At 47.7% G+C, this 144,179-nt stretch overlaps 2 protein-coding genes across 2 annotated transcripts; both read right to left on the bottom strand.

Moving 5' to 3' along the window:
- Positions 1–8,684: 8,684 nt before the first annotated feature.
- Positions 8,685–29,547, bottom strand: MAB21L3 (mab-21 like 3). Its single transcript, XM_028503107.2, has 7 exons — positions 29,024–29,547; positions 27,336–27,572; positions 20,268–20,408; positions 18,507–18,798; positions 15,676–15,854; positions 15,094–15,288; positions 8,685–9,485 (listed from the first exon to the last, which is right to left on the bottom strand). Exons 2-7 carry the CDS (start codon positions 27,498–27,500, stop codon positions 9,252–9,254), a joined length of 1,206 nt encoding a protein of 401 aa, XP_028358908.2. The 5' UTR covers positions 27,501–27,572; positions 29,024–29,547; the 3' UTR covers positions 8,685–9,251.
- A 26,381-nt stretch (positions 29,548–55,928) lies between these two features.
- On the bottom strand, positions 55,929–125,843 carry SLC22A15 (solute carrier family 22 member 15). The gene is made up of 12 exons (XM_028502769.2): positions 125,456–125,843; positions 111,352–111,564; positions 90,937–91,069; positions 90,148–90,312; positions 85,730–85,859; positions 80,857–81,072; positions 76,981–77,121; positions 74,985–75,070; positions 64,271–64,391; positions 62,042–62,114; positions 60,080–60,268; positions 55,929–59,696 (listed from the first exon to the last, which is right to left on the bottom strand). The coding sequence occupies exons 1-12, from the start codon at positions 125,540–125,542 to the stop codon at positions 59,610–59,612; spliced, it is 1,641 nt and encodes a 546-aa protein (XP_028358570.1). The 5' UTR covers positions 125,543–125,843; the 3' UTR covers positions 55,929–59,609.
- Positions 125,844–144,179: the final 18,336 nt, after the last annotated feature.

Genomic DNA, 144,179 nt, shown 5'->3' with positions numbered 1-144,179 from the left:
AGGGAGGAGGCAGGACCGAGGGGAGGAGAAAACTGAGCTGTGGCAAAGGACCGACAGAGGCCTTGGCCATTTCACCAGGGACACTGGAGGGGTCTCTCAGAGGCGATCCAAAAGCTGGGCTTCTGCTCACCCACAGTGGTCAGTCCCGGGCCTGGCCTGCCCTGGGAGGTGGGCAGTGACCTCAGGCAAGGCAGTTTGTGAGCGAGGCTATCCCCAAAGTGGACGACAGCGAAGGGCCACCCTCCCAGTAACGGGGAGGTGAGTGCTCAGTCCTTTATTCCGTCCGGAGGGACCTGGGCGGCACCCCAGGGAGTCCGCCACACGTGCTGTCTCTCATCACGCGGTGCCTCGGTGACAGCGCTGGGCCTTATACAAGTTACAGAAATGCCACAGAATCACGGCTTATATGCAATTTGTAAATAACCCTCCTTAGCCTATTTTCCCCATCACATTTTCCACTTTAAATTGTTTTTCTAGTTTTCCTCTCATTTCGGTTGCCCGTGCCCCCCACTCCTCGCATTCCACCAATCTGTTTTCCTCCGCTCCCAGGAGACGTTGGGCAATGGGGAGAGTGATACTCAGGGTTTTGTTTGTTTGTTTGTTTTAAAGAGATTCTTTGTGTACAATTAGGAAAAAATAGAAATGCTTCCTCCTATACATGAAAGCTCCTGAGGACCAGTAGGGGGGCAACGTGAGGAAGCTTCTGTATGAATCCCACGAGGCCACCGGCGCAACGTCGGGGGCAGGCGCGCAGGGAGCGGTAGCTGCTTGCGGCACGTCGGGTGATCTGCAGGAGCTCCTGGGGCACTCGGGGCCGCCCGCCTGGGGCTGGAGGCTTGGACACCCGGGGCTCAGAGGTGGCATGTGGGGCCACCGGTGGGGGTACCATTGTCTAGGCTGAGTGTGTGGGGTCTGAAAAGCAGAGGGCCCAGGACTGAGCCCTGGAGGGAGGGGTGACAACATCTCGGGGAGAGGGGGGGCAGAGAAGGGGTGGGAAGGGAGACCAGGGAGCAGGACTAGAAGCGAGAGAGCGGTTTCGGGGGGCCCTAGAGGCGAGGGGAGTGAGGAGGAAAGGCCAGCGGCGCTGAGGGCTTTGGGGCGGTCGTGTGACATGGGAACCTCGAAGTGACCTTCTGTGTGGCACAGACGGTGGGGGGCGGGGCGAGCCACATCTGAGTCTGTATCGAAATAAAGTTTCTGGCCAGCTTCGGTCCGGCCACGATGTACCTGGTGGGTTAGCATTCTGGGTGACCCTCCCAGCTGAGAGAGCTGAAATCCTGGGTTAAATATGTATTTTGAAACCTTCATAAATATCTCTGAGATGGAATGACAGTAACAAATTCACTGACTCCAAAAGTGCAGTAGCACCAGGAGCCCTGGCAGGTGAGTGAACAACAAAGTTTGCTTTCGCCCTGAGGAGTCTCGGACTTTCAGAGACGAGGGCCCAGCTGGGCGAGTCCGGGGGACGGTGAGTGCATCCAGGGCCTGCCCGCGTGGGGAGCCCAGAGGAGTTTCTCTGCACGCATTGGGAGCTGGGGGCTGTGCCCACAGAGCAGGGTGAACAAGGAAGAAATCTGCCACGAAAAAGGCAACTGACGTGCCTGACCTTGGCAGTGGGTGAGGGGAAACCCCTCCCCCGAGTTCACAATCGCAAGCTGGTCTCCAATGTTTTCTGAGTTCATCTATCTGTTGGCTTGAAACATCCCTAACATTTAAATATGGTTTCAATGGTTTTTGGTTGTTTTAGTAAAGTTTTAAGAAAAAAGAACAATTCACATTAAAAATTTATAAAACACACGGAAGCCCTATGGCTGACAATCAGCAAAATAAAAATAGTAATAACACCCTGGCTGGCATAGCTCAGTGGATTGAGCACGGGCTGCGAACCAAAGTGTCGCAGGTTCGATTCCCAGTCAAGGCACATGCCTGGGTTGCAGGTTATAACCCCCAGCAACCACACATTGATGTTTCTCTCTCTCTATCTCCCTCCCTTCCCACTCTGAAAATAAATAAATAAAATCTTTAAAAAAAGGTAGGTTTACACCACTGATATTTCAAAAAAATAGAAATAATAACAACAACAACAATAACAACAACAAACAAAAAACAGGCAGCAGAAACAACTGGTCAAAGATTTCGGATACTGGGATTTCAGCACAGAATAAAAAAACAATTCTATTTCTTATGTTTAAGCAAATAAAAGAGAAGCTATGAAGCACGAGCAGGAACAAGGGATTTTAAAGACTGTGCAGCGAGGTTTGAGAAATAAGCAAACAGGCCTGCTAAAAGTTTACTATGCAGCAGATGGACTAAATCTTCAATGAGATTCAGCTGAAGAGGGAATTAGTCAACTAGAAGATAGGACCACATAAATTATTGGGAATGCAGGTTTGAATGATAAGAAGATACATATTTAAAAGAGAAGTTAAAAAGACATAGAGGCTAGAATGATTGAATCTAGTATGCACCTAAATTTGATTTCCTTCTAGAATAAAATATAGAGAGAACGGGCAACATTCCACATTAAATGCTGATAATTTTCCTGGAATACTGGAAGCCTGAGAGACTGGGGGTGGGCAGAGAAGAAGGAAAGGGGGAGAGAGACAGAGGCAGAGACAGGGAGGAGGAGGAGGAGGAGAAATTGAAAGTGGTCAGAGAGAAAAGCAGACGCCCTACAAAGAAACCACACAGAGTCCCATGTTTAACAAGTAGACAGCAAAAAATGGAAGCCAGAAGCCAGTGGAAAAACATCTTCAGCGTGGTGAGAAGACAGTTGTGAACCCACAGGTGAACGCTCAAGAGAAACCGTCTTCCAAGACTAAGGGTGAACAAGGACAATCTCCCACAGACAGACACAGACTGACTCTTGTACACCCGCGGCGGGACACGCCGGGGCACACGGCCCGGGCAGGAGGGGATGGACACTGATGCCTGGCAGAAGGTTTGAGATTCAAGAAACAGTGGAGTGGGTATGTCAGATCTGTAAATAAAATAAGGAAATAAGAACTTTACAAAATAACACTATCCACTTTATATACGTGTGTGTGTGTGTGTGTGTGTGTGTAGCTGGCGAACAGGCTGGAACCACAATCCTGAATCACAATGGCAGGAAACCTCAGAGGGGAGTGGTAGGGGCCAAGCCCTCCAGGCCCCTTTCAAAGCAGAGAATGAAGGTCATCAGCTGACATTTGACTTCAGTCTGTACAAGTTGGTCCACATGTGCAAACAGCCCTGGTAACCATTAGGAAGACAGAGACTGGATACGAGTCTTCCAGACTAGTGCGGGGTGGGGGGTGGGGGTGGGGTGGGGAATGAATGAAAAAGCGGAAGAAAGCACATTAATTTTTTAAAAGGCAGGAAGGTGGGGCAAGAGGTGGAGGAAGACTTGCAAAACGGGTCACATGGGCAGTGAATGACGACAGCGTGGCAGCAAATCCAAGTGCGTGGCCCGTCAGAAGAGACGCCAGTGCACCAGACTTTGGAGTCCACGACCTCGGCTTCAGGCGGGGTGTTTGAGAAAATCGCCGTGTTTACAGGAGACACAGTCATCAGCCACATGAAGATACAAGCTGACTGAAAGGGAAGGGACTGGAAAAAGATACACTAGCCAAGCAGCGCAAGTGGGGTCACTGTGTTACTGCCAGAAAAAAGTCAGTGTTGCAGCAAAATGTTTACAGTGTCACCTTATAATGAGAAAAGCCTCAGTTAAGTGGGAGGACATAAACATTCTAAACCTGTACGCCCCTAATAATATAAGCCTCCAAGTACGGCAAGTCAGCGTTTGCCGGCACTACACAGAGAACGTCTTAAAACAGCCCTCCCTCCGTAGATGTTGGGGAATGCAGCCGTAAGGAAACCTGTGACCTACGGAAATCCGAGGAGTGCGTGGTCCAGCGGACAGGTGCCGGACATCGCGTCTGCATCCACACACCCGAGCCCTGGCGGGTGAGGCTCCGTGCATGCCGTTTGCGGCCCCTTCGCACACGCGGAGCGCGGTGCAGAGGTGCTACACGGAAAACTGGCCTCAACAAATACCTGAGGATGGGCCTTTTCAGGCCGCGTCCTCTGACTACGGTGCAATTGAGTTAGAAACCAAATGCAAAAATATAACTAGGAAACCCAATATACTTGTTTAAAAATATATTTGGAGCCCCTCCTGAGTCAAAAAAGGAAAGTGGTAGAAATTAGAAAGTGAATAGAACTGAGAGACGAAAATACAATATACCAAAACCTGTGGGAGTCCACAAAAATGGTATTAATAGGAAGGCTACATACTTAGGAAACAAAAAGGCTGAGAATTTCTGAGCTAAGCATTTAAGTAGTTGTATAAAAAAGAATACCAGAATAAACCTAAAGAAAGTAGAGGGAAAAGACCAAAGATATAAATAGAAACTAATGAAATAGAAGACAAATACATGTAATGATCAATAAAGAAAGTGCTTCCTTGGTAAGTGTCTAAAAGATTTATCAAGAAAGATGAATACGGATGCACCAGAATTTAAATAGATAATAATAAAGCATGAATAGATAATGCCAAAATATTATAAATAATAAAACATTTTATTATTATTTAAATAGATAATAATAAAACATGAACAGAATTTAAATTAATAATAAAACATCATGAACATTTTATGCCAGTAAATTTGAAAACCTACATGAAATGGATAAATTCCTAGAAAAATAGAAATTAATAATACCTGCTCAAGAAGAAACAGGAAACTAGAACATCCTTTATCCCTAAGAGAAAATGAATTAATAGTTTAAAATCTTCTGACAAAGAAAATCCAAGGTCCAAGTATGCACGAGTGTTACAAAGCTTTCAAACAGAGAGATTATTCTGACATTTTTGGAGCAGAAAAACAGGGCACTTCCTATCTCTGGTGAAAGGCACAACCATAACATTTCAGGAAACAGTATGGGATCATGTCCCCGTGACCCAAAGAAAAGAGAAGGATATTTGAAAAAGACACGAAATGCACTCCGTTGTAGCGGGGAAGGTCAGCACAAATCCACCTCCATTAAAAAGGCGAATCACTTCAGAAAATATGTTGACATTACTTTGTAAATTGGAAGATGCATATATTCTTTGAACCTAAAATTTCACTCTTATGTATGTTCCCTTGAAAACCTTGAGTGCATCAGAAGACATATACAAGAATGAGTGTGTATCAAAACAGCTCAAATCGCTCAAGCTAAACAAACAAACAAACAAACAAACAAAAACCCACTAAAGCTAGAAACAACCGAAATGCCCAATTAGAGTACCATAAATATATAAAGTGATCTCACTTTATATTAGAAATATATAGGGTGATCTCACAGTGGAATATTACACAGCAGTGAAAAGGAACACGCCACCGCCACAGGCACCCATGTGAGCGAGTACAAAATGCAGACTGTAGACATAAGGAGCAAATCAAAGAAGACTTCATCAGTCTGATTCAATTTACTCAAAGCTCAAAACCAGGCAAAACTAAAAAGACATTGGGATGACATGGTCCTATTTTGTTTATACTAAAATAGACCTTTCACATTTTCATCTAAAATCAGGATGTGTCTCATAATCGGTGGTGCCTGGCAATTTCATTTAGTAGCACCCTTCCTTTCTTAGACAGGAAATAGCGGCGCATCTTACAATTGCTGGGGGCTTACGGTTACTGAAATATGGTAGGCAGTAAAACTGAAAAAAGAAGCAAAATGACGTACATGAGATTTGGGATCCCAGTTCCCTGTGTCAGGAAGGGAGGGGCCAGGGAATGGAGGGGGCACCTAGGAGAAACCTGAAGTTCTGGCAATGCGCTCTTTTTCCCACCTGGTGAGCACGTTTGTGTTTATTGTTTTTCTTTAAACAGCTTAGACTCTCTCCTGTTTGAGTTTTCACCATAAACAGAAGCGTGAAGAGCTGAGGAAGTGGAGAGGCCTGTGTAATAATAGCTCAAGAGACTGGAGGGGGAGAGAGGCAGGGAGCTGGGGAGGCGGCAGCGGACACTATGGAAGTCAAGGGAACGTGGCCCCAAGGGGCTTGATGTGCTCCCTCCACGGCAGCGAGAGGGAGAGAGGAAACGAGGGGTTTCTGGAATTGGTGGTGATGGCATGTTGTGCGTGTTTTCCCTGTGATGGTGCCTAACTTCTTGACGAAGGACTTACCTGTGGGGCGGGGGTAGTTATCAGGAACAGCAGAGATGGACGGATGGCCTCGAGGGACAGGCGTCTCAAATACCAAACACTTACTCAACTAAACAAGGAGCCTTTTGCACCCATCACTTATCACAGAGAGAATAATATTCCATTTATTCTCTCCATCACAGGGAGGAGGTGCGGATTCTCTCACGAAGCCTGCAGCAGTCTCCCAGGGCACCATAACAAAGTACCCCCGACTGCGCGGCTGAAACAGCAGACAACTATTTTCTCACAGCTCTGGAGCCTGGAAGGCCAAGGTCAAGGTGCCAGCAGGGTTGGTTTCTCCTGAGGCCTCTCTCCTTGGGCTTGCAGATGGCCTTTTGTCCTTGCACGCCTGCCCGTGACCTCTCTTCCTCTACTTTCAGGGACACCTGTCCTGTTGATGTGGGCGCCACCACCCCCACCTCCAACAGCCTCATCTTGACGCCACAACCTCTTTGAAGAGCCTGTCTCCAAAACAGTCACATTCTGACGCCTTGGGCGTTGGGGCTTCGACACGGGAATTTGGAAGGATACAATTCAGCCCATACCAGTGTCCACAAAGAAACAGAGATTTGGAGCTAGGAAGCTGAACAGCTTGCTAACATATGAGCAGGTCCGTTCCTGGGGCCAATACCACGCATTCTACTAAAGAGTCTATAAAGCAGCCCCGTGCCTAGAAGATTGTAAATGGATAGGAAAGACCTTTTGGAGAATTAAAAAAAAAAAGCTGGCCATAATAGAGGAATAATATTATCAGGCTTTTCAAAACTATGAACCGAATATTCCACAGTCCCTAGGATAGGGAATACTCGCTTAGGCTCTTTTTTAAAAATCTGAGCTATAAGCAGAATGACTGTGAATTTTTGCCAAAATGACGGGAAGGTAAACAATTTAGCATCAGCTGGAATCCTCTGACCCTGAATCCCGTTGTGGTGTTTGTTTGTTTGTTTGTTTCGAAGCCAGGTGAAGTTACAGGCTGGGGAGGACGACACCTGCTGGGCTGAAAAGGAACTGGGTAGGAGCCGGACTATTTTCATGTGTGGTCCTCTACTGCCCTCTGCTGGTCAGCACTGGGAACACTCAGGAATTTCCAGATGGCCCCACTTCTCCAAAAAACCACAGATCTGCAGGGAAAGGTGGGAAGAATCTACCTCAATCCGACTGGAGTGTGCCCGTCCCGCCCCTCTCCAAACACACGCACACATTGTGAATCAATGGTACAGTCAATTTACACATTTTGGCATTTTGTGACTGCAGAGGTGTTTTGAAATTTGCTTCAGCTCTTTTCATCATTAAAATTTTGAAAACTCACTATTATCCGCCACCTTCTCAAAAATATTTCCCAAGATCTAAGAATATGAGAATTTGAATGCAAGTGTTGATGATTTAATAAAACATTGGGTTCTTCATCTGTCCATGTTTTCAAAATTTTAAACATATTGTATGCTTAGGAAGATTTTTGTTTTTCAACGTTTCAAAACCATGACTTCCTGTGTGATAGCCCAGGGACTCCACCATTTGGCTACAGTGTTTTTGTAAAATTAATGTTTTCATTTTCAAATGTGACTTTTTTTTTTACAAAATCAGCAGTGCATGCTTTGGGGAGTTCCACTGTGACATAGTTGGGGAGCGTGTTCTAAGTGATAGAGGATCCCCTTGAGTGGAGAAGCCGCTGGTCTCGCCCCACACTCCGCACTCCTGCAGCGCCTGGCCGATGTCAGGCTGGGGGCCTTGACCCCAGGGAAGTTCACAACGTGGGGCTGGAGAGCCTTCTGCCCCCCGGCCCCTCTCGTGGGAGCCCCGGCCCCTCTCTGTGCAGACACAAGGATGGGCACGTATTTAAAATGCAGCTGAGAGCATGATACTGGGAGAGGCCATGATACCACACCTTTGATTTTAGAAAAAATGCAAATTCCTTACCAGCTAGCCTCCCAGGGCCGAGTGACCTGACTGCTGTGGCCCCTCCAAGTCTGACCTTGGCTCCCTTTCTGGGCCTCCTGCCCTTTGCGTCTTCATCCTTCGAGGAGCTCTCTGTGGCTCCATTTAGGGACTGTTTATTTCTCCAGGGCACCTGCTATAATTTACAACAACCGTGTTTATGTACCTGCTGTTCGTTTTCCGTCTGCACCACGAGGCACCATCCATCAGGGAAGTCGCTCTCGCTCTCGGTTGACTCCCAGCGCCTACAGAGCACTACTTATCAGTGAACAAGGGGGTGGATGTAGTGAGCCGAGGAAAGTGCTGAGAGGCGAGTGGCACCCAAGTCATCCGTGCAGGTCACAGCGACGAGCTCCTTCACGAACACAGGGCGTCCCCACCCAGAGTCACGTGTGCGGAGCCAGGAGAGGCCAGTGGCTGGGAGCAGGGGGGCGGACAGAGCTGCCCTGACATCTGACCGGCCCCCATCATCTAAACCTCCCTTTCCCTACGGAGGGGACTCCAGCGAAGCAGGCAAAGCCCCGAGCCTCGCACCACCACCCAGGGGACCTGGAGGGAAAGACACGTGTGCTAACACCTCGGAAGCCATCATTTATTTAATCAGTGGTTAGGTGCTGACCCGGGATGCAAACTCTGGCCGCTGACCAGCCAGCAGCACTTGTGTTCGTCCAATGCCCTCTCCTGGAAAGGGCAGCAGCGCTGGCGCACAGCCCTGCCTGCAGGGAGGCACCTCAACAGTCCCATTTTACAAATGGAAAAACGGCGAACCCGTGGTCGGCGGGCTGCAGGACCACGCACCGCGGTGCCGCAGGCTGATGCCCCGCCTTCCGCGGGTTCTGTCTCCATCCTCCCCGTCAGCACCTGGGCAGGGGAAAATAAACTCAGAAATGTCATCGGTTTGCAGTCTGTGGCTTGGGGAGGCCTGACGAGAGCTGTCCCCGAGAGAGGTAGGTAGCGAGGGCTGAAATGCCTGCTCGGCCCGGGGAGGCCAGGCAGACACCTGAGGGCGCAGCTTCTCCCGCTCCTGGGCCGATGTGAATCCCTCCGCCGTGGTAGCCTCTGTCCTGGGCGGGAACCCGGCATCTGACCCGAGCAGTCCAGAGGTCGAGCCGGACGCAATGTCCCAGAGCCCCCGGGCTGGCGCAGCCTCAGGGCAGGCTGATCTGGGGGTCCTTGAGGAAGAAGGCCAGTTTCTGGGCCACCGCGTCCAGCTCGGCCGCGTCGGCATGCTGCAGGAGGTTGCAGCGCTGCACGAAGAAGTGCTTCAGAAAGCGCTGGCTCACGCACCTGTGCAGCTTCTTCGCCAGGCGCAGGAGCCCTTTGCTGAAGACCTGCCAGTCCTTCGAGTGGGGGTACTTCTCACAGGTCCAAAAGAGCACTGTCTGCGGGAGGAAGAGGCGGGGTCAGACATCGCGGAGGCGGCTGGGGAGAGTGTCCTCAGGAGCACTGAGCTCACGTGACCTTGCAAGGGGCAGGAGAGGGTCACCCAGGGCAGGCTGGTTCTGCCCTCAGTGCCTGCCCCCGGCCTTGTGTGCTCTCAGCCTCGTCCCGCGGGTCTCCTACGTCTCTCTGTTCATTCATTCGCTCTCCCCTGAGGTTTCTAACAATCATGGCTCTTCTTGAAGCTGATTCCCCACCCCCAGCACGTGCCTTTGCCTCTGCTTTACAGGGAAAATGGAAGTCCTGGTGCCCGCAGACCGGACAGCTCTGCCCACACCGCCACCCTCCTCCCTGCCTCTCTGCAACCGCCACACGTCCTAGCAGCTGAATCCTCTCTCCTTCCAGAAACCACGTATAATCGTCTCCCTCTTTCTCATTGGCCTTTAAACCTTCTCAAAGCTCTGCTGTGTCCCCAGCCCCACATCCCCTTCCCCCCTAACTCCCACCTTTGCCAATCCAGGTTTCCCTGAGCGGCCCTCTCAATTCTCTGTCATCACCTCCTCTGCTCCGCCTCCCCGCCTCAGCCCACCCCAGTAGGGACTCTTCTGCCGTCAGTGCTCAAGCGCTGCTCTGCTGAAGGCCGGGCGAGCTGCGTGTCGCTAGACCCAACAGCCTCGTCCAGCCTGCACTCAGCCAGGCCATCCAGCAGACTCCGATTCTCTCCTCCACGTCCTCCCTCTTGAGTTAAGCTGCCCTTGGCTTCCAAGCCCACACACTCTCTGGGTTTCTCCAGCACTACAGCTGCTCCCTGGCAGGCTTCTTCTCCTCCTTTACCCGCCTTTACATGTTGGCATTTCTCTGCCCCAGGCCCTCTTACACTGTCTTCCTTCCACAACAGTGGCTTTAACTTCCACGAGATACAGTGACTCTCAGTTCTCTTTCACCAGCCCAGGCCTCTCCACTGACTTTTTTTCCTGGTATTTCTTGAGAACCCAAAAGTCATCTGTCAGCATGTCCAAACTGAACCACAGCCTTCCCCCAAAACCGGTCAGCCTCCAGCGTTGCTCCTCCAGCAGCTGGGCAAACTCAGGCGTCCTCCCCTCCCTCGCCAACCCCAGTCAATCCTGCCCATCCTCCTGCGCAAGTATTGGGTTGGCCGAAAAGTTTGTTTAGTTCTCTCAGTACAATGGGTCTAGTAGTGCTTAGTTGTCTTTCACTTCACTCGAAACAATTCGGTTAGATTGTATTGTGACAGCTGTCATATCAGCGTGTGTTTAAAAAAAACTTATCAAAATAGGTGAATTTTTGTGCAGCCATTATTATATTGAAGATGGGAGAAAATATGCAACATTTTCATCATACTATGCTTTATTATTTCAAGAAAGTTAAAAACACAACTGAAATGCCCCAAAAAAAAAGATTTGTGTCCTGGCTGGTGTAGCTCAGTGGATTGAGCACTGACCTGCAAACCAAAGGGTCACTGGTTCGATTCCCAGTCAGGGCACATGCCTGGGGTGGGGGCCAGATCCCCAGTTGGGGGTACGTGAGGGGCAACCACACATTGGTGTTTCTCTCGCTCTCTTTCTCTTTCCCTTTCCCTCTCACTAAAAAATAAATAAATAAAATCTGTTTATAAAATAAAATAATTCTTATTAAAAATTTTAAAAAGATTTGTGCAGTGTATGGAGAAGGTGCTGTGACTGATCAAATGTGTCAAAAGTGGTTTGCAAAGTTTCTTGGTACTACTGACATTTTGGCCAAATAATTCTTTGTTGTGGGGCTGTCCTATGCATTGGGAGGTGTTTAGCAGCACCCCTGGCCTCTGCCACTAGAGTCCAATAGCGGGAGATAGCCAACATACTCAGTATCCAAATCGACAAAGTTATTGGTGAAAATGAATAATGTGTCCTTTATTTTACAGAAAGAAACTAAGTAGATTCTTTGGCCAACCCAGTTGTTTCGAAATCTACCCACTTTCCTGCATCTCGGACATCCCCGCCAGCTCCCACCCCACCCCACCCTGTCCGCTGCAACAGCTGTCCACGCAGCCTGCGCCTGTTTTTGTCACTTTCTAATCTGTCACCATCCCCGTGGAAGGCAACGTGCTGTTTTGGAAATATAAATCTAAGTTTCTGCTTATCTAATGTACCTCCAAGTCTCCCCATTGTGTGTTAATTAGACACACAAGTCTTAAGTTGTGTGGTTTGCCAGGTTTGGTCCCATCCCTCCTCTCCAGACTCACTGGCTCCTCCTGCTGGCCACCCAGCCTCATGTCACGCCCTCTCCCATCTCGGGGCCTCTCCCTGGCGCACTGCTGTGCCCGACCCGCCTCCTCCTCCTCCTCCCCTCCGTCCTGAAACTCATTCTTCAGGTCCTAGTTCCCTTGACAGCCATTAAGCATCCTCTTTGCCGTTTATTTCTCACGAGCGGCAGTGAGCACCGGAGCAACCATTTTCACATTTATTTACGCGACCACAGGCTGCCTGTCAGCTCCGCGAGAGCTGAGGACCAGACCTGTTTTTGTTCGCTGCCACGTCGGTCCCTGGCACTCAGCAGAGGGACCGGCCCGCACCGGCGGGTGCTCGGTACACATTTACCGACGGGGTAAATAATGACTAACCAGGTGCGTCCAGCCTGCGGCCCCCGGGCCGCGCAGCCCAGGATGGCTATGAACGCAGTCCAATGGAAAACCATACATTTACTTAAAACATTATGAGATTTCTTTGTGATTATGTGTCGCAGTGTATTGAATGTGTGGCCCCAGACAACTCTTCTTCTCCCAGGGTGGCGCGGGGACGCCCAAAGGCCAAAGGTTGGACACCCCTGGTCGATATTCAGATTTAAAATACAGTCTTTACTAAAGAGGAAAAGAACATTTTCAGGCTCACAGCAAGAGACGGAATATGTTTTTAGATTAAATTGTTCGGAGCAGAAGCGTTGGAGATCATTTCATTCTAGTCAAGATAACCTAGATGCAAAACCACAATGTATTAACTCTGCTTTTGCAGTTAACCAAGGAAACTGAAGCCGTTGAGCCTATTACAATCAAGGCCCTGAGCCTTTGAGTGGGTTTTAGAAACGCTGCACTTTGACATGCATAATGCGCACTTTTTTTGTCCAAAATTTCTAGGGAAAAATAAGGATGCGCATCATACATGGGTAGTCCCTGAAATACCTTGTACCTATTCTTATGTTTTGTAATCATTTGCTACATAACATTTCTTAGACCTTCCTATGTTCAAGAATAAATAATAAAACTCCTTTATAATACAAAAAACAAGTATCTAAATACAAATAAATTAAAAATTGAGTTAAACATTAAAACAAACGATTTTTTGGAAAGACGCCGGTGATCTCTCGTTCCCGGTGAGACCGCTCTGGGGGAGGCCTCTCCGGGGAGGAGGTGAGGGCCCTACAGAACGGTGTCAGCCGGGAGGTGGGGGCCACAGCAGGCTGCTCTGCAACCCAAACTCTCCCACCTCTCCCAGACCAAAGCCTCAGCCGAGACCCTGCACACTCCAGCCGTCATCGGGGATGGCCCCACACTGTCACCAGCCACGTCCACCCCATTGCCCGCCTGGGAGAGGACCCACTCTCTGACCACGTGGGAAAGGCTGGAGGAGAAGGCTGTTCTGCTTCTGTTTGTCCCACCCTTCTCAGCACACAACTCCCTTCTAAATGCCCAGCCTCAAGAATGCACGATTTTACTGGGCTGTGTACATGGGTTAGGGAGGAGGGAAGCAGAGAACCTTTAAGGAGTTGCCCTAAAACTCTCAAGATGACTTAGATGTGGCTGGAATGAAAGGGACCCACTGGTAGAATGCAGTTTTGAGAGCAGCTGGGGGCTGGGGGCCCACAGTGGCCCTATTCAATCTTGCCTAAAATATCCATGCCACTCAAAGTGTCCCATCCATCCTAACTGTGAGGCAGTGACATCACTGGTTACGATGATGAGGTTTTGCAATGAGACACAGTGGAGTTTGCCTCTCAGCTTTAACTCTTCCTCATGTAGAAAGACCAGCAAGGGAGAAGCAAACTTCATCAAACAAATTAGACACTCTTCAGAAAGCAGGGTTTGCCCTTGACCCAGAACAGGTGTGTGTTTTTAGGGACATGTAGAAACTTCAGAGAAAGGTCCCAGTATGTGCAAACGAGATGCTACCAGATTCTCGAGCAGACAGATGATCAAAAAAAGATAAAAAAGCAAAGACCAGTGGTTTTATGAGGGAGTAAACAAAGTTGATAAAGTGTGCAGTCATTCATTCATTTGACAACAAATATTTACCAGGCAACTACGAGGTACAAAGCAGCGAGAGAGGTAGTAGGGTGCAGCGATGATAAGACCAACAGGGTATTTGCCCTTAAACAGATTACATTAGAGCTGAGAGTAACACAGGGCTGGAAAACAGTTGTCCAGGGAGGGAGAGGAGCCACAGGCAGGAGGAGCGTGCAAGGAAGGCACCACATGGGTGACTGGCCCAGGGACCTGTGCGGAGCAGGTCAGGGAGCAGGGCTGAAACTCCAGATACTAGCTAGACTGGGGCTACGCTGTCGTGAGGAGTCCGACCCCTGCCACCCCGACCTAGTGTGCTGCAGGGGGACTTTCCAGGAGCACCCAGTTTGCCATGGGTCAGAAACTTGAGAAGGAGGAGCTGAGAGTTTGATCAAAGGCCGCCTCTCCAAGACCAGGGCCCTGGGTGCTGGGTCGGGGTTGGGTTCTGCTGCCCTAAACTCTCACGGAGCAACATCCTTCTTCTCCCTCATGCTCCCTGCACGGCGCAATTCCACGCGCACCTGCAAAACGGTGTGCTCCACGTCTGTCTCCCCTGCTGGACCGTGAGCTCCGTGAGAGCAGGACCCGGGTCTGTTTGCTCCCCACGGACCTCCAGGTGCAGCACGCACAGCAGGCGCGGGGGCCAGTGTCAGGCTCCTGGCGTCTAACCGCAACGAGCGGTTGCTGAGGGAGTGAGCGTGTTCGTGCACCGGCAGGGTTGGGTTTGAGGCCGGAGGAGGCGGGTGCTGGCTGAGCGTGGACGGATCCAGGCTGGGGGCCGGAACCCAGACGTTCGGGTTCACGGCGACACTCCCGGTTTCCTCCTCTGTGCAGAGCGTGTGCGCATGTGCGTGCGTGAGCGGCTACACTTGGACTCGAGTGCGGACTGATAGTTTATCTGAGGTTTGGGCAACTTGCAAGATCCCACGGGACTGTGGACTTCTCAAGGGCAGAGGCCACGTGCTGAAGTCATTTCTAAAGCTCATCAGGGTTCCTGGCACACGGTGGGCCCTGGTGTCGGCTTGTTGCGTAAAATAAAAGGAGGGAAGAGAGAGAGAAGGCAGAAAAAAAAGAAGACACAAGAACAGGGAGAGGGGCGATTGGGAGGGAGAGAGGTGGGGAAGTTTGCCCTGCCAGCCAGGCCGCACATCCAGCCGGGTTACCTCGCTCCGTAAAGAGTAATATATGCTCTGCGGGATGGCAAATGCGGACTCCGGAGACCCAGCCGGAGCGCATCACGGGCACACCCAGGCCCCTTCCCAGCCAGTGGCTGTGGCCCGGACCTACAGAAGATGCCACCGGCCCACCGAGCGGAGCCGCGGCGGCCGCGCACTCACCTGCAGGTGGTGGGACGTGAGGACCGGCCTATGCCCCGGACACCAGACGTCCTCCTTCAGCTGCCGCAGCGCCCGGAAACACTGGCGGCGGCAGCCCCCGTCTTCGTCCAGCTGCTCCAGCAGCACCCGCTCGGCCAGCGAGAAGCTCAGCTGCCAGTGGTAATTCAAACGGGCCAACAGCGCGAATCCAAATGACTGCAAGGGAAGACAGCGGGTCACTGAGACGGATGACGCTTGCCGGAGTGGATGCCGTCTCGGAAGCAGCCCACCAGTCTGGGGGACCGGCCTCCCCGGCAGGCAGTGACGCCTGCGGGGCGAGGAGGGAGCCTCAGGACGAGCCCCCGAGCCCCGCTGTGCGTGGGCAGCTAACAAGCAACCTGGTGGGCTCGTTGAAGCCAGATGGCCGGGTTCTGCCCACGGAGCCTCCTTCAGCAGGTTCAGAGCGCGGCCCAGGCAGCCGCATGTCTAACAGGGTCGCAGGGGCCACGGCCGGTTCTGCGGCCCACACTTTGAGAACCGCGGAGGTGGGATCTAAGTTGTAAGGTCGGTGCCCTGGGGGGCCGGGGCCCTGCCTGCCGGTACCTTGATGCACTTCACTCTCTCTGGGGAGGGCCAGCGCGTCAGACACCGAGGCCACCGGGCTTTCTTGGACCAGGCGGTGGGGATCTCCACTGCGGGGGCCAGCTCTATCTCCACCGGACCGCTGGACGTTTCCATGGCAACCCAAACTGCAGTGCCGTTTGTTAGCACGCTGACCTTTCCTGGTGGGGAATGACGAACAGGCTCAGAAACAGCATTCAAAGAGGGAATGTGGGGACAGTGGCTCTGATCAGCAACTTGTAACTGGGGTGGGGGCACTTTCATAGTGTTAATAGCACACGGGGCGGGGGAGGGGATGGTATTTATATCAAGACTGGACAATAGCCAAATAAATATTGATAGAAGCATTGCTAGAAATGGTGGCTGGGTTTTTCTTTTATCTTTCTCCTCCCTCCCCCTGAGGTTGTTATGGTACCTTTCCTTTTAAACTAACAGATTCTTTTTCAGAAGGCTCAACGGAAAGAAAGATGCTGACTGCCAGAAAAAGGTAGAGTATTTGCTGTTGCAAAACGAAACCCAACCATTCACACACCCCCCTCCCCCCAAGTCCCCCTTGTTTGTCACGGCTGTGGTCCCCTCACTTAGTCATCGGCCTTCGGTGGCGTTCGGTTTAACCCATCTCCTATCTGAGTCACGAGCGCTCAGCCGGCGTTTGCTCCTGCCACCCATCAGGCCTGCCTGGCCTCCGATGCATTTCTCATCACAGAGTGTTTCCCAGTGGGGCTCTGGCTCAAGGAGCCGAGCGAGCAGAAGGAAGCCCTCGCCCCGTCTTTTCCAACCGGGCAAAGAGAGGGAGAGAGAAGGAGCACGTTTGGTAAAGATTTCCTGCTCGTATACTAGACCCGTTTCTAGTGCGTTCCTCCTTCTTTCAGAAGATACACAGTCTTTTTTGTGTGCTTGTTCGCCTTCATCGCAGACAAGGGTGAGGCCTCTTGGACGGGGACCTACTATTCTGCGTCTCCTTGCCCAGAGAAGAGAACGGAGGCCCCCGCGTTCACTGTGCTTGGCTGTTCAAAACAGAACATCCTTCTGTCCTTGACGCGGGTGTGGTGAAGAGTATTGTCCGCCCCCCGCCAGGGCCGTCCAGCCAGGAGCAGGCCGGCGTCTGGCACTTCTGCGTGAACACTGACGGCGCCTCCCCAACCGGCCTGGTTTGAATCTCCTGTCCACTGTCACCGCTGACAGTGTCGCAAAGCCACAAGCCAGCCAGTGCGGGACCCAGCCCACCCGGCCCCCGCCCGGCCCCACCCGGCTCCCGAGGCTCCTCGCTCAGCTCACTTCTGCGTGACCTTCGGCACGGAACTTCATTTCTCTAAATCTCATCTTCTCATTTGTAAAACAGGTAGAAAAATCATTCCTGCTCTATAGGGGTGCAACGAGTATTGAATTAAATAATCTGCGGAAGCGCATGTCCAAGGTAACAATCGTTAAACACGAGCTAGCTCCATGATGGCAGCCTGCAGACTGTTCTGACCACACAGGAAATGTGCAATGAAATCCATTTCTTTCTGCACAAATGCAATTGCATATTGCTCAGCACTTTGGTTTTCCACTTCCTTATCTAGCACCAGCCTTTTCCATAACTGTGTGTGCACATGCACACGCACCTCGTCCTTTTTAAAGGCTGCATAGTAGTCCACCAGGCTGATGCTGCGTGGTTTCCGAGTCAGTTTTCCTCTGTTTCCACTTCAATCCTTTCTAGCTACTGGCTGTTGCAGGGTCTGCGGCAGTGGGTGTCCCTGTGTGTATTTCTTCATGGATCCGTGGGATCTATTTCTAGAACCGGAACTACTGCACTGCCAAGTCATCACAGTATAAAAATGAAAGTGGACAAATTGCCCTTTAAAAAGTAGGCACCAATGTGTGCACTTCCAAGAAAATGTGTCTCACCACGTCCGCCCCTGCACTGAGAGCGATCGGACGTTTTCACGTCTGCCAGCCTGTTAGGTGCTTCAGGCACATTTCTCAAAACACATGTTAGATGGGACACTTTTTCTTATTTTTACTAGCCCTTTATAATCTTTTTTTGTGAGTCATGGCTTTTTTGTTGTTTTTGGCCATTATTTCTATTGATCTGCTTATATGCTTTTTCTTATTGGTTTGTAAGTACTCTTGCCCAGTTGAGGGAATCAGCTATTTTTTCCAGCTGGAAATTCACCTTTTTACTCTGGGTGAACAAAATGCATGTGTGTATGTGTGTGTGTGTGCATAAGCCACACGGTACTGTGACTTAAGATCTTGGGGTTGTTGGACTCAGTTCTCCATGGCTTCTGGGTTTTGTGTTTTGGTAAAAGTCAGCGGTTTCCACGTGTGCTGTCTCAATCCACCGGGGCACTATGGTTGGTTGCCAAGTATTATAGCAGAAAGTATTATGCTTAACACATTGTTTGCAGGTAGTTTTTAATCTCGAGTTCTACTACCAGTCAATGTAAAACGTAACAATACGTTTCCCGCATACAATGTGTTAATCACAAAGATCCGAGGTTTGTGAAGACTGTGCTTTTTAAAAAGTGCCCAAGTTTTTTAAGCTGACGTCTTGGAAAGGCTGCATAGCCCAAAGCCCATCCTATCCGTGCCAGGGCAGGGGCCGCTGAAATCCACAGGAGTGTGTGGGTGCGGTGTGACTTCCAGTCTCCCGTGTGTGACAGCACAAAGAGGGCTGGTTTGTGTCACGGGGATCAGGCAGGTGCAAAGAGCACATGACTATTGTCTCAATTTAGGGGCCTGAGCTTCAGGTGACACCCCAGCAGGGGTTTGATGGAGCAAAATGAAAGTGCCTGAAATCTCCCTTGTACTTTTCTTGGTCCGCTCACCTGACAGGTGACAGGCTTCAATGGCATCTTCTACCAGCGTCCGGAACACCTGGAGGACCTTGGCAGGCACAAGGTCCCCCTCGATGTTCACGTCTGCCTCGTGCCACAGCCACAGGCTCCTAGGGAACTGCTGCACCTCCAGCCACTGCTGCAGGCCCTCCGGGCCCGGCAGGGGGCAGGGCAGCCTGGTGCCCTGCAGCGTGTAGTAGCGCCAGCGCCGCTCCCAGGCCTCCCTGTACCCGGCCAGGCCTCTCACCGGGACTGTGACCAGGAACTGGCTGGGCGCCAACACCTGGGGGCAGGAAAGGAAAGGGGGAGGTCAGAGAAGTGCTCTGGGGCTGACCTGTTGCACCAGGTGGCTCCGTGAACCACTCGACCCTCAGTGAAGCGCCTGGGTGGACAGGAAACTGCACCGGCCTGTTGCAAGAGGGTCCACCTTCGTGCTGCTTCGAGCAGGCGACCAACTCACTGAGCTCTCGGTTTCATGAGTCTGCAAGGGGAAGGAGGGAACTAGACCTGGAACTTGACAGGGCACCTCATGTTTTCGGGGAGAAGCTTTCTCCCAGGAGGAAGTTTGCCGGGATATCGTTCGAGGGAAAGCGATGTGATGTTTCTGTTCCCAGCCCGGGGTCCGCTTTTGTCTAATTCAGGTGGTACTAGAGGTGGGCGGCAGAGGTGGGCAGATGGTGTCCTGACATTCCAGGATCCAGTCTGTTTTATACTTTTCATCCTGAGGCGAACTTCCTAAGATCGAACACTCTTTCAAAATGTGCAAGTCCCAGAATCGTATGGGTGTTTGCTATGCCCACCAATCTTGAAATGTCCTGGCCTGGCAATGCTCTTTTCCTCATGTACTAATTTTTTTTTTGCTCATGCATTCATTCAACAGGAGCCGAGTGTCCCCCGCAGGCCACCCACCCTGCTGGGGGCGAGGACTGGAGCCATCCATAAACATGACCCTTACACATGGCCCAGGAGCTGAGTCTGGGGTGAGAAAAGGGGCGTGAACACACGTAAGTGTGACACCAGTGAAAGGGGGTGTTCTGTGTCATGAGAAAAATTGAGACAAAGGAGCCCGGGGACCCAGAATGATTCCGGGCCTCACTTCTCTCATCTCGAAAAGGGGAAAGACCTAATGTCTGTCCCACGAGACTGTTTGCGGGTTTGAGTGAGGCCGTTTCTGCGAGAACGGCGTGGCCCGCCCCACAGTGTTGCGTGAATGCTGGTCGTTATGTGCTGGCTCTGGTGGCTTATAGCTCAGCGGGGCTCCTCGGCAGGGAAGGGGGCCCAGGCTGCTCCTGTAGCTTCTCAAGGCTACTTCTTCCACTTTCTTCCTTCCCCCACCTGCAACCCACAGACTGTCACTTTCAACTATTCCCATGATGCCCCAAGTGCCCTCTGCCCAGTGCCCAGTCTGTGAAGCAGTTGCTTAATCAATGAGCAGGTGCTTCACTGAACGTTAATCATTATAGTGGCATGTGCTCTGGGGTCAAGGGCCCCGTGTGAGGTCTGGCTTTGGTGCCTGCTAAGACCAATCAAGTCATTTGGCTTCCCTAAGTCTCGGTTCTTATCATCGGTAGGAAAGCAGGAGTGTGAGAGCACAAATGAGTTTGTGAATGGCAAGTACTACGAGCACCCGTGGGAACAGGAAGTATGATTAGTATTCTTCCCAGTGTGAGTGCCTGCCACTCACTGAGCCCCAGCCACCCCAGTTTCCAGGCTGTCTGCACGGGCACCCAGAGACAAGGGAGACCCACTCACCTTAATGTTCCCATTGTACGTGAAGGAGTAAGGGATGGCTTGGAATCGGCTGTCTTGGTTGCTGATTTTGGTGGTCAGATGGTAGATGGCTTTCTGCACCTCCTCCACAGTCTGGGAGACCCACTGGCGCCTCAGTTCCACCTGGGGGAGCAAGGAGCAGCACAGGGGTCACCTCCAGTCTGGCTGCCAGGCACTGGTGTAATGAAGTGATGGACAGGACACAGTGGGGGTGACCTAAGGACTCTGGCTCAAAAGCTCCTGTCTTCCCCAGAACTCCAGGAGGGGTGCATTTAGGTCTGATGGTGCTCCTCAGTGCTCGCTTCTAAAATAGAAGCGTTTGCCCCATATTCATCTAGCACCTGCAATGTGGTGGGTGCCTGTCCAGGTGCCGGGGCACAATTAAGAATGAGGCAACTGCAAACAGGATGGAGAGACTTGCCCTCTAGTTGAACATACAGCACATAGATATGTGCACATATACACACATACATGTATATGTACATACAAGGTGGGGCAAAAGGAGGTTGACAGTTGTTCGTATGGGAAAATAACACAATACTTAATAAATAATAATACAAGGGTGAACCCTGTTTTGCATACTCACAACTGTCAACCTCCTTTTGCCCCACCCTATCTATGTGCGCACACACACCACATGTGTGCAGAATGTGCTATCGGTGTGGTACATCCCATGAAGGAAAAGAAGAGGGTAAGGGGTTAGAGAGTAAAGGGGCTGCTATTTTGGGATCGGGGGCAGGGGAACCATCTCTGAGGACGTGGCATTTGAGCGGGCCCTGACCACAGCTGGGGAAAGTCTATCCCAAGTCCCCTGCAGCGGGGGCATGCCTGGTAAAGCTCGAGGGCCAGCAGGGGTGCCCTGGGGCTGGAGCCCGGGAAAGAGGGCAGTAGGGGCGGGGCTCAATCGAGCATCCCGCATGGTTTTGGGGACTGTGGTGAGAACACAGCGTGAAGGAGCCTGACCCCTGCTGGCCAGGATGGTGAATATAAACCAGTTTAGTGTGCATGGACATTAAATGGTTTGCAGGGGTGTCAAACTCATTTTTACTGGGGGCCACACCAGCCTTGTGATGGCCTTCAAAGGGCTGAATGTAATGTTAGGACTGTATAATGTAACTACTCCTGAACTAGGGGCAAGGAGCTTGCTGCCACTGCCAGGTAGAAACAAGGTGCCAGGCGGGGTAAAACAAGGTGGAGGGTGGGATTCGGCCTGCGGGCCTTGCGTTTGCCCCCTGTGGTTCAAAGCGAGTAAACTTGCAGCGGGCGCCTCCTGCCCCTGTCAGCAAACGGTGGTCCCCTTCTCGGGGACGCAGCCCTCCTGCACCTGTAGGAGAATGCGTGCGGACGTCTCTTCCGACTCTGCCCAGCAGGTCTCCGGAAACTGGAAGATACCCACAGAAAACTGAACCCCCCAAAATACATACCTTAAGGGATACTTAAGGTTTAGGGAAACAGATGCTTGTGTTATGGGGGAAACGCAAGGGAACTCTTTGCAAAGCCCAGGAGAGACAGAAAAGTCCAGGTGATCCGGGGGCGGGAAGAGTCTGTAGGATTTTTCTGAACTAGAGGACCTCTTCGTTAGGTTGCCCACGAGGCACCTGCAGCCTGGTCCAGTGGGGCGGTCTCCCTTACAGACGCCCCAGAGCCCAGCAGGGCACTGACGGGAAGCGTCTCCAGGGTGCCCCACCTGCGGCCTGTGGGCTGCACGCAGCCCAGGATGGCTGTGAACACGGCCCAACACAAAGTCATAAATTTACTTAAAACATTATGAGATTTTTTTTGTGATTACATGTTGCAACGTGTTTACCATGTGGCCCAGAACAACTCCCCTTCCAGTGTGGCCCAGAGACACCACAAGGTTGGACACCCCTGATAAATCATGTAAATGTAATGCCCACCCATGAATCTTTGTATTTCTTCCGAGTTCTGTGTAATGGCTGTTTCTAGACACTCTAGAGTAGTTTTTGGACACCCCTAAAGTGGTCAAGAAAGAAAGCCCCAGTCTATGAGAGTTCTGTCTTTCTGAACTCACTCGTCAGTTTGTCCAGTCGCCCAAGACCTCATGCCTCCCACCAACCGACCAGCCAACCGCATGTGGACACAGAACACGGCGGTGCCTGTGTGTGTATTTGCACACACGCTGTATGTCCTGTATAGATTCAGTGCATCAGTAAACATTTATCTAGCTATGTGCCAGGCACTGCTACATGCTAGGGCACAGCAACAATAACACAGACATTGCCATGAACTTAAAGCAGCGGGGAAGACAGACGTACGTACAACACTTAAGGGCAGGGGGAAGTGCCATCAGGACAATGAGGCGGCTTGAGACCTATTTGATATGCGCACAGACAGGTGCACACAGAGGACCGGCTTTGAAGAACTAGTTACTGATGCACTCCAGATTCCTAGGAGTAACGAGCATCAGAAGATGAGGTCTCTGGCCTTCACAAACTTACAATCTCATTGGAAATATATGATACACATGAAGGTGTCTTTTCAGAATCCATGGGTCTTGCCTGACCTTAAGTAATATGAGCGCATCTCTACGAGCTTCTCACGACTTCTCTTTGCCACCAGCAGCCACCTCCCCCCACCCAAATGTTCACCCCACTGTGCTCATCATGAGAAAGGGGACCAAATCTGCCAGAATGTGCAAGAGGAAGAGAGGAGGTGGTCACAGAGGTAAGGCCATTTGCCAAAAGTCGAGGAAGGTGCCCTTGGAGGCTGTAGTGAAGGGCCCTGGCCAGTGTAGGACTTCCGTGAGTTGTGACCCTGCTCCTCGGGGCCGGCTTTGTTGAATGTCCACTGCACGCCAGGCTCTGTGCATACGTGTTGTGCAGAGGTTTACAGATGAGGTGGGGGAAAAGAAGACAAAATGCAAACTGAAACTGCAGCCAGCTAGTGCTAAGGTAAGTGTTTGCAAAGGACACGCTGGGTACACAGACAAGGGACACTTCTCTGGTTTGGAGACTGGTAGGCTCTTTCTGGAGGCACTGTGCACTGGAGTTACTGGAATCGTATCTTGAAAGATTAGTAGGTGTGGGCTAGAAAGACAAGAGCAAGAAGGTTGTTCTCGAAAGAGAGTATGGCAGGTACCTAGTAGGAAGAGCATGGTGGAGAGTAGTAATCATCCCTCTACCCTTGGGGCAGGGATTGCCTTGCAGGAGGGTGGTGAGGTGGGAGAATAAACAGTGAGAGGTCTTGAAGATAAAGCAAGAAGAGTTTTCAGAACAAAGTCAACAGTAAATGGCTAAGATAAGGCCCGAACAAGTGTCCGTAGGGTGTGGAGCTGGGATAGGAGGGAAGAGTCCGGGAACTTGCTGGGCATTCTGTCAGATTTCAGTGGCTTAAGAGGGAGCGGGAGATGAGCAAGTGAAGACAGAAGTGAGCAGCTCCTCCAGGAAGTTGTCTGGGAAAGGAAAAACAAACAAGGACACTGGCAGGTTTTTTTTTTTTTCCAATGGCACACAGGTTGGAACACGTCAAAGGCCAACAGGAAAGAGCCAGAGGAGAAGGAAGAGGCCACAGAGGGCAAAGCCAGTGAGTAAGGGTTTCCCAGCCGGAACAGTTGTGCAAAAGCAGAAACCTGGTGAGGAGTTCGCCTCTGGGTGTCAGGGGGAAGGAACGGTGGGTGCAAATACAGACAAGAGGGTAGAGGATCGTGGGAGTCAGAGAGCTTTCCTGTCGGCTGTCTGTTTTCTCGTTAGAGCAGGAGACGAGGCAATGTGCTGAGAGTGAGGTGGAGAGATGGAAGGCAGGGGACTTCGGGGTGACAGACTTTGGAAATGGCTCCTCTAAGGAACGAGGGGCCACTGGGCACATGAGTAAGATTGCCAGGCAGTGCCTGAGACTGATGTGGGCGGGTCCACAAGCTGGGAGTTACTGGTGGGTTCAGCTGTAAGATATGCTCCAGCACGAGAGGTAATAGCTGAGGTGCCAAGATTCCAGTTTGCTGGGCAAGACCTGGAGATGGATAGAGGAGCAAGGGGTGTTTCACTGGTGGGTCCTGTTTTCCAGCCCCGGTAGGGAAGGACAGAGCTGGCTAGTGCATTAGGGGGCAATGGGTAATTCAGGAATCCGGAGGGAGTCTGATCAGGAGTAGCGGGGGAAAGTAACTGTATTCTCAAAGACTTGGATTGGAGTATCTAAGAGCTAAGGCTAATCTAACCCTTCCACTGCACCGACTGACCGTGGGTAATCATGCTACACTGGTGAACAGGCAGATTCAGTTACCCCAGGTAAACAGCACTGGTGCCAAAGCAGCCAGGGGAGGCACCCGCTCATTAAGGGCGCCATCCCCGATCGGTGGCCTCCCTCTCTCCAGGGCACGTGTGCACGTCCGCACGCAGGTACGCGCCCCATTCCGGGCTGCTTCCCCTCCCCTCCCCAAATCACACTGTCCTCTGCTCCATGACTAGCTCAAGTTTGGGGACAGTTTTTACTGTTTCAAGTGGAAATTATTGAGACATCAAGGTTGTTCCCGACCGTAACAGCCTGACTCATCCGCACTCCGACGCGCTTCCCGGAGAGCGAGGCCGGGAAAAGGCGCCCAGACGCGCGTCAGGAATGAAATGGCTCACGGGCTCCGTCACAGCCCCCAGCGCGCGGCCCGTGCAAGTGTCATCCGTGATGAATGCCACTGCGGGGAACCGCGGGGACCTTCTTTCCCGACAACAGGAAGTCGGCCTTTTCATTCTGGGATCGCATCAAGTCCAGTAATCAATGTACAGAAGGACAGACGCCGTCTCTGTCTTCCAGGGGTTACTAATGGGAAGGGGTGGAGACTTAAATTCAGCGGCACGTATCATGAAACAGGTTTCCCGCCATCACGTCCTCATCTTTCAGACTAATTCTCCCGTGAACCGGATGCTCGGGCCCCACGGGACATTTGCAGCTCCCACGCATAGCAGAAGCCTTAGCAATAGGGGCACGAAGGAGCTCAGACTGGGGAAGCTGGCGATGTGCGGGATACTTTCTAAGGCTCAGCTCCTTGGAGCCTCCCAGGAACCTTTTAAGACGGATGCTATGACTGCCCCCATTTTACAGATGAGGAGACTGAAGTTCAGGAAGAGTAAGGAATTCGCCCAGAGTCACAGAGTCAGCGAGTCACAGGACAGGGATCCACGCGCGGGCTGTGTCATTCTGAAGCCCACGTCAGAATCACTGCACACAGCCTCCCCAAGGACAAGGTGACTGGGACAGAAACCCACGCCCACCGCGCGAATGGGCTGCCTTAACCCCACGGCCTCTGCTCTGATCCTCCGCTCGCTCAAGTCCTACGCATGCGCGGAGGCTTTGCCTCCGCCCTGAAGCGCTTCTCCCACGGAGCTACCCGTCCGCCTCCAGCAGCCCGTTTGAATCCTACTGCAGCCCCGTGGTCAGCCATGTGTGACTTTAAACATTTACTCATCTGCACAATTATCCCTTTTGCCTCTGGAGTTATGGGCAAAATCCGCAAGTGGGACAGGGCCACCCTTGGAGGCGACCGGAGCACAGAACCTCTCTCTCACTCAGCGAGCCACACCCTGGACCTGGGTTCTGGGCACCGTGTTGTTCCCAGAGCCGGGGCTCAGCGCGTGCTTACGGAGATTTGTATAGAGGGGTGCGTTTTGCGGGAGACATACGGCTTCGGGGTAAAAAACAGTGTGCTGAAACCTCAGCTCCCTCTCTACCCAGCTGTGTGACTTAGGGCAAGTTATTTAATCCACATGGGCCTCCGTTCCCTCCTCTGCGTGTGTCACGGGGTTGCCATTAGATTAAATGAGATACTGTGTGGGCCTCCACCTGCCTGCACCTCTTACACTATTTTTGCAGTATCTTCGGTAAACCCTGAAGATTTTCTGACCACGTGTGTGCAAAGATACTGCGTGAATATCAAGGGGAATCAACATATCCAAGACTCTCTTCTTCCCTCCAGAAACTTAGAGACAATAAAACAATGTAATATTTACAATAATAATTGTCAAATAAATATTATCAGGAATAATTACAAGGAGAGTTCACAGGAAGGCAAAAATCGTTCTGTGCTGAGGAAAATGTTTTGTGTCTGGGAAATTTTTTTGAGAAAGTGGACTCGGAGCTGAATCGGAAGGGTGGCTGTGAGGTAGAACAGTGGGGGAGGAGAAGCTGTTCCCTCTCTGCCCCTCGAACTTCTCAGAACTGCCCCTTTTGTGGGGCAGGGGTGGCAGACACAAGCACCCCCAGGGGTGGGGTGGGGTGGGATGGGGGACACAGATGGGGGGATGGGGAGGAGCAGGTGTCGGGCTCAGCGCGCTGCAGCCCCAAGGGCCAGTGAGCCCCAGGTCCTGTTGGTCATGCAGGTCCAGCCCACGGTTGCCAGGCAAGAAACTGGGACCTGTGGTCACCAGATATCTTGATTATTTCCCCCCCAGAGAAGATGAAAATCTGGGTTTCAATTCAAAAATCTCTATTTTAAAATACAGGGTGGGTAAAAGTAGATTTATAGTTGTTCATATGGAGAATAATACAATAATTAATAAATAATAATACAAGAATAAACTCTGTTTTGCATACTCACAATTGTAAACCTACTTTTGCCCACCCCATATTTGCAACAAATTCGAAATACGCTAAGAGGCTACAGAAAGCACGTGCACAGGCTGGATTCAGTGAGCAGAGGGATGTCTGAAAGTCCCGTTGGAGATGCAGGGAGGTGGAGAGTAGGAAGATAAAAGCATTACTCAAAGGCCGGGCTAAAAACATTTGGACTTCTTTCTTTCAGAAAACACGGGATAATGGGAAAATGTCGGCCAACACTCCTTGTATCGAAGAGCCCTCATAAGGAAAAATAATGGGAAATCATTTTGTTTGCTATAATTTTTACCACTGTAAGTTTTTCTTATTTATCTTCTAGTAGTTTTGCCTAAGAAACCAACTTATTACTATGATAATGAAGTCTGAATCAAGATTTGTGGGGTGAGGGTGTCAGGAGGGGTGAGGGGGTGAGGAAAAGTGAGGAGGGGTGAGGAGGGGTGAGAGGGGTGAGGAGGGGTGAGGGGGGTGTGGGAGATCAGTATCTGTCCTCACCTTATCCAGCAGGCCCTCTTCTGAGCTTTCCGAAGTCAGAGATTTCATTGCTTCTGGGTCAGCCCCGAGCAGAGCAGACGTGGGGCTTGCTTCCCGGGGAAGGACGGTGCGTGTGGCCACTCTCCCGCTCCCGCCAGGCTCTCTGGCTTCAGTTTCTCGGGGCATGTGTACGGGGACCAGCCACTTGCCTCCTCGATTCTTCACTTAAACTCTTATTCCCAAATTGTGAGCATCCATCTGTCAGTTTCGGGAGAATTAAAAAAAAAAAAAAGCTTTAAAAAGGAGAGTCGATGAAATGGAATTTGAGTCCAACCTTATTTTTCTTCTGTTCAGCTCTGGCGCTCGGGCGGAAGAGCAGTTTTCCAAGTTGCGCTTCCCACGCAAACACCCCAGGGCAGAGATCCCTGCGGGTGGCCTCTCCCCACCTCCTCCCGCTTGCTGTCCTCCTGAGACCAGGCACACCCCAGAGCTCAGCACCTTTTATCCCCTCACCCTTCTCCTGTTGACAGTAAATACCCCCCGCCCTCTGACCCAGAAACCCCCAAAGACTGATTTACTTTCTTTACAATAAACAACGTAGGAAACTGCCAAACAACTGGCCTGGCACCCATCACCGTGCCTGCGAACGGGGGGTCAGGGCTTGCCAACCGGATCAGGGCGCAACCATGAGCGTGCAGGAAAGCGCACGCACAAGCGCCGGCCTGTGCAGACAGGCACGCACACACAGGCACGCCCACCAGTGGCAGGACCGGGATCCTCCTGCTCACCCGCTGACCTTTAACCCTCTTTCCACTTGAAAAGTGGCCGTGAAAGGTAAGAGAGCTGGCCATGAAAAGTATGTCACGGTCAACAGAACCCCTGAGAGCCGAGGAAACCGTCACGGCTGGTTTGCCCAGCCGAAGCATGTTGGGAAACAGCGCAGGCAGTAAGCTCCCAGTCTGGCTTGCTGGAGCAAGTTTCATTACAGGAAAAAAAAATCACACCAGTCTGATCCGACCTCCCCCACGCTGGTAAACATTACAGTGTGCGATCATTCGATCTGAGGCCGTGACAGCGATCTAGGCGCCCTGCTCGCTTCTGAGCAGCGTTCCCAACCCACCTCGGGGAGCTCCGCAAGGTGCTATTGGGTGCCAGGGCGACTCCGCTTTCTGCAGCCCCAGAATTCGCATATCTCCCCTGCTCTGCTGGTGGCGCGAAAGCCACCTCCTCAATCCCAGGGTTCAGTCCAGCCTCTTTCCACAGGTCCCTTCTGTGAAACTCCTTAATACCGCCTTGAGCCCAGACTGGTGTGGCTCAGCGGGTTGGGTGTCATCCAGCAAACTGGAAGGTCATTGGTTCTATTCCAGGTCAGGGCACATCCCTAGGTTGCTGGCCAGGTCCCCAGTGTGGGGCTTGGAAGAGCCAACTGATTGATGTATCTCTCCCACTCTTTCTCCCTTCTTTCCCCTTTCTCTAAAAACAAATAAATAAAATCTTTTAAAAAACTGCCTCAATGTTTCTATTTTCTTCCATTTGCCATTCTAAGTCCCCCCCACCTTCTCTCCAGCAAATGATCCTGAATATTTCTCAATTTTCTTCCCTTGACTGCTCTTACCACTGGCCAGGTGTCCCGAACAATGGGCTTTTCACAGGTAGAACGAGAGCCTCCCTCCCTCCGAGCTTCTTTCGATTCAGAATTCTGGACCCACCTCATTTTCAACGCAGCCCAGGTCCTCCGGTTAGTTTCTTCCAGGTGCTCATGTTGTGGCCCTCACTCCTGCGTCACTGCTGTCCCTAACTGTGAGTCCCTTTCCTCTGGCGGGGCCTTCCCTCCCCTTCTAAGGTTACCCCACGTTCTCGTCATCAGGCGTGCAAACTTACGTCATTTTTGCCCGTGGCTCTCCAACTGCGAATGCACCAGCACCGCAGCTGATCGAAACGATAAAACCGAATCTTCTGCTGCACTGGGGCCAGTGACAGTTGCCAGACCCGAGGAGGGAAAACAGGGCCCACGGAGGCACCTGGGAGAGGAGGGAAGAAGCTTGGGCTCAGGTGACTTAGTGCAGCCTGTTTTTACCTGGATGTCAGAACCGGGAAATGGGGGTGTTGTATATACAAACACAGCCCGTTGGGTACTCCAAGGTTCCAAATACAGGGCAGTCACAAACACGGTGGCCTCTGGCGATTGGAAAAGACAGCTTTCTTTGCAGATACGGATCTCTGGTTAATTGGGTGTTGGGTCAGCAAATGTTTACCGAGCAGCAGTCTGCCCGAGGCGCTCTGCTAGGCCACTCGGAGGGGCTCCGAGATGACTCAGACTCTTCTCCTTCCTCGGGAGACAGGCCTCCTCATTTCTCCTGACTCACACCCCGTGCGTGCGGGTCTGCACAGGCTAACCAGCTCTGACAACTTCTGTTGTGAGGACCAATACGTTGTTTTCTAAAGGCCGTTCGACCAGCTCGTCACAGCCCTCAGCCATCAGCAGGGGCAGCCCTGGGAGGACAGAGTCACCCCGGCTCACCAGGCGCCTGTTACTGATTCACCCAGTGGCCGGGATACTCGTTCCGGGAAGGCGAAGGGCTGGCTCCACCCAAATCAATCTTAAATGTACAAATGTGTTAAAGTTCACCAAGGCTACAAACTTGACTTATTCTTCCAAAGTTTTCCTTTGATGCTGGAGTGACTCACTTCGGACAGCTCAACGGCCCAGACAGAGACCATTGACCTCACTGTGGAGAGGCCCCAGCAGGGAGCAAGGCAGGGACCCTGAGTGTCCTGTGTCCCCCGTGCAGCTGAGTAGCTAACACATAATCGACCCTCCACTAGTAGTGGTGAATATTTGATTGCATTAAGCATTAAAATGACATCCTTGTAAATAAAATATGTTGCGATGCATAAAATCACTTTATAAATTATCAGTTTAACTTCATACATGAATATATGGTCTCTTTAAATTACTACCATCTTTTATAGAAAGACCTGATATAAAAGAACTTAGCGTGGTATCTGACACATGGTAGGACATCAATAAATATGTTTTTATGCTCCACTTTCTTCTTTGAGAAAAAAAAGACCCTTCTTTTAACACATGTGACTAATCCTTCTAGTCTTATCTCATGGGTAAGATCTTCCATTGGGTTAATCTTCATAATGCCATCAAAAAGCTAGTCTCCTTTCCTCTCCTACCCAAAATGGAAACTGAGTGAGTTTGAACTTGACCTTTCATCCAAGTTCAGAATTTGGAAGATCCCAAATTCAAATGCCTACCTGAGCCAAGAAGGTAGTAAGATAAACAGGGTAGAGCAGAACAATGGGAAAGGGTGGGGCCCGTGGTAGGTTAGAGAATACGTTCCCTCTCTAGGATATTCTAGGTTGGGTGTGTGTGTGTGTGTGTGTACTGGATGACACAAAACCAAGCCCCGTGCTGTGTGCTCCTGTAATACTAAAATTGTCGCAGCTTCCTCAGAAGCCTTGACATCTTCCCTGAGCCTTTATCTAGGCGATGTTCTCTGTGTGGACACTCACCCCTCCCTCTGACACCCCCAGGGACTATTTCTATTCGTATTTGTCCTCCAAGACTCAGCTCAGCTGCCCCCTGCTTCAGGGGCCTTCTCTGATGCCCGAGGCTGAGTGGGGGACCATGTGCTGTATCAAGGATCCATTGAGCATGAGCTCCTTAAAGGCCGAGGTTTCCCTTATTGATTACAGCACTTACCATGGAGTGAGTGCTCAATAAATATCTCCGGAGTGAATGAAGGAATGTGTGAATGAACAAATGAGTAAATGAGGGTGGCCCCTTTTCCCACTCTACAATCCAATCCCATCTTACCTAGAGGCACCCGCTAAAGTGAGAAAAGTAAAAGGTAGATAGTGAGTAAGTTCTCACTGCTTTACTGAGGCGCATGATGAATGAACGCTGGAAAAGCTGACTGGAACTCAGAAAGAGCAGAGTGACGGGACCAGATATGTTTGTACCTGAAGGAAGCCGCCACTCACAGCCCACACCCTCAGGGCTGCTGACAAGATGCCCAGGGGCTAGAATGTGCCGTGTGGTCTTGGCACCCAAACACCCCTGTGTCTTTATGAGAGTCGGGGCTCCATCTGGCCATGTCAATGAAAAGTACGTTATTTCTTAGCAGCAATTCTCACCCTAATACACCCAGGAAAAGGAGTCCTCCAACATCAGCCTGAATGGAGACAACATGCTTACTTCACACTGACTCTACCACCTGCATGGCCTTTGATCAAAAGAAATAATGAGACGTGATTAGTGCTGTGAACTCCAGCCTTGGATGCAGCAGGTGACCTGTTTTAGTTGTGAAATGGTACATATTACATGACCCTAGTGTGTGCAGGGGAAAGGAAGGAGACTATCTAGGTCTGCACCCATCTGTCTGTGTGTCCGTCCATCTGTACTCCATGCACTGGAATGTCATCCTGGGTCTTTCTCATCCAAACAGCCCATGCTGAAGGGCAACCTAGAAAACTATTTTCGACAGACACCCCTTGTCGGTGTAATAAACCTCCTCTGTGGCTTGGATGACACTTTAATTTACCAATTAAACAGAGAATAATGCAGAGAACAGTGAATCTGCCTACCATTGTCATCTGAAACTTTTCCTGAGGTCGGATGCTACTCCCTTCCCTCTGCTCTGAGTCACGTGAGGCTGGCCCAGCTCTCCGCTGAGAGTAAGGAGCACATTTACAGAAGGAGACACTGGTGTTATTAGTCGGTTATACCACAAAGCTAACTGGCACTTGACTGAGCTGTTCACCCCAGTTTCTGCGGTATCTGAGTTGGAAACTGTTGGGAAATAGACAAGGGGGAGAATTAGCGGCTACTAGTTCTCAGACACACAGGTGACTGATCCCACCACTGCCCCCCCCCATCGCCCATGACATATGACAAATTTGTCTTTTTTTTTAATTAAAAGAGACTCAAAGAGAAGATACAGACCCAGAGATCAATGGGACTAAATGGAAAGTCCAGAAAAGACTCACGCAAATACACTCATTTGATCTTTGACAAAGTGTAAACACAATTCAGTGGAGGAAAGACGGTGTTTGTTGGAATAATTGGTCATCCATAAGCAAAGAGTTAGACCTTGACAGAAAGCTCACACCTTATATAAAGATTAACTCAAAATGCATCATAATCTAAATGAAAAACATAAAACTATACAGCATTTAGAAAAAACCAGGATAAATCCTTGTGAACTGGGGTTAGGCAAAGAGTTCTTAGACTAACAGCCAGCAAAAGATGCATTAAAACAGTGAAAACCTGGATTCATCCAGCTCAAGATTTTAAACCTTTGTTCTTCCAAAGATGCTGTCGTGAGGATGAAAAGCCAAGATGTGGAAGAGGAAGACACATTTGCAAGCTACAGATCCAGCAGAGGGCTTGTATCCAGAATACACACGGAACTCTCCAACTCAACAGTAAGAAGACAAGTAGCCATGAAAAAGGGGGCAGCGACTGGAAGAGACATTTCGCCAAAGAGGATGTGGGATGACCCAGGAGCACAGGCGTCACTATCTTTAGTCATGAGGGAAATGCAAACTAAAAACATGATAAGATACAATTACTCTCGTGCTTGTTTGAATGGCTAAAATTAAAAAGAAATACTGAAAACACCAAATGCAGAATAAGCACACGGAGCCACTAGAGATGCCGTACATTTCAAGAGGGAGTGTAAAGGGGTGCAGCCACTGTGGAGAATCTGGAGAATGGTAAGTTCCTACAAAGTCAGGTGTATATCTGACCCCCAGCAACTGCACCCTTAGGTCTATAGCTCAGAGAAACAGAACCTTGGCTTGTACAAGAGCCTGTGCATGACTGTTCGCAGCACCTTTACTTGCGGTGGTCAGAATCTGGACATGCCCCCAACACCCTTCAGGATGAGGCTGGATAAGGGACTGCGGTATAAGCACACCACCGAGTCCTATGCAACAGCACATGGGAACAAACTATTGATATCTACGACTTGGAGAAATCTGAAAGTTATTATGCTGAGTGACAGAACCCACTTTCGAAAGGTCACATACTGCATGATTCCATTTACTTGGCATTCTCAGAAACTCTTAAAAAATATTAAGCTGCAATGGCGAAGAACAGATCAGTAGTTGCCAGGAGTCTGGGGTGAGGTGAGGATCCTACTTTATTCCTTTGTCTTCAACTCTTCCTTGCTTTGCATCTGCTCCTCCTGCAGTAAATACGGTCACTCCCCCGCCCCACTTTCTAGCATGGTATATTTTTATCCATCCACCCATATACTTTTTATCTCTAAAGTGAGTGTCTTGTAGACAATATATAGTTGGGTCTAGTTTTTTCAACCCACTCCGACAATCTCTGTCTTCTAATCGGTGAATTTAGACCATTCACGTTCACAGCAATTATCCGTATAGTTAGATTCCCGCCTACCACGTGTGTTACTGTTTTGTTGCCTGGTGCGCTATGGCTGTAACTTGTGTGGTTTGAGGTACAGTAGTAAAACTAGCATGAATTTCTTTTTCTTTCTTCACAATTTCAGATAGATGAGATGTTCTTACCCACAGACCTTAGCAACCTCAGCATATGATGTTTCTTCCTTATTGAGCAACTTTTCACCTTTTCATTTAAGGGAAGCTTCTCCATGGAGTGTCTGACTTACCAGCATCACTACTCTTTTGCCCTGGGGCCACCGTTAAGCAAGACCATGAGCACTGGCGATGTACGGAAACAGTTGATCTGATGACGGAGGCAGCTACTAAGTGACTTAACAGGTGAGTCACGTATACAGTGGGGACACCCTGGACAAAGGGATGATTCGTGTCTCAGGCAGGACAGCGCCATTTTCATCACACTGCTCAGAACAGCTCTCAATTGAACACTTATACATCATGTATCTCTGGAAGTTTCCATTTAGTATTTTCAGCCAGAAGTTGACCGCAGGTCATGGAAACAGCTCCGAGTGAAGCCATAGCCGAGCGGGGAACACTGCATTTGGGGAAACTCTCAGCCGTTATTGCTGCAAATATCCCCTCTGTTTCTTTGTCTGCTTCTTCTCCTTCTGGGGTTCTCATTATGTGTGTTCCACCTTCCTCAGTTGTCCCACAATTCTTAGACACTTCGTTCTGCTCTTACAGTCTTTGTGCTCTCTGCGACTCCCGTCTGAAGGCGTCTGTCTACTGAGATAGCCTCTAGCTCAGAGACTCTTTTCTCGGTCTCCTAATAAGCCCAGCAGAGGCATTCCTCATTTCTTCCATACACCTTAGATGTCTTTGCTGATAGCTGGACAGAATGTACTGGGTAAAGGGACCCGCTGTAAACAGGCCGTTGGCAACGTGGTGGAGAGGCGTGGGGGGAGGGGCAACATGCTGCAGCCCGTGACAAGGCCTCTGTCTTGCAGGGAGCCTGCGCTTCTGGCCTGCGAACTCCACCAGTTGCTGAGGTTTTGCTTCTCCTCCCTCCCGAAGTGGGCCAGTGTGGCCAGGGAGGGCTGGAGCCGGCTGTTTTCCTTCTCCGCTGCAGAAGGCTAGAACTCACTGGAGTTGGGTGTTTCCCTTCTCCCAGGTCCGTTGGGCCCTGGTGATACCCTAGCAACTTAGACTCCAGTTAACTAGTTTTGCCAACATTGTTCTGCATAATAAGAAAACAGGCCCACCCTGGCTGGTGTGGTTCAGTTGGTCAGAGTGCCACCTTCCCATAGACAGAAAGGTCATTGGTTCAATTCCCAGTCAGGGCACGTGCCCCAGTTGTAGGTTCAGTCCCTGGTTGGGGTGCTTATGAGAGGCAACTGATTGATGTTTCTCTCACATTGATGTTTCTCTCCCTCTCTCTCTCCCTCCCTTCCCCTCTCTCAAAAATCAATACACATGTCCTTGGGTGAGGATAAAAAAAAAAGAAAACGGACCTGATCTTATAAACATTCAAAAGTTGGACAATATTATTAGCACAACTGTAAAGTAGATATATTTCTGTGTTGGTTTTCTTTATTGAGATGTATCATGCTGAGACAGGAAAGATATAAGCAGAAAAAATAAAAATATATGTAGGTCAGAGACAGTAAGAGAACATTCATAAATCATTTCATGGTATGTATCTAACTTTTCAAGGTAGCTACACAACTTCAAGGGCAAGCATTTAACAGAAATGTTTGAAAGTACACTGGGAAATTTTAAAAAGAAGCTTCAGACTATACCAGCTCCCTGCCCTTCCTGCCTGATGCGAGTCTCATGCTGGGCACCCAAACACGAAGATCCCACTGATTCCATAGGGTCTCGCAGTGGGTCAAGTTAGAGTTAAGGCCCAAGTACAAAGGGCGGCATCGTCAGCTGCGTAGCGATGGGTCAAGCCCTGCTGCTGGCCCGGACGGGGACTGAGTGCACACTGAGAAGGTGAGGGCCAGAGAGGAGGGTGGGTGCAGGTATCCTCAGCCAACAGTAACAGCTGGCCACAGGCCCAGGGGCCCAGGCAGGGACTGGGGTCACAGGAGTCCACCTGAAGGATGCCGGGTAAGTGTGGAGAGATGACACAAGGCACTGAATTCAAGGCTAAGGCATTTTGATCTCTCCCTGTAGGCAACAAAGAGCCTTTGAAGGATCTCGAATAATACATGGATATGATAGGAATTATTCTTTAGGGTGATCTACTTTGCAGCTAGTTGTCTACGGGATCATCCATCTCCACTAGCCTGTCAGCCCTGCAGGTGGAGACTGTGTCGGATTCACTGTGGTTGTGGGACTTCCAGCTGACGTCAGCCACTTCGTCCCCATGGTGCCACCAGGAAGGGCGGCCCTCTGGCTGGACCCAGTCCTCTGAGGCCAGTGCTTGGTGAGCCAACAACACCTGCGTGAGAAAGATTTGCCAGGAAGAAGCAGGAAGACACACGAAGGACATGCATACACAGAGGAAGGGTCACGTGAGGACTCAGTGAGAAGGTGGCCCTCTGCAAGCCAAGGAGAGGGGCCTCAGGAGACACCGAGCCTGTTGACATCTTGATCTTGGACTTCTAACCTCCACAAGGTGAGAAAATAAGTTTCGTGGTTTAAGCCACCCTGTCCCTGGGGTTTTGTTGTAGCAGCCCCAGCAGGCCAAGACACCCTGCTGAAGAAGTCCCCTGGCTTCCCAGAGCCGGACAGAGAGACACCCTAGTGGCATCCTTGTTGCGCTCCCTGCCACCAGTCAGCCCGTTGCCCCAGGAAGGGGCAGCAACTTCTGGCTGGTGTCTCCTGAAGGGTGAGTTTCTTGCTTTTCTGGGACACATTTCTGCAGCTCTTCCCACCTGCACCAGAAGCTGGGCCAGCTTTCTATCCCCCTCTTTCTCACAAGTTTCAGTCCTAGAACGCCTGAACGCTCACTGTCCCAACCACCCCAGTTCCTCCTTTGCTGTTTCTCGTCTGGGAGCCTGGGGGCACTCTTCAAGTGAGTTCTCTGATGGTCAGTCTCGAAAATAAGAGCTCTTGATCTAGGCATCCAGATCAGGAATCTACTGAGGTAAAATCTTCTGAGCTTTCCACCGGGCTAGGAGACCAACCAAGCCCGCAAAGGCTTTACCCACCAAGGAGTAACACCCTGCCCTTCCTCTGAGAAAGGAACACTCTGGAGGCGTCCCTGCTAGAAGGAACACACAGACCTTGCCTCTCTGTTTCATTGCTCAGAACCACAATATTTGTTCTTGAAACATGATTAAGGAAACTGGATACCAAGGAAAACATGGCTTTTTTACCATAGGTTTATGGCCGTTTGTAATCTACAATTAATGTTGAGAAAATAAGATTTGACTTTTTGGGCAGGTGCTCCTTCAGTGAAAGTGGTCAAGGTCAAACCACCCAGACAAAACAATAACAACAATAATAAAGAATAGAAAACAACTAAATGAAGTTTGATACCTAAACATCAGTGAGTCTTTATTAAACATTTCAGTAAAAATCAAAACAAACACTAAGCTGGTGGAATAAAGTGCCAAATGACTGGTACCAGTTGAAATAACTCTTTCACATTGGGCTTTAGTGCCTAAACTTAATCATATAAACACTGACATTTTTCATGCTACCGAGGCTTCTCCTCAGTCTCTAAGTCCCCTGGGGGTCATGGAATAATGGAGTGTGGACAGAAACAAGTCTCATCTACAGAATGGTAGGATACTTTTACCGCCTTCATTTCACACTGTAGCATCAGGAAAGGCAACAGGATATTTCAGGCCCTAGTTGGAGGAAGGCTATATCAAAGTCCCATTAACAAAGGACATGTAGGTTAAGCCCCCTTCTTCCACGTGGTGATGCCTGTCACAGCCACCTCCCAGTTCATTCTCTCCCATCTCCATGACAACCAGTCGCAAGCAGCCAGAACACTATCAGCCAAGAAGAATAATCCCTTACCCCCAACTCTTGGGGCTTTTTTCAAATAATGCTCTTGTTTCTTGATAAATTCTGGCCTTAGTTCAACATCAAATAGTCGGTTATTAGCACTAAACAGATGTGAGGGTTCCTGGGCTCTTGGCCCCGAGGGCTGCTTAGATCCCGGTTTTCTCTTCAATATCCAAGTAAGAGCAAGATTACATACATGCTCAGCTACGCAGCTCAGTCGAACTATACCTCACGCTAAAATAATCCGAGATAAAAGGCCATGTCGAGGGACTCTGAACAGTAAGTTTATCACACACAGGCCCCAACAACAAGGAAATGAAAGAGCCCTGGCGAGTAGCTCAGTTAAGTTAGAGTGTCATCCCAGCACACCAAGGTTGCAGGTTCGATTCCTGGTCCAGACACATATCACAATCAACCAATGAATGCATAAATAAGTGAAACAACAAATCGATCTCTCTCTCTCTCTCTCTCTAAAGTCAATAAATAAAAACTTTTTAAAAAGGAAATGAAAGAAATGGTATTCATATCAACCATGTTTGCAGTTCTTTGTACCTCAGCTTGGGTGCCCAGTACAGCTCAACACAGCTCCTTTTAATTAACTACCTCTAGAAGTTCCCTAAACCAAAATATCTGTTATAAATACTTCAGGTTAATTGAGATGACCCAGTTAAAGATATAATAAACCATAGCTGTAATTACTAGGGAATTATAATAGCTTTTCTCCACGAGCTGGGGACATGGTAATTATTCTTCATATAGTGTGTACTCCTGAATTGGATAAAAGCCAACTACTCCCAGAAAGACTGCCATGTAAGGTAGACAGATGAATACATAATTGACAAATCCATCTTCTGTTTGGAGGTCTCTCCATAGCTTGGTTTTAATTTCTTGGTAAGTGGATTTTGCACTTTCAACTTTAGAGTCTTAAGTAAAGTCTCTTAGAATAGCTGTGCGCACTTTAGTTAAGCTAATGCTTTTTTTAGTTAAGACACCACTTCTCTGGTGTGGACCAGAGAATTGCAAACATGAAAAAGAAACAAAAGGGCCCATTTGTAATGAAGAGAGAAACACAGGCACTGAATTGCAATACAGGGGACAACAAGTGATAGATACAAGTGACAGGTGTAAGCAAAGGCAAATCAAATCAGTATTTCCCAGCAGGTAAATGAAAACCTCACTGAAGAAGTAATATTTACACTGACTCTTGAAAGGTAGGAAAGATTCGTGAGGAAGTTTAGAAAGGAAAGGGTGTCCCAGGAAAAGAAAATAAGTCCAAAAGCATGGACACAAGTGATGTCAGTGAAAATAAAGACCGTCAAAAATTCTCTCCACAAATGTAATGAGAAAACTGCAAAAGGGGGCAGAATCAACCTTTTCAGAAATCAGGAAATTAACCAGTCTTGCAGCAATTGGGGGAGCATCTATTATTCAAGGAAAACAAATAAATCTTGGTAAGAAGAGAGAGCTATGTAGCATTTAACTTTTTCTACGTTTCACTCTCTAGCTCCACAGTAGCCTTGAAAATGAACAGCCCATCCTCATGATGAACCCTAGTACCTTGGCAGGCACCAGAGGAGGCAGACAGGGATAGAGCTCCTCTAAAACCTCATGCTAGAAAGTTATCATTATGCAACTTGGCTAGTAGTGTCCTGGAAGACCTGCGGTTGTCTATAAGGGGCCTAGCTCAGGGCCCTCCCAGTAGAAACAGACTTTTTCCTAAGGGCATTTGTGAAAACAATTACAGTTAGTCATTTAATTTCATGGCTGTCTGAGAGGTGAGTAATAATTGGGGCAAGCAATACAGCAACCGATGGATGTCCTAAAAGAAAGAGCTGGGGAATTAAATGTTCATAGAGGCTGTGGAAGGCTCCTACACATTTATGAGAATCTAGAAGGCATCATGCAAATTCCTAGGGCTGTAAACATGCTAAGGAAAAACCTGAATAGGCCTTAATCTCTCACCTTTGTCTGACTTGAGGCTCTGCACAAGCAGGAATTGAAGGCTAGGGCAGAGTTGTAAACTGCCTGACTGTTGCAGGCATGCCCCAACACACAACAGAGCCCCTTTGCAAAGGCTGGGAGACACATAGGTTGCAGATCGTTAAAAAAATCTCTGTCCAATCATTAGCTGACTACTAAACTAAATTAGCAGAGATTTCAGTGGCCATACACAACAAAGAAGAGAATTAGTTCAAAAAAGTCACTGAACAATTATAACAATAGAACCAACAACAACAAATCCTGGTGCAGAAAGGAATCTGATTCCCACAGTTGTCACACTATATATTTAAGATATATAGTTTCCAACAAAACATTTATGAGCCTTTTAAAGAAATGAGCAATTATAGAACAAATACAAGAAAAAAAAAACAATCAACAGAAACTCTCCTTCAGGAAGCCCACAATTTGGATTGATTTCACAGAGACTTTAAGTCAGCTATCTTAAATTTGTGCAAAAAACTAAAGGAAACCATGTCAAAAAAACTAAAGAAAACTATGAAAGCAATGTTTCATCATATAGAGAATATTAATAAAGATAATTTATAAAAGGAACCAAATAAAAATTCTGGAATTGAAATGTTACAATAACTAAAATGGAAAATTCACTAGAGGGGATTGGCATAAAGAAGAATCGAGGACAGGTCAATTGAGATAATTCAGTCTGATCAATGGAAAGAAAAAAATATATAAAAATTAACAGTATCAGAGACATGTGGGACACAATCAAGTATAACAACAAATGCATTATAGAAGTTCAGGAAGAAGAGAGAGAAAGTAGGAAGAAAGGATATTTGAAAAATTTCTAAATTCAGTGGAAAACATTATTTTATATAGCCAAGAAGCTCAACGAACTCCAAGTAGGAAAAACTCAAAGAGATCTGACACATTATAATCAAAGTGTTGAAAGACAAAGAGGGAATCTTGAAAGCCTGAAGAGAGACCGGGTAAAGAAAATGTGGTACATATATACAATAAAATACTACTCAGCCGCAAGGAAGGATAAAACACTGCCATTTGCAACAACAAGGATAGACCTTGAGAGTATCATGCTAAGGGAAATAAGTAGATGGGAAAGGACCAGAACCATATGATTTTACTCATTTGGGGGATATAAAACAGAAAGCAACAAATGAACAACCAAACTAACTCATAAATGCAGATAACAGAATTGGGGTTACCAGAGGGGAAGGGGGGTATAGAGAGGATGAAGAGGGTAAAGGGGGTCAAATATACAGTTAAAGAAGGAGGCTAGACTTTAGATAGAGAGCACAGAATGAAATATACTGATGATGTATTAGAGAATTTTACACTTGACACTTACGCAATGTTATTAACCAATGTCACCCAATAAATTTAATAAAAAATAAAATAAAAAAGAGAGATGTGACTCATCATGTACAAAGGGTTCTGATAAGATTAACTGTTGACTTCTCATAAAAAGTCTTGGAGGCCAGAGAGCATTGGAATGATATTCATAAAGTGTTAAAGAAAAAAATATCTCTCAACCAAGAATTTTATATCAAGCAATGCCATCCTTCAAAAATTAAGAAATTACAATATTCACAGATAACCATAAGCTGAGAGAATTTATCACTAGCAGACTTGCCTATAAGAAATACTAAAAGGAGTCCTTCAAGCTAAAAATAAACTAGACAGTAGCTTGAATCTACACTAAAAATAAGGAGCGTCAATAAAAGTTACTCCATAAGTAAATATAGATAGTGTGTAAATGTATATTTTTGTTTCCTAACTCTTTTTTCTCCTATATGATTTAGAAGACAACTTTATAAAGCAATAATTACAAATCTTTGTTGATGGGCCCATAAAGTATAAAGATGTAATTTGTGTGTCAACAACACAAAAGAAGCAGGAAAGAAATAGAACCATACAAGAGCAAAGTTTTTGTATGCTATTCAAGTTAAGTTGGCAACAATCTGAATTAGATTGTCATGAGTTATGATGATACCTGTAATCCTCAGGGCAACCACAAAGAAAATAAGTCAACTATGTATAACAAATGAAATTTAAATGGTATGCTAGAAAATATTTACCTAAGAACAACAAAAAAAGGCAGTAGTGGAGAAGCAGGGGAACACAAAGGACAAAAAATATATAGAAAACAAATAGCAAGATGGCAAATGTAAATTCTAACTTATCTGTAATTACATTACACATAAATGGATAAAGCACTTTAATTAAAAGGCTGAAACTGACAAATACATTTTTTAAACCCATGGTACAACTCAATATTGTTTACAAAAGACATACTTTAGATTTAAAGACATAAATAGGATGAAAGTTAAAGGATGAAAAAAGAAATAGTAAGTAAAAGAAAGCTGAAGTGAATATATCAATATCAGGCAAAACACACTTTAAGATAAAAACTGTTACTAAAGACAAAGACATTTTTAAATGATAAAGGGGTCAGTTAATTAAGAAGATATAGCAAATATAAATATATGTACACACCTAACAACAAAAATCCAAAATAAATGAAATAACAACTTATAAAATTAAAGGGAGAAAAAGACAATTCAACAATAGTAGTTGAAAACTCCAATACCCCACTTTTAATAATGGATAGAAGAACTAGACGGAAGATCAACAAGAAAACAGAAAACTTGAACAACACTATAAATCACTACATGTAATAGACATCTACAGAACACCCAGTTACTATAAAAGACTATACTTCTCTTCAAGTGCATGTAGAAAATTCCTCAAGATAGACAATATGCATGTCCCAATAAATTTTAAAAATCAGAAATCATGCAAAGTATGTTTTCTTTTTTTTCCTTTTTTTTAAGATTTTATTTATTTATTTTTAGAGAGGGAAGGGAGGGAGAAAGAGAGAGAGAAACATCAATGTGTGGTTGCTGGGGGCCATGGCCTGCAACCCAGGCATGTGCCCTGACTGGGAATCGAACCTGCGACACTGCAAAGTATGTTTTCAATCATAACAATTAAATTATAAACACATAACAGTAAGAAATTTTGAAAATTCACAAATATGTAAAAATTAAGCAACACATTCCCAAATAAAAAAATGGACCAAAAATGAAATCATGAGGGAAATTAGAAAATACTTTAAAATGAATAGAAATAAAAACCACAATATACCAAATTATGCAATACAGGTAAAACAGTGATTAGATAAAAATTTATAGTGATGAATACCTATATTAAAAACCAAAAATGATCTCAAATCAATAGCAAATTTCTACAGAAAACAATAAAATAGAAAAATAATAGAGAAAAATCAGTGAAACCAATAGCTGCTTGTTTAAAAGGGTCAACAAAACTGACAAACCATTGGCTAGAATGACCAAGATAAAAAGAGAGGACTCAAAATACAGAAATCAAGAATAAAAGAAGTACGTCACTAGTGTGACCTTACTGAAATACAAAAGGGACAACAAGGGAACACCATGACTAACTGTGTGCTAACAAAATTAGATAATCTAAATGAATAAATATCTATAAAAGACATAAACTACTAAAACTGACTCCAGAAGAAATAGAACATTTAAATAGACCTCTAATAGTTTGAATTAGTAATCAAAAACTTTCCCCTTCAAAAATCCCCTGCAAAACTCAGGATCAGATGGAGTCACAGGTGAATTCTACAAAAAAAAATTAAAGAAGAATTAACACTAATCACTCACAACTCTTCAAAAAAAAATTGGAAGAGAAAGAAACACTTCCCAACTTACTCTATGATATGGGTATTAACCTAATGCCAAAGCCAGACAAAGACAACAAAAGCAAACTATAGACCGATATCTCTCATGAATATACATTCAAAAGTCCTCAAAATACTAAGACACCAAATCCAGCAACATTCAATAAAAGCTATACACACGACAAAGTCAGATTTCTCTCAGGAATGCAAGGTTGTTTCAACATATGAAAATCAAATAATGTAACCCACCAAATTAGAGATATAAAAAACAAAGTCCATATAATCTCAGTAGATGTCAAAAAAGTATTTGACAAAATCTGATACCTTTTCATGATAAAAAATTATCTACAAATTATAAATAGTTTGTTAGGCCCCCTGTTCATACATGGCCATCTGTTGAAAACCCACAGCTAACACCATACATGAAAACATTGAAAGCTTTCTCCCTAGGATTAGGAACAATACAAGAATGTTTACTCTTACCACTTCTACTCAGTATCGCTCTGGAGGTTCTAGCCTGGGTAATTAGGTCAAAAAGGAAACCCCACAAAAAAGGCGGGGCGGGGGAAGGTATTCAGATTGGAAAGGAAGAGGTAAAACAACCTCTGTTTGCAGATAACATGACCTTGTATATAGAAAATCATAAGGAATCCACACACATACAAACCTATTAGTGCTAACAAACAAATTCTACAAAGTTGGTGGACTCAAGTTCAAGGCCAATTATACAAAAATCAGTCAAGTCAGTTTTATTAATCTATGCCAACAATGAACAATCTGAAAATAAGAGTAAGACATAATTGATAGTAGTATCAACAAGAATAAAATACTTAGGAATAAATGTAACAAAAGAAGTTTAATACTTGTACATTGAAAATTATAAAACATTGAAAGAAATTAAATAAGACTTAAGTGGAGATATATTTCCTGTTTATTGAATGGAAGACTCACCATTGTTAAAATGCCAATGGTAGTGCCTCAAAAGTTATCATGTGACCCGACAACTCCGTTCCAAGGCTTATACCCAGTATAAATGACAACACATGTCCACATAAAAATCCGTACATGAATGTCCACAGCAGCATTATTTGTAATACTCAAAAAGTAGAAACAAAAAACCCCCAACAAAACAAAAAAAGTAGAAACAACCCAACTGTCCACTGACTTTCGAATGAATAAATAAAATGTGGTTTATCCATATGATGGAATATTACTTGGCAATTGAAAGAAATGCTGACAGACACACACTACAATAGGGTTGATTTTTGAAAACATTATGCCAAGAAGCCAGACACAAAAGGCCACATATTATATGAAATATCTATAATAAGTAAATCCATAGAGACAGAAAGTGGGTTCGTAATTGCCAGTGGCTGGGGGCAGCGGGGAATGGAGAATGACTACTCATAGGCACAAGGTTTCTTTTTGGGGTGATGAAAATATCCTGGAATTAGATAGTGGTGATGGTTATACCAGCTTGTGAATATGCTAAAAATTACCCACTGAATTGTACATTTTGAAAGAATGAATTTTATGATATGTGAATTATACTCATATACCAATAACAAATAAAAAATAAACATGGAGGTATAAAACATTCTCCATACGCTTCCTGCTAACCCATCATATAGTATAGTTATCAAACCTGGCTTATTAATTAATGATACACTTGTCTGTCCCCTCAACCAGTTTTATAAGATCCTTGAAGGAAGTATTTATTAGAAAGACTTTGTTTTCTGAGTGCCAAGCTTAATGCCTAGCAGAAAGTAGGCTTAAATAAATATTTCCAAAGAGAAAAATATATACAACATACGGTATTTAAGACCCTGGAAGGCCTTAGCTGTTGCTGGGTAAGGTGGAAAGTGCTACGATTTGAGACCCCGCAGGTGAACAGTGTCCAGACAGCTGCTGGCCCTCGCCTGAAGAGGCGTCTGAACCTGGTCTTGCAGGTAGGTACTGGGGTGTCACTGGTCACTTTGAAGCCGGGGAGTAAAATGATGGTAATTGGCTGCTTCAATGTCTGATAAAACCTCAGCTACTGTACAGCAGAGATTCGGGTCTATCTTGTTCACCTTATCCCAAGTGCTTAGACAAGCACTCAATACATACTGAGTGAAAGAATGAATGGATGAATGAATGAATGAAGAAAGAAGAAGAAAGAAAAAGAAAGACATCCATCTGACGGCAGAAAGATGGCAGCAGAACAGACGTGCTGCGTTAGAAGACCACCGGACAACAGCAGACTTCCAATCAAAAGGGCCAATCAAATGGCCCTTCTCTACTCTCCACCCCAAGCAAATAAATAAAAAAATATACATGGTTTTTTAAATTCACATTGAAACTAAGGGGTGGTACTATGGATATGTCGCCAGCTGTAAATCAATACAAATTGGAAGACACTGAGAGCCAACTCCCTATAACGGTAAAGCAAGGATGAGACACATTTTATATATACTAGGTAGGTATGGGTTCTTCCAAAACCCATGAATATTCCCTAATTGGGAAAGAGCCAGACAAGAAGGGCTCCACCTGCCCAGTTCCCACTTGTGGGGCTCCACTGTCATTAGCTGTTGCCTTGGAAGTCTCCAGATGAGGGGACGCCAGTGATCCTGCTAGACCTGGGAGAATAGTCTAGCAGGAACCCGGATACAGTCAGAGCAAACAGAAAAATAAATCTGGCAAACCACACCTTGGTTCAGAGGCTTTGCCTGGCCTGGATGAGACGAAGTTCCCCCGCTGGAATGGCCTGCAGCCCCCGCTCGGACCCCTGCCTGTCAGACCCTTGCACATTAAGGTAGTTAGGTAAACTTTCATCAGCTGTCTCCCGAAGTTCCAATCCAGGGAGTGAAATTCTAATTTTAGGGGATCCAATGAGAAGCCCAAACTTTTGCTGGACAACATCAGAACTGGATTTGTCCTTTTGATTACAGATCAGTTAATTATTAATGTGGAATCATAAAAGTATTATGTAACCTAAAAGAGGAAAAGAATCACCCAAGATGTGGGACAGGAGGATATTTATGGGAGGATTTACCATAACAAAGAAGACCTGGGCAGCGTCTGTTTGCACGGTGGAGATAGAACGCAAGAGAACCTGGGCTGACTCAGTGGAAGGTGCAAGATGCCACCCCACACAGCAGACACAGAGGGGTGCGGCTGGACCAAGTTAAAGGAGGAGTGCGCGAAATATACCAACCATCAAAAATGAATTTAAAGCAGAATTTTCATCAGGGGAACAAGATGAATGACTGAGCAAGCAAATGGTAGAAAGGAAAGGCTTATCTGTTCAAAAAAAATTTAAAAAGGCCTGTCCCTATATTCCAAACACCAAAGTAAATTCCAAGTAAATTAAGGAGTTAACGATAAAAGCGAATCGTAAAAGAAGTCGAAGAAAAAGGACAGGAATGTTGATCTACACTTGTGTGCATGAGGAACTTGGGCTGAAAGTCCTGAAAACGTCAACTAAATAAAAATTCAAAGCTTTAAAATTAGAAAACGTAATTTCACCATATGGAATAAGCAGAGAATTCAAATAGGCAATCCACAGAAGCAGAAATACAAAGAGTTAATAAACGTAAAAACTGTACATCTTTAGTTACCAGAGACATGCAAATTCAACACTTATTCAATGAGATATTCCCTTACCCTTCCCACCTGCAAACACACTACTTTGATAATTTGGCAAAAATCAGGAAAAGGTAATGGTGCTTATGAGGCAGTGGGCAATCTGGACCTCATACATTTACAATGGCAATGTAAACTGATATGACAACTTTCACCAAAGTTTAAAAATCATGCCCATTGATCCAGTGAATGTGTACCTTAAGACTTATCCGAAGGAAACGTGAGGCATGCCAACTCTAAGAACGGGACATAAATAGCTAATAATTAATACTGGCTAGTAGGTTATAGTGCATCCATATGCTGGAAGACTTGGCAGCCTTTACAAACTATGTAGCAAAAGAATATTTAACAACAGAAAAACGTTCATGATACACTGACAAGTGGGAGAAAAAAGTGAGTCACAAAACATCACCCAGACATAGAGAAAAGGTTAGGAATGGTTTTCTCTGGGGGGTGGGATCACATCTAATTTTTTTATGTCAGCTTTTTTTATTGTCTGACTTTTTTAATAATTAACCTACTGGTATTTTCATAATCATAAAAAGGTACCATATACCAATAATAACACTCAGCAACCAGAGCAGAAGATGCTGGATTGCTCAGGAAGCATGTATAAAGTAGGGAGGGAACGGGGCCAAGGACAGAACCCAGGTGAACAAGTACTTATCTGTGAGTCTGGTAATAATACATTCATATCCTTAAAACCATGAGCCCCATTCATCACCCCAAAGGGTGGTGTATAGATCGTGTCATTGCATTTACTTCCTGTTCATATACCTTTGATTGAAACACAGGTGGCATTCTGGTCAGATCGCTCTTCCTAAGCACAGCTGCAGCCAGAAAGAAGCCTGGGAATCATCCTCAGCCTAAAGGCCCAGGGAATGGTGCAGGCGGTGCCTCTGGCTGCCTCTCCCCGGCTCCCTTGTCGAGCTACAGAGGGAAACTCGCGGGCTGCCCAGCTACTTCTGCCCCACACTTACCCCTCCAGGCTGGTTCCAGAGAGAGAGAACTCTCGTCCAGGGATAGAGGAAGTGCTTTCTTATACTCTGGCCACTCCTCTCACCAGGTGGCTCCTGCCTCCTCCCCCACCCCAGGAGCTCTCAGAAAAGTGGGAGGGGAAAGGGGAAAGTCGCCTCACAGGCATTATTCTATAGGAACTGACAAATCTTCAAGGACAATAAAGAGGGTGGAAGTGGTCTCATGAAAGTCATTTCTCCAATTGCTTCTTCATTAGCTGGCAAATGAAGTGGATCGAGTGAAAATGTTTTCTTGAAACATTTCATATCAGTTTCATTTTTGGAAAAAACATGGCACCATGAAAATTCTTTTATAAAGATGCTTTTTTAAAAGAAAAATGTGGATTAAATACATGTTCTAAAATCTTTGGTAGTTCCTAAGTGGTAAAATTTATCGAAGCCGTCCTACAAGGCAATTGGACTTTTCCAGAAATATTACTTAGTAACCAACTCCATATACTTTGACTTCTAATAAAAATGGTATTTGCATTTCATGTTCAGAAGGGAAATGAGAATGAGAAATAGGTCTCCCTGACTCTAAAATATATCTATATTTTTATAGATATATTTTAAAATATAAAACATATCTATATTTTTATATCTATATTTTAAAATATAAAATATATCTATATTTATATATATTTTATAGATATATATCTATATTTTTATATAGATACATTTTTAAATATATCTATATCATATCTATATCTGTGAGATATGGCGAAGACATCAGAAGATACTTAAAACATCTTTGGAACTACTTCAAAGCTAGAAGTTATGATGCATCCAATAGAGATGTCTCATGGGGGGTGTGGGGATAAACAGTGGCAGTTGCTCTGGGCTTCAGAAACGTGGCTCCTCGGACACAGGAAGAGAGCATCTATGAGAGGAAACGCTTCTGTGCTCCCATGCTGGTCACAGCAGCAAGCTTCTCTCCCAGATAACAGGGGTTAGCCCATCAGTTAATTAATTTTAATTCTTGACATAATTAAAAGCATAGGGAGAAGAATAGCTGAGAGGTCATGAGATTTTTAGACTTCCTCAAAATCACTAGCAGGGGGCTAAGCCTGTGATCTCACTTCTTATGAAAGTCTTGGAAAAAGAAATGCATGACTATTACTGTGGGGGAGCTTTGTCCGCAGAGCCCCCCGGCCGCCATGGATGAGAATAAGTCTACCAAGACATGATCTGCTTGGGGAGGAAAGGTGGCTGATCTCTCACAGGAGAAGGACCAAGAGCCTTTTCCTCAACATCTTTTATTGGGTTCATTTATACAGGAATTCAGGTAAAGCTCATTACTCATTGCCGGGAAGTAAGGATCAAATAACAAGGAACCCTGAGGGCCTATTTTGAGTCAGGGTCAGATAGCTAAAGAGCTGTAAAACTTTGAGGAACAAACTTACTTCTTCCTTGGACCCTTGCCATTTAATTGAGAGCATTCTAAACAAAGCAGGTTTCACAGGATTTTACATATTCTTTCTTAGGCCTGATCACCCGGGGAACCCACCCTTTCCAGCACCGAGCCGTACCACCCTCTGTCATTGTTTCAGGCTTAGGTAGAGCAAGGGAAGTAAGGCAGCCAAGAGAGTAGGAGATTTTCTTGCAGACAATGAGGACTCAGGCTATGTCAAAGCCGAGGGGCGAGGGTCCATTACCCCCTTTTGTTGTAGCCCCAAAGTCCTTCCTTGGGGGCCTCCCACATGATTGTGCCTGTCTTAGGTCGTTCCCCCCTTGGGGAATCTTACCTGTCATTGGCTAACCGACCAAGCATTGGGGGCCAGGCAGGGTGAAGTAAAAGGAGCAGAAGCGGTGCTCCTGACAGGGAGATAAGCTTTTGTCTCCTTGGTGGCTTATGGTCCAAGGTCATTCCCTCAGCCTTAGCCTTGGTGGGGATTACAGCTTCTGATACCAGGCAGGGTGGTTCCCAACACATTACCAGCCAGTCTCCTGCACTCGGATCCCAGAGGCTCTCTCTGACGTCACTGAGGCTCCCTCTTCCCCTGTACAATACCTCACAACGCCCCCATGCGCCGCTCAGGTCAAAGGCTCGGAGAGGGCTCACAACTGAAGGCACCCAGATCACTAAGCTTGGACACTTGCAAGCCTACCCCACTGCCTGGCACACAGCAGGCTCTCAGTGAACTTTTCTGGAATGTATTTGGTGGAATGGTAGGTTACTAGTTGCCTTAAAGTGAATAATAAAAGTAATCCCAAAGGGCGCCCCAGAGATAGAGAATTTTTTCCATCTTCTTTCGTAAGATGACTGGATATGGCCCACTAATGTGCAGTCTGAATCCTGACAAGCTTCTCCATCTGTATTAGTGATGTACAAATGTATTTCTCCACTGGTTGAATTGTTAAGACAAAATCTCAATGGTTCTAAAATACAGAGAGGATCATTAACTTAGAATCCTTCTTAAAACGGTCTGCCCCCATGAGGAGCCTCATCAAAACACCCGAGCCTTGGCTTCCCCAGGATTCTACCAGCGTCTGCTCTTCTCAACCTCCTGTTCTTGTCCTGAATGCCAGGGAGAAGGTGGGGCTGTTCCTAGGAGTTTTTGGGAGAGCAGCATCCCCTCTTTCACCGGAGGTCTGTCAGAAGGCGTCAGTGCACCAGCCTTGGCAAACGACAAAACAGGATCTAGACTTTGCACTGCCACTTACTAGCTGTGACCTTGAGGAAGCTATTGAATGCCCATAAGCCTCGTTGTTTTTATCAACAGAGGAGGGATTATTAACCCAACCAAGCTGTTGTGAGAATTCTATGACATAACCATAAGACAAATGTATTTAACATGGTGACACGGTGCACGATCCTTAGTGCACGGCGGTTAGCATCTCCGTCAACATCATTATTGCCATCAAACAGCCCACGGAGAGATTAGGGCTGGCTGAAGTTCAAGGGCCCCGCAAGAAGCATAGCAGTGCAGCGCAGGCACGTAAGAAGTGACACCTGAAGTCCTGTGATAACTCAGGCTCTGCCAATTAGCATTAGTTGTTTAATGTGGGGAAAGCTACCTAATTAGGGCCTCAGTTTTCTGATCCACAAAACGGGACCAACAGCATACATTTCAGAGGATGCTTCTGCGGCCTGGCTGTGCCGAGTCCGGCCTGGAGTACGGGCTGTCTAGAGCGGCACTCAGCGCGTGTCGTCTCCCTGGACCCAGCGCCTGGGACAGGGCGGGCCACACAGCAGGCACTCGGAACATTTGATTCATCAATAAATGTAATTGTTTCCTGTCCTGAAGTAATCTCTTGACTAGTAGAAACTGGTTAAGAAAATCTTCTGAATGTTTGGTGCACATGCTCCTGCCCTAAACTGCAAGCTCTGTGGGGCAGGTTGAAATGCTCGGAAGGAAACTCTAGGAAGGACAAAGGCTCGGTGGCCACTCCCTTTCTCATGACACCTTTGTCCACTAAACTCGTTAAAGATTCTATTCCTCTGCTGAAATCAAATACTTTGTGGCACAAGAGAAAAAGAACATGAACTTTGCACGTTCCCCCCAAAACTCCCCCCGACCCCCACCAAATTCACTGCTCCTGCCCCAGGTCTCCGACCTGTTAGAGCCGCAGGCTGGATCCCTACCGAGAGCCTGACCCCTGTCCTGACGGGCTGGATTGGCAAGGTCGTAAATTCTCTCCCTGAGGGAAATATGCCCGCTATGCTACTTTGTGCTTGAGGATGTTTTGGAACTTACTCACCCACAAATAAATAGCTTCTTCTAAGAGATGACAGCATGGAAACATAAATTCAACTAGCATAACTGTCCGACTCCCCCTTTAGGCATTACTTCCAGCTGTTTCCAGGCATTCCCGCACTCCCCTGACAAAGCATTCCTCTGCTACATCAAAGGTGGCCTGTATTTCAGCCAACGTAGGAGAGCCGGCTTCTCAGCTACCTAGCAAATAGGAAAATAGAGACATTGATCCAATACCTTTTGATTGTTTTTCTTAAGGTGCTGATCCCTCAAATGCCTAGAATCTAATTGACAGTATTTCCCAAGTTTTTACCGTTGTTTCCATCGGATGAGTTATTTTAAGAGAACTGAACGTTATAACATTGATGGCTATGCCAAAACTCCTCTCAAGAACACCTTCCTGGGGAGGGCTGCCTCTCTGTGCGGCAGGGAGAGGCCTCCGTTCAAAAACCGTCGACTTCATTCATTCTCCAATTCAGCAGGGCGAATGGTACTGCAGTAATGCCTGCAAGTACACAGACAAGAGGGCCCACCTAGGAGGGCCCAATGCCACCACAGAGGTCCTTACAAGGAAAGGCAGGAGACCAGGGTGAGCAGAAGGCTCAGGGACCGCAGCAGCAGCAGACACTGGAGGGATGCGGCTGCAGCCGAGGTACGATGCAGCCTCCAGAAGCTGCAAGAGAGAGACAAACGGATTTTTCCCCTGGAGAATGCAGAAGAGACCAGACCAGCTCCACTGACATACTCATTTTACCCCCTCAGAACTCCCTCTGTAGCCTGACCTCCAGAACAACAGGACAAATCTGTGCGGTCTAAAGCCACTTCATTTGTGACCATTTGTAACAGCAGCCATAGGAAACTAATGTAACCCTCGGTTACTTATGTAAACTCGGGAATCTTTATGGAAAATCCGTTTGATTGCCACTTCCTAACCTCAGTTTTCTGCTGCCATTCTTCCTATAAAAGCAAAATGGTCTTCATCCTCCACTTCCTCCTTGGTTATAGCATCCACTCATAGGAAACTGTAATGGAAAAGTAATTACAATAAATAATGAGAATATTGCTTGAAAGTAAGCTGCTGCTCTCTGCTTTTCTTCCCAATAAACTCTGGAATTAAGTTTGCCAATCTAACTATATTGTGTTAGAAGCAAGCACATGATAGACATAATTCATTGCTGATCCCTGTTATTCTATCATGTATTTTCAAGGAAATAAGGGTGGAGATGTGAGGCTTTAAAATATTTGCTGATGGTAGTCCATCTGTTTCCTCCAAAAGGATCATCAGTGCGGTGAGACGTGGTCCTTGATGTTGCCAGCATTTCCTCTACACCATTGATCTTGAGAATATTCTAGAGCTCAATTTGATTTAATAAATCAAGATGTCTCCCCTCCTCGATCACAACTCTGTGAAAACCAGGTACACGTCTTTCTTGTTTCCTGCGGCACGCCGCCACTGCCCTGGGCTGAGCAAAATGGGTCAGGAGGAAAAAGTCAAGAACCCCAGGATTCCACTCATATGTGGGATATGAAACAGAAAGTAACACAAAATCTCGCAGACACAGACAACTGTCTGGTGCTTACCAAAGGGAAACAGGGTTGGGGGAGGTATTAAAGGGGAAAGGGAGTCAAATATATGGTGACAGAAGATGTGACTTTGGATGGTGAAAATACAGTGCAATGTACAGATGATATATTATAGAATTGTACACCTGAAACCAATATAGTCTTATTAACCTAATATATTCAGTAAAAATTTTAAAAAGTTACCAGCAAAGTGAAAAACAGAATTACAGTGGATGCCCTGACCTGTGTGGCTCAGTTGGTTGGAGCATTGTTCTATAACTGAAAGGTTGTGAGTTTGATTTCCGGTCAGGGCATATATCTAGGTTGTGGGTTCAATCCCCAGTCCGGGCACAGGCACATGCGCCCCCCAGTCTGGAAAGGTACAAACCCTGGTCTGGATGCATACAGGAGGCAACCAATTGGTGCTTCTCTCTCACATCAGTGTTTCTCTCTCTCCCTTCCTCTCTAAAAGCAATGAAAAGAGCAGAGAAGGAAAGCTGCCTGTCAGATCCCACTCCAGCTGTGGGCAGTGCGGAACGTGTTCCAGAGCCTCTTCTCTTACACCCACGCACACACAAGTTGACCCTGATGCACAATTGAGTGGATGCATGGCCCCTGCAACAGCAAATAGGAAAGCAACTTCCTAATATGATGAAATGCATCCACAGTAATTAAAGTGTTCTAGGGAGCAAATGAATCTGTCGTGTTATTACCAGCCAAGAATAGCTTAGCTTCAATGATTTAAAGACCCTAATATAACCAAGGTCACTCCAATAAATTTAATTTAAAAATTAAATCTGTTATTTTAACATCAACCAATGTTCTAATATTGAATCTTTTTTAAATTAACAGGACAAATTGAATTTAGCTAAAAAAAAAAAAAGTCTGACGTGATGGATGTTCACCAACTTTCAAATGCCTCCCAGTGCAGAGCATTTCCTGTTCACCTGCCTAGATCTGCTCCTGACCCCACGCTGTGCCCCAGGAGGCTGATGCGTGTGAATTGCAGCAATGGGCTTCCCTCCACATGCTGCCTCTGTTGTGGTTTCTGGGAGCTCTGCCCACGTCCTGGAAAGTCATTCACTAAACTCCCCTCCAAGTTGTGTGTGCATTTTTTATTTGCTCGGCTCACACAATCATTTCTTAAAGTTACATTCGGAAGCAAAGCAATTCCACCAGAACCTATTCTATTTGAAATCAATTGTTCCACAGAGTCTAGACTGAAGTTATTGTAATACTTATTTGGCTTTGCCCTTGACATTTTTCAATAAATAGGTAATCTCTGTTAAGCTTTATCCTACTGAGCTCTGAGGTCTCAGTTGAGAAGTTTTCTAAATGTTGCCACAGACGCAAAACCAGCCTGTTTCAAAAGAAGTTTAAACTTACAGGGAAGAGGAATAACTTTTCTTTCAGGTGGGAATAATAGTGAGACTTCTACATTTTTACAAGAAAATATCAGGTCTTGATGGTAAAATATGACATAAAACACATTTGAATTTAATTAGCTGGTACTCCAGTAACTCACTAAATAATTTAATCTTGAAATGACTTTGATCTAGCAAAATTGGTTCAACGTTGTTGAGGTTCAGCCATCTCTGTACATAGAACTCCTTCTCATTCCATTCTATGAATATAAAATTGTATCTCTACATTTCCTTACTGAAGGTACTTAATGTCACTGTTTTACTACAACTACAAGGGACATCTCTGTACACATCTCCTGGCACATGTGCACGAGGCAAGTAATAAGGAAAATACAAAAGGTATCATGTTTTACTTTTCCCAGCTGCATATTCTAATCTGCTTATGAACTGTGAAGTCACTTTTGTGTGCTCACCAGTATTATTTCCATTATAAAGTAAAATAGAAAAGACAAGGCAATGTATATATTAAGGGCAAGTACTATTTTATGAAATATCATTTTAGCTATATACAAGGTCTCAGTCATATAACGCCCCATTTTTATTACAAAATCCTAAGCATGTGATTCTGTAACATGACAATATCACACTCAAGCACACCCTATGACATTTTAGGTGAAATGTTCAAATTAAAACTATAAATTATTACACTCATATGATTGCTCTGTCAGCCACACTCAAGCAGGCCATACTTCTGCCAGACCTTGTATATACACAAATATATATAGACAGGTACATAGGTTTGTATACTGTGCGTGTCATAGTGTAAAACATTTTTTCTTAGGATGGGTTACAGTCAAAACATCTGAAAACCAACCCATGATATAGACCCAGAAGCAGAATTTCTATACCTCAGAATATGCACATTTTCAATCTGACTGCTACTGATAGCTTGATGATGAATCCGTTTATGCTTCTATCGATATAAGTAAATTCTTTTTCTTTATATCCTCTAATTTTGATTTTATGACTCCCCGCAATCTTATGGATTTTAAATATCTTTGTTTCAATTTGCATTTCTCTGATCCTCCAGTGAGGCTGAGGTTTTCATCTGTGAATTGCCTAACATTTATTGTAAATTCTCCCATTACTTTTCTTTCTTATTTTCACTAATTCTTGATATGTTCTGAATAATAATCCTTGTCTCTTAAAGAAGTTGTAAATACTTATTCCTATTGCTTTTCTTTTAATTTTGTGGTATGGTTAGTACACAGAAGGAAGTTTTAAATTAGATAGTCACTCCATCCATGTTTTCTTTTTAAAACTGATTTGTGATTTTTATTTCTTGTCTGAGAAACCCATCTATCCCCCAAGGTCATAAATATATTCTCTTCTATCAGTTTAAAATAGTGGGAAAGTTTTGCATTTTTTTTCATTTAGGCCTTTAACTCATTTGGAATTTATTTTTGTTATGGTGAGAGGAAAGAACCTACTTTATTTTCTTCGAGATGGAAACCCAGTTGTTCCCACATCAATCATTGAATAGTTAGCTGTTTTCCCACTGATTCGTCACACTATCTTCAAAAAAACATTTGCATGCCTGGTTTCGTGCCGGAGCCTCTATCATGTTCTGCTGGATACTTCCTTATGGTGGCCCCAAGACTATGGCTTCGGGAGTTTCAGGATATGGGGATTCAAATCCGGTCTGTTTGTTCTTGTTTTTCTGCATTGTCTTGGCTATTTTTTCAATGTTTACTTTTCCATATGAATATTGAAATTCTTTTGTTAGGCTCTATGTTGAAATCATGCTCTAGCTTTGTCCTATCTTGTTCTTTGTCTACCTACACTCTTGTTAAGATTTTAATCAATATTAAAATCTGCTGCCAACATGGCTGCTGAAACTGACTCAGCGGAGCTGAATGCCTGGACCCCAGTGGGAAGAAACCAACACATTCCACGGACGGCCTCACCGCACTCCTGCCTCCCAGATTCCGTCTCTGTCTGATGGAAATGCGGCTGCACCTGGACACCCAGCTGAAAGCACTTTGGGAAATGTGCACTTAGGCTCTAAAGCCTTTGCAGGACAGAGCAGTGATGAGTGGGTTTCAAGCTATGGGCTGCATTCTGTTAGTGGCTCACAAATAGCATTCATAAAATGAAATAAAACAAAATATAAATTGTTAGTAGGCCTACCAAAAATAAGTACTGTTTCATGAAAGTTTTATAAACACACACACACACACAGATATTTACACATACAGTCACATGCCACACAATGATGTTTTGGTCATCAGTGGCGGCCCCATAAGACTATAGTGGAGCTGAAACAGGTCCGTCACCAAGTGACGTCATAGCTGTCAACAGAGAGGAGTGTTCAATGGGCATTATTGGCTGACCGGCAAATCTATGATGGAAAAAACAGAGACCACGCAAATTGTCATGGACATGTTTCTGGAAAGAGTAACACCTCCTCAAGAAGAGCCCCAGGCGGGTTTTCCAGGAGGCGTTTCCAAAGAAGGCACTGTTATCCCAGGGGATGCCGGCTGCGTCTGTTCCGCCCCAGTGGAAGGACCTTCCAGTGGGATGAGATGCGGAGGTGGAGCACAGTGACATCATTGTCCCCGACCCAGTTTAGGCCTGGGCTCAACATGCTGCCTAGAACGGAAAAGCCTTCCAAAAATGTAATAACACAAAGTACACATACGCACATTCTCTACAATCCACCATTCTTCAACAGTTACTACAAAAGAAAAAAAGCTGTTTTTATAAAAGGCAGAGGAATGAAAAAAATAATCATTATTAAACTTTGCTAAAAGATCCGGAAAGAAACAAAACTGAGCAACACATCTGACGTGGGCAGCCGATAGCCTGCCCGCCCTTATTAAGTAACATGTGTCCAAACTGTGTGTCCCTCCCCGCTTCTTCCATCCCACAGTTGGAAAAAAGGATACCCCGGGATGGGATGAATAGAATGCTCATTTATTTAGCCAGGGGCAGAGGGAACCCTAGTGCCAACACGGAGGTAGATGCCTAACTGGTCCTCAGACAGAACAAAGGCAAAACACTGGTTGCCTCGGGGTGTTGGGCCTATGAGTGATAAAGTGTTTAAATCCTAGTTTCTAAATTTTCTATAGTGGGATGTGTTACTCTTACAATGCAAAGAGAGCTCCAACCAACCCCAAATCTCACGTGTGTTAGTTTGCTGTTTTACTGTTAATGTCCCGACCGTTGAAGAGGAGCGTCTAAGAGTCCTCATAAATTCTCCTTCTTTTCCACTCGTGGCCGTGGGCAGAGTCTTCATTTCCGGAGAAAGACAAGCCAGATTCCACAGCATGGGGGTCTGGGCCAGGTCTGCCTGGGCTTTACAAAAATGATCCTGGGAAGCACTGCATAATTTCCCTGATGGCTAGAAACAGCGATACTTACTAGTCCGTATGCTGTCGAGGCCCAAGTTCTGGGCACAGCAGAGAGAAAAAGTAGTAGAGATGGCCCCTACTTATGAAGGGTGCGATACGTAGTCAGGGGCATAAAGAACATAAACGTGCTTCAGCAAACATGGAGCCCGACGCAGTGTGAACCGAGAGGGCAAAGTGGAAGACAGCAGGGGAGCATTGGAGCCAACCGGGGTGATGCCTCCACGATTTCTGGAGGCGGTCATGGTGGTGTCTTCCTTTTACTCTAATGCAATATCTTTTCCTCCAAGAGATTCATAGAAATGGGAATTCTGAAAATGCAGACATTTTCCTGGTTGGGAAAGTAGCTTAAAGCAAGGCTGACCAAGCCCGCTGACTCCAGGTTAGCGCTCCGATTCGAGAGAACCTTCAGGTTTCGTGGGGAAACAGATCTTTTCAGCACACGACTTGAGGGAACTAAGTATGATTTTGATCTACTTGCAAGTTGTTAGTACTTCATGAAAAACCAAAATTGCCTATGCAATTACTGTGCCTTCCATTTGACTGAACAGGTAGGGACAGATCTCGGACAAGAAGGGTTCAGATTCTTACCCGTTGCCCAAGTTCCGCATTGCACGACACTGAAAACCAGACAGACTGTAATATTGTGGAAGATAATTTTCTTCCTTATTAAAAACAGCACCCTCTCCCCCACACCCCCAACAGCCACGTGCTCAACGTGTCATTTTTCAACCTGTCCTCCACCTCCATAAAACTTCGTCATTGACTGGGGACGACTCTGAAGCTATTGCTGGTACTAGAACCTGAGATGGCAATTTTTCGAGAGGTGGACACAAGCAGGAACTGAAGACATTGCACAATCTGAGCGTGGAAGGGAGCTAACGGGGAGTCTCGGCCACGCCTCCAACTGAGAAAGCTGCTTGGGAGCCGTGGGCTTTTCCCAGAGGGTGGCCCGTGGGGCGGAAGGCGCCGGGAGCTCAGGCCAGCCCGGAGGCTGGGAACCGGGCGGAGCACTGGGGCTTCATCGGGGCGAGGCTGGCGGGTCTGGGGCCGCCCACACGCAGCGCTTCTGCTCCGCTCTTACCAACACTGCCTCCAGAGATTCATGGTGAGGAGCAGCTGGGAAGGGGGTAGATCCAGTATGGTGGGAAGATGAATCTTAACGGCTTAACCATTCAATCTTAAGGGTGTTTAGCTCAACCCCCGAAAACTGTGAGAAAAAGAATTTTTTTTTACATATCTGCCTTTAGGTCATGATGAAGGAAAAGCAACCCAATCAAACTTCTAGAAGCAAACCAGCTTGCCACTCTGGCATGTGGATTTGAGCTGTCTGGCCAGAGGTCATGACTCTGAGGTAAACCTGAATGTTCGACCAAGTAATGTCTATGTCCTCAGTGCAGGGATGGCCTCGCTCATGAAATCTCCTCTCCAACTCGCTCTGGGCCAGGGAAAGTCAGTCTGGGAGCTGAGCGCTTTCCCCACCTGTTCAAGCCCATCCTTCCCCAGCGCTCTCAGGCTTCCCGGCAGGGCCTGCCTTGGCCAGAGGCACAAACGGCGGTCTGCTGCTTCAGAGGAGGGGTCTGGGGCTTTTCACTTGATCATCTGAGTCTCCTCATGGGCATCGTAAAACTCTTCCTCTTCGCTCTCACTCCCGAAAGCGCCCTCCTTGTCCACGGACTGAAACGGAAGGAGAAGAGGGCGGGAAAGGACGTCATAACATTTCTGAAACGAAGATTACTATCTAGCACTTAACTAGATAGTAATCTAGTTAATGCTAGATTACTACATCTAGCATTAGCATTACTACATCTAGCATATCTAGCATCTAGATATCAATGTACTTCTATGACATCTAGTCCCCTAAGAATTAGCCCCTGAGGTATTCTGAGAAAGCTAATGAATTATTGACCGTCTTTATTCCTCTGAAAATCAGACCCCTACCTTTGTTTTCCAGCAGTTTTGCTCAAATCTGTTTAACCCAACCAGACACACTTTCCCCCTCCCCAAACTCTCATCCTCCAAGTGGTAATTCTGAATGACTAAGACAAATACAGCCATACCTGCGGGGTATCCAAGGTCTGTAAAGATAGAGCTTCCTCCCCCAGCCTCCGGTATGAATACACCTGAAGGTCAGAAACCGTCTCTAGCAGAGGAGTGTTGAGGGTTTCTGGCAGTAATAAACTCAGGAGGCCCGAGGTCAGGCCCGAGGCTCCAAAGACAATGAAAGGCAAAGACCACTGCACATATTTCTGTGGGGGCAGAGAGCAGAATGGAAACACACAAAAACACAGTATCAGTTTCCATGGAGATGACGTCAGCCGTCTGGACTGAGGACCTGCCCTGTTTACAACCCAGTTCATACCTTCCCACTGGAAGGCACTATAAACCACCTCTTTCCCCAAAGAGAATTACCGTGGGGCATCAGTGGTCCCTCGGGCATGCGGATGGGAGCAAGTAAATAACACAGACTTGGGAGATCCGAGCGGCCTCAGAGCCGCCTGCTGTGTTAGGGGCGGGCATTCATTGTGGGAGGAGCAGGCCAGGCCCCCATGGTCAGAGTTCATGGGGAACCTGGTGCTCAGCTTCTAGGTGGGCAGCTTATAACACAGGGATTCCCCACAGAGTCTTCACTTGGGAAATGCCCCAAACACTGGCCGATGATGAACTTTAACATTCTCAGCCCTGGCACCAGCCAAATGATCCCGCACAGGCTCAGGGATTCGCTCAGCAGCATTCCCGAGAGGCAGAGGGGTCAGAGGTGCACGCATCCTGAAAAGAACAGGAGACTCGGAAAGCACCCTACATGGACCCGTAGTTGGAAACTACCTGAACGGAGCGTGGTTGAGGGCCAGCCATTCAAGCACTGGCCTCAGAGATCCAAAAGATATTTTCAGGAAAACTTAGTTTCTTTAAATAAAAGCAGGCTCAGAGATAACACAGGAGAAACTGTCCCTGCGGGATGCCGCCCCGGGCCTTCCTGAGCTGACTCATGTGCTCGAATTCCTGCACGGCAGCTACTGGGCAGTCTCTCCCTGGGCTGGGCTTCCACACTCTCAGGGCCCCACCACTGCTAGTGAAGGTGGCCCCTTGGGTAATGTGGACGAGTTTGCTGATTTTGCAAAAGTGAAGAGATGATGCAGGAGGAGAAGGAGATTGGGGGGGGGAGGGTGGCAGGGGGAGGGGAAATGAGGGCTGGAGAGGGAGAGGGACAGGTGGTGGGAGGAAGAGATTCTCTGACCTCTGGCCACCTCTGGACACACAGGCACTGTGGCTTTCCAAAGAAGGAAAAGTCACGGTGGCATTTGGGAGACGTCCTGTGCTAGGAAGTGGGGAGGAAAGGTGCCAGGGTAGGGACAGTCGTCTGCAGGACAGGCACTCCAGCACCACACCAAACCTGACTTCTCCCCCCTGAGCTCAGCTGGGACAGCAAGAGCTGGGACCCAGCAGGGACGCACACAGGTGTCCGAGGGCTGTCACAGCACCTGACGTCTCCTGCAGGGAAGGACTTGCGGGCTGTCATTTAAGTCTAACCCCTTTGCTTTGACTATAAACTTTGGGAAATGGCAAAAAGTTAAGAAACGCACTGCTAGGCACGTTTCTCGTCTGAACTTCTTTTCCGAGTGGCATCCTGCCTTTGGGGAGGGCGTGGCACCTCTTTCTGCTGCATTCTCCTCTGTTGTGCAGGGAGACGGCAATGCCTGCCTCCAAGGTGGCAGTGCAGACTGCCTGGGGTTATATACGGGGAGTTTAGCTCAGAGCCCAGCACACAGCAGACACTTAATGAACATTTGCTCATTAACTTGTGAGGGGGGAAGGGAGGGACACACTGGCCTCAGCTGAGCCTCCAATGAAGGCAGAGGGCAGAGAGTCAGAGCCTGCGGCGAGGGAGCAGTCACAACGTCCTCGGTTGGGGTCCATCCGTGCCCACAGACCCTCCATCTAAAAGGGTCCTTAGCTTCCAGGGCCCAACCGTTTCCAAAGCAGAGAGTCGTGGAGAACAACACGAGGAAATACAAACCAACCAGTGAGGGGACGAAGGGGGCCAGAATCCCGCCGACTCGGGAGAACATGGAGCACGTTCCAAGCCCAACGTTCCTGAAAGGCATCAAGAAAGAGCTTTTACAAAATCAGTAAGTTCCGGGGGCCCCACTGAACGACCTCGGGGAGGGGGGGGGCCCAGCACAACAGAACCCGAAGGGAAGGCGCAGGACCCCCCAGAGCAGCGCTGCCTCCTGAACTTCCTGTGACGCCGGGAAGGTGCCCCCATGTGGGAGCCACCAGACACGCAGCCACGGAGCACGGAAAGGGGTGGGGAACTGAGTTTTGGACTTGTTTTGTTTAAATCAATTTAAATTTCAACTGCCACGCGAGGCTACTACCTACCCTGCTGGGCAGGTTAGTTATAGAGGCGGGTGCAGAACTGAGCATCCAGCGTGCCTTTACGGGTTCGAGGACCTTGCGTCTCCTGCCAGTTAGAGCCACAGAGAGCCAGAACTTCAGGATCTGAAAAGTCCGTCCATTCATCTAAACTCTAATCAACTACTAAAGCGTTGGGCATATCAACAGGAGTGGACTGGGCATGTTTTCACAGGAAACCAAGAACATCACCTTCCTGCGGAGTGTGGGCATGAAAGAGGTGGGAGGAAGTGAGCATTTCGATAATGGGCACAGGTAGGGCGACCACACATCACCCCATTTCCCCACACTAACGGCCAATAACACATTCCTCTCAAGTGTGTCCTGGTTTGGAAGAAGTGGTCACCCTGGTTCACAGCCAGCGGCTGGGACAGTAAGGGTCCAGGAACAGTTAGAAATGATGAGCCAGCTGCAGGCCATCTGACCTCTTAGTGGGCAAAAGGCAGAACAAACCGCTAGGCTTTCTGCATGGGTAAGGAGACAGAGGGATTCATCTGGAACAGCTGTCGAGAACTGGGGGAGTGCCGACAGCGGGGACCCTGGCCCAGCTCACAGGGCAGCTCTGTGAGGACAAAGCTGTCCCCTGCCGCTCCGGTCGGTGTTCGTGTCTTGTTTTCTGGTATGACGGAAACTTAGGATGGTCTTCCTATTTTTTTTTTATTGATTTGAGAGACAGAGAGGGAAATCAATTTGTTGCTCCACTTATATGCATTCTTTTTTAAAGATTTTATTTATTTATTTATTTATTTATAGAGAGAGGGAAGGGGAAAAGAGGGAGAAAGAGAGGGAGAGAAACATCAATGTGTGGTTGCCTTTCATATGCCCCCAGTGGGGGACCTGGCCCGCAACACAGGCATGCACCCTGACCGGGAATCAAACCAGCAATCCCTTGGTTTATAGGCCGGTGCTCAACCCACTGAGCCACACCAGCCAGGGCCACTTATATGCATTCTTGATGGACTTTTGTATGTGTCCTGACTGGGGATGGAACCCAGAACCTTGGTGTAGTGGAATAAAGCTCTAACCAAATGAGCTACCTGCCAGGGCTGGAATATGCTTTTTTTAAAAAAAGATTTTATTTATTTATTTTTAGAGAGAGGGGAATGGAAGGAGAAAGGAAGGGAGAAAAACACCAATGTGTGGTTGCCTCTTGAATGTCCTCTACAGGGGTCCTGGCATGCAACCCAGGCACGTGTCCTATACTGGGAATCGAACCAGCGACCCTTTGGTTCACAGGCTGGCACTCAATCCACTGAGCTACACCAGCCAGGGCTGGAATATGTTCTTTTTAATATAACCATGTCCTACTCATTAAAACCATCTTAACAACCAATATACAAATCTAATATTTATTATTCTATGGAACTATCTTCTTTAAAATGTGTATATTTTATAATGTTATTAACCAACATTACCCCAATACATTTAATTTTAAAAACATGTATATTTTGTGCTCAAATGTAGGCTCTGTGAAAACAGGGACTTTGTCCCCGTGGCTGTCATGTGCCTGACACAGGATGGGTGACTGTGCTAATAAACGAAGCCCACTGAAATGAGACAACACCCGAGCACTGTCTGGGTGCCAGGACAGCGTGGAGCAGAGCACTTTGCTCTCAACTGACACGCGGGAGCTCAGCTCACGATAGAGCTACAAGTCCACAGCGGAGAGAGCAAGGGACAGTCTACACGCACAGTTTCCGAGCGAATCACTACTTGCTGAATAGCTGCTGGCCCCCACTAATTCCGCTCTGCGGGAGGCGAGAACCCTGCCTCTGGCGATGCCAGCGTGTCCACCAAAGCGCGGGAGCAGGGGTGTGTGCGGGGGCGGGGCTTACCTGATGACGGTGGGGTAGAGCTCAGAGGTGTAGATATACGCTACATTAAAGGCGGCGCTGATGGCCAGCTTCCCCAGCAGAGACAAGGAATGGCTATTCACCACGGCAAACACACCTGTGCCTGGGGAGCACAAGCGACACCTGTGAGGTCTGAGGTGCGACAATGCTGTTTTTAATGACTCAGCTATTGGGTTAGCCAAAAAGTCTGCTTAGTTTTTTTTTCCGTAAAATAAAAGACATATTTTTCATTTTCACCAATAACTTTATTGATTTGGATATTTTGAGTATGTTGGCTATCTCCGGCATGGTACAATGTTGATTGTTCTCAATTAATGTCTTGATTTGATTGCTATAAGGTTTCAACTGGTCTACCCAACTGTGGAGCATCATCCAGTGAGAAATCTCCAGCACAAAACTTTGCAAAAATACTTTTGATGTATTTGATCAATCATGACACCTTCTTCATATACTGCACAAATCTTTTTATGTGTTTCAGCTGCATTTTAACCTGTCTTGAGATAATAAAGCATAATATGCTAAAAAGTTGTGTATTTTCTTCCATCTTCAATATTAAAATGGCTACACACAAATTTACCAATTTTGATAAGTTTTTTTTTAAATGCACGCTGATATGGCAGCTGTCCCAACACAACCTAACAAAATTGTTTCACATGAAGTTAAAGACAAATAAGTGCTGTTAGAGCCATCTTACGGGAAAAAACAAACGGACTTTATGGCCAACCTAACAGTTTTGAAGGAGTGAGACATTAATGTGGATCTCACACAGCAAAGAGCGAAGGCCATTCAGAAGGTTTAGTGACCACACACAACACACGTGCAAACACTTCGTCAGTGATTTGGCTATTCCCACGAAATCTTACACGGCCATGGTCATTTTGTGTGACCAAACTTGGACTCACTCCTGAATGACAGAGCTCCCTGAAAACTTCTGCACTGCAGTAAAGTAAGCTTCAGGGTAACTGTCAATGTTCATCGACCACAGGTGGTGACTGCGTCTCCTTTTCCCCCAACCTGGTTCAACCATGAGGGACATAAATATGGTGGTCAGCGTGACAAGCTCTGGCCCCTGAGAGGAGTTCTATCTTCCAGAGAAGGAGGCAGGGGTGAGGGCAGAAAAACTTCTATCTTCTGTTCGCAGTCCTTGGTGTTCCATTGCAAAAATAAGGAATAGTCCCATTAAATTACTACCAGAAGTTTGGAAACATTAATGATTGTGAAAGACGAGACTTAAATACGAAACCACTTTCAATCCTTCCTCCTCCCCAGCTAATCAACGATATTTGAGTTCCTGAATGTAACATTTTTACATAACATGGAAAAATACATTTTACATCAGTTCACTTCTCTATCAAAAATACGATCCATTATCCTGTGGTTCTTTCCTTATTAACATTATCCCATCTGGGATCTTGCAATTTAATCATTTCCTTTCAAACATATTTAACCTCTCCTCTTCAATCACCCCACTAGCTTGTACCTTCAAAATAATAACTTTCTTCCGGGGAAAAAAAAATCTTATCAACTCAATTGTACCTCCCCTTCACTATAGAACATCTCTAAGGAGTGACCAACCTTCCATTTCCCCAAACGTGGCTGCCCTGTCCCTCAGCATGGTCTGGCTCCCAATGCCAGCCTCTCCCAAAACGCCTGCTCTTGAAGGTCAACAGCGATGTCTTAATCACCAAAGTAATTGCGTCTCACTGTCCTTGACATTTCTGCCCAATAGAACACACCTGTCCCCTTCCTCGGGACTGCACGCACGGCTCATGCTCATATACACAAACTCTTCTTCCCTTCAATGACTCAAATATGCAACATCCTCTCCTTCCTTTGACCTTCACTGCCCCCGTTTACCAGTCCATTCAACCGGCCTGCTCCAGACACCCTCTAGCTGTTGCTCGCTCTTGCATCCGGTCTGCCCGCAATACATGTCCAGTTAGCTCAGGCTGAGGCAGGCATGGTGTCTGCATCGTGTCTGCATCCTGTCCCTCACGGCACCTCCCCTAGTGAGATGCTCGGTGATGCTCACTAAACATCGCTGAACAAATACATGGAAAAACGAGGACAGGGGTTAATTCAGTGAAAAGAACCTGTGTTCAGGCCCCCTGACTGTCTGAGGAGGGAGGCATGTAATACACTCCATTCTACAATATGTTTCCCCTTCCCTGCTTGACAATGAAATAAATCTTCATCTGCTTTAAAGATGGTGTCCTGCATTCAGCGGCTCAGGCACTGCCAAACTCGACCATCTGGGGCCTTCTCCTCTTCTGCCAGGCTATTTGGAAGAAGATATGTGCAATTTTAAGTACTGAATATATTATTTGAAGCCACGAGGTGCCTCTGGAAAAGGACTCCTGCCTCTTGGCACTTACTCTGAGATATGTATCTGGACTCTTGATATGTAACCCCTTCAATTAAACCAATAATGAGGGCAAATTAAGTCCATCAATCACTTGCCTGAAAACTGAGAGAGTCGGGGAAAGGTATTGGGTGGCACTGAAGCAAACAGAAACGTGCACATTTGTCTGATTGCAAGTGAACCCCGGTCTGTTTTCCACCCGCGCAAGATGGCATCTCTCAGAACCGTATGCAGACGCGCCGCATGTTTGACAACAGGTGAGGGGCTGCCATGCTGCAAACTGAATTCAAGTGGCACGTCACACAAAGCTCATCATCTAAGCCGCCACGAGATCCAAGGCTGGGAGAAGTCCCCCACGGGAGGCTCGGGACTGCGCGGCCCATCTGGGGAGCCTGACTCAGCCACGTGCCCACAGCGTCAGCTTAACACCTCCTCTGGCGCCCGAAACTTTCCCTCTCTGTTCCTGCCAGCACAGCCTGCCGTGGGTTGCCACTCCAACCTGCGGGAGTCCACTTCTTCCCAAGGCCGTCCATGTGCCTTTCAGACAGCTCTGGTTGTTAGAAAGTTATTTCTGATTCTTTTGGGGACTCCTGCCTGTGCCGCTGCTGGGCTGCTGGGCCCCCTAAGTTAATGTGTAGGAAGGCTTTGCAGCCCCTGGGCTGGTTCCCTGGATTCCTGACCTCGGTTCTTCACCTAGAAATGAAACAGGTATTATTGGCTACTGCCAATGAATGTTCAGAGAGACTGTTTGAAATGAGAATGATTGGAAAGGGGAAATTTAACTCCATTATCTTTGAGGGGGAAAAGGGGGAATTCTCCAAACACGTGGCTTCTTCAAAGTACTGAATTCAAGAGGTTAAGTTTTATTCTAATAATGCAGCTACGTTTTCAGAACTAACTATCTGAAAGTCTTCTCAGAGCCATCTGGAGTCGCCAGGACAGAGGGTCTCAGTATATCATGGTCAAACGTAGCTAACCCCAAATAGTAAAAATCCATCTTACTCGTCCACTTCACTCACTCGGTGATGATAGCAGATTTATTACTGTTTCTGCACATGTATAAAGTCTCTAAGGCAGCTGTGGGCCCTCTTCTGTGGTATATAGGTTGGGCATAGGACCTCAATTCATTCTGTTTCCTTCTGGCCTTTTATCTTCTAAAGAAAAACACCATTTTTGTGCACAGTTCTGGTCACTAGAGTTTTGCCCTTGTGAGAATTTCACATGAATGAAGTAATTTTTGTGTCTGATTTCTTTTAGTTAGCACAATGCTCCCGAAATTTATCCCTGTTGTCATTCATTCCTTTTTTTTTCTTTTTGGTTGAGTAATATTTCACTGTGTGGATATACCACAACTTGTGTATCGTTCCCTAGTAAGTGGACATCTGGGTTCCTTTCAGTTTCAGGGTATTATTCATAGAGCTATGATGAACATGTACATTGAAATCTGTATGGGTCTATTTTCTGCTTTTCTTGGATAAAGTTGAGTCAGGAAAGGTCTGTCAGGCAAAAGTCCAGCCATTGTTACTATAACGAGAATGGTTTGCGTGACATCAATGTAACCTGGCAGCCGAGGAGAGTGGACTGGAATGCACGTGTGTGAACAATGACGACTTCATTGTACTAGTCAGTGGGGGTGGTAGACACGGTTGAGTGAATGCACTGAGTAACCATCACATTCAGAATGACTCAGCAACAGTCATGTGGTCTCATGAATTAAGAGTATTACTTCTTTCTTTCCAATTTGAATTCCTTTAATTTCTTTTTATCACCTTTTGTATTTGCTAGTAACTTCAGCTCAGTGCACCGTAGAAGTGGTAGGCTGACATCGTAGCTTTGTTCCCGATCTTAGGGAGCAAAGTACTTACTTTTTCACCATTCAATTTGGTGCTGACTATAGGTTTTGCCTCGATGCCCTTTATCAGATTAAGGAAACTTCCAGTTGCTGATAGTTTTTGTAGTGAGTGTGTGTGTGGAGTCATGACAAATGCTTTTTTTAACTATAATGAAAAGATCGTGTGATATTTTCCCTTTTTTTAAGATTTTCATTTATTTCTTTTTAGAGAGAGGGGAAGGGAAGGCGACAGAGAGAGAAACATCAATGTGTGGTTGCCTCTCGTGCGCCCCCTCCTGGCGACTTGGCCTGCAACCCAGGTATGCTCCCTGATTGGGAATCAAACCGACAGCCCTTTGGTTCGCAGGCCCTCGCTTAATCCACTGAGCTACGCCAGCCAGGCCCTTTCTGGTTTTTTTTGTTTGTTTGTTTTAATATGGTGAATGACACTGAGTAACTTTTGAATGTTAAATCAACCTTGAATCTGTGAGATAAACCCTGCTTAGTCATGATTACTACCCTTCTATGCATTGCTGGGTTCAATTTGCTAATATTTAATTAAGGATTTTTGTATCTATATTAATAAGGGCTATCGGTCTGCAGTTTTCTCATAATGTCTTTGGTTTTAGTATCAGGATAAGTGCTTGTCTCCCAGACTAGGTTGGGGAAGTGTTCCCTCCTTTTTCATGTTCTGGAAGAATGTGAAGAACTGGTATTCTCATGTATTTCACAGAATTTACCAGTGAAGCCATCTGGACCTGGAATTCTCTTTGTGAGAATGTTTTTTAACTCTAAACTCAATTTCTTTAATAGGTACAGGGCTACCCAGGTTATCTATGTTTTTAAGTATACTTTGGTAGTTTGTATCTTTCAGGGAATTTATCCATTTTGCCTAAGTTGAATTTATTTGCACAAAAAGTCTATAATATTCCCTATAGCTCCCTACGAGTTCTTTGGTGATGTCCCTCCTTTCATTCACCTTTTATCACCGTTACTGGTCATCTGTGCCTTCGCTTCCCTTCATTAGTTTGGCTAGAAGTTTATTGATTTTATTGATCTCAAACATCCAGCTGTTGGTTTCATTGATTTGTCTCTATCATTTTCCTGTTTATATTTCATTGATTTTGCTCTTATACTTATTTCCTTCCTCTGCTTGCTTGAATTTGTCTTTTTTTTTTTAGATTGCCTTCTATTTTCTTACGGGAGAAGCTTAGATCACTGATTTGAAAAGCCTCCTTTATTCCTGATGTGCTTGAAATGATGTAAACTTCTCTGCCTTACTGCATCCCTCAAATGTTGATAGTGCACTTTAATTATTGCTTAATTAAAACTATTTTCTGGTTTTCTTTGTGATTTCTTCTTTTACCCATGTGTTTATAGAAGAATGCTTTTGGAAATCCATATATTTGAGCATTTCCTAGATTACCTTTCTGTTATTGGTTTCCAGTTTAATTCCATTCTTGTCAAAGGACTTATTGTCGTAAGGTTTTAATTATCTTAAACTTATGGAAACTTGTCTCATGACTTGGTACATGTCCTGTGTACACTTCAAAAGGGATGAGCGTTCTGTTTCAGGGCAGAGTAGCCCACAAATGCCAGTTAGGTCCGCTGGCCATTCGAGTTTCCACATCCCTCATTGTTTTCCATCTGCTTTTTCTGCCAATCACTGAGAGAGGGATACTGAAATACCCAGCTATAATTTTGGATTTGCCTCTTTTTCCTTTCAGTTTTATCCATTTTTGCTTCACGTACTCTGATTCTGTTATCAGATGCACACACATAGGATTACTACATCTTCTTGATGAACTAACCGCTTTCTCATTATGTGTTTACAGCGTTCATCCATTTTGGAGAGTACACCCTGACTGGTAAGGCTCCGTTGGTTGGTCATAGTCTGCAAAGTGAAAGATCACTGGTTCAATTCCCCCTCAGGGCACATGCCTGGGTTGCAGGTTCATTTCCTGATTGGGGCACAAACCAGAGGCAACTGGTCGATGTTCCTCTCTCACATTGATGTTTCTCTCCCTCTCTCTCCCTCCCTTCCCCTCTCTCTACAAATAAATAAGCAAAATATTTTTTAAAAATTGAGGCATATTTAACCACAATCTCTTCAAATATCTTTTCTTTATTCCCTCTTAGGAGGGAATAAAGAATGACATGTCCAATGACATGTGTGGTAGGCTTGGTATTGCCCTACGACCTTTCTCTGTTTCATTCTGGAGTTTGTTTTATGTTTTTCTCCCTGATCTTCTCTTCTGTAGCTTTTCCACATAGTGCATATTTCATTTCTACATGTTACGTGTGTGCCTTTTCTGTGCTGTCTATTTCTCTGCTCATTATGACCATACTTGTCTCAACCTTCTTAAACACAGGGAGTACCCTGATGACAATTGTTTTAATGCCATCATCTCCTCATTCTATCATCTGTATCTTTCTGGGTTTTGTGTTTCATTGACATTCCTCCTGGCTGTGGGAGGTATTTTCTTGCTTATTTGTATGCCTGTTAACATTGACCGCATGCCATATGTTGTGAATGTTACACTGTTAAGGACTGGGTTATTAATAATGATATTCCTTTAAATATTGTTGCTCTTTTCCCAGGATGCAGTCAAGTTGCCTGGAATCACCTGATCTTTCTACTTGTTTAAGTGCTGCAGGGCGAGCAGAGAACGGACAGCCTTCCGAGGAAGGGCCCTTCAACCAGGAGGGGGCCCCCCGTGCTCCCCATCTACCCGAAGAGAACACACGCCAGGCACGGCGCTGGGCTCCAGGAATCGCCCCCCTCCCCCGGCTCCTTTGCGGTGGTCCTCCCGCTGCCTCCGGAGTCTCCTCCAATGCACGCGCAGACCAGTAAGCAGCCAAGGACTCGAGGCCCCTCCGCAGATCTTGGATTCTCCCTCCGTGTGTCTTACAGCTCTCCAGCCAGCATTCCGCTCAGCGAGGTCTAGGCGCCTCAGCCTTCCCAAGGGTCCACACCTGTCTCTTCAATGCAGGAGGGGCAGCAGCAGCGGTGGACGGCCCCCCCCCCCCACACACACACACTGTGGCTTGGAGACCCCGAGCCGGGGCACTCGAGGGTGCGCTCCATCTGTTTCCCTTCCCTCGGGGACACTGTCTGTCCTGCGTGGCCTGTAGTTCAACGTCTGAAAATCAGCGTTTCTTACATTTTCTGGTTTTGCAGTGTTTTAGAGCAGGAGGACAGCTGGTTGCAACTACTATCATGGTCTGAAGTTCAAGTTCCCATCGCTTATTTTGTTGTCAATTCTCACATGCTATGGCCTGTTTGTTTGTTTTTCCTCCTAAGTCACTCATTTCCCTCAGCAGATCGTAAGCTTATAGAGGCTTTAGGGAGCGGGTCTTGTTTGTACACAGGATCCTGTACACAGCAGGCTCCACAGAAGCCACATGAACAAAGAGCGGGCAGACCTCGGCTGAGACAGGAGGTGAAATGTAAAGGTTCCACTCGAGCTGAGTTCCTCCAGCTGTGAACCGTGTTTATCTAGTTTATCGCGTGCTGCGACTTCCTAGTATTCAGATTCTCCTGCAGGACTAAAAGCGACAGAAACCTCCTTGCCAACCTCCTTGCCTCCATGCCTGGCCACCTCCCATCAGGACTGCCTGCTGAAGAATTAAGCACTTGGTCCTAAGCACGCTGTGTTAAGCCTCTAAAGCAACAGCTTCATCATTTTCAATAAATACTGAGATCTGAATCCTAGGTGTGCTAGCTACTCGCTCTGTGACCTTAGACAAGTTGCTTGACGTCTCTGAGCTTTAGCTTCCTTATAAAATGGGTGTATGCAATACCTTCTGCATGCAGAGAGGATCCAGCACATAGTTGGCCCTTTGTCTTAATGAAGATGCTCAGTAACTAATAGCCAGTATTGTAAGCTTCGTTAGGACCCTTCAAGCTATGATAGAGATCAGGGAAGATGTCCAGAGGTCAGTCTGGGGGGAAATTAGTGGCTACCTGGGAACTAGCTTCAAGGTGCAAATTTGAACTGGATGGGCAACTCAGTCTAAAAATTACAAACCACAGGCTGGAAATGCCAGACAATTTATCTTCTGGCTGCCTGGCTGCCTCGAGTTTTAGAGTTCTCTCTGTCTGTGCCTTGGACACAGACAGCCAGTTGTATAAGATGCCTTAAAAAAAGCTGGTAGGAAGAGGGGCCCCTGAGTCAGCAGAAAGGAGAGAATGAATGCCTGTTTGCGGGGGCAGGGAGTGAAGAAAAGATGAGCATGAAAAGCCGTGAGAAAAACGAGTGTTCTCTAAGCTCACATGAGATGCTAATGGAATTTTTCAAACTAGTAGGTTTTTCTTAATGTGTATTTATCAGAACTTTCAGAACGTGTAGGTGAAAGCTCAGAACTTTAAAAAATGAGATTTCAAAGAAAGACACCCAAATATTTTGGTGAGTACCTATGAAAGAGTCAAAGAATGTTTAAGTAACAAATATTTTCGAGGTCAAAGGGGCGGAGACTCAGAAACTGCTGGACGACCCCTGCAAGTACAGAACGGGACATGCAGAAACGGAAGGCGTGGCCATCTGCTCTCTGTCTGGGCCGATGAGTTCAGTGAAAGGACATGAGCTCAGCTGTAGAGGAGGAGGATCCTTCTCACTCTCTAACGTTTATCAAAAGTAGAAACAACTTGCTAAGGGATATCATGGGATTTCTTTCCCCAGAAATCTTCAAAAGCAGACTCAAAGTCCCCTTCTCCAAGCGCAGCAGCGGCATCGCGCTCCCGAGGCATCGCGCTCCCGAGGCACCTTATGGGGCGTGTGGGACGCTCTGCGGAGCCTCCTCCAGGCCGTGCGGCCACGCGTCCTCCACGGGGCACAGGCGACCAGGGCTGCCAGCTGCTCTCTGAGAGCCGACTGCAAGTGAGCAGCGTGAGGGCGGTCCGGACCTGCTCGCTCTGGGATTTTGTGGAAAGGGCCCCGTGCAGAGTCCCAGGCTGGGGGCTCCCTGAGGCTGCAGATGTGTGGGAGGGAGGGAAGGCGCGGACTGGCCCGGTGTGCAGGGGCGTAACCAGGCATGCTCATAGTAACAGGGAAAAGATTTTCCCTGTTCGACGACGAACAGAACACTGGACGGTGACAGGTTAAAAAACACAAGCAACTTGAATTTCTATGTTGCCTCTAAAAAGTGAAATCGGCTGAACCTAAAGCTACAAGGAGCTGAAGCCCATGACTGCGCCGGCCCTGCCCGAGGGAACTGGGCGCCCAGCTCCACAAGCCCACGGCCACGGCCACGGAGGAGTCTCTCCTCTTGGGTACGAGCAGGGGCAACGATCTCCTTGGAGAACGAGAAACAGCTGAACTGGCTGAATTCTCTGGTTTCCATGATTCCCTGAAAATCACTATAAGGCTGTCCTACTGAGTAAAATCCTAACTCGTCAACAAACCGCACCCTGGATCACGGCCTAGAACTCCAGGCAGCAAGAGACCACGCGGCAGGTGTCCTGGAGGGTGACAGAGTCAGAGCCTGCGGCCCTGGGGTCATCAGCGAGGCCCTGGCCGGCTGGCCCTCGAGGAGAAGCCAGGACCAAAGGAGCGTCATCACGCCCTGCGCTCTGACGGGAGGCGAGTTCCCCCGCTGCCCTCCCAGGACCTGGCCAGACTTCAGCCGTCTCACAGTAATTCCCACACGGGGTGCAGGCTCCCTGAGGGGGCTCTACCAAAACCGAAAAGCTCCCCAAATGGGGCTTTTGTTGAGCCCTGTGCCCCAGCAGCAGAGTCTGCTCGACCCCCTCCTCATTGTTCAAAGTCACTGCCAAAGCCACTGCCAAAGCCGTGGTTCCCGCAGCGTGGAGAGCTGGCATGCCTTGGGCGTGCCGGACCGAGACACGGGAGAAGCGGCAGTCTCCCTGGACCTCCCACACAGGCTCAGGCAAGGTACAACAGGGTGCTCAGGGGGACCTTTCTGAAGCTGTGTTTGCATAGCAAAGCTATAACTACATAAAAATACCAAAGTTTTCTGAAAGCGTTATACTTCATCTGAGGCTGAGAAAGTGTCAACTGTCACCCACAGTGAATATTGAATATTCTTTTTGTTGCTGTCGTTATTGTCGAGAGTATGGATGGGGACACTGAGAGGTGCCAAAGCCACCCCAGGTGGCCAGTGCCTGTGAGGCCCCAGCTCGTGTCTGGCTGGGGTGACAGCATGGTCTGCAGCCCTGGACGCAGCCCCTGTCCGGGCAGCACCAACCGGTCCTCCTCGCCGAATAAGCAGCTCCAGCAGCGCCAGTCCTGCAGCCCGGACAGCCCAGATGGGAGCTTAATCGCCTGAAAGAATTAATAGGGCGCCTCAAAGCACATTATGCACCCAGAGAGCAGTTTGGGCAGTGGGAAGAATCTGGCTCATCATACCCCACACGATTGCTAAATAATACGCAATCACGGACACGAAGCCTGGCATATGGTGATCTCTCGACGATACTGAGATTGATTGCAGTGGAAGTGCTTGCTGTTCGAAACCCGTCGGTGGGAATCCAAAAGGCCTACCTTTCTTCTCTGGAAGGAACATGATGAGGAGACAAGCCAGTCCTCCGAGGCCCAGGAACGCCGCTAGCGTCCGCTTCCGGCCAAACCTGAGTGACAGGAAGCAATGACACATTTCGCTGGAGAATCTTACAGAATCATCTACTCCTCTCACCAGCCTTCCTGGTGCAAGGGCCTCCGTTTCTTTGTATATGTTCATCTTTCCTTGAGGAGCGGGCGGCCAGGGCGACTGCCCAGGACATGAAATAAACAACCAGCATAAAACAGCAGAAAACTGGCTGGGTCGCAGGCTTAAATAACATCTGCGGGGGGGGGGGGGGGGGGGGGGGGGGGATCATTCTATCTAGCTCTCTATACACTGTGGTCCAGGCACGGTTTTAAGTGCTTTCCGCCTAGTATCTTACTCAATCCTAATACTACGCCATAAGGCTTGCACTGTTATATTCGCCATCTCCCAGAGAATGGAATTAAAACATGGAAAACGAAGTCTCGTGGCTCATTTCAATTTCTGGGTACTTGAATCTTAAGCAGTGAAAGTTGTAAACGTTGCCCTTTCTCTCTCCTAAAAAGTACAAACAGCAAAATTTCCTCGTTAACAGGGCAGAATTAGCTGAAACATATCGCACCCTTTTTGGGAGAAGCCGGTTTCAAATCAGCGCTCTGGACTTGGAAGAAAGATGCCAACGTTCACAAGCCCCCCTTTCCAGGGGCCCGCCCCCTGTTAGGTCCTCTCTTAGGGACTTTGATGTTTCTTATAATTTTTATGACAACTCTGCCAGGGGCATTTTGTCCTCCCTCGTGTAAGGATGAGTACATGGAGGTCTGGGGAGGTCACTTGTCCAAGTCCCAAGGCCAAACACATGGCTGAGACTGGATTTGAACTCGGGTCTACCTGACCCCAAAGGCAGCATCCCTTCTGTGTATTCAGACCTTAATCCTGACTCTGGTGGTGGCTAATGGGAGATGGGAAGAGCCTTGAGTCTCCAGGTCACTTTGCCTAGTTTAACAGTCAGTGCCAAATGCCTTTCAAGTGACAGGCTGCATGCGAGGCAGGCCCCGGGGATGCAAAGTCAGGCAGGATGCCCTCGTGGACAGGCAGCGTCCTTGTAACACTGTACGTGGTCATCAGAGGTGTGCACGGGAAGCCGTACCAGCACAAAGGGGGGGGGGTGTTTGGCACGCTGGGGACGTTGGGGACAGATTTCTGAATACTCGGCCTCACCCAGCTCTGAGACCTCGACGAGAATCAGCTTCGTCACTAACGGAGGGGTCAGCAGAGCACAACCTCCCAGAGAAAAGCCTTCAGCTGAACAGAACCCAAGTTCAAACAGAACCCTGCAAAATGTGCTAGGTCAACACCCATGGCCACAGCATGGAGTGCAATGCTCAGGAATGCTGTTTTCGGTTAAAATGATGATTTCTGGAGAATGAGAAGTGGCCCAGTCCAGCTGGTTCCTGGCTCGCACTGATGGGATTCTTAGTTGCCCAGGTCAGGGGCTCAGTCCCAGGGGGCTCTGAGAAAACGGAGGGAAGGGTGTTCTAAAAAGGAACTTTTAAAAAGCATTTCAAAACTGTGCATTTGCAGTGACTTGTAGCAAAACAGGGTATATTCTTCCTCTCAACTAGAAATGTCTTTCTAGTTCCTCCAGTTCCTTGCCCTGGACTTCTAAGTGACCATGATTGGGGTCGATGGGGTTCACTTCCACCTGGATAGAGCCAGTAATGGCACCTGCTATGACTAACAAATTGTGCGCACATGACTTACAAACCTTCAGGTAACAATGCCTTTTAATGCTGGATTGCAAACCTACATAAAAACTCATACACAGGAAACCCTAGAAATACTGTACTAAAAAATGAATTCTTACTGTGCTCGGTCTGAGAAGAATTCTGATCACTGCGGCGGAATTAGCAGATACTACACGCAGACAAATACTTAGGTATTTACACATACGAGAGTGCGCGTGCGTGGTGTACTTCAACGTCCACCGACACTCACCACTTCTGGTTAATCAGGTAGATGCAGAGAGGGTAGGACGGGATCTCTACGAGGCCAGACAGGGCCAGGTTGGCGTACATGTTCCCACCTAGGTCACCCGCACTCAGGGTCAAGCCGTAATACACCAGGCTGCACACAAACCTGCAATGGGGATGAGAGACAGAGGGCAACAGGAAAAGCACATGAGCGTTTGCTGGAGGAGATTCAAATGCTGGCTTGTCATAGCGCGGTCTGTCTCGAGCAAGAGACGGTTTGGCTGTCCCATTAACAGTTCTATCCTAACCTGAATTTCTACACTAAACCCCCCCCCCCCCAAAACTCAGTAAATAAAGGGGACTTGGAAATCATTTGTCTAGATGCTAGGTGAAGCAATTTATTGGCCAGCCCCTGAAAGAGGAAAAAAACATTGTTCGTGATTTCATCAAGCATTTCTGCATTTAATAGAAGACGGTGACTCCATTCTTACTCTATTTAACAGGATTTATAGGCCCTTGCCTTGGGCAGTTGTGGTGAGAGCATCAGAATGGCTCTAGAAACGAACTCCCAAGGAGAAAGTCAGCGGCAGATGGCACTGAGAACAGGAGCTGAGAAGCTACTGGATGGTCAGCGGGTCACCCGCAGGCCAGGAGTGCCTGGCGCTCCAGCCCCAACCCTGCTCTCAACCCCATCCAGCGTTCCGCTGGCACCCACACTGTGGACACCCGGAACAGGAAAGAAAACACGGGGTGACGGTGGGGGCCGCCTCCTCCAGGAGGATGAGCTCGGGAAGAGCCCTTTGAAAAGCCATTCATTCACACGCGCGCGCCATTGCCAGAATACGGCGAGAGCGCCTCCTAGTGGCAGGCACTGACCCCGGCACTGAGCCTCCCTGCGCTTCCTGGGAACTAGGGGGCGCAGGAGCCGAGCCACAGTGCCGTCCTGAAGCTGCAAGCTGGGGCTTCCTCATCCGCAGTGAAGAGAATAACAACAGCAACTTAGGTGTCTAGGAAACGGCATTATTAACACAAAACAAACTGTAACAGAACGAAAATAAATAAACCCCTTAGACTAGGCTTTCTTAGTATAGGAATGCATTTTGTAAACCATACATTTCTGCACAAACAGTGAAACGCTTGGGCCTTGGAAGTCCACCAGTTTTTATGTTTTGGCAACTCACTTTGACAAGTGTTTATTATGGGGAAGCTCTTTGTTTGCTTCCTTCTGGCCCTCCTTAGAAACAGCCTAATGAGCTGTGGCTGGGATGAGATCGAAGGGGAAAGGGGAAGCTTCCTTCCCACCTCTGCCAAAACAGCGGGCCCAGCGCCCTGGGTTGTCCACGGTCCACAGTGACCTCGAGAGGGTGGGGAGGAGGGACAGGGGGGCCCTGGGGCTGGACTGCCTAGTGCTCTCGCCTCCCGGGCCAAGGAGCTGAGGCAGCAGCTCCTTCCCATGGCTTCTTAGCAGGGAGAGCGGCCCCTTGGATGTGAAGGGCAAGGAGCAGCGTGGCAGCCAGGACATCACATTATGGATGCAGGGAGCCACTGAGCGCCTGTGTCCCCTGTCCCCCTAGCACCTGCCTGAACGAAGGACACAAGCTGGGAGGCGTGGCGGTTAAGGGAACCTTTAAAAGCCAAACCTGACAACACAGCAGTGGAGCTACTAATTTGAGGTCCTGCCTATGGTAAAGTAAGCAAATTCAGACTCATGCAGTTCCCGAAAATATGCTTGAACCCCCCTTCTGCCTGCGGGAGAGACCCTGCTCTTACATAATGCTGTTCCTGATGTGTTGCCGGCTTCCGCCTGTGTCTGCATGTAAAAGAGAAACCCCAGGGAAGGGACCCCATGGGGGGACGGAGCCCTATTTAGACTGAGTCGTGACGGCGGCAACCGGGGCATGAATAAACCCTGCCAGTTCAGGATACTAGAGGGACTGAGTCACCAGCTGGTGGCGAGAGAAAAGGGCAAGGAAGGCCTCTGGTCCCAAGCGGTGGGGGGTGGGGGGGACTCTGCTCACATGCTTCCTTGACAGCAAAACTGGCCATTGGGGGCAGGGACTATAGCGACTAAAGTCACCTCGACCCTCTTTACGGGCCCCAGACAAAATTTAAGACGCTTGCGTAGTATTTACCAGTAGATTTAGGGCACCAAACAGCCATGGAAAAAGGCGTGGCTGTGGGAAATCAGCACAGGAACGGGTGCTGAACACGGAGGTATCATTTCGCTCCCCAGTCCAGGCTTTCTTCGATGACAGAGATGCAGAACAGGTCTGCGAATGGCACAGCATCCTCATGGGGAACGGCAGGATGTGGCATGACAGGGTCTCTGTCATCGTGTATTTTAAAATTCCGAGCCCAGGGGAAGGAATTTCCTCTGAGAACAGTCCCTTTGGGTTATGTGAGATGTAACATAAGCAGGGACGTTCTCCCTGGCTCTACGTCTAGTTTGTTGGTTGGTGGGTGGGTTCACCTGTTTCTTTAATCCCCTAAAAGCCAGAACCCAAAAGTTGATATGCCTCAAAAAATAAAAAAATCTTAAAAACGAGAGTAAATATTCCCCAATAAGTAGGGGCTTCCTCCAAGGCAGGGGGTTTGTCTGTCTATTTAGCATACAAAGGCAGAGCTTTATGAAGCCTAAAGCTCCTGCACACACTTCCTAAGTATTTTCGTTACCATAGGTGGGATCTCAAATTAGCAGCCCCCGTGCTGTGTGGTCAGGCTGTGCTTTGGAAGGTTCTCTTATTCTCCATGCCTCCAAGCTCATGTCCTTCCTTCTGCAGGTGCCATGCACCTGTGATGCCCCAGCACTGGGCTGGCCCCGGGAGGGAGGCGGTCATCAGTGTGACCCGGCCCCTGACCACACAGGCGGTGGCCAGGGCTTGGTGGAGTCGGCAAAGAGAATCACGACATAGGAAAATATCTCACAGCTTCTTAGTCTCAATCTGCTATTCTTTTGAGCTTCATACATCAGATCATTTTCATATAGAATTACTCCCCTCCACCCCCACATGAAAGTGGAGGTTTCCGTTGCAGACTTCACGGGAAATACAAACAAACCACAGCACAACGGTGGTCCTCTAGGCCGGTGAATCGGACGCTCACGCCCAGCACTGGACCAGAGAACATCAAAGGTGCCCTGGCAGAATGCACAGTAGTAAAACGCATGTGCACCTCACAAATTGTATGCACTGCCCACCCATTTCTCCCCACTCCCCTGTTCTGTTTAAAGAACTTCTGTTCTTTAAACAGAACCACTCCGAGCCATCCAGGGTGATCCGCATTAGTGCTTAGGGCACCTGAGAGGCAGGCTGGAATGCACTACACTCGAAAGCAGGTTCAGAGAGTGCTCGTCCATCCATTCGCTGAGCTGCCTGTGTGGTGTCGCATCAGGTCCCTTCCTGCTCCCAGGATCCCATTTGTCCAGGGGACGGTGACTGGCCGCCCCAGAGAGTAGTGGGGACACCCCACAACACACGGCCCGGTTTCCACGTGCGATCCCACCGCTCGATGCCCAGTTCAAAGGCGGGCGTCTGTAACACCCCAGTAGTTAGAAACTCCTGGTTCTGCTTGCTTGCTTGCTTTATTTACTTATTTATTTATTTATTTTTTTGCAGGGGGACAAATATTTACATAAAATACGTCCTGAGCAAAGATGGGTTTCTGACGTCTAGTTCGGTAAACTGCCTTCGGGCGCCCTCGTTTCCTCCTTGAGAGGGAGGGCGTGCAAACAGAGGCCAGTTTCGGGCCCCAGGGTGTGCGGGGGCTGGGGGGGGCACTTATTTCTGTGAGAACAACCTCATGCTGACAAAAGGCAACACTTTCTTGTCACCTTGCAGAAGGAAGAGGTCCCCAATAGACCTTCAGCTTGCAGACCCACAGAATGCCCCACAGACATAATTACCAGATGAACATCAGGGTCAGAGTGTGCCTCAGGAGCAGCCGGTGCCGGAACAGGTCCAGGAAACTCCCCGTCTCCCTGCGGGCCCTGCTGGCCGGGTGCGTCAGGGAGAACGTGCACTTGAGCTTGCGGTTCCTCCTGGCAATGAGGTACAGAGCCGCTTCCGCCTCGCTCAGGCGACCCTGGGAGTATAACCAACGAGGGGATTCAGGAATGAATCTGAAAGAGACGTCATCAAAGGCTGTATATTCATACGGGTGCACGTGCAGAGGAGGAGACGACCGACCGACCGACCGACCCTGTGCGCGGGGCCCCTCACCGCGGCCGACTCCACGTGGGTCTGGGGTCTAACGCTCAGTGTCGGGGGCAGAGAGAGGGGGCTACCGGGCGGCCTGCCAACGTGAAATGGTCGTCTGCTCTACGGATGCAAACCAAGACGGCGCTTCCGAAATAGCAGTGAGGCTGGCAAACAGCAGGCATTTACTTTGAAGCAGATTTTAGTGCATGAACGGCAAGGGAAGTCTCTAGGACTAAACAGAACAAACGTCTCATAAAGCCCAAGTCAGTTATGGCTCCAAGTCACAGCCAGGGGTTGTGAGGATAATGTTATGGAGCTAGTTAGTTGTTTTAAGTTCTGGAAAAGTTCCACAAAGAAGATAAGAGTCATTATCATCTCATCAGAAAAATAAACTCGGGGGGAGGGTTGGGTGGGTGGGCTGGAATGGGAGTAGGGGGGAGAAAACTGTACTTGAACAATGATTAAAAAAATAATAATAAAAAAAGAAAAAAAAAGAAAAATAAACTCGTACAAAGTGTTTTTAACATAGTGCTACGCGATTAAGAAGGCAGAGATTAGTTTAAGACCACATAAAAATGAAACAGGGTTTATTACAAATTAGTTCCTTTGAGTATTTACTACTTAAAGTACTCAAATCAGCTGACACACTGACTTGAATTATAATGTCATGAGGATATTTATTAAATCCCCCAAGACCTTAAAAGATAAACGTTTCTTTCTGGTTACTGTAACCCCTGGTTACAAAACAATAATTACTTTCTTCTATAGCTACAAAGTACTGAATGTTTAGGTTGCCACTGGCATCTTCCAACAGTTTAAGGATGGACATTACTTATGTTTCTCTTTTCTTCCCATATCTGCAGACATCTTTAAACGAGTTTTCATACATACTACTATCGTAGGAACGTGGAAGCCTTAATTACTAAACACAACACCAAGTACCTTTGGACCTGATTTGACATTACTGGCCTAGAACAAAACCTGTGGAAATAACATTGGCTACGTAAGGCGCCTTTCCGTAAGGATGGTGAATTGGCAACAAACACTACAGAATGTGGAATTTCCTGGACAGCCAGCCATTGATCACCATTTACTGAACGCCTTCATTCTGTGTCCAGCAGTGAAATAGGCTCAGAGAGGAAAGGTAATGAAAACAAAAAAGGCAAGAACATCCCTGGCCAGGTGTCTCAGTTGGTTGGAGTATCACCCCTTACACCAAAAGGTTGTGGGTTCGATTCCTGGTTGGGGCGCGTACTAGAGGCAACCAATCCACATTTCTCTCTCACATCAATATTTCTCTCTCTCCTTCCCTTCCTCTCTCTCCAAAATCAATAAACATATCCTTGGGTGAGGATTTAAAATAAAAGGGCAGGACTTTCCCAGGAGTTTTGCTACTGGGGACAGAACATTCATGTATAATGTTTAATTGTCAACAAAAGCAGTAACCAAGGCCTTCTAGCATAGAACATCCTGAAAAATCCCTTTATTTACTTCCTCATTACCATTTGGTTATTGTTACTAGACACAAGTAAATACTCAAGTAAAATACTGTTCTGCTGGCAGTTAGGTGTGCCAACCACCCCCGGGATCAGCTGGTCCTGTCCACAGGCGAGGTACTGCATAAACTACCTGATGAAGTCCGACTGCACGTGAAAAGAATAGAAGGCTACTGGGATGAATATAGATGGTACACTTAGAGTAGGAAAATAAGTGAGATGCTAGAAAACACATGGTAATAACATTTAAAACTGAGGAGGACTAGGAGGAGGGATAAAGAACCAGTAAGGAAATACCCAAAAACCAAAGTCATTATCTTTGAGTAATTGAAGTCATTTTTCTCTCCCCTTTAACTTCTCTGTGTTTTCAGAATTATTTATGGGCAATAAAAATTACTCTTAAAACTTTATCAATCATTTTTAAAGACAGTGGCGGAGAGGCATTCAGGCTTTGGAAATTTAACTCTGAGTTAATAAAATTATTTTTACTGGGGAAAAGGTTGATCTTGATTATGAAAACTTAGGACCTGACATTTCTCCACATTTTGAGAAGCCAATAGGCTTCTCCACAACAAAGGCTCGCCCAGTCGCCAGTGGGCGGGTCTGGAAATGGGAGTTGCAGCACATGCAGACCAAAGAGCAATGCCGTTTTTCGAAAGAAAAAGCGGGTTTGGAACCTCTGCCCTCTACTCAGTGGTCCCCTTCAGAAGCTACAGTGCTAATTTAATGACGCTGCCTCTGCTCAGAAATGTTCTGTGGATTTCTTTCTGTTTTATTTTATACACACACATACACATTTAGAGAGAGGGGAAGGAAGGGAGAGAAACATTGATGAGAGGAATGCTGATTGGTTGCCTCTCGTAGGCACCCCCAACTGGGGTCTTGGCCCACAACCCAAGCATGTGCTCTGCCTGACTAGCAATCGAACCAGTGACCTTTCAGTTTACAGGACAACACCCAAACCCCTGGGCCACACCAGTCAGGGCTTCTGTAGATTTCTTAACAAGTGGAAAAACTTTGAAAATTAAAGGGGTACTAATTTATAAAATAAAATTATTCAAATTCTAATATTGTGAAAATAAGGAATTTTTAAGCTAAGTAATATGGCTTTTTTTAAAGATTTTATTTATTTATTTTTAGGGAGGGAAGGGAGAGAGAGAGAGACAGAGAGAGAGAGACAGAGACAGAGAGAGGGAGGGAGAGAGAGAGAGAAACATCAATGTGCGGTTGCTGGGGGTTATGGTCTGCAACCCAGGAATGTACCCTGGCTGGGAATCGAACCTGGGACACTTTGGTTCCCAGCCCGAGCTCAATCCACTGAGCTACGCCAGCCAGGAGTAATATGGCTTTAATAAAACCAAAAAGTGTGACTCTAAAATAACGTGACTGCTTCTTCTGCTGCTCAGAGCTAATTCCACACGTTTTTGTGCCAACATCCACCCAGTGGACACGCAGGGTCTACGGTGTGGACGGCCCTGGGCCCTGACGCTGGGGGAATGTGACTCGGCGGCAGAGAGGCTGCAGCCGTCAGAGCCCTGGTGTGTAGAGACAGACGGGTTCCAGCAGGGGGCAGAAATAAGAGGCCCACTCGGAGGGCACGGGCTAAGAGCTGTAGGATCAGAAAAGAAAGCGAGTGTCTGTCGCCCGAGACGTGATCAAAAACAGCTTTGCGTGGGCAGCGTTTGAACAAACCAGGAAGGCTATTCACTAACTAAGAGGAAATGGGGAGAAGGATGATGTTGCGTCTGAGCAGGCGCCACCTAGCGGCGGAGCGGCCGTCGCAGCCGAGCGTAAAGGACGACTGGGGACAGCACGCGGCTCACTGCGCCCGGAACAGAGTGTGGGAAACCGGACAAGAGAGAAGTAGGAAAGACAAACTGGAGGCCAGCTGCAGGAAGCCTCACATGCCTGGCCTAGGGGAATAAGCATATATTTCGATTCCACAAGCTCCTTTCTCTCTGTTTCCTATTTTTCATGACGTGAATTCATTTCCCAGTAAGTAGCAACCAACTCAGTTGACACACAGAAGAAAGAAAGGCAGGATAGCTTGCCATCCATCAAAGTCACTCTGCTCTTGAAGGGGACAGGAGGGGCAGATTAGATCGAGAAATGACAGATTTATCAAGTATTTTAAAAGAAAACCCCTTCATCTACCAGTATTTGCATGAATGCTTATTAATTCAAGGTCTACATGAGGCATCCATTTATTCCAAAAACTTACAATGCATAAGCTAACAAAATATTGTTTCCCTTTTTGATAAGATGACTTCACTCTAATCCATACAACTCAATGTATTGAATAAATTGCACTTTAAACATAGGTTAACTATTTCTACTGTATTCATTTCTGTGCATACCATTGAACCTGAATAAAGAACTCCTAAATGAGAGATCTCAGTGAAAATTCCACTACAGGGACCCCTCACTTTCAGGCACAGAAGAAAGCTGGTACTATTGCCTGAAAACTGTATTTATCCCAAAGGCTTTCATGATTAAAACTTGAGGCCTGATACCTCAGAAGGAAACCTTTCACAAGCACATTGATACTCCTGGTGAAACAGCCCACGCCTTCAGCACTTAGAGTTCCCCGACCGGGAAACCATCCTTCCCCTGCATTGAGGATTCCTCCCGTATCTGAGGGTCTTCCCACAGCTGCACTCAGGGGCCCCGAAAGGAGCCTCATCTCTGGGGTGAACTGTTGCCACTGTGCGCCAGTACAAATAGATCGGTCCACCCAGTCATACCTGTCTCACACCCAGACCTATTGATGTGGTCCGGCCTGAAGATCTTTAAGTCTGAGACGTCAGGTTCAAAAGAAATTGGCCCCTGACGTCACAGTCTGAAGGATGAGATGCCGTTTGTTGAGAGGGTACTTTGAACGAGGGATACGGGCACCCGAATTACTTAAATGTCTCTCTTCCCAGGAGCTGCCAAGCACCGGAGCACTTTGGGGATGTGGTCCTTCACCGAAGTCGGCTGGGGCCAACTCCCCGAAGGAAACCACGCCGCTCGCTGACCCGCAACCTCTTAAGACACGCCTTCTGCTCACTGAATTTGGACTCCACGAGGAAGCACGACTTACAGAGATAAGAGGAAGACCACCGTTCCCTGCAGGTTAGCCAGCACGGCCAGGGTCCTCCAGGAGCGGACGAAGTACCCCAGCAGGGCGTACTGGGCGATGCCGACCGCGAAGAAGAGGCCGCCGATCGACCCTGGTTCGGGGAGAAGAGGCAGACCTGTTACTGCAGAGGCACCGCCTGCGGACCGTCCCCCACCGCGTCCCAGAGCCGGTCCCTCCCCTTGAGAGTCAGTGGGGAAGAAAACCCACACAAACACAGAGCGTCCGATGATGCTCTTGAAGACGGCACACGAGTGGGAAAGGGGGAAGGTCAGATGAAGGACACCGACCACACGCGGTCAAGGTGGATTTGAAGGCTGCGATGACGAAACACTCGCTGCGCTGCACGTGGTAGTGCCATCTGCCTGATCCCGCGGCGGGGGCTTGGAAACGTTTTTTGCAACATGACAACAAGGGTCTGAGGTCATGAGATGTCATGGCAATAGTGGGACTTCATTTTGTCACGGATGCTGTCCCTGAAATCCTTATTTTAAATCACAACCTACCTCCCAATTCTCCTCCCTATTGCCCTTCCCCGCTTAATTTATCACCATCAGATGGGACACTTTATATTTGTGCTGTTCTTGTCTGTCTCTCCCAAGTAGAATATAATAAGCTCCATGAAGCATGACTTCCTGTCAGCACACTGATAGGAAAAAAATCAATCACGGGGTGGTTAAGAATCCCATATTTTTAAGAATAAATGCCGAGACAGGTATTGAATCCACTGGCTTGCCCAACACACTTGCAAATTCTATACCTCTGTCATGCTTCCCAAATCTGCTACTGTTGCTAATAGTACCAGAAATAGCTACTATTTATATATTAGCTACTGTGTACTGAGCATTAATTCTTTTACGTATGTTATCCTAGAACGCAGGGACCATTATTGGCCATCCAAAGAGTAAGAACATAGCTCAGAAAGGTTAGGTGCTGCTGTCCAAGGACGTGGAGCTGTGCGTGGCTGGGCCGGGACTCGAACCCTGGTCGGTCTGACAGGAGGGACTGCATCCGCACACTCCTCCCTCACACGGCCCTCCCAGGGAAAGGTGGGCTTCTGCGGGCAGCCCAGAACAATAGGCTCGAGTGATGCTGTTACACACATTTTCTACAAACGTTCTGTAAAACAAAGGTTTGCTTTTACTCTTGGTCTTAGGTTATCGAGCTGAAACTAAAACTAATGGCATGTGCACTCTGTGCCCCAGTGAGACAGAGGGGGAGCCTAAGGGAGAGCTGACATGATGTCGTGTTCCCTGTCCAGAACTCCGAAGCAGAGCGTGTGGCCCAGTACGCAGGCGAGGGTGACTGGCAATGCAGGGAAATCAACAGCTGCCCCAGGTTCACCACGGCGCATCATGCAGCACCTGGCTCCCACGGACGAGGCCCTTTGTCGGTGCTCAGCACACGTCTGCCCACTCAGCGCCCACTGACTGCGGAGTGGGCGAAGGAACAGTGTGCGCAGGAAGAGACCGTTCCAAACCCTCGTTCCGCCACGTGCTGCTGTGTGACCTCGGGCAAGTCACTAGGTGTCTCTGAGCCTCAGGTTCCTCAGCAGTGAAACAGAAATAATGACACCTACTTTGAAGGGCAGTTGTCTGTTTCGGACAGAATAATGCATGCCGCACAAATGCGCATTTGTCCTCCTGTGACATGGATATGGCCCCTCGTATCTAGTAACCCCTCCCTGAAGAAGAGCCACTTAAAAGCCTCCTGCAGGGGGTATCTGCTACAAACTATTGTCCGCCTAGCACTACTCCCTAATTCCAAGTACACCTCCTTTCTCTTCTGGGGAGCTGGTCCCCGCTTACTTCCTCCCTGGGGTTCCCGTGGGGGCTGCCACTCAGAGCTTCCCTAGCTGCAGGCGTGACCCCAGCTGGGCGGTCAGAGCTTTTGCCCAGGACTGGGAGATCTGAGACCCGCGAGGTGCATCCCGGACTGAGCAGAGGACACTTCTCGGAAAGGGCGAGGACAGAGGTGGGAAGCACCTGACCTCCTGGCTCCAGGCGCCTCCACGGCCCGGCTCTCCTGTGGTCTGGTCGTGCCAGCCAAGTGATTTCCCTGCACCCCCAGGTGAACAGTGTCGCCTCTCGGTCACAACCGATAAAACGGTGAGACTTGGTGTCCCCTGGATATGAGGGACACGAGGGCACGATTCAAAGGTTCTAGTCTGATGACCTTGAGAACTGCTGTGACATTACCGCAGACAGAGGTCCCAGAAGGGGATGGGGTCCTTTGGCTGGAAGAGAGCCGTCCGTTTTGTTTGAGATGCCAATCGACATGCACGGCGAACACCCAGTGAGAAGCGGCCCGTGGATGACGACGGGGATACGCCGTAGAGACGGAGGAGAGGCAAAGCTCTGGGTCGTTTGGTTTAAACATTTAATTAAAAATGAGCATTTCACATCACTGCTTTTGCATTCTGGAGTACCAGAAGTGGTTTGGGAACTTTTTATGGGCCTTCGGATATTCGAGCCAATTTTTCAGATTTCTTTTCTGCCTGTTCTGAGTTTATTTCAAGTCTGCCGATCCTGCTGGGTTTGCGGCAGGAAAAACCCAGCTCCAGCCGGTGGAGAAAACAGTGCACAGTGATGACTTCGTCTTTGTAAGTGGCACCAACGCTCCGCCCAGTGTTCAAACGTAAGTCTTGAAGCTTCCTTGATTCCTCTTCCTCGTCCCCTCTCAGCTGATTCCTTCACGGGTCATGTCCCCACCCAAATCCAGCTCGAATGCACCCTCCCCCCTCCTCTTCCCCACCCCACCTTGTGAGGTTTCTCTCCCCACAGCCAAGTTCCACGGGGCCAACCACAACGGGCTCCTAGACTGCCTGTCAGTTCCTACCCATGCTCCTCTGCAATCCACTCTTCACAAACCTGCCGGAGGGATCTTTCTGTGTGCACGGTGCTACTGCTCCCCTATTTAACTCACCCGCTGGCTTAAACTCCGAGGGAGAAACAAATTCTCACTTAGCCTATCATGGGCCCTAACTTGCTCTTAGCCTATCTTCCAGGACCTCCAACTGGCTCTCTCCCCAGTCTTCCCCTGCCTCTCTACACTACACCACAGGCATCTTTGCAGGTCCTCAGAGCAGCTCATTCCTGCCTCAGGACCTTGGTTCTTGCCATTCCATCCTTCTAGAATGTTCTCTCAGAACTTCACACACCTAGGTCTTCCTCATCATTCATGTCTTAGATCAAACACCTACGTCAAGGTTTTCTCCATTTATCCTATTTAATATAATTGTGCTCGGATTGAGCGCGGGCTGGGAACCAAAGTGTCACAGGTTCAATTCCCAGCGAGGGTACATGCCTTGGTTGCAGGCCATGACCCCCAGCAACCACACATTGATGCTTCTCTCTCTCTCTCTCCCTCCCTCCCCTCTCTAAAAATAAATAAGTAAAATCTTAAAAAAAAGTCTTCCATCTTCAAAAAAAAAATTGTGCTCCACAATTACTGTCTAGCCCATTGTCATGTCTAATTTTCTTCACCATACTTAAAATTTTCTGAAATTACCTCAGGTCTGTTCTGCCTGTCCTGATTAAAACACAAACTCCATGAGAACAAGAACCTTCCCTCACCTACCCCACTGTGCCCACCCTTTTATCCCACGTGCCTGACACAGCAGAGTCTGGTCCGTGGGAGGGTCTATGTAATAATCGAGTCTTGTGGAACAGAGAGGCAAAGGAAAGCTCCAAGGACACACAGCAATGTGTCAACCGTGGTGGCTTCCGGCTGGGGAGGACTACATGTGTTCTTTGTACTTGACTGTATTTCTTGATTTTATTTTACAGCGGACATCAATTCTTTTTGTTGTAAGATACTTATACAAGGGGAAAATAAGCACTATATTAATATGAAAATTTTCACAGCTGTATTTGATTTCTTGAGAAGGTGATCAGATGGTTAAAAAGAATACAGAATATGGCCTCAATGTTGAAACTAAAATAAAGCCAAACAGTAAAGAAATGTTCCAATGAGTACTATCTGTTGACTTGAACATATTGTAAAAGCCAGAAGATCCATGAGACATGGGTTCATAAGATATGATAAGAAGGCTCTGAGAAAGGAGTTTCCAGTATTTCCCGTCTGCACTGCTTTTCAGCTTAAGGTGAAAGCAGCGACCGCCCTTCTGAGGACACGGACATCCCCCCAGTAATCTGGAGGCAGCCTGCGAGGGTGGGGGCGTGTTCCCCTCTGGGAGGCAGGCCCCAGGGGAGACTTTCCACCGAGAAATACAAATGAAATGACTCGCTCACAGTCAGACAAGAACAACTTGGGAAAGCAAATCTAGTAGTTGGACAGAGAGCATGTCACGTCCAAGTGCATTTGTAGGCTCCAGGGTTACACTGGTCCCTGCTCACCACCTCCAAGTGTGCATGCAGTACCTGCGAGTGCCCAGTAGGCGGTGCCCACACACTCGTTCAGCAGGACAAAGGCCACCAGCGACATCCCTCCGTTCATCATGCCCACCAGGAAGCGGGTGACTGCAAAGAACTCATACGACGGGGAAAACCCATTTGCAATAGCAAATAAGATGTCAAGAGCAAAACCTAGAAAGAGAATAACAGTATTCAATAATCCAGAGACAAAACAGCTTTGGATGGAAGCAATACATTTTATTCATTCGTTTGTAAAATGAAATCTTGGTAAATGTAAATTTTCTGAGGGTTCGGTTTGTTTTTTAAAAATATTTCTTTTAAGAGCTGTCAATAAAAACTGAGATTTTCTTTCTTTGTTACAAGGTGACTTCTGTCCATCATGCACAGTTTTCAATTATGCGCAAAAATGCTGGAAATTTACAACATCCTGGCTCACACTCAGCTTGTCAAGAGAACCACGCTGAGTCCTGGAGAGCTCATCTGAAATGAGCCAGCAACACAGGAAAGGAGGAAATGGATCTAGCAGGCCGTCTCAATCTTTGTTCTCCCTAGAAACAGGGCGTAAATTAGAACCCGGGGGTGCCAGCACCTCTGAAAGCTCACAGTGCAGCTGTCTGGCCATCTCCAGAGATGCCAGAATCAACTCTGGCTGCCGTCCGGCCTCTTAGCTGTGTCGTAAAACCCAACTCTGTGTCCGCATGGCAATTCCCTAAGAACCGAAGGAAAGGGTCCACTTACCGCTTCCCCTGGGAAATCTGTCCTCTAATTCAGCTCCCGAACACGCGGACGGATTACCTGTGAGGTAGACCTTTTTCCTCCCGAAGCGATCCGAAAGCTGGCCGAACAAGATCACTCCCACAAACACGCCGCTGAAGAAAAAAGAGCTCGCTGCGCTCACCTTGTACGATCTGTTGGCAATTAAGAACCACTAGAGGAGGGAAAGACCAAAGGGAGGCATTTAGGTCACTGGAAGGCTGGCTGGATGGAGTTAGCCCTTAAAAAAACACGTGTAACAAAACTTGTCCACCCAAACTTCTCTGCAGCATGACCCACGATTAACCAGATTTCCACAGAGCACCCATCCCGGACCACATCCAAAAAGATCTTATCCCCAGAAACACCGGAAATTGTTATTACTGAATGATATCCCAGAATACTCTGTACACATCACATCACAGCGCCAAGCACGGTGCACAGTGGCTAATCCCTCACACATCTGTGTGTCCTTCAGGCTGAGCCCCTGCACTTCCAGAGCCCCTGCATTCGCAGCTCTCTGACTCCAAACACACCACACGGCAAACAGGAGGCAGTAAGTAAACGCCCCTTTTCTCTGATAGATGAATGGGTTTAAAATCCCTTAAGCACCTTTCTCAAAAAATTAACCACTCCATGACCATATAATCCAATAATTCCATGTCTGGGGTATACACACAGAAGAACTGAAAGCAGGGATTCGAGCAGATTCTTTGTGCCCTAATGTTCGGAGCAGCATTACTCACCACGGGCAAAAGGTGGAACCAACCCAAGTGTCTATGGACAGAAGAACAGACAAGAAAATGTGGTGTATCCATACAACAGAATACTATACAGCCTTAAAAAGGGAACAAGATTCTGACAAGCTATGACATGGATAAGTCTTGAGGACACCATGAGAAGTAAAACCAGAAGACTGTCAAACAAACCTGAAAAGAATCTGGAGGCTTTGCTAGAACTAAGTGATGGAGATTAATTCACATAGCGAGGCAAGAGTCCACAAGTGTTCCAAAGAAGAAAGGTAAACGTTCTTATAGTAAAGAGTGTGTTTTTGAGAATTACGCATCCTGCGTTCTTAGCCTTAGGATTGGTCCAGGACGGGTACCAGTCAGCTGTCAGGCCGTCAGATGCCAGATGCCAGGGGGAGGTTTACATGAGTCCTTCGAGGGGTGGTGGGATGGTCTGGACACCTGGGTCCTCCAGCAGGTAAGGTACATAGAGGGTGACCTGGGCATCCAGAGGTACATCCAGGCACAGATATATGATCAGAAAGTTTTAAAATGTTTAAGGTCCCAGGCTAGTCAGAACAAGAAGAGAGTCTTTCCTCACGTCTTAACCTTCATCGTGTGAATAGTTTTAGCAGCTTGGTACAGTGACCCTAGATCTCCGCTCTCTTCACTCTTTCCTCGTACGAAAGGGACAAGCATTGTATGATTCTGCTTCATGAATGTGTGAAAAGCACAAACAGGGGAAATGCCTCGAAAGTCTTAGTCCTCAAACCTTTGCAGCTGGAGGCAAAATAACCTGTGGATGGGGCCTAACGCTGCTTTGTGCCCCGAAGAGCTGTTGGTTGTGACTACAGACTGAAAACCAAAGTCGCTCTTCAGGGTTAGTTAGCATCACCAGGTTAGTTCACCGGCACCTGCGGAAACGCGTCCTGAGCTCAGTGATACAGAAACTCCCTCTGTGTACTCATGCGACTGCTCCCCTTCCCCTCCCCAGGAATGCCCCTTGCCCTCGCCCCCCGAGTGGAACATGGTTGGGGGTTCTTCCTGAATCGGTGCTTTGAGAACAGCTGTTATTTTGGATCTCAAATAAATGCTTGTTGCTTCTCCCTTAAGGCCTTTCCTTTTTAGGTTCACAAGTGTGATGAGATTCAGGACAAGAAATGTGCATCTGGTCTGCACTCCCTGTCCCTGGCGCACAGCTCCGGAGGCCCTTGCGATTTCCTGCAGAAGAGCCATGGGGGCATCCTTTGTTCCCATGTTTAGTTTTGCTGCCAGCTCCTGGAAAGGCTTCGCAGCAATAAAAGTGACAGGGAGGCCTTGTTGTTTACACAAGCCCCATCCCACCACACCCGATTACGGTAATGGAAGGCCCCATAGATGGAGGCCAGTTGCCAGGGGAACGAAGCCCAGGACGGGAGAGTTGGAACTTTCAGCCCCGCCCTCTAGGCGTCCAGGGAGGGCAGAGGAACTGGAGGTTGACTCGGTCGCCAATGGCCAATATTGTAATCAATCACGCCTGTGTAATGAAGCCTCCATAAACGCCCAAGAGGATGGGGTTCCGAGAGCTTCCAGGGTGGGGAGCAAGGGGAGGCGCTGGGGGGTGGGACGCCCAGGGAGGACATGGGGCTCTGTGCTCCGTCCCCACCCCCTGCCCTGTGCCCCTCTCCAGCTGTGTCCGAGCGATGTCCTTCCATAATAAACCCGTGCGCTGGTGGGTGACACGTTTTCCTGAGTTCTCTGGGCTGCCCACGCAGGTCAACCTAACTCAGGGATGAAACTGTAGGAGCTGCTGACCCAGAGCCAGCCGATCACAGGCGCAGGGGGCACCTAGGACTTGAGACTGGCTCTGGAGGGGGCGGCAGGAGCAGCCTTATGGGACCGAACCCTCACCCTGTGGGGTTTAATGTCCACTCCAGGCAGACGGGGCCCCAACTGAATGGAACGGTCTGATCCCCAGCTGGTATGGCAGGAGAGCCTGCTATGAAACATGCCCCTACACCCCAACACACACACACACACACACACACACACACACACACACAGTTGGTGGTGTCGACCTCAGAAACGTCCAGACCTATACAGAATTTTTGTGCATCTATTTGAGCCAAACTGACGACAATTGCTGGGAAGTAAAATCTCAATGGATTGAGGAAATGCTCCAGAAAATGGCAGTTTTACCGCTTGTTTTATGCACTGAACCAAAGAGGGAGACATAAGGGGGCTACATGGAATTCACTGGTGGCAGGTTAGGGAGGCAGGAGAAAGCAAAGCAGGGAAGGGGGAATCTCTGGGACTGGATAAAAAATAGGAGGAACAGACACGCACATTTATACCGGTGGGCATGGGATGGTTAACAATGAACAGTTAACATGATAACTAACAACAAGGGGCTCCTAGTCTGGTGCCCTGGGCAGGGGTTGTGCCCTGAGGGGTCTGGAGAAAGGACATTACCCTGACATTCCAAAGAAGGGTTATTGTAGAAGCAACAAGACCAACAGACAGACTGGGTAAGGTCAAGATTGACCCTTGTCAAAGAAGATACTGGCCTAGGACGGATTACTCGCCATGACTCGCTTTTAGTTGGGAACTTTTAATGTCAGGCCACCCTGTGGGGTTGCTTCCGGTCTCTGAGCCTGGCAGGCCCCCGGGCAGGCCTCCCCAGAGTGGGTCAGGTGTGGTGCGCAGTCCCTCTTTGTCCCCACCGGCCAGACGTGTCAGAAATGGAGGGTGTCCCTGTCCCTGGAGCAGTCAAACCAACCCATGGAGACGGGAAGCAGAGTGGTGCTCCCCAGGGGCCAGGAACATGGGGAGCTGCTGTGTAAGAGGCACCGGGTTCAGTGTGGGATGACGGGGAAACGTGGAGACGGACAGCGGTGACAGTCGCACAACGTGCGCGTGCCGAACACCACCGCATGGTGTGCGCCGCCCCCCCCCCCCCCCCGCCCCGGCACAATTTCCCGCCAGCGCGCAGACCACAGAGCCCCCCCACCATTGTTGCTCGCTCCCCGAACACCATCTCCGTGTGCTGCGACTGCTCGTTGTTAACTATCCCGCACCCACCGATGTACTATCCCGCACCCACCGATGTCAAAGCAGGTGTCTCTCATTTTACTTTGTATCCAGTCCCGGAGATCTCCCCACCTCGCCTTCTCCCACCGCCCCTGTCTGCCACCAGGAAATTTCACGGAGGCCTCCTCAAGCGTCCTCCTCTGACCCAACCGTATCAAGTCCGCTGCCAAACTGCCATTCTCCAGGGCGTTTCCCCGTCCACTGGGACCTTGCTTCCTGGCAATCGTTACCCGTCTGGCTGAGGCAAACGTGTGATAATTCTCTGCAGGTTCGGGTGTTTCTTACGTAGACAACCGCACACTGCGAAGAGATGAACGTGGTACGTTTTATGTTGTGGATCTGTTACCACAATAAAAACATCCCTCGAGTGCTATTGCCGTCTACTTTAGGGAAACGTGCAAGCTTAAAGAGAAAGCAGCCCTCTGATCAGAGTGCCCTCATCTGGAGCCCTGGCTCGGGATGCGGTGAAGTGACCTCTGTTACACGGGTGGAGGCCCATCTGCGCCGGACACTCGCCTCAGAGAACTAAGAGGATGCGCGGCCTTCCCCCTCCCAGCCCATTTTCCAGAATCAGAGAAGACGGGGTCATGAAAAGCCCCTTCTCCAACACCCGCAAGGAGGTCCCCTCCCTTCTCCCCTTTCAGGCCTCTCCTTTCCCATGGTGCTTTGACCACCCGTCTTTACGGCCCAAAGCCCCCAAAGCCGCTGAACTCCTCTCCTTCTCTGCACGTCCCGTGAGACTGAACCGGCGAAGATCCTGACCAGACAGCTCCCGCACATCTGCGAGCAGCAGCAGCTGCAGGATCTGGGCACTGGACGACAAGCAGGGGCCGCGCCCCTCCCGGGTGCTGGGCTTTGCTGCTGACTTCTCCTGTCCTTCGCATGCGTTAACAAGCTTCATTAACTGGCTCTCTAGCCCTGCGTGGGTCAGCAGTAGTGCGCTGGGGTGTCACTGCCCCGAGAAGTGGTGATCAGGAAGTTTCTGCTTTGGGTGGCAGTCATAATTTCAGTGAGAGAGTGACGGACGTGGCAGGACAAAAAAAAATGAGCTACATCCCAAACATTTTGTTTCATTTAGGGATTCAATAAATATTCGATTAGTTTCTACGAGGGGTGAATGCCTGTTCTAAACACTGGGAATACAGATGTGAACGAGCTCGACATGGTCCCCGCTCGCATGGAGAGCAAGTGCCAGTGGAGTAAGAGAGACATTAAACACATAGACACACAGGGAGAGAAGGGGAGGAAACCTCTCTCAACAGGTAGTCAGGGCAGGCTTCTCTGAGGAGGTGACATCTGTGGCCTGGATGACGGGAGAGCGACCAACCCTGAAAAGCTGTTCGGGGAAGACGGGAATGAGGGCCACCGCCCCAGGGTGAAGAAGACACGTCCATAGGCCTCCGGTGGGGCTGGTGAGAAAGGAGGCCGGAGGGGGGCAGGCGTCAGGCCACGCAGGGCCCTGAGCCACGGTCAGGAGGCGGGATTTCATTCTAGTGCGAAGGGAAGGTGCTGAATTGTTGGGTTTATGTTTCCAAGGCCCACTCTGGCCGCTGGAGCTCTGTCTGAGGCCATGATGAAGATGGACACGCATTAGGGGCAGTCGAGTCAAAAGCGGGAAGGAATCTTAGTTCCTGAGGACACAGGGGTAGGGCCCAGGGGTAGGGCCCCGGCTTTGGTGTACTTTTTAAGTTCTTCAGATGACTCTCGCAGACAATCTGGTTGGGAACCCCTGTCCCGACTCTGTCATCCTCAGTAACCGCATCACCTCTAAACTCTGGGTCTTGAATATGCCGCCCTCAGACCACTGACCCCTAGTCTTCTGACCCCGTTCCTGTAGTGCCCCCACCGCTCCAGACACTCTTCTACCTCCCCCAGACCCCCACCCCCCAAACCCCGTGTGAAAAAGTAGGGCCCGAGTCATCAGAAAAGACTAGGTCACGCTAAGAAGCCCCGACGTACAGATCTGTACAGGAAAGGGCAAACCACATTTTAGAGTTGCACATAAAAGAGATTGAAAAAGTTCTGAAGTTTGGAGAAATTCTGTTTCATGAAAAACTAATTTATTTTGGCTATAGGATAGTTCTCCAGTAGAATTTTCAGCTCACGAGGCTATGAGGAGGGTGACATTTTTCCAGATTGAAAAATGAATCGGGTAATACCAGGTTGGCTGAGAAAGGAGAGGACTGTATTTATCATGGAGAGAGCCCTTCTCTTACCCTGGCCGGTGAACCAGGCCCATAGCACTGGGTTTTAATGCCTTGGAGCTCAGACACTCGCGTTTATGTTTTCCACGTGCTTAGGGGTTGTTTGGTGTCCTTGTGCCTTTGAAACCTGGCCCACAACTTCAGCCTCGATTATCCTGCACCATGACATCGGAGCCCACACTGATCTGTTTTGTGCTTCATCGATAAACAGTGGTTCACGTGGCTGCGCCGTAACCAAGCATCCTGTGGACCACACTGGCACGACTTCTCAGATCCATCAAAAAGCCCCTAACACCAGCCTCCCAACGACCGGACAGCTACCGGCCGGGCTGGCACTTTCAGGAACCAGTGGCCCGAGGGATGTTCAACCCGCGAATTCCAAATTCCGGTTCTCAAGCTGTCCGTTCCAGTGCCAAAGCAATTTCCTGTGATTCTTCTTCAGGTCGGTGCTGGCTGGGCTGACGCGATCCCCTGGGTCTCCTGGGATGCGTTCAGGACAGACTGGAAAGCTGGAAGGCCCAGCCAGGTTGGAGGGGAGCACACGGAGGCTGTGAGGGGGGACCCAGGAGACGCCCAGGAGAGGGCGAGCTGGGGCTGACTCCAGCCAGACCGGGGGAATGTGTTCACAGCCGGCTTTCTATACCCGCCACCCATGTCAGACTCCAACGTAAGTGTTTGGTTTTGTTTTCAATCTTACAGTGTTTCACATGCAGTTTACACACTCACCACATGCCTGTTGTGTGAACTGAAGAGCTTTATTGTGTCAGAGCTCAGGCAAGATACGCTAGGAGAGGGACCCCTCCGGTATTTGAGGAAATGGACTGGTACGACTGGACTGAACGTTTTTGAAAGATGTCACCCACCAGATGAGACTCGTCGTTAGCTTTCTCCTTTGCCCTTCTGATGGATATTTAGGACCAAGGTAAAACCCAAGCCAGCGTACCACTGGACACCAGAAATTAAACTATGATAAACCTAAAACATGATGAGTGGGATAGTCTTGAAAAATGTGTTTTTCATGAGGCTTTAAATTTTAAAAGTCATAAATTTATAAATCACTCAAACCCTTAATTGGTTAGAGATTATTAAAGTAATGGTTCTCCTATAATTTTTTTAAAAAGGCCAAATTCTAGAGCTACAGAATGAATTTTTTATAGTGATTCATTTCAAACTGAGAAATCACTTGCGAATTAAAAAGGAGGAAATCTTTTCTTCTCTCATGGATTCACAGAAAAGGAAGAACGCAAAGACAAAATATTTCCCGTCTCTCAGGATGGCCTGGCTAAATCTTCTTCTGTTCTATAACCCACATCTCTTTCTGTTCACATGCTCACTGCAATGGGAAGACAGAGTTCATCAGCTCGCTTGTTACACTGTATTTTCAAAAAGGGTTTGCGGGCCCCTAGCATTAAAAGCACAGGGACAGTTGTCCACTCATCCCCAGAAATCAGGCACAGCTGGGACAGCCCCCCACAGCAGGCACCTCGAGAAGAAAAGGCGACAGGGACACAAACATGGCAAACGCCACAGTGAGCGCACGGCCTGGCGCTGGGCAGCGCCTCCCCCTCCCGGGGAGAGAATGGCAGGCAGGCAGGCAGGCAGCGGTGCAGGGAGTTGAGGCAGCTACGGGGAGGGTTTTTTTTTAAATAGTTGAATTCTTATCGCTGAGGGGCTGAGAGTAAAGGGCTCATCCACAGAGGGGTGAAGTATGGGTGGATGCCAAGAAAAGTGGCTGGGGCTGCCATACGGAGAGTGGAACAGAGGGGCACCCGTGGGTGTGGGAAGACCTGCCACAGGTCATGCCAGGGACCCCGCCAGCCTAGCCAGGGGGGGCCTCGGGGAAAGGAGCGGCTCAAGCTCGTTCTAGAGACCCGGGCTGAGTCTTGCATGAGGTGTTATCTGAAGCCACTAGCGGGATTAGTTCAACCACAGATTGAGTGAGCTTGAAGACAAGTTTTATTTTTTTATTTTTACTTTTTTGAGAGAGAGAAAAGGAGGGAGAAAGAGAGGGAGAGAAACATCAACTGGCTGCCTTCCGTACGTGCCCGAACGAGGACCAAGCCCGGAACCCAGGCATGTGCCCTGACTGGGAATCCAGCTGGTGGCCCCTTGGTTCTTGGGACAGCACCCGACCCAGTGAGCCCTGCCAGCCAGAGCCAAAGACAGGTGTTAAAGGAAGCAACAAAATGTCTTGAAAGCATGAAAATGTAGGCTTTATGAAAACGTCACAAGTCAAATCAATCATTCTTTGATGTGGCAGAAATATGACAACCTGCAAAATTAAACGACTGCTTTAAAATGGGCCACATGCTTATATAATCCTAAAACAAATTACTATCTGAGTAATGAAAAATGTATAGCAAAGATGTGCCAAATAGGAAGGCTACCCTACCCTCACAGCCAGATCATTAACAACCCACCAGCTTTTACACAGTGTTCTCCCCTCACCCCAACAACCACCTTTTGGAACAGGTGTGCTGTGATTGCTGTCATTCCCAGTTCACAGATGATACAGTGTCTGCAGCCCAGACGCTAGAGTAAGGGGGGCTGGACCTGAGGCCAAGACGCCCGTCTCAGAACCTCCTTCCCTCAGTGCTAAATGCTTGAATTAGTCTGGTCTCCGAGTTCTCGAGCTAAGGAGGAATAACACATTACATTTGAGAGAGCTAAACCAAAAGCACTGAAGTTACAATACGCTGGGTAACGATTTTCTATCATTTAACCCTTAACGGGTGTTCCATTTAGGAAGCCACACTAATACCGACTGAACACTGGGAGGAACCGAGGAACCAGTGGGTCCTGCGGCCCCGGGCGACGGAACCAGGGGCTGGTGGAAAGGCAGAAGGAAGAAGAGGAAGGTTCTCTGTCAAACAGGGAGCCCGTGGGCTTGGGAAACAGCAGGACTGGGGGCGAGGAAAAGAGAATAATGAATTTTAAACTCAATTTCCAAAGTGGTTTTTTTTTCCAGGAGATTTATCTCATCCTGCAGTGCATGTTTAAAATATAGCACTTAATCAAACTTCTGTTTTTTAACTGAGCCTTTGTCATCTATGCACCGGGTATGTGACATCCTGGGCACCTCGCCCCCAGGCTGCTTGCTGCCCCAGCTGCTCCGAACAGCACAGCACCGGGCTGCCTCCCCCTCCCCTGCCCCCTGCACCAGACGGACTGAGACAGCTGCTTCTGAAGTTGCCCGTGAATGTCGGGGAGACTCCAGAGCAGGAGCGCTGAGAATGACGACACACACCGGCCTCTGCTGTGAGCAGCTTGCCCTGGGCTCGGTCACTGTCTCAGGTGTCTCTGCCTCTGCTCCAGTTCTTCCTGGGACCTGCATGGCCCCTTCTTTCCCCCTTCCATCGCGCGGCGACATCTCATGGTGCCAGAGTTGAGAAACATGCTCTCAGCCCAGCCCCCTCTCCTGGTAGGGGCAGTGGGTGGGTGATGAAGACCCTGCATCCTGAGCTTCCTCGAGGGTGGTCCGGTCGGTGCCCTCCGCAAGGAAGCTGTGCCCCTCCTGTCCTCGCTCTGGCCCACAGAGGGCGGATGACTGCTCTACCCACACATGAATGATGCAGGATCTTCGCAGCCCCCAGGGGAGGGCACGGCTCCCCAGGGAAAAGTCCACTTTTGCCAAGAAGCCTGGTGCTGATCACTCTTGTACAGGCCCCGCCTTTGTCCTCCACCCTCACCCGTCCTTCCCCATGGGCCCCATTCATCCACAACACACGGTAAGCATAAGCGGCTCCTCTCACCTGAAGTCCTACCTGACTCCCTGGAGAAGGGCCGACCACGCTCCCCTTCCTGCCAGAGCCCTCTCTATTTGCTTCTAATACGATGTGTGGTCAACTGTTTACTTTTCTCTCCCCTACAATGAAGTGAGCTTCTTAAGTGTAGGTACGTATCCCAAGCGCTTACCTGACAGTATCTGCCAGCACTAATTAAATGCCTGCTGAGTTCTTTGGGGAATAAGAGTTAAGTGCTACAGTCTTACAGGCATCTTCACAGACAATAAATATCTGAACGTCGCAACGTCAAGTATGGAGTGTGAGTTTAGGGACAGGCAGAGAACTCGCTAACTAGTCGCCGTTCCCGTGGAGTCACTGGGTGGCATTCTGGTCACAGGGACTGGGGGGAGGGAGGAGATTTGTGATCAGAGGGGTTTTCCCTCTTCCTGGAGCCAATCAGCGATGTGGAATACTGTGGTTTTATCTTAAGCCTCAACCGTCATGGGAAAGAAAGCTAAAGAGAAAGAAAAATGGGCAGTTGTTTTTGAAACCTGGCTGGAAAAACTGCAAAGGCAAAACGTGCGCCCCTGAAATGGAAACTTCCTGAAGCCCCGGAAACGGAAGCAGGAAGCAGTGTGTTTGCTGCTCCCGCGGGTCCCCACTGAGAGCAGTGGGGGTGGGGGCTCAGGCCAGGCCCCCGTGCCCCTCACCTGGCTGCTGTGGCCTTCTAAGCGGGGCAGACTTGGTCACAAGCCCAGTGGGGGTCACAAGCCCCAACTCCGCCCTCCCTGCGAGGGTGACAGACCCCAGAGCGACAGACCCCGTGGCTGTCCTGGGCGCAGCCTACTTGGTCCTGAAGAACAAGGAAGGCTCAGGCGGCTTCTCTGAGCTGTTCGGGTGGCCGACCAAGAGCCTGGGCACATGATTATTGATGGAGCGTCTTGTCACCCCAATTCCCACGGTGGTGAAACCCGAGCCCTTTTTCCAGCCCGGGCCCCTCCCGGACTCCCAGCGCTTCTGCTTCTGCGTCTCAAGGCTACAAGGCCAGAACGAAGAGCAGCTTCCCCAGCCTTGCAGCCCCTCCTGAGGGCTCCGCACCACCCACGGGGCAGCGGGCGACTGTTCTCTCAAATATCCTGAGCGCTTCTGATGACAATTCCAGCCCCACTTCACTCTCCCACTGTCCAGGTCCCCCACCCCCCGCCCCCCAAATATTTATGGCTTTGGACAGGAAAACTCTGCTTGCAGGAGAAAACCAGGTGATCAGAGGCCCTTTGGGATTAGGAAGAACTTGGACAGGGCGGTTCAGGAACAATTTCATGGTGATTAACTAACTTGCTTCATTTCAGTGTAGTTGTCACTCTGAATTACCGCTTAATGGATGAAGTGTGCAGTCTGTAACAGTCAGTAGTACAGGCGTAAGGAAGCAAGGCATTTAAAAAAAAATTAGCCCCTAAAGCAATTATTGCAGTGAATTTTTCAAATAGTTTTAATATTCTGTCTTTTGACCCCAGGATATGGCTTGGGGAAAATATATTAATCTCCAGATAGTAATCAGTCAATCTCAGTTGTTCTATCTATAATGATATTAAAGATTCCAACCTTACTCTTTTTTGGTTGCAAACGTTAATTAAGCATAATAATTGTGTCTCCGTGATATTTGGTCCTTTCTGAATGAGTCAGAGCTCAGAGAATAATTTGAATATAGCAGACAGCAATTTGCTACATAAATTCACCCCAATCGCTATTAACTCATTTTAAAATAGCCAAGACTCCTAGATTAGAGGGGTTTTTTTGCATTGATTCAAAGTTAATATCCACATAACCTTTTATTCACCCTTCCCAAAACCCTCCACGAATAATTTCTGCAGGGCCCGACCTGAATGTGATAAGGGGCCGGTGGGAGTGGTAAAACGTGTATCTGGGACACCATCTCCTTAAACCACGGAGTTCTGCAGGCTCTACCTTGATATTTCCTTTCGAAAGTCTTGTATGAAAGGTCAACGAGACTTTATACTTATTTTTTTAACTCTCATTTTATACCAAATGACTTCAGTAAGAACCATACGTTATCTCTACACCGCAGATTATATATTAGGGATGTTCACCAACCTAACGACCAGCTTGGGTACCGGCTTCAACATTAGCACTTTGCAGCGCTTGAGGAGCACCTGGAAGACTAGAGAGGGCATCAGCACGGAATGAGCGCTGAGAAACTAAGGGGAGGGCGCGCTTGGCCTGGGGCTGCACTGCGCTGTCCTGAAGGTGACTGCGGCGGACAGAGCGGCGACATCGCCACCTGCCTGGCACTGCTGGCCCCGGCTGCCCCCGATCATCACTTGAGTTACTCGTCCCTCCGTCACTGTTTCTCCGCTGACTCCTGTCATCACAGCAGTGGCAGCAGGAAACTTGGAAGCCACCCATGCCACCCGCTCCAAACCACTCCAGGACTTGGACCGCCACCCAGACAGGGCTGCAGAGTCCAAGGCACAAGGAGAGGGTGTGGACACACCTGTCACTCACACTCTGAGTAGGAGGTGGCAGCACACAGGGGGGACATCCCTTTTGTACACTGAAATAAAATGAAATGAATTTGGGGGGAACATGATACTCTGCACTAAAAGCATAAAGCAGATGAGCCTCTTCTTGCATCTGGGTATAAGAAGGTCTCTCCAGAAAGCGTCCAGCTACGTAATATGAAAAACAGAGACATTTATTGAAGAAGATATAACATATAAGAAACACTGTACATGGGACAATGACGCCTCAGTCCCCTTCAAAGTAGACACTTTGGGACCTCACACAGTTCTCCCAATCACCATCAGCTTCCCCGTTATATTTTCCTGAATCTCATTGACAGTCTGAAATCTTTTCCCTTTCAAAGGTGATTTTAGTTTTGGGAAAAGCCGGAAGTCACAGGGCACCATAACTGAGCTACAGGGAGGCTGAGTCACCTGGGTGATTTGATGTTTTGCCAAAAAACTCTGCACAAGACGTGATGCATGAGCAGGCACATTGTTGCGATGAAGCCGCCAGTCACCAGTAGCCCATAGCTGTGGCCTTCTGAATCATCCGAATAGCTTCCACAGAGGAATGTTCAAGTTCAATGCAAAATCTGATGCAGATTCATTGCTCTACTCGCTCATTTTTTAATGCGATGGCCACGCAGTGCACATGCTCACTCAACGGCGTCTTCCGCCCCCACTGACTAGTACAGTGAAGCCGTCATTGTTTGCCTGTGCGCATTCCAGTCCACTCTCCTTCACTGCCAGGTTACCTCAGTGCCATGCAAACCATTCTCGTTACATTAACAATGGCTGGACTTTTTCTGGACAGGCCTCGTATTCAAGGGGGAGACGTGGGGGTGACCCTTTAACCCTGGGGCTGCAGGCCGCTGCGGAGAACATGAGCTGTTGTTCACTCTATTTAATTCTCCTTTGTTATTGTTTTGCTATGTTAGGAAACCTGTAAGTTTTGGGGGGCTTGACAAATTTTTTTCCAAGTTGTACTTTTACTTTAACTAAAGATTAGTTGACATAAAATACTACGTTAGTTCCAGGTGTACAACGTAGTGATTCCACACTGAGGGACGCTACAGTGTGGTCACCTGGGGAAGTCCGGTCACCGCCTCTCACCGCACACAGTCCTCACGGCGTCACTGACTACGCTCCCTACGCTGTGCGTTCCGTCCAGGGACCGTTTGCTTCATAACTGAGAGCCCATGCCCCTTATTTCCCTTCACCTTGAACCCATCCCCCAGGCCCCCTGCTCTGGCAACCATCAGTGTGCTCTCTGTGTCTATGAGTCCGTTTCTATTTTGTTTGTTCGTTTATTTTGTTCTTTAGATTGCATTTATAAGTGAAATCATACAGTGTTTCTCTTTCTCTGTCTGACTTATTCCACTTAGCATACTACTCTATGTTGTCACAAATGGCAAGATTCCATTCATTTTTACAACTACGTAATGTCCCTGTGTGTGTGTGTGTGTGTGTGTGTGTGTGTATCACATCTTCCCTATCTACTCACCTACTGATAAGCTCTCAGGCTGCTTCCATGTCTTGGATGTTATAAATAATGCTACAATGAACACAGGGATTCATATATTGTATTGTATTAGCGTTTTCATTTTCTGCAGAGAAACACTCAGAGGTGGAACTGCTGGGTAGTGTGGTAGATCTAGTTCTAACTTTTTGAGGAACCTCCATACTGTTTTCCATAGCGACTGCACCAGTTACCAGCCTAACTGAATCATTACTCTAGTATCTGTGTGATCTTTTTGGGTGGGGGATTGCTAGCCAGAATCCTCCTGAGTCGGAATCAAATGTCTGGGAGCTGCGTCGCCTCAGGGAAGGCACGCTCCAGACGGAGTCGCAGGTGGGCTGGCTCCCCGCCTCCATTTCTGCTCTGTCCGATGCTGCAGCGGAAAGGCAATCCAAGGCCACGCACCCCCAGCTGCGAACAGTGTGGCCCTGGGTGAAGTCAGCTGGCTACTCCAGACTGTGCAATCTTAGATTTTTAGCCTGCCAGCCACAATACAAACGTCGTGATTCCCTGCTCTTCTTCCCCTGTCAGAGGCCACAGCAGGCGGGTGACGGGCAGCCCAGGTCGGTGCATTTCACTTTGCTCAGCTTTCAACCCCCAGTGGGCACCTCCTGCCGTCACACCCCAGTCACCCTGCTCACCTTCGCTCTCGCCAGTCCACCCACCCGCACTTCCGCCGGCTCTTCCTGGTGCAGCCGAGTTCCTCCCACGCCTGCACGGAGGCGCTTTGGGGGCTGCCCAGGACGACTGGCAGTGGCCCAGGTGCTGGGGCCTGGACCCCGTGCCCTTTCAATGAGTACAGCAAACCATCCAGCTCTTTTCTACATGGAAATGCCAAGATAAAGGGGGAGAAGCGGGGAAATTCTGGGTGCAGCGCAAAGAATTCAGGCTCATCAAATTCCCAGACCAGCGGCTTAGTAAGTATGTGATTCAGGAAAAGTTCTTTAATTTCCCTACATGTCAGTGGTTTGATCTGCAGGGCGGGCTGCCGACAGGACTCAGCCAGCAGCACACACGAGTGAGCCCAAGGCACTCACGCTCATCTGCCTCCTCACTCTCGTTTACCCACCAAGGCTTGTGAAACCCACCTTCTCACCCGCAAACTCCTTGCAAAGTATTAGAACGGTCTTGTCACAACTGAGGATCCTATGGGGACCGTGGACTTGTGCCCCACTCTGTGGCAACGATGCCACCTGCACTCCTCCCTCAGCAGGGCGGACAGGCCACAGCTACCCTTGCAGAGCACCAGGAACCCCCTCGGGCTGGAAGCAGCCAGTTCAGCACCTGGGATGCTCCACAGATAACACATCCTAACCCGGCCATGACCCCAGCATCCCCACGACAGCGCACAGACTCCACCCGGCTGGGTGGCTGGCAGCCCCACCCCCACCCCCACCCGCAGGTCTGGACACACCTCGGAGCACCTGCTGGAGACTGCGGGTCACTGTCTGCACAGGGAATATTGTGCCTTGAGACTGGCCTCTGAGCTGGACAACTGCCTGACCTTCTGATGGGTGAGAATGTGAGTGTGCCTCTGTTCCACGGGAGGAAAGCCCCACATGTTCATGAATCTGTGTGCACAACACAGCACGGACATCCACGCATGTGTGCATTGGCGGGCCTGCGTGGTGGGAACGAGGAAAAGGACACGTGCATGAGAGAGGGTGGGGAAGGAAGAGCAAGGGACAAAGAGAAGAACACACGGAGATGGAGAGAGACAGTCCAGTGAGACAGACACAGAGAAAGGCAGAGAGGAAAAACAGAAGGTAAATGCAGAGAGACAGACAGAGGAGAGAGGTGGGAATAGAGAACAGACACAGGAGGATACAATGACAGAGGCAGAGAGAAATAAGGAGAGAGAAAAGCCAGATGGATGGAGGGAAGGAAGGAAGGAGAGGAGGGACAGAGGGACGGATGGAGGGAGAGAGGGGACACAGAGTTACAGTCTGACAAGGACGGATGGCAAGAGAGACAGAGACCCACCTATCTACCCCAGGGGCGAGAAGAGGAACACGCAGCTACCCTCACGGGTAGGGAAGGTGAGGGCCACCTTAGCCCTTCATCCTTTCCTTCTCAGAGTGGCCTTACAGCTCGTCAGCACTTGCCAAAGAAGCTATTCAACTCCTTCTCTCCTCTCTCTACCAGCTCTTTGGCCTGGCAGCCTAGCTCTCTGGGCTCCCTCCCCTCCGTGCTCAGCCTCCAGTCAAGCACTGTGCAGGTAGGGCTCCCGGGCGCCAGCCAGGAGATGCACTGGTGCCCAGGGCACCCAGGCCCACTGTGCTGGGGCACAGGGTCTGACAGCTGTCTCCCTCCTTGTACCAAGGTTTTCTCCAGCATCAGGTGAGTAGTAGCTGCTCAATAAGCATTGGCCAATAATGCTGTCCCTCTGGTGATACCTAAAAGGGCTCCTAAGTATAGATTCCATTAGTATTAATTTAATTCAATTCCACAGAAATGTGTGGAGTGCCTGTCATGCTGAAGCATAGCATTGCTATGTTATTTAATTTAAGGTATTAAGAGTGTACTGTGGGACATTCTTCGTGAATGTTCCTCTGGCCAAGCTCTCACTGCAGCCCCACGGGCAGGCCCATCAGGGCTGCCCTGCCTGGCAGTGCTCCACTGGCCTCCACTGCAGAAAGCCCATTCTCCAGAGGAATCTCTACCAGGGCAGCAATAGTCCTTGTCGCTATCGACAATGGGCGCTGTGCTGGTCCTTCATTAACACAGTGGCCTGCTGACCAGCAACACTGAATTTTAAACAGGGGCCATCCCTGGTGAAAGCAAAGGCATTCTAAGATACATTAGCTCAATGTATCTTAGAGACACTCACGGCCGTTCCGTGAATCTCTGAGACAACCCAGTGTGGTCTGCCCTCTGTATGTACAGAGGGGCTTTCCTAGGCTCACACCTCTCCTTGGTCCTGAGCCAACACGAACTCTGGAAGGTTCTGTCTGCTTGAAGCTGGCGGGGAAGGGGTCAGTGCGCTGACTCTGCAAAGCTGGACTTTGTCTCCCTGGCCTGTCGTGCACGCAGTTGGGGACACCTGTAAAACCACGGAGCTAGGACTTCTCCAGCCTGCAAGACGGTTTACTTTGTGCTTTGAGAGAAAAGAATTTAGTTAGCAAGTGCTTCCAGGTGTGGCAAAATTTGGTCTGAAATTCACTTTCATTGTAACGCGGTGAGCAGACCTATTGTTCTCACCCATTTCAAAATCCCATGGGGGCCATAAATAGAACCAGGGCTTTCTGGAGAAATGGCTTTCTGCGGTTGGGGAGGGAAAGTGCCAGAGGAACCTGGAGTATCTGGCCATGCCAACCACGTCTGAAGTGCTCCAATGAAGTGGTGAGCGGGCCGAAAGGACACAAGGGGACTTTCACCTGCAGGAAGACGGAGTCACCCTACTTCTCCCTATTCATCCCACGATGTGTCACCAAAACCCTGGACATTGTGCATAAAACAAACAAAAGGCAATTCTGAAAGGGGGCAAGAAGACCCAGTGGGGGCCCGGGGGCCCAAAAATGGCACGGAGATGAGAGCCCCAGGTTCCTCTTGCCTTCCACATCCCAGGCCGGGCGCCAGGACAGCCAGCGACTCAGCAACGCTAGGGGGCAACAGAAGAAGCCCCGACGGAGCCTGCTCGCTCCCTCCAGAGGCACGGGGAGCGCTTTTTATATGTATTGTAACACTGTGCAGTGTGGTCCTAAAAGTAAGGAAAATATTTACAATAACTGTATTATACACAGGGGAGAGCAAAGGAATGTAAAGTGAGGCAGACTTTCTTTATGCCACTTGAGCCAGTGACTTGACAATATCAGTAGACCGTGATAAGTTGCACACGCACACACACGTATATATATATATATATATATATATATATATATATACAGTGTAATGCCAAGGGCAATCACTAAAAAGACTATACAAAGAGATACACTCAAAAACACTACAGATAAATCAAAATGGAATTCTGAAAAATGTCCCAGTAGCCTACAGAAAGGCAGGATAAACAACAGAGAAAAAGAAAAAAGAGAGAACAAACAGAAAACAAAAATAAAATGGGAGAGGTATGCCCTAACATATAATTAATTACTTTAAGTGTAGGTTATTGAGATACACAAAGACAAAGGTTGGCGATGTAGATTTACAAACCTGACTCAATTACATGCTATCTACAAGAAACAAACTTAACGTATAATAAAAAATATGTATCATGCTCACACTAATCATAGAAAGCAGGAGTGTCTATGTTAATATCGGATAAAGCACATTTCTGAACAGATAAAATCACCAGGGACAAAGAACCAGGGAGCAAACACGTTTAGCTTTTCTGGCTCTACGTTCTGTCACCACCACTCACCCCCACCATTACAGCATGAAAATTACTGCCAACGATGCCTAAGCACATGAGTGTGGCTGTATTCAATAAAAGTCTAGCTATGGAGAATAAATTTTGAGCTTCACAAAATTATCATGTGTCGCAAAAAAAATTACCAGGCACAGAGAAGGAGATTATAAAATGATAGGACAGCCAATCCACCAAAAGACATAGCAACCATAAATATGTATATACCAAACAGGAGAGCCGTAAAGTATGTGAAGCAAGAACTAAGAAGAATAAAAAGAGAAATCAATAAATCTGTGATTATAATTAGAAACACAAATGCTCCTCGTTCAACAATCTATAGAACAACTGGGGAGAAGACTGGCAAGGACACAGAAGACCTCAATAACAGCATCAACCAAAAGGATCTAAACAATATTTATAAAACACTCCACTCACCAGCAACAACACATACATTTGGTCCAAGTGCCAATGGGACATATACCAAGAAAGACCACATCCTGGACCAGAAGAAGTGAAATCGTACAGAATATATCCTCTGACAACAATTAATCAAACTCGAAATAAAAGAGAAAGCTAACGGGAAAATCCACAAATGCTAGGAAACGAAATAGCATACTTCTAAACAATCCAGGGGTCAAAGAGGACATCTCCAAGAGAAAAAAAAATACATGAAGCTAAATAGAAATTAAAACACAGCATGTCAAAATTTGTGGCACACAGTTAAAGCCACCCCGAGAGGGAAATGCATAGCATTAAATGCTTACATTTGAAAAGATGAATACTCTCATCAATAATCTAAGCTTCCACCTCTTGAACCTAAAAAAAGGCAAAAATAAGCTCAAAGCAAGGAGAAAGAAGGAAATAATAAAGAGCAGAACAGAAATCAATGAGATTGAAAATAGAACAACAGAGAAAAATCAATGAAACAAATGCTGGCTCTTTAAAAACATCAATAAGACTGGCACACCTCTCTCAGGGCGGACAAGTAATGAAATAAGAGAGAAGCCGCCAATGACCAATAATATACTCAAAGAGGAGACAGCATTTCGGACTCTGAAGATGTCACAAGGATAGTGAGATCATACTGTGAACCACTCTATACATACACATTTGACCACTTAGAAGAAATGGACCAATTCCTTGAAAATTCACAATGCAAAATAGACCATTTAAACAGCCCTATAACTATTAAGAAAATTGAATTCATAATTTAAAACTCTTCAAAAAGAAGTCTACAGGCCAAGATGATTTCAATGGAGTATTCTAACAAATGTTTAGGGAACTAACACCAATTCTACATAATCTCTTCTAGGAAATAGAAACACTTTTAAATTCATTTTACGAAGGTAGGGTTACTCATACAAAAACCAGATAAAAATAATACAAAACCCCCCAAAACTACAGACCAACATACATCATGAATACAGAAGCCAAAATCCTTAGCAAAATATTAGCAAATAGAATTCAGCAATATATAAAAATAATTATATGCCATCCAGAGATGTAAGGCTGGTTCAATATTTAAAAATCAATTAGTATAATCCACCTTGTTAGAAGGTAAAAAAGAAAAAATCACAGCAGGATCATTGCAATTGATGTAGAAAATGGCCAATCGATGTATACTATAGAATTCAATACCATGACATAAACTCGAGAAAATTGGAAAGGAGGAGAAACGTCCAGAATGGCAGTGAGCAAACGGGGAGCTTGTGGGGAGAAGGCGAAGAACATGGACTATTTTAACGAGCAGTACAGGTGCTTTCCAGCTGAGCGTGAGCCTGGCCCCGCATCCCAGGGTCTCTCTGTGCCAAACTGTCTACCCTCAGTGTATTCCCCTCTGACTGGCCCAAGAGGTTTGGTCCTTTTCAGAACCTTCTCGGCCAGCAAAGCCCCGCTGGAAAGTAAGGCCTTCTGCCCACAGGAAGTGGTACATTTGTGCCTGAGGTTGTGCAGTCACGTGGTCTGCACGCCCATTGGACTTAAACATGGACCCTGGATGCTCCAGACGGGTCATGACATTTCTCTCTCTTTACTTTGTTGGTTTTTGTGTCTGTAATAAACCAACATGGACGTTTTCATTCATTTTTTAAAAGGATACTATCACTGAAGGGCACCTGTTTTGGACTATTTATCTTCATTTAACGAATTTGTTAAGACTCATGCTCCTCCCATTTTTAGTAGGAAGGCAAAAGAATCTGTTTGAAATTTACTAGGAAGTTATTTGAAGATGTGGCTGAAATTTAAATCAACAGACAAAAAGGTGGCTCCATTGGGACCAGGAGGTGTGGTCACTTAGCGACCTCGACGACCTGTCTTCCCTCCCCTGCTCCCCGAGCCCGGCTTACCTCGGAGGCGATGGAGGTGAAGCTGCTGCTGAAGTGCACGTGCTTGTGGATCTCGCTGCCATTGGCCCTCAGGAGCCAGGCTCCGAGGGCCCGGTCGTCACCAGCCCTCTGGCCGCCGTGGCTCTGGTTGGCCAGGAGCCCTGCCAGGTCCCAGTGGTACGACGGCGTGGCCCCGACCAGCGCGATGAGGATGGCCTCCGTGGCCACGTAGAGCTGGAGGAGCAAGCACACAAAACCATCTGCGCTGGAAACACAGTCCGTGAGCTCGAAAACCTTGCATGACCGGTTTCTTGCTTTTGTGTTTTCATGAGCTATAGAAACTAGATGTATCAGAAACAAAGGAGAAAATCGTAGAAAAGAAGCTTCATGATATACTCTTATGAAGCCATCAGCGATCCCCCGTGTAAAGCAGCTGATATTTTTTCCAACTGTATAGATGGTTCGACACTGGGTGGGTGGGAGGGAAGATATTACTGGCTCGGATCTAGAAGACTAACATTCCAACTGTTTTCTCCTCAACACTAAACCCCCAGTTCAGCATGAACCAGCGTCCAGGAGTACCTTCGCCTTGAATTCACTAAACAAGAAGATTCTTTGGCACAGTTAAATGTCTCAGAAAGCAGTACACCACACACACACACACGAAGTATATATATGAGAGGGTGGGCACCCAGGTGAGAGTGCTTTATTAAAGCAGAATAGCATAATATGTACTTGACTAGGTGATATTTTAAAATACAGTACACAACTTACAATACAATGCAAAGAAATTCAAAATTCCAGGAAGAGATACTCACTTTAAAACCTTCGGCTATACTTTACCACTGTCTAATCTACACGTAGTTGTCTCCCCAAAGGAAAAAAGTATCTCACTCGCTCATTTAAGAGATACGTACTGAGCACATGTGCCATTTGTCCCCAGCTATTCCGGGCTCTTCAGCTGCTCACAACAGGGCCTGCAAGCTCTCGGGCCCAATGCAGCCTTTTTATGCTGTGGATTTCCGTTTGCATCTGCTCTCGTTGCTGGATGATTATTTCAAGGTGAACATGTATTAAGAAAATGGATGAGCTTTCTCCCAAGTGAGAAATTGTTATTTTAAGAAATTAGCCCTATTAGCTTAGAAGTTGATGCCTGAAAATACCTTTAAACAACAGGGGTCTAAAACAAACACAGCTCGTGATTGCTCGGTACCACCCAGTAACACCCCCACTGGATGGCATGTCGCCTGAGGTGGACAGACCTGCCCACGGCGTACGTCCGTTCCTTGGTGCATGCACCCCTAATCCCCGTGCCTTCCACACCGTTGTGCAGGGGAACACACTCAGCTGTGAGGCGGAAAAGCTAAAGCACCAAGGCACAGTGATTCATCACAAGTAGATGATGGAATCACTGCCAGGGTAAGAGTGAGGAAGTCGTCACATTGTGAGCGTCCTAACCGAAAGCCAGTGCAAAACCCAAGCTGTGGCTTCCCCCTCTCAGTGGGCTGCGGGACAGAGGGCGGCCCCGATCAGCTTTGAGCGGAATGGCCGCGGGCCTCTCGAGATGCACAGCGCTGCCGCAGGTCAGCCTCGTGGGTGATTTATTGGAAAGTGCAAAGCAAAACCTGTTTCTGGATTTATATTGCTTCCTTGGCCCTATTTGCATACTATGAAGGAAGTTTTAGAACAGGAGGCGATCAGCTTATAAAAATAGAAACCTTAGTAATTACAACAACAGAGAGGTGATACATTTTGCAGCAGCTGTAATTATAAAGGCACTCGAGACGGTTTTAGTCACGGCCCCTCCTGAGTCTAACCCGCTGAAATTTCACTGATAGGTACAGAAATGAGAACAGAAAATGGGGCAAGGAGGGAAACTCGGGAAATGACGCAAAACTCAGTTCTGGTAAATGCACGGCCTTCAGCCCAGCAAGGCAAGCTGGTTATATGGTCTCTCCAGACTTGCTCTGTTCTGCTTTTGCTCCCACAGTCTCTTCCCTGGAAAGCGCTTCCTTCCGCTGTACACACCTGAGCCCTTCCCATCTCCCAACATGCAACTCGGATGCCACCTCCCGCCATCCCGCCTTCCTCTCGGGCTTCTCCAGAAGCCCCCCTTCTGCTTCTGCTTCTGCTCACCCCACCAAAGCGCCATCTAGACCTTTCTTGGAGTCCTATCATTTTCTTCACTGCATTGTATGTACGTACTGGCTGACTGATTTTTCCTATTGGAATATACTCTCCCTGAGGGCAGGATCTCCGTCTGACTCACCTTTTGGGCTTCCAAAGCAAATATCTCAGGGCCTGGATACATGGCATCACACACTCGCCAAATGAATAAAGGAAGAAATGACCAGGATGGAACACTGCTAATAACAGCAAGCACCTCTCTCAGGCCACCTACAGGCCAGGCGCTGCTCCGAGTGCTTGCTGGAAACATATTATTAACACGTCGTAGCCCTGGCTGGTGTAGCTCAGTGGATTGAGCGCGGGCTGGGAACCGAAGTGTCCCAGGTTCGATTCCCAGCCAGGGTACATTCCTGGGTTGCAGGCCATAACCCCCAGCAACCGCACATTGATCTCTCTCTCTCTCTTTCTCTCTCTCTCTCCCTCCCTCCCTCCCTTCTCTCCCTAAAAATAAATAAATAATAATAAAAAAAACCTGAAAAGAATTTATTTATAAAAAAAAAAAAAAAAAAAAAAAAAAAAAAAAAAAAACACGTCGTATTCTTATCTGGATCGCTCTAGGATAAGCAGTGTTCTAGGCAAAGGAGGAAAGGCTCCAAAGGGTCCTCGAATCTGAGTCATGTTTCTTTGCGCAGAGGCTGCCATTGTCCGCAGAAACCACAATGTGTAGGAGGCAGTTGGAAAACAAAGAGGTGGTGGAGACCTAGACTGATTCGTGCTGTAGGGAGCAGGGAACCCTGGTGAGTCAGTATTACCTGCATTCATCCGTCGTATTCCCAGCAGTCTATAAGCTGAATAAGGACTTTCTACCTTTCTCATCTTCTCTACCCTCCAGTACCCCTCACAAGGTTTCCCTTGCCCCCCCCAGCACATGCACACGTGCACTGCCCCAACCCCCAAATGGACACACAGGGCCATGGCTTCATGTCACCAGAAGGATCAGAAACACGCAGTGTGTCTATGCAGGGTGGGCTCCACAGAGCGGCCCCAGCCTGTGTCTCGTCTGACACGCACGGCCAGACTGGGTGTTGCTGAAGATCAGGGAGACAGAGGAGGTGGGCAGCTCTGATACCATGTGACACACGCTACGGAAGAGGCATCACGACGATGAGGTGAAAGGTGATGCTTCAGCTTTGCGCAGAGATTCCTGTTAGGTCCCCTACCCTGGAGCCACACGCAGTCACGTGGTCCTATGTACCAAAGGTTGAGCCCCTATCTGGTCTCGGGGATGCTCTGCCCACAGCGGGACACTGGGTTGGTTCCCCGCTTCCCCCACCATCCCAGAGCTCACATGCTGCCTCTTTCCTGCACAGTACAAGTCTCCTCTCACGCCCCTGTTCCGCCACTGCCAGGCGCACACGCGCCCGCACACTCCTGTCGGATGGACGGCACCCATCAGCAGACGGGCCTTCGAGGCACAATGAGAAACCGCCACCTGTTCTCCTCCGGAGGGGGACCGACAACACCTCGAACAAATCATTATCGTCTCCAGTGCCACCTCCAGGGAAGGAGAGCAAGAGCCACAGATGGCTGGGGCTTCGTTCCCTCTCAGCATAATTCTAATTAGAAAAGCGACTAAAATGCACTCGGGGACTGAAATTTTAAAAGTTTCAGAAAGTGAAGGTTTTAAAAGCCATTTCATGTTTCACAGCATTACAAGCTTTTGTGATACTCAGGAAACCAGAACCGTCTCCATAACTCTCCCACCACAATAGCTTGTCTATGACGTCACGGGCCGTGGGGCGTCTGCTCGCAGCAGGAGAAACGAGCTCCAGAGCCATCAGTGACTCATTCAAGGTTACCACTAGCACTAACAGCAAAACCAGGATGAGACTGGGAGCCACCTACCTTTGGGGCCAGAGCTTTTTTCAGAGAAAAAAAAAGCAGGAAAAATCAAAGGTGATTTCATTCCTGTCATTACTGTTAGCCTTCCGGGCACCTGGTGCTCAGGAGTCTCACCGACTGAGCCAAACGCAGGACGCAGGCACGACCAGCTGCCGGGGCCCAGCACAATGGGTGCATTCCATAAATATTTTTAAGGTGATTTACTGATATGACGTATTTTCTTGAACTTAAACATTTTTAGTTGTCGTGTCCTGAATAGCTGGTGCCTCTAAGTCTTGTTTCTTCCCCACTCTAATCTAATCCCTCCACCCGATCAGTCTCCCTGAGTCACTCCTCACGAAGCTCTCCCGGTCAAAGTGCAGGAGTGGATACATAATAAACAGCCCAGCACCCCGGATCCCCCCCACCCGTGGCCCGCTGCTGCCTGCCCCACATCCGGGCTCTGAGCCGGCCTGTTCAGTTCCCCGGACGCCACACCTCACCGTGTGGTGTGAAACAAACGTGCCATCTGTAAACCTGGACCTCAGCTCTGGCAACCTTTCAGCAAACCAACACCTCGATAAACGTCATGTGTTCGTCTAGTAAGAATGGACACCAGTAGTACATCCTTACCTAATTCATTCATATCTCACTAACCTACGCTGAGGGTCAGATGGGATGTGTCTTCAGCCAGCAGTAAACTGCACGGCCCCACCAGCCCCTCCCAAACTCTGACGCACTGTTTGATTCCCTAGGCCCTGGGGAGGGACCCAAGAGTCTGCCTTTCTATCGAGCTCCGCTGAGGTCAAGGCTGCTGGTCTGGGCCGCACCGTGTGTAGCAAGGGTACAGGTTGTTTCCTCTTCTACGCTTTTTCTGATTTTATGTTTTTCCACCTGGAATGACCCATTTCTCCCTAAACCCACGCTTCAAAGTTCAGCTCAAGGTCAGCCCTCCTTCTGAAGTCAATGGACCACTCTAGAACCCGCTAACGTCCCCTTTCTTAAGTCACGGATGTGCCGTGCCTGCATTATTTACTGTGGGAATATTATTTCGCATCATTATTTAACAGTGCAGATATAGTTAAATTCTGATTTCCTAGTGATTTGTCCTCTCCTGAAGGAAAGAAACCCCAACTGACACTTCTATATCCTTTCAAGAAACCCAAGAGCCTGTGATACATTTCAGCTAATTCCTTGCAGAACAGTGTAAGGGGGTTGAAAGAGGATAACAGATTAAAAACCAGTAATTCTAGAACTTGATCTTGGCTCCAACCACTAATTAAGACTTTGGGCACACCATCTAACCTGCAGCTGTTCCTTTCTCTCTTCCAAGAGAGAAATACCACCACTGGTCCACCTTCCTCCTATTATTTCGGTTTAATTTTTTAAAAATTTTACTGAGTGCCAACACTTTGCAATGCATTGTACAATATTATAAGTCTCAGGTAATATCAAGGATGGATAAGAAGCAGTTGTTTCTTTCTGGGCATATGTGTTCAAGTCACGACAACAAATACACCCAGAGCTGCAGGGGCAGACAGGTTCTGACAAACGCCACATCAGCTGTGGTCCGAATGCAGTGACAGAGGGCACAACAGAGGTGACGGGGATTTCAGCCCAGGGAACAAGGGAATGGCCCCAATGTGACCCCCGGGCTAGCTAGTGAAAGCCTGCAGGGGGTGCTGATCAGAGCAAAAACCAGGGGAAAGAAATTCTAGGCCAAAGAAATAGCCCAATCAAAGTCAGGAGAGTAAAGAACGTATTTTTAGTGTTTCTTTGAAGAAATACCGCAGGGCCAGCTGACGAAGCTTTTCCCAAACTTCAGTCATCTGAGTGCGCCCCGTAAGAGGTTTAAATGCCCGTGTTTGGTTCCCTATTATTTACTTGGTAGTCTTCTTTTAAATTCATTCAAATCTTTCGACTTAAGTAAATCTGTAGAGAAATGTTTCATCACTACAGATAGGACCAGACAGATGGAACTACAAAAATCCTCGCCCTGTTACTATGCCAAGTGTCGGCTGGTATGCTTTTATTTAAGGTGGGCAGTGAGAGATGTCTTCAGGCAGGATCTGGGGGGAGGAGTGAAAGCAAAGGAGCAGCCATCTTGTTTTTATGCTCAGTGGGTCGGGGCAGCGCTTCGTGCCTCCTGCACCTTGTCACTTCTTCCCTGGCTCACCTGGTCCGTGTGACCCAGCAGCTGGACCTGCAGCCCGATTCCTCTTCCTCCGCCCCTCCTTCAGCTTCTCTGACTCCTGGGCCAGGTGTGTGTTTAATTCTGTGATGCAAGGCATTTGCTTCGTCGGGGCTGGAGGCAGTGAGAGGGACACGGATTCCAGTGTGTCCCGGTGGGCTCCAGATGCCCCTTCCTTCTGGGCTGCCTCCCTGCGGGCTCCAAGCCCCAGCGTCAGACACGAAGACTGCAGCCCTACCGGGATGAGCCAGCTGAGCCAGCTCCCACAGCTGCATATGGTCAGGTCCTCATGACAAATTATTTGTTGATTACATATAAAACCGTATACCTATACATGTACATATACAACACAGACACACACATGTATACATGTACATGTATCTCCATTCTAGGAGTTCTGCTTCCTGCTTCTCCGGGTGAATTTTGACTGACAGAACCTTGAACAAATATGGCAAAATATGAGCACTTGTTAAATCTAGAAGTAGGTACATGTGTGTTTGGGATGTTATTCTCTGGATTTCATTTAAAATGATTCACAGTTTAAAAAGAAGTTTTAGAAAGTGAATAATAAATACAACTAAAACAGAAGGTTATTAAATTCTAACTAGGGAATGTTTTCTGCCAAAGGCTAAACATTCTTTAATTCTTCAATTCTAGTTCATTCCCTTTGTTAAAAGAGAAATATTTGCAAGTGTTTTAAGAAGAGCCAGCACCAAATGAGACTTTCTCCTTTGATACATAGAAGGTTAAGGAAGGACTGAAGAGAGAATAACCTCTCACTTTGCAAGTTAGCGCTAGCTAATGCTATTTCCACGTACCACGTAGGTCCACCACGCAAGCCACACTTTGGGGTGTCAGTGAACACAGAAAGACAGACCACGAGAGAGAACTCGTGGTGGAGAAGCCCAGAACCAAGACAAGGGAGAGGATATCCCTGGGAAGAGGACAGGGATACATCTTCCTCTTGGACACCGTGGAGAAACGTATTGACAGGCGAGGATAAAAGTGAATTTTGAAGTAAAAAGAGTTTACACCTAGTAACTGCGCTTCTCATTCATAAAGTTGGAACAAAGAACATCCAGGGACAATGAGAGAAGTGGGGTCAGGAGAAATGTGGTCTTGAGGAGAGCGGTAAACGTTTGACGGAAGAAGCGAAGGCCACAGCCAAAGAACAACCCCGCAGCGCGGGCTGCGCACATGGGGGCTGTGGGACTGTGGGAGAGAGGGGAGGGCCAGCCCAGCTTTGCAACAAAAGAGAAGTAAGTGAGCCCATGACAGCAGAGCCAGGCCCCGGAACACGGTGCTACAGCCATTAAAAAAGATGTATTGGTTCCTTTATGAGCACCAGCAGGCATTCCCAATGTTGTGTGACAAGCAAAATCAAGTTAAAATACAAATTTTTGCAAAAAGTGATACATGTGCGTATTTGTATAATCAAAAGTCTGGAAGGTCATAACGCCAAAAGGTGAGCATGTTTTAGCTCAGGGTGACAGCATTCTGGTAATTGTTGTTCTTTTTTTTCTGTATTGTCTCTCTTTTCTACAGTTACGTACTATGTGTTGAGTAGCATCCGATCCCCGTGAATGCGGACGTTAGCTTCTGCCGGAGGGCTGGCTCAGGAAGTCAGAGAGGATTCCTGAGCTGTGTGTGTCTGACTTGATGGCTCCTCCTTGGAAGGCAGGGTCTGACTGTGGTGACGAGCCAAGCTGGCATTCTCAAGGTCAACGCTGACACAAGGCCAACTACCTGCTGGGCACTGGGCAACATTAAGAAATCCTGAACTTGCAAAACAAGTGAAGTAAACTTTTACAATCCAGCCATTTCCAAGACCGCAGTGAGGGGGGAGGGGCCCCCTGGGAAGGTCACTCAGCCACCTTGCAGCCGACTATCACGGCATTCGGGTCTAGCGTTTTTCCTGCCGTCTTCACATTGCTTCTCTTCATATTTTTAATGATTTTTTTTTTTGCATTGTCTTGGAAGGTAACACCTTCTCTGTCAAGGCACACGTCGAGCAGCTGTGGGTGGCCCTGGTCAGACACGCATCTGTAGCTCTGGGTGCTGTAGAGGTGTTGGGCTAGTTGCTTTTGAAGGCACATCCCCATCGATCCTTGAGATGCCCCAGGCTCGAAGGAGCTTCCGAAACCTCCTGAGGCCTCCTGGATCTCGGTAATGCCCTCGATGGAAATCCTAGGGTCTGACAGGTTTGCAGCTTCACTCCCTTTACACCAGGGGGCGGTGTCTGTCTACAGACAACAGCAGCTTCCTGGGGGCAAGGGTAGCCATCTTGCCTTTGACCCATGGTGCCCCACTCACCTCAGCTAATGGAAGGCACGTTGGGCAAACGATCCCTAGATTATGGTCCAAGATCCGAGCCACTGTCCGAGGGCAGGCAGAACTAAATCAGAGAGTAGGGCAGTGTAAAACTTGCATAAAATTAGCACAAGACCCCGGTAGATGGTCACACGTTCTGGTGCCATGACAGCCACGAAACTCTTACAAAAGCCTCTGTCACAGCTGAACCCCTGGTGGTGGTGAGGATCCCCGGGGGCAGGAGAGCCGGCCTTGCTGATGAAACACAACAAAGGTCTTCACTGATGGTCACGGTACGAACTTCACCCTGGCTTGTGGTTGGGAGGCGAGGACCATCGGCTCTCTGCCTCAGAGACACCTCCTCAAAAGGCAGTCTTCCTGGGGACATGAATGTCCTGGGGAGAGGGGGACGTGGTGACGCACGCCAGCGGGTAAGAAAGTTCAGTTGCGACAGCATTCTCTACAAAGTCTAGTAGAGCGCCCTGAATGAAACGTGCTCTCCCTCACCCTCCCAAGTGGTAAATGAGCGACCACAGTGCACAGCCACCACTGGTTAAAGAAGTGCCAGTAAAGGAGTGAACTGCTATTCTCAGTCAGTGAGCTGTGGCACCCTCTCCTAGGTACACAGATCTTTTCTTTGCCATTTTTTGATTTTGAAAAGATAACACGAAATCAAAATTAATAAAACACGATTCACCACCACAATTAGCAAGTAATGCTTTATCATGTTTGCTTCGGGGTTTTTTAAAAAGATTTTATTTATTTATTTTTAGAGAGGAAAGGGAGGGAGAAAGAGAGAGAGAGAGAGACATCAATGTGCGGTTGCTGGGGTCCGTGGCCTGCAACCCAGGCATGTACCCTGACTGGGAATCGAACCTGCGACACTTTGGTTAGCAGCCCGTGCTCAATTCACTGAGCTACGCTAGCCAGGGCTGCTTCAGGTTTTTAAAATGCAATAGTACGGACACAGAGGAAACCTCCTTTGCATGCCTCCCTCCCAGCACCAACTCCCTCCCTTCCCAAGAGCAGCCAACTCCATGGACTGTGTCCACAGTGCCCCGTCGTTCACACACACTCACAGACCAAGCATAGTCTTGTCTCACATGTTCTAAAAATGTAGAATAAGAGTTTGTGTCACATTGTACATATTAGGCTGGTTATTTTTTTCACCTGACTTTGTGTTTTAGAGATTCATCCATGTAGCTGTATACAGATCTGGTTCATTTGTTTTAATTGTTATATCCTATCAAATTTATACTACATTTTATTTACCCAGTCCCTTTTTGAGAATCATTTAGGGGGGTCTCCAATTTTTGTTGCTACAAAGAGTGCTGCAGTAAACATCCTGTCACATCTCCTTACGCACACGGTCAAGAGATATCGCGGGAGGTGTGCCTTGGAGTCTGATCCGGGGTTTTCATTTCACTCGACAGGAGGAATGGTTCTCCGGGTGGTGCGGTGTCTACTTCTCATTTTCATCACACGTGTGCTGGCAGCCTATCTAATGTTTGCTAATCTAATAAGTGTGAAATGATATTTCATAGTCATTTTAATACGCCTGCCCCGTATGAGCACTGAAGGTAAACATCTTTACATGTGTGACTAGTATATTAATAGTTTCCTCTTCCGCAAAATACTTGTTCAGGCATCCCGCTTTCTAAAACACTGTGAAAGGATGTTCACTGTGTGGATGATTTGAATGCACCAGGAGTTTAGGGTCTGAAACATCAGGTTGGGGTTATTAAGAGTGGAGACAGGACTCATAGATTCTGGGCCGCCGGAGCACTACAGCTCAAGCTGAGGCTCACAACAGCACCCCGATTTCGCTGGTAAAACAAATGCTTGCTTCTGTTAACCAACAGAAACAGGTACATGTTTCTGTTGGTTAGTGGATTTTTTTTTTAAAGATTCTATTTATTTATTTTTAGAGAGGGAAGGGAGGGAGATAGAGAGAGAGAAACATCAATGTGCAATTGCTGGGGGTCATGGCCTGCAACCTAGGCATGTACCCTGACTGGGAATCGAACCTGCGACACTTTGGTTCACAGCCCGCACTCAATCCACTGAGCTACGCCAGCCAGGGCCTGGTTAGCGGATGTTTTAAATCTCGTGCACATTAGACTGCAACCTATGATTCACGATCCTGAGGAAAATCAAGGAGCTAGAGTCTCTGGCTTAGAGCAAACATGTAGGGTCTGTTTTCATTTATGTCTAAAGAGATCAAAAAGCAAAGAAGTGGACCCCAGCCTTCCTCCTCCAGACAGGCTGGCAAACAGGCACGCACACATTCAAACTCAAAAGAGTAGTGATGGCATCGACTCTGGGTCGGCATCAGAAAACAGAAACAGCAATAAAGTCAACAGAATTCTTCATATTTAAATACCACAAGTAGCTCTAGCCCAAGGGAAGGCATGTATATTTGGAGGGTAAGAATTTTTCTAACTGTAAAATTATAAATCTCACTGTTTATTCTTAAGACAACCATTTTTATTTATTTTTAAATGTTTTATTTGTTCAGTTTTAGAGAGAGGGGAAGGGAGGGAGAAACAGAGAGAGAAACATCGATGTGTGGTTGCCTCTCGAATGCCCCCCACTGGAAACCTGGCCCACAACCCAGGCATGTGCCCTGACTGGGAATCAAACCAGCAACCCTTTGGTTCACAGGCCAGCACTCAATACACTGAGCTACACCAGCCAGGACAAGACAACCATTTTTATATGAAGCCATTTTTTCCCCTTAGATTTTGCTTATACACTTTAAAACCACATATCGCTGTCGCAGGGCATTTGCATCTTATGCCCAAGAGAAATCTGTAAAATCTGCACGTATCCTTTAGGTGTTTGAAAGCCAAACGCTACAGAGATGCCAGCAATCACGTGTGCGTGGACCTGAAGGACAGTCTCCCAGTCAAAGGTAACTGGGTACCAAAGTCACTTTTGAGGAGCTATATGACAGTATCAATAATCCAAGAAAACAGTTAACCTAAAGATCTTTAGAGCTGGCTTTGTAATGTGGTTTTGTCCTTTTATTTGAACTTGAATGTGTTTGAAGTAAATGGAGTTGAAAACCATTTAAAAAGTAATAATAGTCCCAGGAGGAAGAACACATCAAAGGACCTGTCAAGTTTCCATCTCTGTCCCCCTGGGTTTGTGTTTCTCAGCTGAGGCTGGTCATTAACCAGATCTCAGCTGCAGAAAAGGCTCCTGCTGAGGCCCGGGCCCCTCCCCCGAGCAGGCCCTGTCTCTGACAGTCCCATCTACAAGGTGCAGGGCTAGCAGTTGGTCCGTACCCTCCCTGGGCAACGGTAGACAAGTGCTTTGGTTTTAAAAGCAGACAACATTAACCTCCTTCCATTTAAGCCAACTCTGAAAAGGACTTCGGGCTTTTTCCTCTGTTGGAGGAAGCAACCCCCAAAGAATGCCAAGAGCATCGTGCTCCATCCGCGTGTGGGACTCCCCAGGCCTGCCGCTCTGCAGGTTGGCTGCCCAGCTGCCACAGCCCAAGCCTCTCCAAGAACAGACTTGGTGGAGAGGTCTTTGGGGAACTCCATGCTCATCTCGAGGATAACTTGGGGTGATTCTAGGACCACCTGGCTCACGTATCTCAAAGGGGTGGTTGAGTCTTCACAAACATGTGACAGCTGGGAACCATCTTTGCCTAGCCTGGGGCCTCTCCTGTGTTGACAAAGGCAAGGAGACAAGCACCCCCACCCCCAGCCACATGTACAAGATACACAGTGAGTCACTTCACTCCCAGCATCCCAAGACCTGGCTTTTCTGCGGCAAATGCTAACCACACATCCGGCAGAGTTCAGTGAGCAGTCATGGTCATGGGCTTAGGCCTCTTTGGTACCAAACTCTAACTGCCTGAGTCAACCACAAAGAACAGCGAGGGAAACTTCGTGGGACTTGAACCCCAAACAGTGGCCTTTTCCGTGTCACATTCCACTCAGTACAAACTTATTGCAGGTTCCTGGGTTCCTGGCTAGGCAGATGAAAAGATAGTGACTCGAAAGGTAGAGTGCAGGGGGGAGGGCGTGGGGGTGGGGTGGGAGGGTGTGGGGGGGGTTCCTCAGCCTCGGAGTTCTGTTCCTGGAATTCTTGGTTAGACCAGGAAAAGAATTTTCCCAAAGAAAGAGTATTACCAATGAAATCAGGCTTAAAAGATGACAAGATTATAAGCCTATTCTGTTTTAAACACTCTTTTTGTAATTTAGCACAAGTACTTTTCCCTCAGAGGGAAGGTACATTTAAAGCTAAGACAAAGAACCTTCCGAATCCTGCGTATTTGTGAGCTGAGAACTCACTTTGCTGGAGAACCAAGTGCTTTCACCTTTCAGTCCATCATCTGAGCAGTGCTGGCTGGTGATAAAAAGCAACTGAACTGTCAATCATTTTGATGGAAAAGAAACAGTAAGTCCATCCCTACCTCTCCCCATCCCCATCTTCCTGTTGAGCAGTTGCCTCATGCCAGGTTTAAGCAACTGATGAACTTGCTGTGGTTATGACAGGTTATACCTACGACGGTCCTGTACCTCCCTCAGCATATCTGTCATTACATACTGGCTGCCTGCCTCGCTCACCCCACTAGAATACAAGCTTCACGGGAAAGGGGTTTCTGATTTGGCCACTATTGTAGCCCCTGCTAAACACATAGTAGTCACTTACTAAATATCCACTGAAGGAAGGAATGTGTCAAATGGCTGACTCATAGTAAATACTAATGAAGAATTTGTGCAGAAAATGTCTTTGAGACTATTGGAAGAAGTAATTGATGTCAAATAGAACCTTTAAGCCCGCAAAGGAGGAGTAACTTTTGCCTGGAAAATCGTTATTTGCAGTGACCTTGAGCGCCGGGAACCCACATTTTTAGGTTGAGGTGTGCAAACAGTCTCTGAGAATTCTGTGCCATGAAGATGTGGTTCCATTTCACAGCCACACATCATAGATGGCACTGTTCGACTTACAGAAGGCTCAACCGAAGCTCTAGGCAGAATGATCCAGCAGAACGGAAACCAGAGAGAAATAAACCTGTGCATCGAGAACCTCTGGAATAGGGAGCCCCCCAAATCCAGTTAAAGGCGGTAAGCTGACAGCCAAAGCTGAAGGAACCTGCTCCAGCCCGGACCCTTCGGCGGCAGGTCGCCAGGGCTCTCTCGGAGGTCTCCATTCCAAGGTGTCAGTGCCACAGGTTAGAGCAACAATTCGCTTTCATACTCACAGTGGATCACAAGTAACAACAGAATTTTGCCCCCCTTAGTAACCGGCTAGTCGCAATCCCCACCTGATGCGTGCAAACACACACACACACACACACACACACACACACTCCTTTCCCCACCGGAGGTGATGGGGTGTGTGGATCTGGCGGAACCGCCATAGTGGGAGGGTCCGAGGCTGACAGGCTGGCCGGTGACCTTGGCGTCCTGGGGCCCAGCCCTGCCCTCACGGGGGCGGGGGGGGGGGGTGTTAGGCTGGAAGGTGCCCCCACCTCGGGTGTTCTCGCAGAGCCTCAGCGTGCGGCCCAGCCTTGCGGGGGGAGGAGGACGCCTCGCCCGCGGCGGAACGCCCGGGAGCAGGACGTGCGGGGCGCTGTCGGGGCGGCGGGGCACTCACCTGCAGCAGCACCGCCAGCAGGAAGCACAAGTACATCTGGTAGATGCCCATCTCCCCCACCAGCTGGAACGCCTCCTCCACTTCCATGGCGCCCCCGACTCTGGCGGGGCCCTCGCTCCCCCGGCACCCGCTCCGGCTCCCGCTCGCTCGGGTGGGAGCGCGCGCGGGGCGAGGGGAGCGCGGGGCGTAGGCAGCTGGGAATCCCGGGCTGCGCGCCGGGGACGTGGGGCCGGAGCTGGATGCCCGGTACCCTGGCCTCCGCGCTTCCTGTTACCGAGCTTTTCTCTGAGATGGATCGGTGCCCGCGCCGCTGGAACAGGGAGGAAGAGGAAGTGGCTTGGCGCGAGGCGCCCTTTCCGATGGAGAAAATGGGAACTGCAGCCGCGTCCAACTCAGGCCCCCGCTTCGGGGCTCAGAGGGCGCGGTAACTGTTGGGCGGCCTGGTGGGACTCAGCGTTACTGGTCCTTTTGTATCGCTCAGTTCAGTAGGAGAAGTGGGGAGGGGGTGTTCTAGATCCTTTGCAGAAGGGTGCTGTTCAACATTTCTTCCCAATCCTACAAGCCTTGCACAACTGTGAGATAGATGAGCTCGTAGAAATATGCACGAGGTACAGAGGAAACACAAAAGGGGAAAGATTGATCTGAGGGACAAGAGGTGACGCTGCCAAGGCGCTGGAAGGATAAACAGCAGCTTGGGGGTTGGAAAGGTGAAGAAGGTTGTGGCAGGGCCCAGGGTCGGTGGTGGTCGCCTCCCTTAGTCCCCTCATTCCTCCACCTCGGAAGGCTGGTTTTAACAGCTGCATAGTATTCCATTGTCCCAGTCATGACCCCCACGCTATATCGGACGCAAGACAGAACCGGCTAACGTTTTACGTACGATTTTACATCCAAGAGCGTGAGATAGGCAGATAGTTTTCTCTTCTTCCTACTGACCTTGTCTGGATTTGGCAGTGGGATTTCAGTGCTTAGTAAAACAAGGGGAAAGTCTTTGGTAAAATTCTCTGTGAAACCGTCTGGTCTTGGCTTGTTTTCAGGAGAGAGCTCAGAGAAGGGTGGGCAGGTAGGTAGGCAGATATCACAGATCTTTATGGTCTGTGTTCTTCAATCACTTCTACTTATTTTTTTATAGAAACGTTTCTATTTTAGCTAGTTTTCATAAAACGTCTTCTAAACAACATTTAAGGAGTAAGATGAAATCATCCGACTTCTACCTAACAGTTTATTAATGTAGCTATATATCATATGAAATATTAATTTATAATTTTTTCACTCCCACACATCATGATGTCAAAGAAAAACTTTCAAAAGTGAGAAATATGACTCTTTTACCAATATAAAATGAACCCAAGTTCATTTTGGAATAAACTTGTTCATCTTGTTCTCTTAGGGTTTCTTAATATCGTGCTCTGGCTGTATTTGTGCCCCATTTTTCCATCTTAATATTGTTCATTGTTAGTGTTCCATTCTTATCAGTCTTGCCAGAGGTTTTTCTGCTTTCTTATTTGTTAAAGAACCAGTATTCATTTCCTGTTTTTTCTACCTATATTTTTTGTTTTCTATTTTATGAATTCTATTAATTCTTTGCTTTCTTTACTTACTTTTGTTACTCTGTAATTCTCTGACTAGCTACATGGCTTGAGAGTTTAGCTTACTTTCAGTTTTCTTTTTCTTTAAAGAATAACTATGCTCGAGGCTTTGCGTTTCTGCCTGGGCACGACTCTGCTGTGCCCACGGGTCCTGTCGTGTGGTGCTGTCATTGTCTTGAGTTTGAAATGTCCCATGACATTACAATTTCCTCTTTACCTAATGAACGATTATCTATCAGTGCTTTTTTTTAGTTCCCAGTTAAAGTTGTTGCCACTTTTAAACCATATTTTTATTGTTAATTACTAATTTAAATGACTTGTGAACAGAGATGATATTGAATCTTTGGAAACTGCGTTTTCTTGTGACATAGTATGTGGTTACTCTAGAAACATGTACTGAATGTATTGAAAATATTCTTAATTTAACAAATAAGCAAAGAGAACCAGAGACACGGAAATAAAGAACAAACTAGCCCTGGCTGGTGTAGCTCAGTGGATTGAGCTCGGGCTGCTAACCAAAGCATCGAAGGTTCGATTCCGAGTCAGGGCACATGCCTGGGTTCCAGGCCACAGCCCCCAGCAACCACACATTGATGTTTCTCTCTCTCTTTCTCCCTCCCTTTCCTCTCTAAAAATAAATAAATTAAAATCTTAAATAAATAAATAAGTAAATAAACCCACTTAAAAACAAAGAACAAACTGACAGTGCTGGTGAAGGGGGGAGGGGAGATGGGTGGGGGGGTGACAGGGGAAAGAAGGGGAAGGGGCAAGCCAAGGAACAGGATTAGAGGACTCATGGTCATGGATAATGGGGGGAGGGGCGGGGAGAGCAATGAGTCCAGACAGCTGTAACTGAACAATTTTTTAAAAAAGAAAATATTCTCAATTTGTTCGGGTGTAATGTTCTCTATATGTTAGATCAAGCTTGTTAGCATTATTCAAATAGTCTGTATTACTCCTGGATTTTTTTCCTGCTAGATGTGTCTGTTTTTAATAAATGCATCAGTTTTTATACCATATATGTTTTTAATAAATGATTACCATTATTGAGTTTTTATGAAGTTCTTTTTATTTCTGTAGGTCATAAAAGTACCAGTTGAATCATTCCCTTTATCATAATAAATAGCTCTTTTCTTAATGCTTTTTGTCTTACTTTTGTCTAATGTTAATTAGACAATGAACATTAATTATTAATTAATAATGATCGCTGCATCAGATTTTTGAAATTATTTTCTTTGTAATCTTTATTTTCATCCTTTTAGTTTCGTTACATTCTAGGCATGTTTCTGGAAGAAGGATTTTTTTTTTGATCCATTCAATTTGATAGTCTCTGTATTTTAATAGGTGCATTAAGTCCATTTATAGTTATTACAGGTTATATATTTGGAACAATTTCTACCATTTTCTTTCATTTTTCTCTTTATCATCTTCTTACTTTTTCCTTCAGGCCATTTGATGGAGTCTTAAAGCCATTTATATATTGCCCTTCTCTCTTTGCTACTTTGGGGAGCTATTGATTGCATTATTACTATGACTTTGGTAGTTACTACTACATTTTTCAAAAGATTTTATTTATTTATTTTTAGAGAGGGAAGGGAGGGAGAAAAAGGGAGAGAGAAAAACATCAATGTGCGGTTGCTGGGGGCCGTGGCCTGCAACCCAGGTATGTGACCTGACTGGGAATCGAACCTGCGACACTTTGGTTTGCAGCCCGCACTCAATCCACTGAGCTACGCCAGCCAGGGCACTACTACATTTTTAACATCCACATAACTATAGACTGTTTACAGTTATTTAATACAGTACCTCTATTTTCTTTTCAACCTCATGAGAATCTACACAAGATTCCAAGAATGCTTTATCTGAGAAAACGTGGGAGGACATAAAAACATGCTCTGGAAAACTTTGTTGACTCAGAAAGTGATTACTGTAGTGCCAAAACACCGATGGAAGAGGTTTGTGAGACATGTTTTAACAAAAAACCCTCCATTGTTGATAAAAATGACCCTGTACTTGAAAATAATAAGAAAGCGGGAAGAGCACTGTAGTCTGCCCTTCAGTGCAACCCTGCAGCGTTGTTTACAGTCTCACCCAGGAGTATTCCATTCTGCAGAGTTTACCTGTGATCGACTTTGCTATTTACTACGAATTAGAGTCCAGGCAGTGTGTGTGTGGTTATGTGAAAATTTGTAGATTTTTGTTTGGTAGAGGTATAAGTGATCATGTTCAGTAGAAAAGATTGCCTATTATTTCACTGCCCTGTAGAACATTAACTCATTTTGTATTTAAGCTAGCCATCTTATTTTAGCATTCCGGGGTTTTTTCCTGGAAATAACTAGATCCTCAAATGTTCTTAGAATCAGCTTTACGATCCTACTTGTTTCCCTCATTAATTAAAATATCTAACTTGGGTTTATTCTACATCGGTAAAAGAGTTATATTTGAAAAAAATTTGACATCATAATGCGTGCAGTGAAAAAAATTATAAATTAGCCTGGCTGGTGTGGCTCAGTGGATTGAGTGCCGAACTGCAAAGCAAAGGGTCGCTAGTTCAATTCCCAGTCAGGGCACACGCCTGGGTTGCAGGCCAGCTCCCTGGTGGGGGGCACGCAAGAGGCAACCATACATTGATGTTTCTCTCCCTCTCTTTCTCCTTCCCTTCCTCCTTCTCTAAAAATAAATAAATAAAATATTTTTAAAAATTATAAATTAATAGTTTGCATGGTATATAAATTAATAAAGCACTAGTTAGAAATTGGATTATTTCATTTTACTCCCTAAAAGGTTATATATTTTAAGTTAGTGAAAAGCTCTTCCTTTTAGCATATACGTCCCAACATGAAGGAGCTGGTTCCTCCGAGAACAGAAAGTGCACCCGGGAGCATCAGAAACAAGGTCTGATGGGGTGATAGAGGCCAGGCACGCAGCACTGAGGAGTGTGAACTTTTCCCTGTGCGTGGTGGGGAGCCACTGAGGTGTTTGAAGCTGGAGTGTGATTTTTACACGATGATTTGACAGCAGTCAAACACAGACATACCGGCTGAGGTGCCATTGTGATGGCCCAGGCAGGCCTCAGACCCAGTGAGGGTGGGAGGGCTTAACCCAGAAAGGTGATAATGGGGGATGAAGAAATGAAGTCAAATTTAAGGTAAAATCTGCAAAAAGTGGTAGTGATTGCATTTTGCAGAAGCAGAAGAGAAATCGAGAATGACTCCTACATTTCTGGTGCCAATGACTGGGAAAATGGAGGCACTATTAACTGAGATAGTGAACACAGAAGGTGGAGTAGGTTGGTGATGGCAGGTTCAAGGGCCTATGGCTGGAACCATGGGGATCAGAGGTATTGCTCTTTCAAATGGTCACTGCCCCTTTAAGATCCTGCCCTTCCCCCTTAACCCACCCAGGCCCAGCTGGATTTCTTTGCCCTAATTTACAATCACTGCCAGGGCTTCTGAGCATGCGCTGAAGGAAGAGCTGGACTAATTAAAGCTCTCCTGAGACCCAAGGTATTGCATCTGTGGCTCTCAGGAAAGAGTTCCATTTTGAGGACATATTTTCCCCCATCTAACCACTCTTTTCTCATTTTTCTTTTTCTTAAGTCTTTTTCTACCATTATCTTATAGTACCTGTATCTTGTATACCTCAGGAGTAAAGAGCATCTAGGGTTTTTTAAATAATAAAAATTAAAATAATGTTTAGAATAGGGTATCTATCCAGTACATATTTCTTGGGCTGTGAGGGGGGGAAGGGGTTAGCTTTATCTGGTGCATTACATAAAGCTTTGAAGCAAATATACTCAATTGTTTCATGTACACCTGTACACCTAACCACTATGTCATGACTTTTGCTTCATAGGTAATTTCGTGTCCCAGAAGTCTACTGAAATGGGATGTGCGAGATAATAGACTTCATGTATGTTGTGTTGTATCAAATCCTTGGAAATCCGTGTTGGACACTAGACTAAAGGTACCCAGAGTTGCTGTCTTTTTAAAAAATCTGAAGAATATTTTTCCTTCTGCAAAAACCCTTCCTGCTGAGATAACCTTTGATTGTTAGTGTGTCGTGCAGCAACATGCCTTAACAGAAATAGCACGGCGAAAATGAAGGGAATAACCAGGTCACGAGGCGGCCAGCTTTTGTGGGTAGATGTCCGGGAGGAAGGAGCAAGAAGACATGGGGAGGAGAAGCAGAAAAAAAAACCAAAACGGAGGCAGCAGTGAAACGGACATGTCTCTGACAATTGGCCGCTCAACCCAAGAGCCATCATCGTTCAGAAACCATCCTTAGGTTGGCCAAAAAACGTACACTAAAATAGATCTGAGTTTAATGTGGAGAAATAGGCCATTTCTCTGTCTCAAACCTTAGTCATACAACAAAAGAGCATGCATTGAAGTAGATCTAAAATTCAGGAGTTCAGTAGGAGGGGATGAAATATGAGGGAAATTAGCCATTAACCATGTTTGAATTTAGATTGTAGAGGGCTGTGCTTGCTAAGAGTTCAGTTTTACATGTTGTCTCAAGAGGCACTGGGCTTAGACAATAGGGCATTCATTTAATCCAACAAATTTGTTCCTGAGTGCCCGACCTCCATGAAGGTGTCAGTGTTGTTGTTGTGGCCGTTGCTGCTGTTTCTTCCAAGGGAGAGTTACACAACTACAGAACACAGGCCGAGAGGGTGAATTTGCCAATCTCGTGGCAGTCGATAAATTGAGGCTGTGATTCCATAGGGTGGGTGAGAATGCGTCTTATCGAAGGATAAATGCCTCCAAGGTCCCCACGATTAAAATCTGGACGTTACTAGAACTGCCTGAACCACTTTAGTTGCTTAACTATTGCACAAAGATGATGTAACCTGTGTTTTGGGAGCCTTAGCCCCAACTGGGCTTTATCAGTCAAAGTGAGCAATGTACATAGCTTTCAGAAAATAGGAAGCCAAAGTAGAGTTCCGAGAACCAAGTTTGATGCACTTGACCTTCTCTGTCTCAGAAAGAGACATCACCAATCCTAAACCATCCTGAAACTCAGAAGTATTACAATTCATTCAACAAATGCTCGCTGAGCAACTAGCTTACACTGGGCCTTGTTCTAGCTGTGAGGAATACAGCATTAAAGCATCAAGGCCTCTCCCTCTCCCTGGCAGGGATTGGGGGGTGCATTCCGGAGAAGACTTTCTTCTTGGCTGCAATACTGGATGAGTCGGTTGGGGCAAGAGCCAGGAGAAGGAGGAGGAGTTGTTGACTGTGGAAATTGAATACTTGCTGCCCTGTTATGTGATCACGAAGTCAACCCCAAATCGAAACAGAACAGCAGGAACCAAGTAGATTAGATTATAAAAGTCTTTGTCATCCATTAAGTCTTCTTCAGTCTAAGGGCTCTCGTCCTGGTGTTTATCTGTCATGAGAAGAATGCAGCCAAATCTTATCTCCCAATAGTGACAGCCACTTAGAAGAAAGTTACATTAATGCACAAATTCACAAAGAGAATTTGCATGATTTTCAGAGTCAAATGAATCCCTAATTTACTGGGATACAACTATTTGAGCCAAAAAATAACACTGCATTTTAAACAATATAAACTCGTCTTCTTTATCGGCCTTCATTTGCATGAGAAAAGTGGCTTATTCTCAGTGAACAGAGCAAGTGAAATCCTCCTGTCGATTTTCTGTTCCAGCACAAGATCTTGAATATTCTGTTTCATTCTCCTCTCCTGCCAGGGCTACGATTCTTCCTTCAACCTTTTTTTTTTTTTTTTTTTTTGGTCACAGGACCTTTTCAAATCTGATGAAAGTTAATGGTTTATCTCAGGAAAATGGGGTTGTTGGAGAGAGTGCATGCATACCCACACGCATTTTGAATACCATTTTTTAAAAATCGCTGAGTGCAGCCCTCACGTTATGAAAATGATAGATTAAGGCTACAGGAGGTTAGATAATGTATTTACTGAAAGTCACACAGTCGGCAGAGCGGAAATAAAACCAAGTTCTCAAAAGTTCGTGGGGTTTTTGTTTGTTTGTTAGGTTGGTTTACTCTCTGGGACCACGCTCAGGTGTAGGCCCTGTCTCTGAACCATTTTTTCTTACCTGGATATGCTCATGTAAAACAACATTAGCTTTGTAACACAGGCGCATTCTGGTTCCTTTGTCAATAGAGTAAATAGGTCCCCAGACCTACAATTTTAAGGCTGGGGCTTTAGCTCAGTAGGGCCATCCCTCCCTGTCTCCCAAGCCAGGAACTCTGGTTGGGATACATAAATCAACAGTTCGACTACAGTCACAGACCTCATGAAGAAAGAGTTCTCATCTGTTGTGTTTGAAGCCAAAGGACGGGACAGTGCTGCAGCTTTCCTTTGCGGATCCGTCCTTCCTTCCTCAATAGCCACTCTGCTTTTGACCTGAAACCAGCCACAGAGCTCTGGCCCCCCCCCCAGGCACATTTCTTGCCGGGCTGTGCAAGCGGAGCATATGGCTAATTACAATTTACACCTTCTTAAGTGCCATAAATATTCACTAAAGGCTGTTTTGTCTCTTTGGTTTACTGTTCTAGCACTTTCTGCAGACAAAGCAGTAAACGGCTTTTTTTTTGAGGTACCCTTTAATTCCAAATGATGATGGGAGAGGACGGTCTGTCTTCTGTCTGGGCTGCTGATGTATTCCCAGCCCGGCCTGTTCAATGACCGGGCTCCGAATGACGTCTCGCTGCCATTACAGAGTCCTGGTGACCAGCTTTCCTTTACTGCTGTCTCCCTCCCACGCAGAGCCACGTTCCTGCAGGGAAAAGTGCAGAACGGAGGTGAGTGAAAGGAGACAGGATTTTAGGAGTGAAATGTCTGTGGCACAAAATACATCCATGCACACGAGAATAAATATATTTGAGTCATTTTGTGTTTATGCTTTTATTTTGGCGTTGCTCTTTTCCGCTGTGTGTGGCTTTGTGAGGTAAAAATGTGCTTTGTCGTAAGGAGGTGATGGCTCTTGAACCAGGTAATGGAAAGATGTGTCCTCGAAGTTGGTTTAGGTTTTCATCTGTTAGATAGTAAAAGACAGCTGATAAGTAGACATCGGTCAAGCAGAGAAATTTTCTAGTGCGTGAAGTGGCTTGCCCAGGGAGTAGATGTTCTGACCCAGATGCTCTGTTTGAAGCTGGATGGAGGGTTCTCCTCCGCCCCTGCCGCAGGCGACCAGCTGGCCCCGGCTGTAAGCATGACAGCCTGGTGCTCTCAGCCGAGGCCTGCATCTCTGTTTTCCTCCACCCGGGGAGCAGCTAAAAACACGATCTCTGATTCCCTTATCGGCATGGGGCGGTGCAGAAATGAATGTTTTCGGTTAACGGTTGTAAATAAAACTATGTCCGTTCATTCACAACGTTAACACTGAAGCTTGGCAGTAGTGTTTCAGGAACTGAGGTGGTGTATGAACGAAAATACTGTGAGCCCGGTGAGTGAGTTCTTTGCCCCATGAACAAACTTAAATAGCCAGTACTATGGGAGATTTAGAATTTGAAGAGTCAGTTTTGAGACCAGTGGAGGTAGGACGAGTATCTTTAGGGGAGACCTCCAGCTCCCTGAGGGGGATGCAGAGCCAGTGAGGAGGTCAGCCCTTTTCCTTTCACCCCAAATCGCTTGATTTGACCGAGACTCAACATAGCTGTGATAAAGGCTTTCACAAATATTTCAAAGTTCCTGAACGTCCATGTTTTCCTTTTAATTAATACTTCTTTTATAGCTTTAAAGGTACCATAAAAACTGCCCTTAAAGGATGGTTAAAAGAAGGGGAAAAAAGATAACATGGTCAGCAATGATGAGATTCTGACACAACTGGGCCGGGACTGTTAGACCTCCGGTTCAGAGGCGCCAGCAGGCAGGTGGGCCGGAGACACCGACCTGTTCCGGAGAACGTGCACCTGGGTGGTCACCCCTCCAGCCCCGACCTGCTGCCCTGGCCTCGGAGCCTGGGAGTCCTGTCCTTCCTCCGAGCAACATCCAACAGGGCAGAAGGGCGTCTGGAGTCCCGTCACCCTCCTCCCTGCTAGCCCCAGCGCCTGTCCAGGTCGCTGTACACTGTCTTTAGGGTTCTGTACTGCGCTCCCGAGACCACTTAAAAAAGATACTTCCATACAGGGGAACAAAAGTACAAAGTTACACAAAACAATTTTTCATAAAAAAGGGGCTGCAGAGCTGGTTATAGCTTTTTGTGGATTGGGGGAGAAACTGAAAAATAACTTTTAATATGATTGCTTATAGTTCCTTTTTTGTTCCTCCCACTTATTATATTCTTTTGTTCCTTTAAGTAGATGAGCATTTTTTAGTAACTTTTGAAGTCCTTGTCTACTAATCTGCTAATTCTGTTGTCTCTTTATTTCTCGGTTTGTTTCTGTGGACTGATTTTTCTCTTGGTTATAGATACCAATTTCTTATTTCCCACATATACTATTTTCTTACTGCATGCTAGAAATCATGAGTTTTTATTCCCAAGCACCAGATTCTGTTGTCTTAGTGAAGGGTGTCGGACTGTGTCCCCGCAGGCGGGTAGTGTATTTATGCGTGCACTTGACCGGTGAAGCTTGTTCCCCAGCTTTGTTGAAGTGGGCCTGGGGCGGTCTGTACCCGAGGGCTGATTCGGTCTTCCCACAAAGGCGCGGCTCTTCTGGAGGGCTGCGTGCCTGCCCCAGGTTCTCAATGTAGGCTTGTCACGCGGCTCTTCTCCATGTCCCGGAATTTTCCTCTCTGAGATCAGCAGTGGCATAAGTCCAAAGGACTCTCTTCAGTTTTCATCTTACTTGGTCTATTGGTGGTGGTGTTTAATGTTATTAACAACTCCCACCTTCCTGAGCAATCTTCTGGAGACTTCTGTCTCGTGACATTCTCCTTGTTCTCGCCTCTTACCTCCACGGCTGTTCTGCTGGCTCCCATTTTACCCTTTCAATAACCTGGAGCTTTTTTCTCAGCCCTCTTCTTATTTTCCTCTACACTCTTTCTCTCTCTCCAGGGGATCTCACGCTGACCCACAGCTTCCACCACCATCTGTTTTACACTGCAGAAACTGGGTGTATGCGTGTGAATGTGTGTGTGCATGTGTGTGAATGTGTGTGCACCCACTCCCGGACCTCCCTCAAGCTTCAGACGCCCCCATCACCAGCCATGTCTTCAGTGTCTCTTCTCGGTGCCTTGGACCACATCGTGCTCTAAAGAGACCCCATGGTTCCAGCCCACCGCTCCCCTTCCAAGGTTCCTGTCTCACTGAAAGGCACCATCCAGTTAGTTTCTCGTGCAGAAAAGTCTAGGAGTCATTCAGGAAGACTCATTCCCGATGAAAGTGAGTCATCACACACAACCATTCTTCTTCCTTCTAAGTGTCTCTTGAGTGTGTCTCCGAGACCCAACAAGAAGCCGTTGCTCCTGCACAGCAAGCATGGTTCTCGCATGGGAGAGGGATGCGGGGCGTGTTGACGTAGCAGAGCCAGGACAGCCTCAGCCTGCTGTCCACAGCCAGCGTGTGTTGGAAGAAGCAGAACGTTTTCTGTGTCCCTGGAGAGCAGTTAAAGCAGGAACCAGTGGACCCAGGGAGGAATAGAAGGTGCAGCAGAAGCCTGGGTCAACCTCTGACCATAGGTCAGATGGACCTAGGACGTGTCAGTGGATTCTGGGGCGGATCAAGGGGACCAGATCGATCACCCTCCATCCACCTTGTACAAGATCTCAGCATACCTTTCCCCCCCGAATTCAGGTCACTAGCCAGGAAGGAGTGGAGAAACCCCCAAACTGACTGAAATCAAATCTCCGAATTTTAGAAGAATGGGAGCTTGAAGCTGAAAGCCACTTAAGTAACAAAGAATATTCTGTTTCTTTGCAGAGGAATAAAAATCATACCCCATAGGTGAACTACATTATTGATAAAGATTTGATATTTAACCTAAATTGTGAACAAGTGTAAATGGAAAGATTAACTAGGCTGTACAGTTAGTGGATCTCCACCGCCACCAACCTCACCCGGGCCGTGACCACGTCTTGGACTTCTCTCAGCTCTGGCTCATTCCATAGGGCCCCTTCCACGTCCCCTCCCACACATACCCCGACCTGACCAACTCCCATTCACCCTTCGGTTCCTGGCCCTTCCTCCCAGAAACCATCTTCCCTCGTGCAGGTTGGTCTGGGTCCCCTTGGGAGCCACTCCCACTTGTCCCTTTTCATTGTACTGTGTTCCATGGGGGCAAAGCCAGGGGCTCTCCAAGCCTCAATACCCAGGACACACACAACCCCCCAAACAGGGCTGTCTAGCACAGAGAGGGCATGCAATACATGTCGAATGAAAGAAAGGAGTCCAGAAAACTAATTCCCACCCAAGAGCCCAGTGATAATGGTTTACAGTGCTTCCTGGAGGGTGGAGGACAGCCGGATAAAATTTCCAAACTTAAAGGAGCGCATCTCTACTGGTAAAGCTCCAATGATTGGCTTATGTCTTAGCTTCCCGGCTCCTGCCACTCAGGCTGTCCCCCTGCAGGAAAGGGAATGGAGAGGTCTGCCATTGCCCTCGAGTCCCCGGGGTCGTCTGTCCCCTGCCTGTCGCCTGACTTCATCTTGTTCCCCTCCCCCCCACGTGCTCCACCCAGACGGGTTTTGTTTCCATCCATGGGGCACCCTGAGCTCTTTCCCGCCTGGTACCTCGGGGTGCTGTCTCTCTGTGTGGGGTGCTCCCTTTACCTCCGCCTTGCTCGTCACAGGACGAGACCCTTTACAACACAAATACCACTTCCCTGGGGAGGTCAGCTCTGTCATCATTCCCTGTCGCTGCATTTAGCCACGCTTGGTCATTTTATTTTACTTGTTTAGTGTATCACTTTTACTAATAAGCTATACATAAAAAAAAAAAAAACAGGGACCGCATCTGCCTTGTTCATTGTACTTTGCCAGATCTGGCATAGTGCCTAGGGCATAGGCAGGACCCAATAAGTATTTGTTGAATAAATGAATTAATGTTTAGAATAAACTATGAGCTGATAGTTATGTTTCTTAATGATCATATCATACACAGCTTGACAAGAAAGATGGGAGTGTTTCGGTTCACGGGATGGGAGTCAGGAACTCAGACATGAGCGCCAACTGAAGTTGCATCTGGACATGTTGCTAAACTAGAGGCGAGGGGTGTTGGGAGGACAGGGAAGGGCCGCGGATGGAGAAGGCAAGGCTAGAGAGTAAGATAAAAGGCAAGGAAAGGTGAGGGACCAAATGCCCTATACAACACTTAACCCTTTGATTTGTCTTCTCCCAAGATCTTTATCTTAGAGATTTCTATTTGCCGTGCTTTCAACCTATAAAAACTAATGTGATGGAAGGGGAAAATATTCAGCCTCTAGATTCATGTTGTCATGTCTGTGGGGTCCTGTCCTAGTTTCCTTTGGCCGGAAACAACCACACAGAGAGGAATGTGCCCTCTTACAGTCCTGTGGCCCACACGTCTGAAGTGCGTCTCACGAAGCCGCACGCACGCCGTCCACAGGGCTTGTTGCTTCTGGGGGCTCCAGGGCAGAGGCCGTTCCCTGGCCCCTCTGGGTTCTGGGGGCTGCTGGCATCCCTTGGCTTGTGTACATCTCTCCATCACCTTCTCTTCTGTCGTCAAGTGTCCCTCTGCTTCCCTCTTAGAAGGATGCTGGGATTACACTGAGGGCCCGCCTGCATGATACAGGACCATCTCCCTGCATCGAGGCCGATCCTTCTAGCATCAGGATCCTCAACCGGATCACATGTGCAAAGTCCCTTTTGCAATATAAGGTGGCATTCACTGGTCCCAAGGATTAGGATGTGGGTATCTTTGAGAGCCATTACTCAGCCTATCAGGGGCCCATGTCAAATGTGAAGGTCTATCATAGTGCCTCTTAAAAAAAAAGAAATGTATCTGTTTGGTTTTGGCTGGTTTATTTTTGGCACCCTAACAGGTTCTTTATCATTGTTTTTTCCTTAAGAGCTCTAGCAATTCTCAGTGCTAGTCAAACTTCAGCTCTGAGCGCGGGGCCTCCCATTTCTCGTAGGCCTGACTTTGCTTTACAAGGAAAAGAAAGGGTGTCGCAAGCCAACAAAAGAACTTCAGTTTTGTTTCACAACAGGATCTCTTTTGAAAGCCCTTCCAGCGAAACCAAACTTAAATAAATTTTTTTTATTCTGGTTAAAGTTCTTTTTAGACATGTCAAAAAAGAAAACTTGGAGAGGTTTCTGTTGGGCAAAGTGTGAGCAACATGCTTTAACACATTTCTGGCCTTACCAGACCTGGATCCCGGTGCCCGGATGAAGCAGAACTTCACTGCGGGGAGTTTTGTGCTTGTCCGCTTTGACTCCACACAACTGGTGCTTGAAAATCAATTTAAATGTAATCAGCCTTTAGGCTCCTATCTCACAACCCTGAAAATCTGTTGAACTGCACATCCCTTGGGGTAAGTAAAGTCCCTCCCAAGGAAGGACTTCGGTGACCACTCCTTGAGGGCACAAATTCCAAGCCTGGAGCTGCTCTTTGAAGAAGACCCCTAGTCCCCCAAAGAACCCAGCCTTCCCAGCTCAGTGGCCATGAACATGAATGAGTTACTTTTAGCCCAGTGCTGTCCAAACATTATATTTAAGTACATAAAATTTTTTAGTAGCTGCATTAAAAAACAGCAGAAAGAACAGAGAAATTAAGTTTCACGATATAGTGCATTTCATCTAATATATCCAAAATATCATTTCAACATGAGTAAATAAATAATTATTGAGAGATTTTACGTTCTTTTCAATTTTTTTTAACATTAAGTGTAAACACTGGTGTAGATTTTATTCTTCCAGGGCACCTCAGTTTGTCCCAGCCACATGTTGGGTGCTAAGTAGCTGAGTGTGACCAGCAGCTACGGAACTGGCTATCACCTTTGGGGGCGACTCACAAAACTGTACCTGATCATTAGTGATTCTTCATCATCATAGACATACTTTCTTACTCCTTTACACGCTCTCTGGTTTTGTTGTATTTTTGCTTATTAGGTTTCTTCTTAGCTATAAATTATTTTTTTTCCTCAATGGAAGATAGGGATGCCGTGGAAGTGAAAGAGGTTGGTGAACTTGCCAAACTACCAAAACAAACAAAAAATCAAGAGAGAAAAAACAAACAAAAAATCAAGAGAAAAAACCGATAAACATAAGAAAAGGCCTTGACAAGTTAAGAAAACAATTAGAATAAAAACAATGTGTAACTTTGACACCCGTACAGTTCGCACCGCTGCTGAAATTCCTTCATGCTTCCTGTCCTCCTTGTCCAGCGGGTCTTTCCGCATATTAGTCATGGTTATTTAAAGTCTCTGTGCGGTAGTTTGAACATCTGGTTCTTGTCTGAGTCAGGCTTTCTGATTGCTTTATGTTTTAACAATGTTGGTTTCCCCTTGATATTTGTGTCTTATAATTTTTGACTGGATGCTGGTCATTGTGTGTAAAAAGCACAGTTGAGACTGAGATAAGTAGCAGTTATGTGCAGTAATAGGTATATTTCTCTTCCTTACAGGCCGTAGGTATGCAGGTATAAGTCAATCTGCTCAAGAAATGCAATGCACTACTGGATTTCTGTTAAGTAAGGAAAGTCTAAACAAAGGCAATTAAAAAGTGATAAGTTGGGAGAAGGTATTTCCAAGATACAACACTAGTCAGTGCTACATATCCAAAATATGTAACAACTTCATATCAATAACAACAACATAGGAAACGCAATAGAAAAATGGGCAAAATACCGGTATAGATGATTCTCAGAAGAGGACACTGGAATAGATAACAAGTATATGCATACACAATCTCACTCTCCACAGAAATGAAACTTAAGATACCACTTTTCACCAGTCAGATGGGCAAAAATTTAAAAGTCTGATGACACTGAATGTTGACAAAGTTTGGAGAAACGGAAGTCCTCAGCGTTGCCAGCGCACAGGTAAACCCGTGAGCAGGTGACCAACCTTCAGTGAAATTAGGTGAGCAAGCCGTTCGTGGGCTTACACCTCCGGGAACTCTTGCATAGTGTTATTGGCGAGATGACAAGACCTTGGTTCTCGCCTTCTTGAAGTAAAGATTTTGGTCAAGAGACAAAATAACAGTAAAGCAAGCAAGAATCTATTGGGCAAAGCAAAAGTACACCCAGAACAGTGAAACAAGGAAGGGATTGGCATAGAAGGAGCAACAGCAGAGCCTCGGCCGGGCTGCTTTTGCTCGCTGGGAAGCCAGAGAAAAGGGGGCCTTGGGGACAGATTCAGGGGGTCAGCCCAGGACAAGCCGCCGCTGCGCATGACTGCCTGGGCTGCAAGTCTTGTGAGGGGAAGGGGATGGCCCAGACGTGCTCCCCAGAGGGAGAGCGTGCACTGGGTCCTTCGTCATGAGGGTTTTTATATCTCTCTTACAGGCAGAAACCTTAGGAGAGGTCTCAGCAGAAGACCTCAACAGAATTCATCATTTTTCCAGGTGTGTTCTTTCAGGGTTGTGGTCTCTAGTGATTGGTCGGCACCAGGGCAGGTTGGGGTGGGGGTGGTCATTAATCAGGGCAGCTGGTCCTGACACAGCCGTGGCACCACTTGTCTGGTTTTGCTGCTTTTCTGGGCCTGGAGCCGAAACACACCTGAGGCCCAGATGTTATCTGTAGGGAGGAAAGGTCAAGGGGTCTAAGCTGCAGACCTAGCCCCACGCTAGGGGAGGAAAGGTTACCCTGGGAACAAGGCCCTTGTTTTCCCAGTTCTGCCTGTTGCTAGGCATCTGGGGTTTTCCACCCTGGTGACCTTACGTACCTGGCTCATCATCCTTGCTCTGCTCACACCTAACTGCCTGGCACACACAAGACCAGAAAAGAAACGTTTCCCAGTGATGTGCTAGGAACTCAATAAGTGCACGTTGAATGACAGCGCGAAGGTGTTCATCACAGCATCGTTTTTGGTCAGCGGAGTTGAAGCAACCCCATCATCCGTTACTGGAATGACAGGAAAGTAAAATTTATGTGCGGGATGGGTTTGACGATTGCCCACATTGGTTAAGTTATCGCCGTGTGCCAGGGTGTCTTTTAAGTGCCTTGTGTCTATTCACTCAGTTATGCTCACAACAATGCTAGAAGATGATTTATTTTGCATAGAAGAGAACAAAGTCAGAGGCCGTGCAAACAACACGGGAGCAGAGCCGGGTTTGAAGCCAGGCTTGAGGCCGCAGCAGCCAAGCACTGACCCTCCTGGGGCGAGGGGCTGCCCTCATGCTGTGCTGTGTCTCTGTCCTGGGTACCTGCCCTGTGGTCTGACCCTTCTCACCATCCCAGCCGGTCCTGCTCGGTTCTGGGCCTTCTTTTCCTCCTCGAGGGGAGACGGTGTCCTCTCCAAGGGACAGAAACACACCTAACTCCACTCTGAGTGATTCTTCCCCTTGGAGTTAGTTCCCAGGCTCTCTAAGTGTTTAAGGTCCTGTAGTATGGAGCTGGGACCTCAAGCAGCCTCTTTCCTAGGCTTCTTGAGGTTCATTTCCAAATAACCTGGACCAGCTGGCGAGTCCGGCCCGTAGGCCCCTTCCTTGGCGGTGCAGGCACCGTCAGTCCGAACAGGGTGTGTCTTCTCGTCTGCCAGCCGGCCTCAGGCCACGTGAGCGTCAGCCATTGCACAGGGCTGTGGCATCTCAGAGGTGACTTACATAAAGACCCCAAACTGCTAAACTCTGGAACTGTTTTTCTTATTTCTATAAAATGTTCTATCTTCTCCTAATGTATGCACTCATTGTCTCTTGTCGCCTTGTCTCTCTTATCCCTCGCCAGTGTCTCCTGCTCCGCAGCGTTCCTGAACTGCCTGCCGCCAGAGACCGGATGACCCATCTCGGGAAAACGGTGTCCGAAGAAGAAGAACTCGCTGGGTCCTGAGCCAAACACTGAGGATCGTGTGAGCTCGGCACAAACTATTTCCACGTTTAAATTCAAACATTTGTTGAGTCACCGAGTGCCACGCACTCCGGCCCACCCTGTGCCGAGTTTCTTACCCCATCCTCAGGATCGCCCTGCCTGCCAGCTGGGAAGGAGTGTCCCCGCTCCGCAGACACAGCTCAGGGCGAGCGGGAGCCTCGCGAAGGTCAAACAATTAAAAGGATGCAGAGCTGGCACTGCGCCCAGGTCCTCTGGCGCAACTTCTGCCAACTCCTCCATTCTTTTCGTTGTTGACGATTTGCATGGTCTAAATTGCCAGTTAATTAACCTCTACTTAAATGGTATTTGATTTCCTTTCTTTCTAGAAACAAGTTACTCAGAATTTGCAACACTTTCTGACTTTAAAATAGTCAGTGGCCTAGCAGAGATTAATTAGCAAATGGAAATGTCCTGTAAGAAAAAAAATCACTTCATGACAAACCGTCACAGTTGGGGTCTTTTCACACAAACCTCTGTTTGCGCCAGTCTGGCCGTTTGTTCTGTCCGGGAGGAGGCAGTTTCTTTCCTCCGAGCTGGTCCGTTTACTGATCCCACAAACACGTACACGGTGCATCGTGTGCGAGGCACTGTCCTGGACCCTTTACAAATACTAGCTCACTTAGTCCTATAACAGAGACTAATCATATCACCTACATCTTGCAGATGGGAAGGCTGAGGCTCAGAGAGCTCTCCATTTGTAAGGGGTACAAGCAAGACTCAAACCCTGAAAGTTTGTGTCAGGAGTCCAGGGAAATAAGCGCCACACCACAGTTCCTTCTTTGCTGCCTATGTTCTGTGCTGTGCCAAGCAAAGCAAAACAACGGCACCGACGAAGGGGTAAAAGCAGGGAGGAGCCAGCAGATCCCTCTCTGGGGCGGTGTAGAGGAAGCATCGAGGTGCATGTGTGTGTTCAGAACACCTTAGACATAGGAGAGCAGGTTGCTAAGTCAGAAAAAAAATCTTTCATAAAGAAGTGGATTGATGTGTTTTGTTCATGGCCACGAAAGGGAAAGAGAAAAGAAGAAGTGTGTTTTGCTTCTGCTTCTAGAGTACATAGAGTGAAAAACAGTCTCAACTCTGCCTTCACCCGCAGCGGGGAGCAGAGGGGTCACACAGACCCCGGTCTCAGCACAACCCAGACACGCTCTGCCCTCAGAGTCAGGTTCTTGCTTTCCATTTCAGCGTTTGCTCGGTTCCAGCCTTGGGGTTGGTTAGTTCTTAGGAG

The sequence above is a fragment of the Phyllostomus discolor genome, chromosome 14 (assembly GCF_004126475.2).
Source record: "Phyllostomus discolor isolate MPI-MPIP mPhyDis1 chromosome 14, mPhyDis1.pri.v3, whole genome shotgun sequence".
NCBI lineage: Eukaryota > Metazoa > Chordata > Mammalia > Chiroptera > Phyllostomidae > Phyllostomus > Phyllostomus discolor.
Note: the sequence above shows the minus strand (reverse complement) of the source record. Positions and strands in the feature narration are given on the sequence as shown.

What these genes read in the sequence shown, in the direction of transcription:
- MAB21L3 (XM_028503107.2), bottom strand. Translation starts at nt 27,500, where the DNA reads ATGCCCCGAGAAACTGAAGCCAGAGAGCCTGGCGGGAGCGGGAGAGTG. An exon ending in CGTACAATGGGAACATTAAG is followed by an intron (nt 18,799 to 20,267) that starts GTGAGTGGGTCT and finishes TCCTGCCCCCAG; the next exon opens with GTGTTGGCGCCCAGCCAGTT. An exon ending in TCACGTCCCACCACCTGCAG is followed by an intron (nt 9,486 to 15,093) that starts GTGAGTGCGCGG and finishes TTCCTCCCGCAG; the next exon opens with ACAGTGCTCTTTTGGACCTG.
- SLC22A15 (XM_028502769.2), bottom strand. Translation starts at nt 125,542, where the DNA reads ATGGAAGTGGAGGAGGCGTTCCAGCTGGTGGGGGAGATGGGCATCTAC. An exon ending in TCACCTCCATCGCCTCCGAG is followed by an intron (nt 91,070 to 111,351) that starts GTAAGCCGGGCT and finishes TCCCTCCTCTAG; the next exon opens with TGGTTCTTAATTGCCAACAG. An exon ending in CGCCTACTGGGCACTCGCAG is followed by an intron (nt 85,860 to 90,147) that starts GTACTGCATGCA and finishes TCCCCGAACCAG; the next exon opens with GGTCGATCGGCGGCCTCTTC.